Source organism: Panthera tigris, chromosome E2 (genome assembly GCF_018350195.1).
Source record: "Panthera tigris isolate Pti1 chromosome E2, P.tigris_Pti1_mat1.1, whole genome shotgun sequence".
NCBI classification, from domain to species: Eukaryota; Metazoa; Chordata; class Mammalia; order Carnivora; family Felidae; genus Panthera; species Panthera tigris.
The window spans coordinates 441357-549746 of NC_056674.1; the positions used below are offsets into that span (position 1 = coordinate 441357).

General features: G+C 48.7%; 3 protein-coding genes and 2 long non-coding RNA genes across 14 annotated transcripts; 3 read left to right on the forward strand and 2 right to left on the reverse strand.

Moving 5' to 3' along the window:
• Nucleotides 1–22810: 22810 nt before the first annotated feature.
• Nucleotides 22811–36494, forward strand: ZSCAN18 (zinc finger and SCAN domain containing 18). 3 transcript variants are annotated; one of them, XM_042969880.1, is made up of 9 exons: nt 22834–22889; nt 26226–26326; nt 26775–27114; nt 28464–28945; nt 29522–29584; nt 30635–30726; nt 31734–31833; nt 33176–33268; nt 34509–36494. In XM_042969880.1, the coding sequence occupies exons 3-9, from the start codon at nt 26897–26899 to the stop codon at nt 35249–35251; spliced, it is 1791 nt and encodes a 596-aa protein (XP_042825814.1). In that variant the 5' UTR covers nt 22834–22889; nt 26226–26326; nt 26775–26896; the 3' UTR covers nt 35252–36494. The 3 variants fall into 3 exon arrangements, with proteins under 3 accessions (XP_007093570.1, XP_042825814.1, XP_015398101.1); XM_007093508.3 differs by lacking the exons at nt 26226–26326; nt 26775–27114 and having other exon boundaries at nt 22811–22889; XM_015542615.2 differs by lacking the exons at nt 22834–22889; nt 26226–26326; nt 26775–27114 and adding an exon at nt 22929–22980.
• A 5175-nt stretch (nt 36495–41669) lies between these two features.
• LOC102965739 (zinc finger protein 135) lies at nt 41670–52242 on the reverse strand. Of its 3 annotated transcripts, none has more exons than XM_042969875.1 (4): nt 52157–52242; nt 50633–50717; nt 47875–48001; nt 41670–44531 (listed from the first exon to the last, which is right to left on the reverse strand). In XM_042969875.1, the coding sequence occupies exons 2-4, from the start codon at nt 50663–50665 to the stop codon at nt 42826–42828; spliced, it is 1866 nt and encodes a 621-aa protein (XP_042825809.1). In that variant the 5' UTR covers nt 50666–50717; nt 52157–52242; the 3' UTR covers nt 41670–42825. The 3 variants fall into 3 exon arrangements, with proteins under 3 accessions (XP_042825809.1, XP_042825810.1, XP_042825811.1); XM_042969876.1 differs by lacking the exon at nt 52157–52242 and adding an exon at nt 52090–52121; XM_042969877.1 differs by lacking the exon at nt 52157–52242 and adding an exon at nt 51918–51967.
• Nucleotides 52243–53908: 1666 nt separating this feature from the next.
• Nucleotides 53909–77510, reverse strand: ZSCAN1 (zinc finger and SCAN domain containing 1). 6 transcript variants are annotated; one of them, XM_042969908.1, is made up of 8 exons: nt 77407–77510; nt 76894–76948; nt 76435–76528; nt 74208–75702; nt 67163–67242; nt 60486–60597; nt 60212–60286; nt 53909–59992 (listed from the first exon to the last, which is right to left on the reverse strand). In XM_042969908.1, the coding sequence occupies exons 4-8, from the start codon at nt 74575–74577 to the stop codon at nt 59013–59015; spliced, it is 1617 nt and encodes a 538-aa protein (XP_042825842.1). In that variant the 5' UTR covers nt 74578–75702; nt 76435–76528; nt 76894–76948; nt 77407–77510; the 3' UTR covers nt 53909–59012. The 6 variants fall into 6 exon arrangements, with proteins under 6 accessions (XP_042825842.1, XP_042825840.1, XP_042825843.1 ...); XM_042969906.1 differs by having other exon boundaries at nt 76894–77034; XM_042969909.1 differs by lacking the exon at nt 77407–77510 and having other exon boundaries at nt 74208–74678; nt 75633–75702; nt 76894–77393.
• A 5868-nt stretch (nt 77511–83378) lies between these two features.
• Nucleotides 83379–85923, forward strand: LOC122234220. Its single transcript, XR_006212011.1, has 4 exons — nt 83379–83415; nt 84272–84412; nt 84528–84667; nt 85097–85923. It is a non-coding gene; the product is annotated as an uncharacterized LOC122234220 (long non-coding RNA).
• A 2088-nt stretch (nt 85924–88011) lies between these two features.
• Nucleotides 88012–100399, forward strand: LOC102965058. The gene is made up of 3 exons (XR_006212004.1): nt 88012–89026; nt 90363–90458; nt 99186–100399. It is a non-coding gene; the product is annotated as an uncharacterized LOC102965058 (long non-coding RNA).
• The last annotated feature ends 7991 nt before the right edge of the window (nt 100400–108390 follow it).

A 108390-nucleotide genomic window follows, 5' to 3' on the forward strand; every position in this document is an offset into this window, starting at 1 on the left:
CACGGCCTACTCAGCCAGGTGCCGCTTGGGAATCCACACAGCCCTTATTGCCAGAGCTAGTCTAGTAAATTAAGTCCTATTAATGAACAGCCATTAGTGAAAGGAAATTTCAGAAAAATTAAGGAACAGATGCCCTTTACCTCTACTTAACACCTCCCACACCCTAGGTTGGTGAGAGGAACACACCTTTCAGCATCCTGGAAGAAGTCTATAGCCTAAGAATGTGTGTGGAAGGTCCAGATGTGCTGTCTAATCCCATATGAGACAGGATGTTCATGATGGTTGCCACCGTATTTCTAGTTTCATTAATCCGCAGCCCTCTTTGTATTCATCAATGTGTAATATCTCAAAGAAAAGAAAGGGGGCCTGGAATTTTATAGAGTCAGATAAAGAACGGAGTCATCCATGAGTCTTACGGGAGACATGAGGAAGGATCGAGTAACTGAGGAAGAGTGGAGCCCCTGTCTTCCTGGGTCTTAATCTTGGAATATGTGAGAGCAAGTTGGTCCTTTGTGTGGTTAGCCATTTCTTGGAACAGAGGGATGAGGGAATTTCTCCAGGAGAACAGATCTCAAATAAAATTCAACTTCTCTTAATCCTCAGGCTGCAATAACAAACTACCATAGACTGAATGGCTTAAATAACAAACACTTCTTTCTCACAGTTCTGGATACTGGGAAGCACACAGCCAAGGCACCGGCAGGTTTGGTGTCTAGTGAGAACCTGCCTCCTTGTTCACAGATTGGTTGTCTTCTCACTGTCCTTACGTAGTAGAAAGGGTGAGGGAGCTCTCAGGGGTCTCTTTTATAAAGGCATTAATCCTTTTCATGTGGGCTCTACCCTCAGATCTAATCACCCCCAAAGGCCACCACCTCCAAGTACCATTATTTGGGGCTTAGGAGTTCAGCATAGATTTGGGCAAGACACATTCAGTCTCTAACATGTAGGTTTTCATTTCTCTTGGATAAATACCTAGGAGCGCAATTGCTGGGTCATGTGGTAAGTCTGTGTTGAACTTTGTACGAAACTGCAAAGTTCTTTCCAAAGTGGTGGTACCATTTTGCTCTCCCACCAGCAACAAGGGAGATTTCCTGTTGATCTACATCCTTGCCACCACTTGAAATGTCAATTTTTTTTTTTTTTTTTTTTTGTCATTCTGAATTTCAACCTTAAAGCAGTACTTCTAATGGTTTCTTGTATGAGTCAGCTTAAGGTAAGTTATGCTACAGTAACAAGCGACAGCAAAAGGGCTCCTAACGCCAGTGTTCTACTTCATTTTGCCTTCGCTTGGCCAGGGAGCAGCCTCTCTGGGGCATTGCTGGCCTCCTGGCAGAGGGAAGGGAGGACCAGTGGATCCATCCAGAGGCTCTGAAAGCTTCTGCTCAGAAATAGCACCTGCACTTCCACTCACCTTTTCTTGTCAAAGCAAGTCCACAACAAGCCTGAAATCACTGGGACAGGGATAGATAATCCTCACTGGGGGAGAGGAAGCAAGTACCTTCAACCATAATCAGGTTATCTCCTTTGTCTTCCATCATTTCTTTGGTCTGGCAATGGTTTTTTTGCTTTTGTTTTTTAAGTTCATTTTGAGAGAGGGGGAGAGAGAGAGAGAGAGAGAGAGAGAGAGAGAGAGAGAATCCCAAACAAGCTCCACGCTGTCTGCGGGGCTCGAACTCACGAACCATGAGATGACCTGAGCCAAAATCGAGTGAGACATTTAACCCACTGAGCCACCCAGGTGCCTTGGCCTGGCAGTGTTTTAATTGACAGCTTCTGTCACCTCCCTAGCCCCTTCTCTGATACCCACCTTGGTCACACTGTTCCAGTCTCAAGGCCTCCCTGCGATTCCTCAAATGCCAGTCATGTTATCTCAGGACCTCTGAAATCACTTTCTGCTGTGGGATCCTCTCCCCCCAATACATTTGGGCTCACTTCCTCACTTGCAATTCATTATACATCACCTTTTCAGTGAGCCCTTTCCTGATTTCTCTATTTAAAATTGCAACGGTCCCTGCCCAACACACATTCCCCATCCTGTTTCCTTGCTTTATTGATACATGATGCATTGTATGTGTTTATCTCCCCTACTGGACTGTACACATCTTGTTTCTGCTGTATCCTGGCCCTTAGAATCGTGCAGAAAGTGCCCAAGAAATGTTTGTTGAACTAAGATGGAGGTGAACCAGTGCTAGTGAACAGTGGGCACCCATATCTTGAGTGCATATCTTTGTTGTTTTCTGATTCTAACAATTCTACTCAGAATGTACAGAAAAATGTGAGATTAAGAAATTGCGTCCAGAATCTCTCATGTCGTTGGCAATCATTTTAATACATTGGAATATGTCTTCCAGTTCATTTGAATCGGCAAACATTTGATGAGTATCTCAGATGTTGGCACGTTGATCCCCTGCGGAGTATAGTTGGGAATACAACAGTGTGTCCAGCCTCATGGAGCAGTCCAGCTAGAAAGCAAGATGGCCGTTTATTTATCAAACAATCGTGAAAACATCAATGTGAGCTGTAATAGGGAAAAGAACGAAAATAATAGCAGGAAGCTGTAAGAGGAGGAGAGACTAACCTGGGGGTAGGGAAGGAAGACTGCTGCACACAGGGACTGGTACAGTACGTGATGATGCAGGAGGGGATGTGGGGCATCAGAGAGAAAGAGATGAGGAGAGCGGGCAGGGTGAGGTAGGCCAGAGCCTTGTAGACTTCTCATTATGTTAGGTGAGCACTAGGGATGGTGGCCAAAGAAGCAATTGATTGTGGGAAAAACAAAGGAGGCAGCCAGATGAAGAAATGGCCTAGGAGGGAGGAGGGAAGCCAGGGTGGGTGATGTTACGGACCAAGAGAGAACAGATTTAGGGAGGAGAGACTCCACCCATCGAATACCAGAGAGGGGCAATAAAGCCATAGGTGGAAACCCTTCATGGGCAATGGTTAGAGAAATGGATTCACTGGAGAAGAGGTGGGTATGGGGTGCAAGGCTGCCTTTGCCAAATAAAAAAATCCACATTTACAAGAGCAACACTAAGACCCTGAGAGATAAAGAGGTTGAGAGTATGCATAAGCAAGTCCCTGGAGAAAAAATAGCAAATACAAAAGTATACGGATGTCTGGGCTTAGTGTGACCAAAGGAATTCAGCTGAATCAGTAGCCATTTCTGGTAAAATAGATTAAACAATTTTTAAAAAATTTTTAAAGTTTATTTATTTATTTTTAGAGAGACAGAGTGGGGGAGGGGCAGAGGGAGAAGGAGACAGAGAATTCCAAGCAGGCTCTAAACTGCCAGTGCAGTGCCCAACATGGGGCTTGATCCCACGAACCAAGAGTTGGATGCTTAACGGAGTGAACCACCCAGGGGCCCCTAGATTAAACAATTTTTAAGTTAAACAATTAAGTGTGTGTTTCAGTGGTTTTTAACATTTTCACCAGGTTGTGCACCCATAACCATTCTTTTTTTTTTTTTTTTAAAAAGCATTTTTTTTTTTTAACGTTTATTCATCTTTGAGACAGAGAGAGACAGAGCATGAATGGGGGAAGGTCAGAGAGAGAGGGAGACACAGAATCTGAAACAGGCTCCAGGCTCTGAGCTGTCAGCACAGAGCCCGACACGGGGCTCGAACTCACGGACTGCGAGATCATGACCTGAGCCGAAGTTGGACACCCAACCGACTGAGCCACCCAGGCGCCCCTCTTTTTTTTTTTTTTTAATGTTTATTTATTTTTTTTAATTTTTTTTTCAACATTTATTTTATTTTGGGGACAGAGAGAGACAGAGCATGAACGGGGGAGGCACAGAGAGAGAGGGAGACACAGAATCGGAAACAGGCTCCAGGCTCTGAGCTGTCAGCACAGAGCCCGACACGGGGCTCGAACTCACGGACTGCGAGATCATGACCTGAGCCGAAGTCGGACACCCAACCGACTGAGCCACCCAGGCGCCCCTCTTTTTTTTTTTTTTTAATGTTTATTTTTTTTTTTTAATTTTTTTTTTCAACATTTATTTTATTTTGGGGACAGAGAGAGACAGAGCATGAACGGGGGAGGCACAGAGAGAGAGGGAGACACAGAATCGGAAACAGGCTCCAGGCTCCGAGCCATCAGCCCAGAGCCCGACGCGGGGCTCGAACTCACGGACCGTGAGATCGTGACCTGGCTGAAGTCGGACGCTTAACCGACTGCGCCACCCAGGCGCCCCTAATGTTTATTTATTTTTGAGAGAGAGAGATAAGAGTGTGAGCAAGCAAGGGGCAGAGAGAGAGGGAGATACAGAATCTAAGGCACGCTCCAAGCTCTGAGCTGTCAGCATAGAGCCCAATGCGGGGTTTGAAGTCATGAACTGTGAAATCATGACCTGAGCCAAAGTCAGACACTAAACTGACTGAGCCACCCAGGCACCCCCACCAGTCTTTAATTCCAGTACATTTCATTAGCCTCCTAAAGGAAGCAAATACCAATTAGCAGTCACTTTTCATTTCTTCCTTCTCCCAGTCCCTGGCAGCCACTAATCTAGCCACAGATTTAACTGCTCTGGACATTTCATAGAAATAGAATCATACAATAGTGGTCCATTTTGACTAGCTTATTTCATTTAGCATTATATTGTCAATGTTCATCAATGTTGCAGCATGGGTCAGTACTTCACTCCTTACATGACTGAATAATAATCCATTGTGTGGATATGCCAACTTTTTTTATCCATTCATTCGTCAATGGACATTTGGATTGTTTCCACTTTTTGGCTATTATGAATAATGCTGCTATGATCCTTCACGTACAAGTTTTTAGTGGATATATGCTTTCAACACTCTTGAGATACTTTGCATTTATTTTTTTAATTATTTTTAGAGCACACATAAGCTGGGGAGAGGAATGGGGCGGGGGGAGGGAGAGAGAGAGAGAGAGAGCGAGCATCTCAAGCAGGCTCCACGTTCGGCGTGGAGCGCATTGAGGGGCTTGATCCAACAACCCTGGGATCATGACCTGTGCCGAAATCAAGAGTAGGAGCTCAACCCCGAGCCACCCAGGCGCCCCTTGAGTAGATACTTTCGAGTGGAACTGCTGGGTTACATGGTGGTAACTCTCTGTTCAAGCTTTTGAGGGATTGCCAAATTTGTTCACAACAATTGTACCATTTTACATTCCCACCAACAGTGTATAAGCATTCTGATTTCTCCACATCCTTATCGACACGTGTTACTGTGTCTTTGGGTTACAGATATCCTAGTGCGTAAGAAGTAATATCTCCTGGTTTTGCAAACATTTTTAAATAGTTAAAATCCAGTGATCATATCTCACTATACAATCAGGAGTCAGCAAACTTTTCTGTAAAGACAGTATTTTAGGCTTTGCACACTATATGGTCTCTGCTACAACTACTAGACTCAACTGTTGTAGTGTGAAAGCGGCCACAATTTGTAAGCAAATGGGCATGGTCGCATTCCAATATATTTTTATTTATGGACTATGAAACTTGAATTTCATATAATTTTCACGTGTCACGAATACCATTCTTTTGATTTTTTTTTTTTTTACAACATCCAAAAATGTAAAAGCCATCCTTAACTCTTGGACCATACAAAAACAGGTGGATTTACTGTAGTTTGACGACCCCCTACTATCCACAAAAATCAGTTCATGAGGATTGTAGCTCTAAATGTGAAAGGCAAAACGATATCGTGCAGATGAAAATACAAAGCATCTTTGTGATCTTGGCATAGACAAACGTTTCTTAACTAAACCAAGGAAAATTGATAAGGCTGGCTATGTTAAAATTCAGAACTGTGTTCATTAGAAAGTATTATGTAAGTGTATTATGTAAGTGGAAAGGCAAGCGACGGAGTGGGAGAAGGTAATTGTCGCTCATAGACGCAACAAAGGACTGATATCCAAAAGTTATAAAGAACTCGGCATCTCAATAAGAAAGCAAATGCAGTGGAAAAATGGGCAAATTACTTGACCAGTCCCCCTCACGAACGCCCGAGCCCATCCGCCCCGAGGCCTCGCTGGAGAAGCCTCATCCGGGAATCTGGCGCGCGCGCACGCACACAAAACGAGCGGCGCGCGCCGCCGGAGGTGAGTTCCCTTCTGGCGGTTTCTCCGGCTTCCGGTGAGTCCCAGATAGAGGAGCGGCCGGTCACAGCGGCCCAGCTCCGAGTGGGGGGGCGGCTGGGGGGTCCGGAGTGGGACCCCCCACCCCCCCCGCTCCGCCGTTTGCTGGCCCCGTGCGGTGCAGACCCTCGTTGTCTTCGCTCGGCCGGTGGGCACGGACCCCTCTCTCCTCTTCTCCCACGCGGACTCCCCATCCTGGGGCGCCGGGTGCCTTTTCTCTCCACTCAGGTGCGCGCCTCCTGCTCCCATCCTGCACGGGTGGACGCCCCTTCTCTCCCTCTCCTCTCCCTCCCACAAGGTTTTGGCTCCCACAGCCTTCTGTGTTTCCTGCGTGTTCCTCCTCCCACAGCCCTGGTCCTGCGCCCTCGCCTACCCCCTTCCAAAGACCGATTCGCTTCATCGAGCCTTTGGGGTGCCTGTGAATGTTTCCTTCCTCCCCTTCCCACCGAATTCGCCCTCCCAGGCTTCACCCCCACCCCTAATCCCCTGTCGTGGACTGGGTTGCCCCTCCCCACAGGCCCCTAATGCCCTGAAGCTGTTCCCTACCCCGCGAAGGACAACTCAGACTTCGGGGTCCTCAGCTGAGCCTCTGGTCTCCCCCAAACCCAATCCTTCCAGCCTCTGTAAACGGCGACTCCTTCTTCTGCCTATAATCCTCAACGTCCTCCTTGATGGTTTTCTTTCCCCTGCCCCCATATCATTTCTGCCCCCAAATCCCATGTCTTTACCTGTAAGGTCTTTCCAGAATTCAACCGTTGGGCCACCAGCTTCTCTAACAGGCACCTCCTCCCTGCACCCCTGCCTTCTGCGCTCCCCACTATCTGTTCCTCTTCGGTAGCCACTGGGAGCTCACGTGTCAGATCTTGCCACTTCTGTGCTCCGAGCCTCCCATGGCCCTCTCAGTAGCAGCCAGAATCCTCAGGGGCCCTAGTGCTGGGGCTGCTGGCCCAGTAACTGTTTGCTGGGGCGTTGCAGGTGGTTAGGAGTTTGCATCAGGTCGAAAAATCAGAGTTCTGGCTCCTTCCTTGAGCAGTGTGCTCCTTGAATCTGCTTGGTTTGTCAGTTTTGGACAGTGGGTAGAGATGGGGGCAGTCAGGGATGCCAGTACTAACTCAGAAAACTGACCCAGGTCTATGTGCATCCTGAGTTTGCAGAGCGTTCGATGGAGACATCTTGCAGTTGGCTCTTTGTGTCTTCCCCACTAGAAAGCCAGCTGCACCCGGCAGTGGTCTTCATCTGTCTCATCCACCGCTGATTCATTCCTACCAAGAACAGGGCCTGGCACACAGTAGGTGTTGAGTAAACATTTGCTTAGTGAATGAAAAAGCTGGCCCTCTCCAGAGAGTTGAGATCTCAGAAGGGGTTTGTGACACACCTAGCACTTAACTGTTGTCTTCAGGATGTTGTTGAGCTTTGCCCTTTATAATATCTATAGCTTTGAGCTGTATGGGGTATGGTTTGTGTGTGTGTGTTTGGGTTTGATGTGCTTGGTGTGTGAACTTCTGTAGTGTGCCTCTCTCTCCAGTCTTCCATTTCTTCATGTACCATTTTCGCTCTTGTGCGGTATTCTACCTTGTGAAATGCCACCATTTATTCCCCCCACCCAAGCCCCACCTCTGATGCACAGCTGGGAAGTTTGCAGTTTTTCAGCGGTCCCTACAGTGCTTTAGCGGGCATCTTGAACATGTGTCTTTGTAAATCAGGTAAGGATTTCTCCAGCCTGGGGATTTTCAAGTTATGTTTGACCCAGGCATTAGAAGAAACACATTTACATTCATGACCCACATGCATATGTAAATGGAGCAAAAGTTTGATGAAACAACACTGACTGTGAGGTCCTCTTTTTTTTTTTTTTAATTCTTTTTCTTTAACGTTTATTTATTTTTGAGACAGAGAGAGACAGAGCATGAACAGGGGAGGGGCAGAGAGAGAGGGAGACACAGAATGAAACAGGCTCCAGGCTCTGAGCGGTCAGCACAGAGCCCGACGCGGGGCTTGAACTCACGGACCGCGAGATCATGACCTGAGCCGAAGTCGGCCGTTTAACCGACTGAGCCACCCAGGCGCCCCTGTGAGGTCCTCTTAGATCAAGTTTTGTATTTTTAATTTTTTTTAATTTTAAAAAAAGTTTATTTTTTTAACTTTTTTTTTTTTTTTAACATTTATTTATTTCTGAGAGACAGAGTATTAGTGGGGGAGGAGCAGAGAGAGAGGGAGACACAGAGTCCGAAGCAGGCTCCAGGCTCTGAGCTGTCCGCACAGAGCCCAATGTGGGGCTCGAACTCACGAACCGTGAGATCATGACCTGAGTGGAAGTCGGACGCTCAACCTCTCAACCAGCTGAGCCACCCAGGCACCCCTGTGTTTGTTTATTTTTGAGAGAGCACAAGCCGGGGAGGGACAGAGAGGGGGACAGAGGATCTGAAGTGAGTTCCACACGGACAGCAGTGAGCCTCGTGTGGGTCTTGAACTCATGAACTGCGAGATCATGACCTGAAGTCGGACGCTCAACACACTGAACCACCCAGGCACTCCAGTTTTGAATTTTTAATGTTGATCTACCACAGTGCTTTGCATTTTTTATTTCAACCCAAATTTGTTCTTCAAAGGAGCTGCACCATTTTTTCTGCCTATGAAGACATGTTAATGATATGGAAACTACCCATAATATAATATTTACTGGGAAAAACAAAAAAAAGACCCTGAATTGTATATACACAGTTTGACTCTAACTATATCAAAATGATTCTCTAGGAAGAAAACAGGAAGTAAATGCACCCAGGACTTAATTTTCTTTGTACTTTGTTTTCCAAGTTTTCTGTAATAAGCATGTATTATATTTTGTAGTGATATTTTTAATAGTAAAATATTTAAGTGGATTGGATGCAAGTTTTATATAAGTAGGGTGCTTCCCTGTAGAATCTAAAATACAATTGTAAAGTCTTGGGAATAAAAGGCACAGCATAAGGAATATAGTCCATAATACTGTAATTGCATTGTATGGTGACAGGTGGTTGCTAGACTTGTAGTGAGCATAGCATACTGGATAAATTTGTCCAATCACTATGTTGTACACCTGGGACTAATGTAACATTGTCAGCTACAATAATAAAATAGAATTCTATTTGCCCTGCTTTTATTTACTTGCGAGTTTTCAGAAACTTATTTAGGTCATAGAGCAAAGAGATTAAATAGTTTTCAACTTGAATCAGTTGCCAGCTTTGGGGAGCAGCTGTCTAGGGCCAGGTGATTCTGGAGCTGGTTGGAGGAAACTGAGTGGACAGCCTTGCCCTGTCTGGATCCCAGTTATTCCAGGTGAACACTCCTGGCTTCCCTGTTTTCTCCTGCATCAGACTTACTGTGCAGAAAGTGTTTTACAAGTCAGCATTTTCCCGGGGTAGTAACTCTGTGGTTTTCTTATAGCTCCCAGCTAATAACGTATTCCACCCCCCGCCCCGCACTCCTTAGAATACCTATAACTATCTCTTGAATACCTTTTGAGAAAACGGTTATAAATTCGTTCTCACCTAAGTAATAATGAATGCTGATCTCTTGGTGTAGTACCTCTCTCTGGAAGCATTAACATATCCCCTGCCTAGTTTCTCTTTTGACAAGTTTCTGAAATATTGAGAAAAATTGAGAGAAGAGTATAATGAGCACCCATCACCCACCACCTCAGTTTTTATGTATGCAACATATAAGTTATGTATTATGTGTTTATAATGTATTTTATACATGTATGTATGTTTGCGCATATGGGTATTTGTGTATATTTATATGCATGTATTTTATGTGTTGTTGCAGAGGGGGGTATGTATGGATTTTTGTATGTATATAAATGTAGATGTGTTTATGTATGCATGTGTGTATATTTTTGTATATGTATACATGTATATGAGTGTATATGTATGTTTATGTGTGTGTGTATTTACTTGTGTGTGCACATATAGATATTTCTTTATGTGTATGTATATAAGCATTTGAAAGTAAGTACCCCTAAAAATTTTAGGACGTATATTCTAAGAATAAGGACATTCTTCCACACAACCGTAATACTGTTGTCACACCTAAGAAAGCTAACAGTAGTTTCCTGTTATCATCTGGTAACCCATCCCTATTCCAACTTTCCTAGTTACCCCTATTGCCTTTATTCCTGTTATTTCAGGCCAGGTCCTATCGAGGGTCTTGTACCGTTTTTGTTTCCTTTAAACTTTTTTATTTGAAATAATTATAGATTCATGGGAAGGCACAAAGAAATGTACAGAGAGGGCCTGTGCATCTTTTACCCAGCCTCTTCCATGGGTAACATCTCGCACAACTGTAGGACAGGGTCAAAGCCAGAACCTGGCATCGGTACCGTCTGCAGAGCTCATTCAAAGTTCACTCGTACTCATTTGGGTGTGTTGGAGCTCCATGCCATCTTAGGATGTGTATCTTGGTATGACAACCACAGTCTAGATGCTTGACTTGACGTCACTGCAGAACTCCCTCATGCTCCTCCTATTCAGCCACCCTACTCCCTACCCTCTCTCCCTACTTTCTGGCAACCACTAATCTGTTCTTCTTTGTGGTTATCATTCATTTATTTATTTATTTATTTATTTATTTATTTATTTATTTAGAGAGAAAGAACTTGAGTGGGGGAGGGGCAGAGAGAGTGAATCCCAAGCAGGCTCTGCACTACCAGTGTAAAGCCTGATGCAGGGCTCAAACCCATGACCTGTGAGATCATGACCTGAGCCGAAACCAGAGTTGGATGCTTAACTGACTGAGCCACCCAGGTGCCCCTTCTCTGTGATTATTTAACAAATATTTCAGTCATGTTGGTACTATTGTAAATACAGTTTAAAAAATTTCCTTTTAAGATTGTTTATTGTTAGTGTATAAAAATGCAACTGATTTTTGTATGTCGATCTTATATTTGCAACTTTGCCGAATTTGTCTATTAATTGTAATGGTGTGTGTATGTGTAATCTTTAGCGTTTTCTAATATATAAGATCATATCATTTGCAAATAGAGATAATTTTGCCTCTTCCTTTCCAATTTAGATGCCTTTTATTTCTGTTTCTTGCCTAATAGCTCTGGGTAGAACTGTTATACCAAGATACACATCTGCAGATGGTACCAACTGCTGCATGAAGGTGGTGAAAGTGGCCGTCCTGTGTTGTCATTTTAGAGGAAAAGCTTCCAGTCTTTCACTGTTGAGGATGTTAGCTGTGGATTTTTCATATATGACCTTTATTATGTTGAAATAGTTCCTTCTATTCCTAATTTGTTAATTTGGAGAGAGAGTGAGGGAGCAGAGAAGAGAGAGGATCTTAAGCAGGCTCCACGCTCAGTGTGGACTTGATGGGATCATGACCTGAACCTAAATCCAGAGTCGGATGCTAAGCCACCTGGGCCACCCAGGTGCCCCAGCCTTAGAGTTCCCTGGTAGGGAGGGCTAGGATGCTGCTTACTCATGCTTTGGGAGAGGGAAGTGGGAGAGTTTTCCTTAAAAATCCACCCTCCTCCCGACTCCTCCTCTGGTAAGCCAGTCTTCTTTGGGAGATATTCTTCGTCCTCTACTAAAATTAAAAATCTCTAAAGCTATTTTTATTCTATGTAAATGGCTCCCTCTTTTACCATCATCATGAGCTCTTCCTGCCCTACAGGTCTATACCTGAACAAAACCTATGGGTGCCTGGCTTATTTTGGGATGTGTGTATGATTTTTGAAAAATTTCCGTGGAAATATGCATGCTGAAAAATATAAGTGTACAGCTTAAAATTTTCATGAAGTAAACATACTTTGGGTCTTTTATTTAACATTATGCTTGAGGGATTTACCCATTTTGTTTTGTGTACGTGTAGTTCATTTGTTTTTGTTGACATGTAGTATTTCATCATGTGAATAAACCACAGTTGATTCATCTCCCTAGTTTTGGACATTTGGGTAGTGTCCAGTCTTAGGTTGTTATGAACCATTTTACTCTGATTGTACAGACATGTTTCTCTTGGTTATACACCTACAAATGAAATTACTCTCATAGGGTGGACGGAAGATCACTTTTAGTAGATTTGCACTGGACCAATTTTAATATTTACATGCCACACTTTAACTTCCTTTTTCCCTTCCTTTTAAGGATTCAAATATTTTCTCCCTTTTCTCTTCTAGCTTAGAAAACAAAGGTCAGGGGTGCCTGGGTGGCTCAGTTGGTTAAGCATCCAACTCTTCATTTTGGCTTGGGTCATGATCTCATGGTTCATGGGTTCGAGCCCCACAGCGGGCTCTGTGCTGATGGCACGGAGCCTGCTTGGGATTCTGTCTCCCTCTCTCTCTGCCCCTCCCCTGCTCTCTCTCTCAGAAGTAAATAAACATTAAAAAAAGTTAAAAAAGAAAACAAAGGTCAAAATGAAAGCATCAAGGCAGGATGTTGTTGGAGTGGAACCACTTAATTTCCTGATGATGGAAAGATTCATGAAGGATTATTCCTGTTTATATGCATTAGGAGAAAAATGGGAATGTGAGGAACAGGTAGAAATGCTTCACAAAAACCCAGAGAAGCATTTGATGCAAACAGCATCCACCCAATAGAACACAGTGGGTTTGGTGAGAGGCTGTGGTGGTTGTGAATATGGAGAAAGCATGGGTGTCTGCTCAGTCTATTTTTTTAAGTTTATTTATCTTGACAGGGAAAGAAAGCATGAGCAGGGAAAGGGCAGAGAGAGAGAATCCCAAGCAGGCTCTGTGCTATCAGCACAGAACCCAACATGGGGTTCATTCCAGAGAACCGTGAGATCATGACCTGAGCTGAAATCAAGAGTTGGACACTTAACCAACTGAGCCACGCAACCACCCCTGCTCGGTCTTTGCTCTATCTCAGAAAGGTCCTGAAACAGAAGCTTTCTGTGAACATGATTCAGATGTTAAGCATTCCTGATATATATAATATAAATAAATGTAAATATACATATAAATACACACACACACACACACACACACACATATAGTGAAGTGAACTTGATGAAAATTATGACTGTAGAATAGCCATCAAGTCAAGTTGGTCAACTTGGCCACATTGGTGGAAATCTAACAGGAGATGGGCCCTCCAGTTGTAACAAAAGTGGTGATTTTACAACCATTCTGTACCTCTTACTGAACAGGATATAATTGTTGGAGAAAGGCAGCCACACAAAGGGATGGGATGTGAGGAAGTGTTTGATCAGGGCACTTGCTCTCATGAGCAGAGGAGAAATAATGAGATGAATGCCATGACTTCAACAAATGTGGACAATCCATCAGACAGAAATCTCACTTCTTTGGTACCCGAGGACTCATACTGGAGAGATTTTATACTTGTACTGACTGTGGAAAATCCTTCTCCAAGAATTACAACCTGATTGTGCATTGAAGAATCTATACAGGAGAGAAACCTTATAAATTCAATAGTTGTGGGAAAGCATTCAGTGCCATCTCTGCCTTTATCAATCACAAGAGGACCTGCACAAGGGAGAACCCCCATGAGTGCAACCACTGTGGGATGTCCTTCAGCCACTACTCTTCCCTTGTTTTGCATCACAGATTTCATACTGGAGAAAAAACCATATAGATACAATGAGTGTGAGAAATGTCTCCAATATCTACTACCTTATTGTCCATTTGAGAATTCACACAAGAGAGAATCCCTGTGTATTATGGAGTGTGGAAAGGCCTTCACTGATATCTCATGCTTTATTAAATATAAGAGAAGTCACACCAGAGAGAGATCCTGAAAGTGTGTGGATTGTAGAAAATCCTTCAACTGCAGTGGTCACCTCATTGTGCATTAAAAAAAATCATTCTGTGGTCCCTTGTTGACTCAGTCGGTAGGGCATGCGACTCGATCTCAGGTTGTAAGTTGGAGCCCCAATTTGGGTGTAAAGATTACTTAAAATCTTCAGGGGTGCCTTTGTGGCTCAGTACATTGAGTTCCGACTCTTGATTTGGGTTCAGGTCACGATCACAGGGTTGTGGGATTGAGCCCCGTAGCAGGAGCCTGCTTGAGATTATCTCTCTTCCTTCTGCCCCTCTCATGCTCAATGTACGCATGTGCTCTCTCTCAAAAATAAGTAAATAAATAAAATCTTGGAAAAAATCATTCTGGAGAGAAACATTATGACTGTAAAGAATGTGGGAAAACTTTCATTGAGAGCTCTTAACTCTCATTGAGTGCTCTGGCACCAGAGATGCATACTATTGAGGAGCCGTATGGCTATAACCAGTGTCCGAAACTTCAGGAATATCACTGGTCTCATTCAGCACCAGAGGACTCATACTGGTGGGAAACCCTGTGAGAACAGTCAGTATGGCAAAACTTTTTGGGACAGCTGTGTTCTGGACAAACACCAGAAGATATATGCTCAGGAGACCTTGTACCAGTGTTTCAAATGTGGGGAAAATTTCCGGAATAGGTATGCTTTTATTAGACATGGGAATTATCACACTAAAGAGACACCTGTGGGGGATTCAGTGAATATGACAGAGCTCTATCGGATTCCCTTTACTTACTCATTGTCAGAGACTTCATATTGATGAGCAGCTCTTTGAAAATAGTGGAGTTCATCCTTTCCTCCTTGGATCAGAAACTTTTGAGACATTGTGTCTGCATAAGAAATTGGGAGAATTCTTTTGCTATGGTTACTTTTAAATTTGAATTCTTGCATGTCCTTGTATCAGAAGATTTGGTTAATGTGAAGAGTTGGGGTTTTGGTAAGAACTCTTCCCAAAACTCTTGGGTAGAAAGAATGAGTTTTTGTACTAGCCAATATAGAGTGATAATATTGAGAAGTAAGTTGATGTTAACCTTTGTGTGGTAAGACATCTTAGACCTGAGACAGACAGCCAACATATAGTCTACATGGGAAAGCTTTCAGTTGGAGATCTGATCTTCCAGAGTAGCTCTGTCTGATAGAAATATAATGTGAGCCACATACATAAGTTCAATTTTTTTTTAGTGGCCACATTTTTAATTAAAAAAAATTTTTAAAAAATGTTTTGGGAGAGAGGAGGATAGAGGATCCAAAGCAGGCTCTGCGCTGACAGGCTGACAGCGACAAGCCTGATGTGGGGCTCAAACTCACAAACCTTGAGATCATGACCTGAGCAGAAGTTGGTTGCTCAACTGAGTGAGACACCTAGGTGTCCCACGTGGCCACATTAAAAAAAAAAAAAAAAAGGAACATGTGAAATTAATGTCAATAACATTTTATTCTACCCACCTATATCCCAGATACTATCATTTAAACATATGGCACACGTTACATTTCTAATTCTGTGTGTCTGCACATCTGGTGACTACTTCATTGGGCAGCACAACTAGTGCATCAGAGAATGAGTTCTGGAGGAAACACCCAGTGTAGGACATTCATCCCATTACAAATCCACAATCAGGTTTTTAACACAATTCTAGGGGAAAATGTGTGCCTGGAAGTTAGTCCTGACACAGAATTTGAGTCACAGTATTTAATTTATTTTAATATACATGTTCTTTTCATTTTGACATTTTGATAGATCAGGGTAATTAATGGCATGCTGTATGTTAATTGGCAGCTTTTTTTCCCTTAGAAACACATAAGATGTGTATCTTACCATTAATTCTCTGATTTGATAACAGTAATATCAAAAGGAAGAAGAGCTGAATGACTAGTGAGATTGATCCCTTTGAGGAAAGACTAGAGCTTTGAAGGAAAAGGCTGTTACTGAGGTAACAATTAATGGCATATTTGTGGGAGCAAAAGAGGGTGATACAGTCCTCCTCCCACATTGCTGGATATTAAATGTTACCTAATTTCTTTCTTGTAGCCTGTATCAGCTGTTAACTGTTATCTTTCATTGTAAGGTTGAAAATTCTTACAATGCGGAGGGAGGCAATATGCAAAACTATACATAAGCTTTTAACAAGCTGGTAAATAGAGAATTTTTTGCCTTCATAGGGCTTCTGTTCTAACTTATATATTGAAATATCCTCTGTGCAGTATCATGTGTATGCATGGTTGTACTTTGGACTTTTTGTTTATAAAAGAAAACACTGTGCCTGATTGTCAATGAGTGTTCATTTAAGTAGCAAACCCTTGGCTGCTCAGAAGGCCTGTACAAGATATGCAATCCCAGTTGAAGAAAAATTGTATGAAATTGCATGAAAACATTGGACCAGGACCATGCCCTGTGAGTGTTAGTGTCATGGGTAAGAGTGCATCTTTTGACTTCAGTCATCCTTGGGTTTCTCATGGGTTTACATCTCAGTAGCTCTGTGACCTTAGGTGAATTATTTTTTCTTTAAACATTATTTTTAAGTTTATTTTTGAAAGAGAGACCATGTGAGTGGGAGAGGGGCAGAAAAGAGAGGGAGAGAGAGAATCCCAAGCAGGCTCCACACACTGTCAGCACAGAGCCCAGTGTGGGGCTCCAACTCATGAAACCATGAGATCATGACCTGAGCTGAAACCAAGAGTTGGGCGCTTACCTAACTGAACCACCCAGGTGCCCCTAGGTGAATTATTGTGTCTTACTTCCTCATTTATAAAATGTAGACAAGCCCTAGCTCATTTGGATTAAGAGAAGTTAGGTGTGGAGAAGGTCTGGGATGTAACAGTTTTTAGTGTGTATTGGTTGCTTCTGTGCTCATGCTCACACCCTTGTTGTTGCTATTATTGTTCTCTTATTATTACTGCTGCTCGTGTTGTTGATGTTTTGTTATTGTTGTTGATTTTGTTGCTATTGCTATTAATGGTGATGACATTGATGTTACTCTTCTCTGACTCGGGAGGCTAAAATAGAAGGTACACCAGTGGCCTTCCCAACTACTATATCACCGGTAGTTCATAGATGGCATTGCTTCCCAAACTCTAGTATACATGATTGCCTGGAGGCCTCCCAAGGTGGGTAGAGTTGAAGAAGCTAGCCGGGAAGGAGGACAAGAGGGCTAGAATCTCAAGAATGTGGATGATGGCAGCTGGAGTGTGTATGAATGCCTGACACAAGTGGAGGCAAAGCTCTAGGCACTGAGAAGATGAGGTCTTGATGGGTTGACCATTGGGTAGGTGTGCCCCCAGAGTAATGGCATATATTGGGATGAGATGGAAGATGTTACCCAGTGCTCATTCCATTGTGGTATATTTCCATCCCACAGAAGTTGCAAAAAACCTAGTCCTGTTTGGACAGTTCTGTGTTCATAAATTCAATAAGCTAGGTAAAGGGGCACAATTTCTTAAAAGACAAACTATCAAAATTTACTGTACAAGTAAACTAGTAAACTGAGTAGGCTTATATCTGTTGAAGAAGTTGATGTTTTTTTGTGTTTTTTTTTTGTTTTTTTCAAAAGAACTGCCAGACCCAGATAGTTTTGTTGATGAATTCCACCCAACAGTTAAGGAAGAAATGATGCCAGTTCCACACTTTCAGAAAATAAAAGGAAGACACACTTGATTCATTTTATAAGGTCAGCATTACCTGGATTCTAAAACCAGACAATGACAAGAAAACTACAGAGTGATATCCCTCATGAATATAAACACAGATATTCTCATTAAAATATCAGCAAATTGAATTCTGTAATATATAAGAGCAACAATGCAACATGACCAGGGGGTTTATCCTGGAAATGTAGGCTGTTTCAATATTTGAAAACCAGTCAATGTAACCCATCATATTAACAGACTAAAGAACAAAAACTACATGATCTCACAAATACATGCAGACAGACCCTTTACAAAATTCATTATCCTTTCATAATAATGATAGCAAACTAAGAATAAAGAGGAATTTCCTTAATCTGAAAAGGGCATATGTAAATAACATATAGCCAACATCATAATGGTGAACCACACATAAGGATGACAGATACCCCCACTGCTACTGAAATCATATTGGAAGTACTAGCCAATGCAATTAGGCAAGAAAACATAAAAAGTGTACAAAATACAATTTTCATCAAAGTCCCAGCAAGATCTTTTGTAGACATAGACAAGCTTTTTTTTTTTTTTTTCTTTTTAAAAGAAAGACAGCATGAGCATGGGAGGGACAGAGAGAAGGGGAGACACAGAATCTGAAGCAGGCTGCAGCCTCTGAGCTGTCAGCACAGAGCCCTATGCGGGGCACAAACTCACAGACTGCAAGATCATGACCTGAGCCAAAGTCAGACACTTAACCTACTGGGCCACCCAGGCGCCCCTAGACAAGCTTATTTCAAAATTGATATGGGAAAGCACTAGACTTAGAGTAGAAAAAAAATGTTTTTGGAACAATTGTTTTTGGAACAATTTTTTTTTTAAGTTTGAGAGGAAGAGAGAACATGAGCAGAGGAAGGGCAGAGAGAGAATCCCAAGCAGGATCCACATTGTCAGCACGGAGCCTAATGCAGGGCTTAAACTCACAAACCATGAGATCATGACATGAGGTGAAACCAAGAGTTGGACGCTTAACTGACTGAGCCATCAGGTGTCCCCAAAAGCAATTTTTGAAAAAGAAGAAAAGTGAGAGGAATAACTGATTTTAAGGCTTACTATTTAGCCACAGTAACCAAGAGTGGTTTTGGTTCACACATAGGTAAATGGGATGGATAGAGAACCCAAAAACAGACCCACAAAACCAACCATGCTTAGCTGATTTTTGACAATTGTGCAAAACTATTCAATGGGGAAAGGATAGCCTTTTCAATGAGTGATATTGGAGCAGTTGGATGTCTGTGATATAACAAAACATATATTTGGTCATTGTCCCTCATTCCTGGAACAAACCCCTAGAATTTCCCGAGTGATAGGAGTGTCTTGTCATTCATAAAGAGCCCATTTTGACCACACCTGAGTTTATGCTAATAAGGTGACTTGGGTTGGCACTCCTCGAAAGCTTCAGCTTGGGGAAGCATCACCAGAAGGAAGGTGGGAACTTTCAGCCCCCGCATCCAAATCTCTAGGGAGGGGAGGGGGGCTGGAGATTCGTTTATAAGAACTGGTGGACAAGGAGATTCAGAGAGCCTTTGGACTGGTGAACACACTGATGTGCTGAGAGGAAGACATTCCTGGAGGATGCAAAGGAGATTTGTAGACACCGCCCCACCTTCCCAAACCTTGCTCTATCCATCTCTTCCATTTGGTTGTTCCTAAGTTACATCCTTTATTAGTAAATTGGTAAACGTAAGCAAAGTGTTTTCTTAAGTTCTGTGAGTCATTCTAGTGAATACTTGAACCCGAGGTGGGGACCAGGGAACCAGTGAATTTGTAGTCAACTTAACAGAAGTGTATGTAGCCTATGGCCATCATCTGAAGTGAAAACAGTCTTGTGTGACTAAGCCCTTGACCCGTGAAGTTTGCACTAATTCTAGGTACTCTCAGGATTGAATTGTTGGACATCCAGTTGGGTTGGAGAATTGGTTGGTATTGGAAAAAACCTGCACATTTGGTGTTAGAATTAGTGTCAGAAAAAAGATGCCCAATATCCATAGGGGAAAAAATGAACTTCAACATAAATTTCACCTCTTGTACAAAATTTAAGTCAAAATGATGATTGAGTTAAATGTAAAAAGTAAAACAAAGCTTTTAGATAAAATATAGAAGGAAATCCTTGGGGCTAAGCAAAGAGTTCTTAAACTTGACACAAAAAGCATGATCCATTAAAGGAAAAAGTGACAAATTAAGACATCATCTCAATTAAAATCCTTTGGTCTGCTAATGGCCCTGTTAAGGGAATAAAAAGACAAGCTACAGACTAGGAGAAAAGACATTTGCAAACCATATATCTGATGAAGAACATATCTAGAATATGTTCTAAATAGATAAAAATATATAAATATATATGTTCTAAATAATATGTATATGTATATATGTTCTAAATAAATATTCCTCAAAACTCAACAATTTTTTTTTAATTTTTTTTTAACGTTTATTTATTTTTGAGACAGAGAGAGACAGAGCATGAACGGGGGAGGGGCAGAGAGAGAGGGAGACACAGAATCGGAAACAGGCTCCAGGCTCTGAGCCATCAGCCCAGAGCCTGACACGGGGCTCGAACTCACGGACCGTGAGATCGTGACCTGAACCGAAGTTGGATGCTTAGCCGACTGAGCCACCCAGGCGCCCCTCAAAACTCAACAATTTTTAAAAACTAAAATATGGGCCAAAGACATGAACAGACATTTCACTGAAGAGGATATACAGATGGCGAACATGAAAATATGTCCAACATTCATAATTATTAGAGAAATGCAAATTAAAAGCAACATGAGATGTCACTACGCATCTATAAGGATGGTTAAAATAAAAAGATGGCAACACTGGGGTGCCTGGCTGGCTTGGTTAGTAGAGTGTATGACTCTTCATCTTGGGGTTATAAATTTGAGGCCCACATTGGCTGTAGGGATTACTTAAACATTTAAAAAAATAAAACAAAAAAAATGGTAATGCCAAATGCTGGTAAGAATGTGGAAAAACTTGTTCACACACACAGTTTTGCTGGAAATGTAAAATGGTTCTACTATTCTGGAAAAGAGTATGGCAGTATGTTACATCGCTAAACATGCGCTTGCCATATAACCCAGCAGTTGCACTCTTGAGCATTTATCCCAGAGAAATGAAGACTTAGAAGATTCACACACAAACATTTACACTAATGTTCATTGCAGCTTTATTTGTAATAACAAAGTACTGGAAACAACCAAAATGTCCTTAAGTGGGTGAATGTTTGAAAAACTGTGGTATATCCAAACCACTGAATACTACTTTGCAATAAAAAAGAACTATTGATATACACAACTTGAATGGATCTCAAAGGAATTATTTTCACTAAAAAAAGCAAATCTCAAAAGGTTACCTACTCTGAGATTCTATTTATGTGAAATTCTGGAAGGTGCAAAACTATAACCACAGAAAACAGATCAGTGGTTGCCAGGGTTGGGGCCAGGGGAGCATCAGGAAGGAGTTTGTTTTCGGGCATTCACTTTCCATGCCCCCTCCCTATAAAGTGAGCTTTCCTAGTCTTAATTTCTGATCTTACACTCTAATAAACTTTTGCCTGCTGCTCATTAAAAAAAAAAAGGGGGGGGAAGGAGTTTGCTTGCAGTGGATCTATTCTTTGTTTTGTGTTGGTCGATATACAAGTTAAAATTGATAGAACTGAATGCCCCAAAAATGTGAGTGTTGTTGTATTTAAATATTTAAAATAAACTGTCTAGATACACATTGTAAAAAATAAAGTTTACACAAAATGTCAGTCTTATTAATTCTTGTTATTTAGAAGATTCTGGAATGAGAAGCAGCGTCCTAACCTTTTTCCAGTCTATGCTGTCTAGTGGAGTGGCAGCATCCACTTCGGCCTTCTGAGCACATCACTCACCACTGTTGCCTCCATTACATTTCCCACCATTTTAATGACTCCTGAAGCCCCCAGCGTGGCTAGTCTTCAAATTCTATCAGTTCCTTGGATCTGCAGAACCAATCAGTGCCTTCATATCTCTGTCTCTGTGTGTCCCCACCGCTGTTTCTCGGGCTCCGAGTCTCTCCATCTCTGTTGTCTCCACGTTTCCGCTTTTTACCTTCTCTGGGTCTTCTTAGCTTAGTCTCCTGTCTTTGGGTCTGTTTTCCCAACGGTGGGTCTACCTATTTCAGTCTGTCCCTGACTCTGTCACTGTCTCTGGGTCTCTATCCATATCTGAGTCTCCCAGTCTCTGGACCTCCCCTTCTTTTTTTAAAAGTAGGCTCTACATCCAATGTGGAATTTGAACTCACGACCCGACCCCAAGATGGAGTCGCATGGTCTACTGACTGAGGTGCCCCTGGACCTCCACCCCCCCCCCTTTTTTTCTTTTAATTTAAAGAGCTTTTTTTTTTTTTTAAGAAAAAAATCTTTTTTTTTTTTTTAAAGTTTATTTTATTTTATTTTTTTTTTTTTCAACGTTTTTTATTTATTTTTGGGACAGAGAGAGACAGAGCATGAACGGGGGAGGGACAGAGAGAGAGGGAGACACAGAATCGGAAACGGGCTCCAGGCTCCGAGCCATCAGCCCAGAGCCTGACGCGGGGCTCGAACTCACGGACCGCGAGATCGTGACCTGGCTGAAGTCGGACGCTTAACCGACTGCGCCACCCAGGCGCCCCTAAAGTTTATTTTTTTGAGAGAGGTACTGAGAGAATCTGAAGCAGGCTCCATGCCCTCAGTGCAGAGCCCAACACGGGGCCCGATCCCACCAACCGTGAGATCATGATCTGAGCTGGCACCAAGAGTCCGAAGCGTAACAGACTGAGCCACATGACCTCTCCTTCATAATCTTTCTCCCTTTCACCGTGTCTCTTTACCCTCCTCTCTCTATCCCACCATCTCTGATACTCTGGGACTCCTTGTCCCTATTTCTCCATCTTTGGATATGCGGAGCCCTGGGTCCTCTGGTTTCTGTCACTCCCTGTCGCTGTGTCTCCTAGTCTGTGTCTCTCACTGCCTCAGTCTCTCCCGGCGGTATTTTTCCGCACCCCCCCCCCCACCTGTTTTTGTTCCCCCCCCCCCCCCACCTGTTTTACCGCGTTGCTATGGATCGAAAAAGGCGCAGGCGCACGGGGGGGGCGAGATGCTGAGCGAGGCTAGCTCTGCCTCTGATTGGCTGTCCTTTCAGCCGTTGCATCTTCGCTCCGCCCCAACCCTGGGGGATGGCCAATTGCCTTCTGGGGGTCGTAGTCCGCCGCGCAGGCCCAGCGCGCACGCGCAGTCTGAGCTGACGCCATCGCTCAGAGCTCCCGGCGGCTGGAACCGGCCTGGGACCGCTACGCAAGAGGTAGGTCTGGCTCTGCAGTGCGCTACGCCGTGCTTTTCCTGAGCGGATCGTAGCGGTTCCGCCAGTGTGCGCAGCGCAGCAGCGTTCGGAGGTGACCTGGAGTGGTGGGGAGGATGGGGAGGGAGCGACCCCGGAGGGGGAAGGGAGGAGGTTGGGCCGGGGTGGGAGGCTGGGAGGGGGAGGGGAAGATCCCGGGAGCCCCTGGAGTGGAAGTGAGGTGGGGGAGGCGTATGGGTCGGAGGGGGCGGGGCTGAGAGACCGCAGGTAGACGTGGGCCTGGCTACCCATCTTGGGTGTGGGAATAGGGAAGGGTTAAGGGCACCGTCCTGCGGCCTGGTAGAAGGAGGGGGTTACGAGAGGGGACATAAGGGCTAAGGGTGCCCCTAGTAGGCGGGAGGGGCAGCCTGTGGCGTCCCGGTGGGGGAGCAGGGACGAGGCGGAGGTTCTTCTAGTGTGCGCGTTCACCTGAGTGAGGGGTCGGGCCGAGCAATCCTGGGGTGGAGCCGGGGGTGGGGCCAGGGGGTGGGACCTGGGGTGAGGCTGGGGGTGAGGCGTTGTCTGCGCCCCGGGGATCCTCGAGGCCCTTAGACGCCCTGACTCTTCCCAGTCACCTGGGGATGGCTTCAGTTTGAATTAAGTGTCTGCTCCTGCTGTAGGGTCCCTTTGGTGGGCGAAGAGACCCAAGAGAGAGGGCAAGAATGGGTTTCCGTGATGCTGCTGTGAGAGTAGCCCGCAAGGGGGAGTGGGGACGACTGAGGATGTTTTTTAGACCTTTTATTAAAGAATTTATAGAAAATTTCTAAGGAAAGGCCTTACAACTGCATGCCTTTTGGTCTGATCCACCAGTTAGTATTTTGTACGTGTTGTGCCCTTTTCTCTCCTCGTTCCCCACTTCCTCCCCTTCTCCCTCTGTCAGGCTCCTCCCCCCTCCTCTCTCACAGACACAACGTGTACTGAGCTGAGCTGACCCCTTGGAGGCTAAGGTGGACAACCTCACAGTCCTCTTCTCCATACCAGGGTCTAGCCTCCCATTGCCCCAGTCCTCCCAACCATCCTGTAGAAGTTTCCTTTCCTGGTACAGGGCCACATGTGTATTGCTGCTGTTCCTCTGCCCGTTCCTTGAGTCTGTGAGTTCCTGTCCTTTGAGTTCTGTCCTTGAGGCTTTGGGGAAGCTCAGGCCAGTTGTGCATGAGGTTGCTTGATTTTCGTGCCGTCTGTGCCCCGGGGTGGATCCAGAGTTTGTGCTCTTGCCAGGGACCACAGAGGACAGCCGAGATGTTAAGGATGATCCCTTCATGTGCATTTTTTTTTTTCAGTCTAAAGGCACCTTTAGCCCCTTTGTAATGGGTGAGTAACTATTGGGTGATGCCAGGAGACCCTGTGAATATCCTGAGTAACATGAGGTGGGACTGTGGGGAGAGGAGAAGGGGGGCACGGCAGGGCCTGGAGGTAGAGCTGAAGAGTTGGGAGCTAAGCGTGAGCCCTGCTTAGCCCAGTGGGAAAGGGATTTGCCTGCAGGAGGCCCACAGTGCTTGGAGACCTCTCAGCTCAGCTGCCCACACCCTCCTCCCCCTCCCCCTTGGCTTCCTCTGCATCCCAGGACCAGGAGGGCCAGGCTCATAGGATCAACCTCAGACATGTCCATGGGGTGCAGGGGGAGTCTGGGCTCCAAGAAATTTCCATCCCCATCTGAGGCAAATCCTGAGTGGCCCTGAGATGTGTGTGTGATGGGGGAAAGTCTGCTTGGTGAGTGAGCCAAGAGGAACTTGGGCCATGGGGAATGGCCTCGCTCAAGGAATCTGGAGACAGGAAGGAGTTCTGGTGGTCCCTCTGCCTAACAAGGTCATCCTTGCACCAGCATGACCAGGTTGTGAGGCTCTGATGAGAGAAGATAAGATCCATGCATGAACACATGAGTGAGTTATCTTTGGTTACCTTTGTGGAGATAGGCCCCGCACAGGATGATCGTGCCTGTGGTGTCTTAAGAAAACCAAAATTACTTGCTTATGTGACCACACATCTGCCCATATACCACACAAAGCCCCACGTATCCTGTGCCTGTTGGGATAAATGTGGTCGTGCCAACTGGCTGGAGCTGGCACACTCCTCTTGCCAGGTGAGGCTCTAGATTAAAGGCGGAAACATGGTTAAAAGAGCTAGAGTCTGGAACTGGGATTGGGAAACTCTGGCCTACAGGCCAACCAGCAGCCCATTTTTGTAATGAAGTTGTTTGGGGACACAGGCAGGCCCGTGGCATGTGGGTGCTCTGGCTGTTTCAGCCATAAGGCGAAGTTGAGTTGTCTCAACCGAAACCACCTGTCCTGCATTTGCCAGCCCTGGCCCCTAGCAGAATTAATGCAAGAGTGCATTTAAAAAAAAAAATTAAGTGTATTCATTTTGAGAGAGAGAGAGAGTGTGCTCAAGCAGGGGAGGAGCAGAGAGTCCTAAGCAGGCTCCACGCTGTCAGCACAGATCCCGATACAGGGTTCACCCTGGGGCTGGAACTCATGAACCATGAGATCATGACTTGGGTCAAAACCAAGAGTCAGATGCTTAGCCGACTGAGCCCCACCGGTGCCCTAAGAGTGCATTTCTAATCTTGAGTGCATTTCTAATTAAAAATTCAAAGGAAGCTCCTTATAAACAAGTTTCTGAATTCCACATCTTTTTTAGGAAGAAAAAAAGCACATTTGACAATAAGAAACATTAGAACTTTATGGTATAGCAAAAAGAGAGCATAAAGTGAAAAGATAAGTCACAGACCAGGCTGCTGGCAAGACCAGGCCAGACAGACACCACTTTAATTATTTAATAGAAGGGAGCTGGAAGAAAATGGCCACTGAAGGAGCGCCTGGGTGGCTCAGTCAGTTGGTTGTCTGACTTCGGCTCAGGTCATGATCTCATGGTTTGTGAGTTTGAGCCCTGCGTCAGACTCCGTGCTGACAGCTCAGAGCCTGGAGCCTGTTTCAGATTCTGTGTCTCCCTTTCTCTCTGCCCCTTCCCTGCTTGCGCTGTCTCTCTCTCTCCCCCTCTCCCTCTCTCAAAAATGAATAAACATTAAAAATTTTTTTAACAATGGCCACTGAAAAGCAGGCAGTTGACTCACAGAGCTAAAGCAGTCCTGAGAAAACCCTGGCAGCAAAATGAGCAAATTATGTAGTCTGAGGGCCCTGGTGCGGGGGTGTGAGGAAGGGCCACCCTGTTGAGCATTGCCATAGTGGGTGGCAGGAGTTAGGCTGCCTCCTGTGGGCCGTAGTGGGTCACAGCACAGGCCCAGTGGTCCAGGTATCCCACTTGTAGGTTTACCTTCCCAATATATCACCACCCCGATCCTAGGGATAGTGGCCAATGAAAATTCGGCACAGCCAGCAAGGCTCTTGATGAAAATAATTTACAGTCAACAAATGCTGAGCCAGTCATTGTCCAGAGACCTGCCAGTGAGTAACCCCTGCTGTCATGGGGTTTACATTCCAGTGGGAGAGGCAGGTGGAAGGCAGGGAAGAGGGAGTGAGGAGGTATGGATGGGAGGAATTGAGCAGGCCGTGGAGGGAAGGTCTCCCTGGGGGACCCATCAGAGCCCAGACCCGGCTGGCACAGAAGAGCCTGCTGTGGGGAGCAGGGCGGGGGGAGGTAGGGGGGTTGTGCTCAGGGAACAGAGGGGAGGACATGAAGGGAGGGTGGTGGGAAGGGTGGCCTGGCGAGCTCTTTCTTCCTTGAGGGAAATGGAACTGTGCACTCAGTCTAGGCTGTGGGAGGGGACAGCGGCGGGTGCTTCGGTTTCTGCCACCTCTTCTCTTTCCAGCAGCTTTATTAGATGTAACTGACACCCCAAAAGAGATCACCTGTGTAAAGTGTGCAGTTCAGTGATTTTGCCCATATTCACAGTTGTACAGCCAACACCACAGCTGATTTTAGGACGTTTTCATCGCTCTGACCCTGACCCCCTCGTCTGCCCCCGGCAGCCACGGAGCTACTTTCCATCTCCGTGGATTTGCCGGTCCACGTACATGGAGTCAGACACCCCCACCGCCCCGAGGTCCTGGGCCGCAGGCGCTGGTGAAATGTCAGAGCGCATCTTCACTTTCCATGGAGGAGCTCATCAATGCCCGGTCCTGCATTGCAGAGTTTTCTCTGGAAAAGCAGGACTGCTGAGGAAACGTCCTCACCACAGCTGTGCTCACACACATTTTCCTAAATTCCTCAGACGTGTTCGGAAGAAAACATGGTTGGTTTCTGTGGTTCAGCCAGGGGGAGCATTCCCACCGGGTTTGGGTGCCGCTTCTCTTTGGGGGTGTCTCCCTCCCAGCGGGGTCTGAGGGTTTTCTGGTTGTGTGGGGAGAAGTGTAGACCCCACAGATTCTGAGAGGAGCTGGAGCTCTGTCCCTGGATGCTCATAGCCAGTGAGAACATCGTGGGCCCAAAGCTGGCAGCCAGAGGCCTGGTCCTCCGTGGCCCTGCCGGCTTCTGGCCTTCAGCTTGCTCGGTGTTTGTCAGGGTCACAACCAAGAGATTTCACCTAAAGACCCCAAATCTAGCTTCTCCCAAGTGATGCGTCTGCCCATCAGGATCAGCCAGGGGAGGAGAGGATGCTGACAGGACCTGAACACCACAGTCCCTTCCCTCCCCCGCACCATCGATTCCCTACTCCTGGTCAACTTCTGCCTCCCACCTGGTTCTGTGGGTGGGTCAGGCCAGGTCTGCAGTCCTGTGTCATTCCCAGAAATAGATGCTGGTTGTCCACTGATCTACATTTGACCCTTGAACAAGGTGAGGGTTAGGGCATACCCGAAAATCCATGTATAACTTTTGACTTCCCAAACACTTAACTGCCAATAGTCTGCTGTTGACCAGAAGCCTTACTGATCACATAAACAGTTGATTAACCTGTGTTGTGTATGTTATATATATCATGTACTGTGTTCTTACAATAAAGTGAGTTAGGGAAAAAGTGTTAAGAAAATTTTACGGAAGAGAAAACGCATTTACAGTATTTTACTGTATTTATAAAGAAAATGCTCCTTAAAGTGGAACCATGCAGGTCAAACCCATATTGTTCAAGGTTCAGCTGTATTTTGGATTTTTAGTTTTCTTAAGAAGAGGAGCAATCCTGGCACCTAGGCCTCCCAAATGTGGAAGGAAGTCTGGGATACACCCAAATCTGGCATGGTATCCCATGCATCGAGTTTACGTTGTTGGAATGAAGTTAGTAACGTTTTAAAATTTTTATCTTTGAAAGTGAGATTGTCCTGTAACTTTTCTTTATCCTAATCGTGACTGATTTATTTTTTTTTAATCCTGCTAATAGCCGTCTTACAAAATGAGTTGTCACTTCCAACATTTTATGTTAATTTTTATCTGTACACATACAAGACCCTGCTGATACTTAACAAGCAGATTGCTTGGAAACCTGTGTGGACTCTGGGTGTGGAGGGTGGGACTGAGGAGCTCATCCATGTTGGGGTCCGGATGCCCCACGGCTTGCTTCTCATTGTCTGTCTGTAGTCATGTCTGTCTGTCCTGTGCAGGGCTGAGATCCCAGAGCATCCTGCCATCCCTGGTGTCTCTCCCTTGCAGCTGCAGTTACGTGAACTTGCCCTCCACGACAGGTGCCCTATCCCTGGATAGTCACATTTCCCAGTGTAGGTTTGGAAAGATGTTGCCGCTGGAGAAGGCGTTTGCCAACCCCAGGAGCTCCCCAGCTCCCCCAGAACTGCCCATGCTAGGATCAGCAGCTGAGGACCAGCAAGAGGACTCCAGGAGTGGCCTTGGGGAGGTCCCTGCCAACCTTGAGTCCTCCCGCCTGCACTTCCGGAACTTCATCTACCAGGAAGCTGTAGGGCCCCACCAGGCCCTGGACCAGCTGTATGAGCTGTGCCGCCAGTGGCTGCGCCCTGAGGCGCACTCCAAGGAGCAGATGCTGGAGCTGCTGGTGCTGGAGCAGTTCCTGAGCGCCCTGCCGGACAAAGTACGGTCCTCAGTGGTGGCACAGCATCCTGAGAACTGCCAGAAGGCAGCCTCCCTGGTGAAGGACCTTGCCGATGCCCTAGAGGAGCCAGGTGAGCCCACCACCCCAGAGGAGAGACAGCACAGAAGAGATAGGAAGGGAGGTGGTCAGCCCTGGGAGGAGTAAAGTTGACAGCATAGGGCCCAAACTCCAATCAGTGGCTTACCTGAGAGTTGAATTCCCCTGTGTATAAGAGGCACAGAGGTGAGCAGCCCTGAACTGCTGGGGTACCTCCTCAGTCCCACCACCCTGCCCAGAGTTGCCTCATGGGCTGGGAAGGCAGCTTGGGCTCCTGCCCTCACATCTGCCTTCCAGATACAAGGAAGCTGGGGGAACCAGCCCCTTAAAAACAGTAAATGTCCTGGGCGTCTGTTTCTGCGCTGGGGCTGGGTGGGCAGAGTCTCTACCACATCAGAGGGCGGGGCCTGAGGGACTGCTGGTGATGGGGTCCTGGAGCCTTGTCTGCGCCCACCCCCTGCAGGTCCACTGTGTGATTGTTAGCACATCTCTCACTTCCCCTCGAGTATAAACAGGGATGCTGTTGAGTCTGCCGTGGGGCTGTCCACAGCTCTGAGCGAGGGGCAGCGTGGGAAGCTCGCTGAGCCTTTGCCATCTGCTCTATTGCCAGATGGGTCCGTGAAGACTGGTGAAGACGTGGAGCCCAGTGAGACCCAGGCCGCCCCCAACATCTGTGAGTGACCAGTTAGCCCTGGGACAGGTGTGGGCCAGTGCTTGGTTGGGGGAAGGCATGAGGCAGATGCCACGGAGGTTCTCATGGGAGCCAAGGTCTGGCAGTCTGTGCTGTAACTGACTTCTTCCTGTAGGCTCTGGTGAACACAACAGCTATTTATAATTAACCTTCAAAGATTACGCGGGTTGTACATGCTTTACCATAAACACCAAAAAACATTGAGGTACAAGGAAAATCTCCCCCCGCCTCCATGTGCCCTCCACAGCTAAAACCAAATGGTGTGCCCTGGCATGTGTTCCTTCATCTCTTGCACAACACACGCACACATCTCAGCCCTGAGCCCTGAGAGAGCTTGTGGCCAGTGTCCCTGGAGACAACATACTCGTGCTGGAGCTCGGGCTGTTTGCGTGGAGCAACGTCTCACCCACCCAGGCCCATCCAGGCAGTGGCCAGCGCCATCTCCTTACTTTCTTGGCATTTCACAGGATCCGCCCTTCCTTGGCCTAGAGTTGGGGTTTACGGCCACTCAGGTTTCTGCCTCTTCTACAAATGCGCCGTGAAACGTCCGCAGGCATGTGCCTTGTGTGGATGTTTTGTGTGTTTAGGTGGGTTCCTCACGATCACTGGCCAAAGGACATTTCTGCGTGGTCGTGCGAAGTTTTGTAGCACATACGGTGCCAGTGCACAAGGAGCCCGTTTGCCCACATCTATGCCGTATTGTGTCATTGCTTTTTAAGATTTCTACCAATCTAACTGGTAGAAAAGTGTTACCTGCTTTGTGGGCTTTCATTAGAAAGCCACTGTTGACCGTGAGCTTCTTTTTGCTTTCTTCTTGGCTACTCTGCTGTGTCACCTGAGGACAATTGTAGGGTCCCTTGAGCTTGAGACCTACCGTGACATGAGCGCTGAGACCTTCTGCCTCTGAGTCTGATAACTCTTCCCTCTCTTCCTGGGGCCTGTGCGCGGGGGGGCCCTGGGGTCTCCCTGATTGGCTTGGGCTGCCCAGCTGTGTGACACTAGTCTGCTCAGCTCTGTGTCCCCTTCCACCAGCCTGTCCTGCTCCAGACCCTGTGCTTCTGGAACAAGGGTGTGCCGGGGACAAGAAACCCGAACAGCCCAAGCCTGCTAAGGCTGAGCCAAAGGTGCGTGGGGTCTGTCTTGTCCAGGGTTCTCAGGGCCTGTCCCCAAGGAGGAGGAGCTGTCCCCCTAGCTTATTAGGCTCTCTCCCTGCCCCTGTCATTAATATGCTGCCAGCTGGCCCTGGGAGGGATGGGGGCCCAGCCACAGGAGAAGGGGGTCTGGGCTGAGGTTCCTGGGCTGCACACCTAAGCTGCTCCCTCCCCAGGAAGCCAAGAGGAGGTGGGGGTAAGGCAAGGAGAGGTCTCTGAGATCAGAACAAAGGGGCCCGAGTGCCCCCTTGGGGGTGTTGGACAGGTGGTCCCTTTCTGTCAGCCCCCTACCAACCTGGTTTGTGGTGACTCCCAGGCCCCAGTCCCTTTAGCTGCTTCCATCGCCCTGTTCTGTTGTCTCCTCTGGGCGAGTGCACTGTTCTGCCACCACAGCCTCCTTCTCACCTCCTGCCAGGCCAGCCGCCCCTGTCCTGCAGGGTTCCCTCCCTATTGCCTTACCCCCTTCTGCATTCTGGGCCTGGTCGTGCCCTTTCCCCTGCCCGGTGGACACATCTCCCAGCCCTTGTGGGGCCCATGGCGCACTTGTCTCCTCTGTGGCCTTTGTCATGGGTGACTGCTTCTCCTAAGGGCAGTAAGCATGGCTGTCCTGGTCCCCCTGTCCCCTGGGGCCCATGCAGGGATGGAGGAGATAAGAGATGTTGGGGTTTTGCCCTCTGGGGGACATTTGGTGACATCTGGAGACAGCTTTAGTTGTCAGTATTTGGCTGGGGGAGGAGGTGCTGCTAATACCCAGAGGAAGAGGCTGGGAAACAGCCTGCAGTGCCCGGGGTTGGTCCTGCCAGGAGAAAGTCCATAGTGCTGAGGCGAAGAAACCCAGCCTGGGTCCAGGCCCTGCTAGGTGGTGGGTGAGAACCCCCCAGGATGGTGCCACCCCCGTTGTGCTCACTGTGATCGTGGGACTGAGGGTCCACCCTCCCTCTGGACGGGAAGTCTCAGCCGTGGTGGTGCTGCCGTTTCAGAAGTTGACATTTCCGGAGATGCCCCTGTACCTGGGGGAATGGGGCCACCTGGATCCGGCAGAGGAGAACCTGAAGACCTTCCGGAAACTGCTCCTGTGGGGTGAGGCTTGTCCCCCACAGCCTAATGCTGTACCTGTCCTCTTCCAAGAGGATTGGCCTAGGGGATTCCGACTCCCACATGGAGCGTTGGTTACGGCCCCACAGTGTTTTTTGTTTTGTTTTTTTTAATGTTTATTTTTGAGAGAGAGGGAGAGAGAGAGAGAGAGAGAAAGGGAGACAGAGCGTGAACAGGGGAGGAGCAGAGACAGGGAGACACAGAATCAGAAGCAGGCTCCAGGCTCCAAGTACTGACGCAGGGCTCAAACTCACAAACCACAATATTGTGACCTGGGCCAAAGTCGGATGCTGAACTGACTGAGCCACCCAGGCGCCCCCCCCCCCGTGTTTGTTTTTGTAATATTTGCTTATTTATTAAAAAACATTTTAATGTTTATTTTTGAGAGATAGTGAGGTCAGGGGAGGGACAGAGAGATAGGGAGACACAGAATCCAAAGCAGGCTCCAGGCTCTGAGCTGCCAGCACAGAGCCTGACACACAGGGCTCAAACCCACGAACCGTGAGATCATGACCAGGCACCCCAATGTTTATGTTGAGAGAAAGAGTGCACACATGCTGGTGGGGAAAGGGCAGAGAGAGGGAGACAGAGGATCCGAAGCAGGCTCCGTGCTTACAGCAGAGCGCCCGGTGTGGGGTTCGAACCCACGAACCATGAGATCATGACCTGAGCCAAAGTCAAACCCTTAAACCGACTGAGCCACCCAGGCGCCTTGAGGCCCCACAGCGTTTTGAACAAATTTGACGGTGAATGAATTTGCCTGTGTCCCCACCTTGGCCCCACCCTTCTCACTGTACAGGGTTGAGTTCTGCCACAGCCCTGGGGTTTTGAGTTTGCAGCCCCTGCTCGTAGGACCCAAAGCTTCCGAATGTGGAAAGGCCTCCTGGCACCAGTCGTCAACTTTACTATCGTCCTTGGTACACAGATGGAGCCTCTTGGCCTTCATGGCTCTTCTCTCTTGAGTGGACATCGTCGCCCACAACACAGGCGCCAACACAGACGTCTGAGCTCTTTGTGGTTGTAGTTTTATGTTCTTCTCTTACTTTGCTCTCCATTGAATTCCCCCACTTCCCTGTTGGCTGTCTGGCTCTGTCTCGGTAGGCCCTCTTCTTCACCCCTTCCCCAGTGTTCTTGGAACCCCCAGCTCTCCAGGGCTCTGAGTGAGGCAGCTTCGGTGAGTGTCCAGGGCAGAGGAAAGGACAGTGTCCAGAGCAGAGGCCCTGCTGCCCTTCCTGGCCAGCCCATGGGGCTTGAGGCGCATCATTGGCTGCTTTCTACTCTGGCTTCAGTGTCTCTCTCTGTTTTTGTGTGTTTTGATCGCACTCAGGGTACCAGCTCGCCCAGCCTGATGACACCTGCAGGCTGGAGACAGAGGAGCTTCGGTTGGTTGAAGCTGAACCACCGGAAGGCAGCTTCTCAGGTGAGGCCCGAAACCGTGGTGGGGCTGGGGTAGAGGGGCACCTTTCCAAGGCTGGTGGAAGCTCCCCACAGCTCCTCAACTTTGATCTCGCTCTTCTCCCACCACCTGTCCTGTACCTTGGCCGCCCCCCACCCCAGTGTCAGAGCAGGAGGCAGGAATCCAGCTGTTCTAACAATCTTTAGCTGTGTCACAAACGGCCCCCAAACTCAGTCTCCTAAACAACAGCAGTGTTGGTGGTTATGATCCTGTGGATGGACTGGGATGGGATGGGCGTCTGTTATGCTCCCTTTGCTGGTTGCTGGGCCGCATACACAGCCACAGTCATCAGGAAGCTTGGCTGGGCTGGAATGTCCCTGGCGGTCTCACTCACACCAGCGGCGGTTAGTGCTGGCTCTTGCCAGGCAGCTCAGCTGAGGCTGTCAACCTGCGTTCTCCATGTTGCCCCTCCAAGTAGTTAGTTTGAGTTTCGTCATGGCATGGCATTTGAGTTCTGGAGCATTCCAGGAGGGGAGGCACCATTGTGCAGGTGCTTTTTAAATCTTTGTTTCTGTCATGCATGCTTAATGTCCTGTGGACCATAGTAGGTCATGTGGCCAAGCCAATGTGCATGGTTTGTATGTCTGTGCATGTGGGGGAGGGGGTACTCCCCAAGGGCCCAAATCCCAGGAGACCGGCTTCATTGGGGGCTGCCATTGTAACACGTTAGTTACCACATAGGGGGTTATTTGGCCCCTCCTGGTGAGGGATGCAGGCTCTCTCCAGCTCATAGCTGCATTGCCAGTGTCTGCTCTCGTGCGGTTTGGGATGGCTGCTGTGGCTCCCACATCCACAGCTGCAGGAAGGAGGAAGCCCCTCCACAAACCTTACACTTGTGCATCCATCCCATTGACCATAGCTTGCTCACGTGGCCACTTCGGCTGCAAGACAGGCCGGAGTGCCAGCAGGTGGGCAGTCGTGAGCTCAGGGAGTGCCAGAAAAGGGAAAGCACATGGGGATGCACGGCAGTCTTCTGAGTGATTTTGTTTGAACCCGTTGCCCCTGGGTTTGTGGAGGGTATTGACTGATGGTGTGCATGCAAAGCCCTCTCACATCCTCACCCGCTTCCCCCTTGCTCGGCTTTCCATCCTGTCCATCTTCACAGCCCCCAGCCCACGCCTTTTGTTAGGTGTCCCGCTCACATGGCAGCTTGCTTCTCTGAGCCCTGGGAGGTGGGACTGCTCACACCGTGACCTTGTTTTAGGGGATAGGAGGTGGCAGGAAAGTAAAGAGAGCATGTGCGAGACGCTGATGGAGAGGATCACAAGGGAAATTCTCGTTTGCCCCTTGACGGGTGCTGCTCCGGAGGAGGAAGAGCAGCCGCAGAAGGTTCTGGAACCTCAGGAGAGGGAACCAAGCCCTGTCCCCAGAGCCCAGAGGCAGTCAGTCATCCGGGAGCCAGCCCAGGACAGGGGCACAGCAGGGGAGAGCCCTACTGTGCCTGTAGCTCCAGCTGCCCCACGCCAAGGCCTTGGAAGAAAAAGGCCCCACTCGAAGGATGTGGGCGGGCAGGGCCCTGAGCCTGTCTCCAGCATGAGCCACCCCCAGCAGCGCCATGTGAAGGAGCCCGCTGCATCTGGCCTCGGCGCAGGGTCCCCGGGCGCGAGTTGCTCTGCTGCCGATGAGCCTGGGCTGTCCCGAGGGAAGCCCTACGCGTGCAGCGAGTGTGGGGAGACCTTTGCGTGGATCTCACATTTCATTGACCATCTCCGAAGCCACAGTGGCAGGAAGCTGTATGCGTGCCAGGGCTGCTGGAAGACCTTCCACTTCAGCCTGGCCCTGGCCGAGCATCAGAAGACCCATGAGAAGGAGAAAGGCTACGCGCTGGGGTGGGCCCTGGGACCCCACCCTGCTGCGTGTGGTGCCCGTGCTGGCGGGAGGCTCCGTGGGCTCCCGGGGTGTGTGGCAGGTGATATTTTCCCTGTGCAGCCTGAGGCTCAGCGATGAGCTGCTTTGCTGTAGGGTCCCTAGAGGCCAGTCTTGCCTCCCAGGTTTGTGTCCCTAGAGACAGCCTTGCCTGCCCAGGTTTGTGTCCCTAGAGGGCAATCTTGCCTGCCAGATTTCCCTAGCAATGTATCCGCTGCTTTGAAACCCTTGCGTGGCTTCCTGCAGTATCTGTGTGGATGTAAGGCTGTCTGTTCTCTAAATGAGCTAACGTGGCTAAAGCACTTAGAACCCAGAAGGGCCCACGGGAAGCCCTTGTCTCCTTGTAAACACACCCATGCAGATGCCCATGTGCAAGCACGAGCTATCCGGTGTGAAAGAATATTCCCCTTTCTTCCGTAGCCATTTTAGCACCACCCACACATTGGAACATTTGTCATTGTGCAAAGTGTAGAGTTGCCTTAAAGTGTGTGATCCGCCGGCTCTTGCTGAAGTCAGCTTTGTCTCTGTTCCCCTTGTTCAAGCTCCCCAGGGCTTCTGCTCAAGCTGTTTGGTCTTTTCGTAAACACCTGATATCAAGTTCACTTCCGAATCCTCAATAGCAAATTGTTTCCTAGTTAAGCACGTGTCTACATGTGTGGAGTGGCTTTACAAAGATCACAAAAATGCGTGGAGCCTGGTAACGCAGTGCTTTCAAACCATGCGTCTCAGCCTACTAGTGAATTGTGAAACCAAATTAGTGGATGGTCGCCATCATTGCAAATCAGTAGAATTAAGTAAAAATTCGTCGTGTAGTAAAGGCAAGTATTGTTTTGTGAAACTTCTCAGCTATATATCTAAATATGAGACCCGGTTGAATTGTGAAATCAAATTAGTGGACGGTCACCAGCATTGCAAATCAGTAGAATTAAGTAAAAATTCATCCTCCGGCTGTAAAGGCAAATACTGTTCTGTGAAAATTTTCAGCTGTATATCTAAACATGAGACCCGGTTGCAATGTAAGATGTATTTCTTACTCAGGGTGGAGGGTCATGATCAAAGCAGGTTGAAAACACTAATAAGGGTTGATGAGGTGTATCTGCCTGGGCAAGTGGAAACTTAATTCTTTGGGCTACATAAGGTGATCTTTTGATTTTTGCATTTGATCTCAGATTAGAGCATTGCTTCTGTTGCCTGAGCATAAACTTAACGCTTCTTGTAGGTTAACTGGTGCCTCTTTCTGTCATGGTGTTTGAGCAGGCAGTCTGTTGTAATGATGCCCGAATCATAGATGCTTAACCTAATAAAGGATTTATTTCTTCACTCACATGACAGTCTTGTGTTTGTTGCTGTTGCTTGTGTGTGGAAGCGAGGGGGACTATGCTCTGTGTGGTGATTTGGGGATCCAGGCTCTGTCCCTGTAGTGGCTCTGTTCTCCACTGGCCCCTTGGAGCATGTGGGGAAGGCCATACTTGCTCAGTTGGGAGATGACACACATCACTTCCACTCGTGTGTACTTGGAGACATGATCTCATGGCCTCAGTCACATGAAAGGGTCTGGGACTGTGTATGAGGTGCCTGTCTCTGTTACAGTCACCGAGCTCAGTTACCCTCTTCGCCTGTCTCCCTCTCACCCCCATCCTGAACTGAGTGTGACTCTGGTAATAATTAAATACATACATATATATATATATATATATATATATATATATATATATATATACATACATATACATATATACACACACACATACACACGCACACATATATGTATATATTTATATTTGCTCTCTCAACTCTTGTTCCCAGCCTAACCCATGAGCATGCCTCTCCCGCCACAGAGCGGTAACCCCTGGGGGTGCGTCTTGCATGAGCTTCAGGGCCACTGATGGGTCCTTCATTATCAGAAAGCTCAGCTCTCTATCCTGTTTGTTTCCTATCTGAGGTTTCCTTTAGTGCACAGCTAGATGTCGATGCCTTTTTTGTTTATATTTTCATATTTCTATTTGGAAATAATTTCAAACTTGTAGAAGAGACACAAAAATAATAAAAGTCGTCCAACCCCTACCTATGTGAACATCTTCCCTTGCTTGCCTGTGATCGTGGGCCCCTGCCCCCCATACACACACCTGGGACACACCTGGGAGTGCCTGAGGTCCACATTCCTACTGTTGCTGATGATTCCTTTGCTCAAAGTGCTGTCCAGTTTCTCCACCGTAGAGTTACTTTTCCCCCTTAATTTGTGGGGAGACACGTTAAGATAACGCAAATACCCTGCTTCTCACCAAAATGCCACCCTCCCCCCCCCAGCCCCAGGGGCATCCTCCATTGACGATTTTTGCCAGATGGTGCAAAATACTGGTTATCTGACACCAGCCCTCCTTCCGTGGCATTACCAGCCAGCCCTGGACATTCTGCTGCATAGCCAACACCCTCCTTTCTCTCCCATTTATTTGTCTTTACTATCAGGATGGACTTAGGGATTCCTGTTTTTTCAGTGTTTTTTCAAGTTTTATTACGTATTGCTGTCCTTGGTAATTTTCGTGCTCAGGTTGTCCCAGATGTGGCCAGGGAGAGTCCCTTCAAGAAGGCTCCTACATCCCTGTAACATGCCTTCATGATTAAAAAAAATTTTTATTTAAATGTTTATTTTTGAGAGAGCGAGAGACAGAGTGTGAGCGGGGGAGGGGCAGAGAGATAGGGAGTCCCAGAATGTGAAGTAGGCTCCAGGCTGCGAGCTGTCAGCACAGAGCCCAATGCGGGGCTCAAACTCCTGTACCGAGAGATCATGACCTGAGCTGAAGTCGGACTCTTAACCAGCAGAGCCACCCAGGTGCCCCCTCCATCATTGTTTGAACAATTCCTTTTTCTTTAGTATAGTAAGATGTTCCAAGCCCAAATTGTTTCTACCCTGAGATCAGCCATTCCTCTAGTTCCAAAGAACTGGCTCTTTTTAGTGTGGCTTCTTTGAGACCAAATCTGAGTGGCAGGTGTATTCATTGCTAGTAGGGTATTTTCTGGTGAGCTAGGAACCATAGGCACATAAAATAGACACACAGCTACACACAAAAAGGTATGTGTGCCCGTATGCATGCATATACACATACATATACAGCAATACCTCCATTTTCAATCTACTACTCCCCTATATTTTTATGTCAATAGTGCCAATCCTAAAATCAACACATTTGTTAATATGCTAAGACCTGGGACACCTGAGTGGTTCAGTGGGTTGGGTGTCCAAGTTTGGCTCAGGTCATGATCTTGTGGTTCGTGGGTTCAAACCCCATGTCGGGCTCTATGCTGACAGCTTGGATCCTGCAGCCTGCTTCAGATTCTGTGTCTCCCTCTTTCTGCCCTTCCCCCACTCGCACTCTGTCTCTGTCTCAAAAATAAATAAGCATTAAAATTTTTTTAAAAATTTTTTGATGTTTATTTATTTTTGAGACAGAGAGAGACAGCATGAGCAGAGGAGGGGTAGAGAGAGAGACACACACAGAATCCGAAGCAGGCTCCAGGCTCTGAGCTGTCAGCACAGAGCCCGACGTAGGGCTCGAACTCACGAGCTGTGAGATCATTACCTGAGCCGAAGTCGGACGCCTAACCGACTGAGCCACCCAGGCACCCCAACATTAAAATTAAAAAAAAAATTTTTTTTAACGTGTATTTATTTTTGGGACAGAGAGAGACAGAGCATGAACGGGGGAGGGGCAGAGAGAGAGGGAGACACAGAATCTGAAGCAGGCTCCAGGCTCTGAGCCATCAGTCCAGAGCCCGACGTGGGGCTCGAACTCACGGACCGCGAGATCGTGACCTGAGCTGAAGTTGGACGCTTAACCGACTGAGCCACCCAGGCACCTCTAAATTTTTTTTAAAAAAATGCTAAGTCCTGGGGCACCTGGGTGGCTCGGTTGAGTGTGTGACTCTTGATTTCAGTTCAGGTCATGATCCCAGGGTTGTGAGATTGAGCCCTACAGTGGGCTCTGCACTGAACGTGGAGCCTGCTTAAGATTATCCCTCCCCCCCACCCTCTTCCTTCCTCACAGGTGCTCTCTAAAATATTTTTTAAAACGCTAAGTCCTAAAATACCTCTAAAAATCACTTCAGAATTGCTTTTCTCAAACCACTACAAAAAACAAAACTACTGAAATAATGTCAGGATTTGTTTGCTGTTCCCTTGCCATCACCATCCTGAGCAAGACATAGTGGAACACACAAATGGGTGATTTATTCTACAGAAAGACACAAATATGGCCAGATGTTCCCACTGTTTATCTCAGAGGAAGCTGGGTTAGTTCAGGCTTTAGGGGCTTTGGATCTGTGCTGAGGGTTTCCCACCCAATGGGGTGGCCCATTGAGAAAGGTGCAGCAATCAGGAAACACAAGAAGGTGGCCTTGGTCTCTCCAATGGAGTTGGGAGGGCTGGAAAGTGTATAGATCATGGAGCCCTGAGCCAGGACTCAGAATGGACATAAGACACCTGGAGAGCTAGGGAGAGCCCGAGGTGCACGGGCACTAAGAATGGAATGGAGTTCATGGCTAACTTCCACAGGGTGGCTGAGGATGAATGGTCAGAGGGTTAGGGAAAGGTAAATCCCATAAATGGAAAACTGGCCAGATGGGAATAAATTTCAATGGCAAGAAGATGCTTAAATGCCTTCTGTTACAGATTGAATTGCATCCCCCCACCCCAAATTTATACACTTAAGTCCTAACCCTCAGTGTGACTGTATTTGGGGATAGGGCCTACAGGGAGGTAATTAGGGTTAAATGAGGTCATAAACATCGGGCCCTCATCCCACAGGACTGATCTCGTAAGAAGGAGGCAGCAGCAATTTCTCTTTCATCACATGTGTGCAGAAGAAAGGCCATGGAACACTACCATCTTGTTTTGCTCACAGATTCAACGGATCAGTAATTCGGAAAGGGCACAGCAGGGATGGCTTGTCTTTGCTTCACCATGTGTGAGACCTCGGCTGGGAACTTGAAGTCTGAGGTACCTTGAAAACTGTGGGGTTTGAGTCACCCTTGCACGCCTGATGCAGCTGGGAAGCTTGTGGGCTAGGACTGCTCACTGGAGCCCATACATGGAGCTTACCTGGCGTGGACATCCTGACCACACGGTGGCCTCCTGGTGGTGGGAACGTGTTTTTTTTTCTTAATGTTTATGTATTTTTGAGAGATAGAGACAAAGCACCAGTTGGGGAGGGGCAGAGAAAGAGGCAGGCGCAGAATCCAGAGCGGGCTCCAGCCTCTGAGCTGTCAGCGCAGAGCCCGACATGGGGCTGGAACTCGTGAACCACGAGATCATGACCTGAGCCAAAGTCAGATGCTTAACTGACTGAGCCACCCAGGCACCCCAGTTGGGACTTCTTACACGGGGCATCTCAGGATTCCAAGCACACGTGTCCCTGTGAGCAAGGTGTAAACTGCATGGCCTCTTCCGGACCTGTGTTCACCCCGTTCGTTTTCCCTTGTTGGTCTCCAACTTTTGTGTCAATAATTGAGACAGATCAGCAACTATCCAAGTAAGTTGGGCCCTCTAGTCAGGAGTGCACTCACCCCCGAAGTTTTTCTGACACTCTGGGTGTAACTTCTGTCACTGCTGTGGCACTGCTAGGGAGGGAGCCTTTTCGTTCCCGGAGGTAGGGCAGAAGTGACACTGTGTGAGCACCTCCTATGGTTCCTACTGCTGTGCTGTATTTCCTTTTGTATCCTTGTGGGGGCAGGTGAGCAGGAGCTGAGTGCGATGGCAGGAGCCTGCATGACTCAGTTTGTCAGTGACCTGGCATTTTCAGAGGGCTGCTGAAGAGCGTGTGGTTGGGGTCCATTTTTACTGAACTGCATTGGAATAGAGGAGCCTTAACATGTTTCCAAATGTAATGAATGTTCTGTTAAGAATTATATTCCTAGAGAGTCTGAACTATGCGCAATTGGCATGACGTATTTTCTACACTGGATTCAGGGGTAGGAACCTGGTTTCCTTGAGAACAAGAAGCTACCTACACAAGGATAGAAGCACAGGGAAAGGAGGATATGTGTAATAATGGGAGGGGGACAAAATAGCTGCCCAGGGACCGAAGCTGAGCTGTCCTGTCCAGGATAGCCACTGGCCAGCTACGTGTGGCAAATGAGCATGTGAAAGGAGGCCACAGCCAAATGAGATGTCCTGCAGATGTAAAAGAAACTGGATTTGGAAGTTATAGTTAGTATACAAAAAGCAAACAAAACATCTCATTAGTGGTTTTTCATACTGATGTGTTGAAATGGTAACATTTGGGATATGTAAGGACAGATATTAATTTCACCTGTTGCTTGCTTTTTATTTATTTTTTAAATGTATTTATTTATTTTGAGAGAAAGAGGGCATGCGTGGGGGAGGGACAGAGAGAGAATCCTAAGTAGGCTCTGTGCTGTCAGCCCAGAGCCCGATGTGGGGCTCGATCCCACCAACTGTGAGACCATGAACTGAGCCGAAACCAGAGTCAGACACTCAACCGACTGAGCCACCCAGGCACCCTTCTTCTTGCTTTTTAAATAGGACTATTACAATATTTAAATTTACCAATGTGGCTTGCATTTTTACTGGAGACTGCTGTTTTCTTAAGTGGCTTTTAAGTGACTATGACATTCCAAAAACAAAAACAAAAAACTTTAAAAGAGAAGAGGCATTCCACAAGCATAGTGAGGACTACTGGAAGACTATTTAAAATACGCTCCCCCAAGGGAGAAATTTCAAGTTAACTGGAAGCTTATATCCCAGCATTGTGATTGGAAAATCAAGCCGACTGATATAACCCTGACGGCTGGTGACCAAATCCAGCCAATGTAACTTAAATATGGGCTCTAATGAGGATGGCAAGTCACCATGCCAAGTGTCATGGTTGTCAGAGAGGCTGCTGTTAGTGAATTCAGGACGCAGTTTAATACTATGGACCTTCAAGATATACAAAAAACAAAAGCTTTTTAAAAAACACTGGGAAAGGGACTCAATGAAAAACAGTCAAGAGAAGATTAACTTGTACATTTCTCAAGAGAGAGAAACCTTGCAAAACATAAGGTTCCAATGTGGAGGTGCTGTTGTTCAGAAGATGGTGGCTTAACAAAGGAAAAAAAATCTTCCTTTTTGTGAATCTTCAACATGTGTTTCTAATGCCTGTGAGTCACCTGTAGAGAAATTCATAGTCGCCTTGCACCATTCATAAGCACGCCAAAGAACGTAATGTGCAATAATGATAGATTCTGCGTGTGGTTCCTGCATATGAAAAGCATTTGTTGGGTTTCTCACCACTTTGCAAACCTCTGGTTTGGAATAGTGTGAATCCTTGGACAGAAGCCATCCCCAGATCCACTACATTCCCCCACGCCCCCCATTTTTCTCTTTTGTAGGTTCTCTGATGTAGCATTAGCGGTCACTCATGACTGAAGGTCCTCAACTCCACACTTCCTACCACTGTTTGGACGGGCCGATATCCGGGGACGGATGACCTAGAGCTCGGTATTCCCACAATCATTTCCGTCATTCCTCTCTAAGGGTGCGGGAAGGCTTGCTTGTGCATATATTTGTGTTGTTTCCGTTAGGAATGAGGGGGCCAAGTTTGGTAAGGGATGAGCTATGACTTAAGGCTTTTCCGGGTCCGAGCAAATGTGAGGCGGGCCTACCCAGTATGAGTTCTCTGGTGCTTGGTGAGGGACGAGCTGTGTGTGAAGGCCTTCCCGCAGTCCCTGCACTCATATGGCTTCTCTCCCGTGTGGATCCGCCGGTGCTGCGTGAGGTGGGTGCTCTGCCTGAACGATTTCCCACAGTCCCGACACTCGTAGGGCTTCTCCCCGGTGTGTGTGCGCTCGTGCTGGCTGAGCGACGAGCTGTGACTGAAGGATTTTCCGCACTCATTGCAGCCGTAGGGCTTTTCCTTGGTGTGGATCCTCTGGTGTTCCACGAGAAGGGAGCTCTGGCTGAAGGCCCTGCCGCACGCGTTACACTCGTACGGCTTCTCGCCCGTGTGCGTCCTCTGGTGCTGCACGAGCGGGGCCAGCTGGCTGAAGGCCCGGCCGCACTCGCGGCACTCGTAGGGCTTCTCGCCCGTGTGGATGCGCTGGTGCTTGGTCAGGGACGAGCTGTGGCCGAAGGCCTTGCCGCAGTCGCCGCACTCGTACGGCCTCTCCCCGGTGTGGACCCTCTGGTGCTGGGTGAGGTGCGTGCTCTGGCGGAAGGCCTTGCCGCACTGGCCGCACTCGTACGGCTTCTCCCCGGTGTGCGTGCGCTCGTGCTGGCTGAGGGACGAGCTGTGGCTGAAGGTCTTCCCGCACTCGTTGCAGCTGTAGGGCCGCTCGCCCGTGTGGATCCTGCGGTGCTCGGTGAGCAGCGTGCTCTGGCTGAAGGCCTTGCCGCAGTCGCCGCACTCGTACGGCCGCTCGCCCGTGTGCGTCCTCTGGTGCTGCACGAGCGGTGTGATCTGCGTGAAGGCCTTGCCGCACTCCAGGCACTCGTAGGGCTTCTCGCCCGTGTGGATGCGCTGGTGCTTGGTCAGGGACGAGCTGTGGCCGAAGGCCTTGCCGCAGTCCCCGCAGCGGTACGGCCTCTCCCCGGTGTGGACCCGCACGTGCTGGCTGAGGTGGATGCTCTGGCGGAAGGCCTTGCCGCACTCGCCGCACTCGTACGGCTTCTCCCCGGTGTGCGTGCGCTCGTGCTGGCTGAAGGACGAGCGGAAGCTGAAGGCCTTGCCGCACTCGCCGCACTCGTACGGCTTCTCGCCCGTGTGGGTCCTCTGGTGCTGGACCAGCGGGGCGATCTGGTTGAAGGTCTTCCCACACTGGGGGCACCGGTAAGGTTTCTCGCCGGTGTGGATCCTCTGGTGTTTGGTGAGTGCCGAGCTGTTTCGGAAGCCTTTCCCGCATTCGGGACACTCGTAAGGCCTCTCTCCCGTGTGCGTTCGGTGGTGCTCGAGGAGTGCCGAGCTGTGACCGAAGGCCTTGCCGCACGCCTGACACTCGTAGGGCTTCGCTTTTGCGTGTGTTTTCTGCTCGGCGTGGAGCCCTGGGTCTGGCTTCCCCCTCCCGCCGCGCGTCCCCGGCACGTGGAGGCCTTGCCTTTCTGGAGTCATCGGCTGAGTTGGGAAGTGGGGGCTCAGACTGAAGTTTCCCCCAAACCCATCCCCCTGCTGCTGCTGCTGCTGCTGCTGCTGCATGGGTGTCTTCACCACACGGCTCCCTCGACTCTGTCCGCGGCAGCCCTCTGCATCGTCACCCTCTGAGTACCACAGACTATCCCACAGGAACCTTTCTGCCAGGGCACTGGTACGTATTCCTTCAGTGATGTCTTGAGTTGGGGTGGACACTTTGGTTTGGGGTCTGGTTTCCAAATCTGGAAGAAAAAAAACCCCGGAAATGTTCCTTAATTTCTGTTTGGGGGGAAGGGTTTGGGTTGGGTGGGTGGATGGATGGAAGGATAAAACTGATGGTTTTGGGGGAGCCTCAGTCAGTTGTGTCCGACTTCGGCTCAGGTCATGATCTCACGGCCGGTGAGTTTGAGCCCGCGTGGGGCTCTGTGCTGACAGCTCAGAGCCTGGAGCCTGCTTCAGATTCTGTGTCTCCCTCTCTCTCTGCCCCTACCCCGCTCATGCTCTGTCTCTCTCTCTCAAAAAAAAAAAACAAAAACGCACATTAAAAAAAACCTGATGGTTTTGAAAGGCTCAAGGCACAAGTGACTTTAACCATTCAAAAATACAGTTTTGCAAATCAGGGAAGGAATGCAAGCAGGAGAGGAAGCTCTGAGAGCGGTCAGGGGTCGGGTAGCTGGCACAGGGGCCTGAGTGGGGCTTGCAAGGGGAACACAGAGAACGAGGCAGGGAGGCAATGCGAGGCAGACAGAGGGCATCCAGGGAAGCTGTGGACAGACGCCCCAGGCTGGAAGGAGCGGAGCGATGGCTAGGCCGCAGCGAAAGCAGCCTCCCATGGCACCAGGTGGCAACGGAGGAAGAGCCGTCTCCCAGGTGAAGGACCACCCGGCCCAGCTCTCCCACTGACAAGGTCCGCTTTCTGCCTGGCGGTCTCTGGCTGCTGTTCCACCTGCCCCTGATGTGAAGAAACGCATCAGCTCCCCCAGACTGGAGGCCGCTGAGAGGCGCATCGCCGGAGGATGGCTAAATGACCGAGCTGTCTGGGAGGACTTGGATCTGGTCTGCTGGGTCCCTCTCACCATCTGAGAGTTCCCGGAGGGCAGGCCTTCTGTCCACCTGGGTCACCCCTGCACCCACGCCTTCAGCTGAGGCCAGCAGACACGGGGGACGAACAAACAAACGTACCCCGCCCCGCTCCTTGCTGGCAGGACTTCCTGCCCCGGTACCCAGCCCCTTCTGCACGCCGAGCCCTCGCGCACGCCGCCCCCACCCCAACACCGGACTGGCCCGAAGGTGTGATATGGGCACTGTGCCCATTTAGGTTATGCTCCAGTGAGGTGTTGAGGGAGAAAAAAAAGAGGGGTCAAGCCAGGTGTGGCTGGCAAAATAGAGGCTCCCAAAGATCTCTGTGTTCTAATTCCTGGAACCGGTGAGGAACGGAGGCTGCTAACCCTTGCACATTAGCTAGTCCTCTGAGATTACCCCGGGTGGTCCCAAGGCAACCACGAGGGTTCTGGAATGTGCGAGAAAGGCAGGAAGGCCAGGGCCAGAGGGACATAAGACCTGAGGGCCGTGCTCAGTTGAGAGACGGACGAGGCCATGCTCAGCTGGGAGACGGACGGACAAGGAATGTGAGCACCTCTGGAAGCTGGAAAGTGAAAGGAGCTGGGTTCTCTGCAGGCCCCACGGGAGGAGTGCTGCCCTGCTCACACCTGGAATGTAGCACAGAGATGCCCACTTCGGACTTCTGACCTCTAGACTGTACGATAATGTGCGTTGCTTTAAGCCATGAGGTTTGTGGCAATTTGTTAGAGGAGCCATACGAAGCTAATATTCTAGGTAAGGGCTGGTTACCCCTTTTGCCGGGGAGACTCTGTCCTGACCCTCTCCCACACGCCGGCCATTCTTTCTGGGCCCTGGCGATGGGCCGTTGCTTAAACAGGGTCAGGGCCTGACACCAGGGGAGACTGCCTGCCAGTGGGCAGGATAGCCTCACTGCCCAAAGAGTCGGTATCGGTCTCAGGAGCTGGATAAGGTGTAAGAAGAGCAGAGCCCCACAGGCACGTGGAAAAGCCCAGACTGGATCCATGGGCCCACAGATACATGAGTCATAAACGCTTCTGTGGTTTAAACTGCTGAGGCCGCCGAGTTTGTTACGCATTAAGAGTAGGCTGCTGCCCACCCTGGTGCCTTTGCACTTGCTGTTCCTGCTGCCCAGAACTCTGTCCTCCCAGCTTGTTTCATGGCTGCACTGTTCTCATGACTCAGGCTTCAGCCACATGTCGCCTCATCTCTGCTCAGGTCCTCCCCACAACCCTGGCGTCTGCCTCATGACCTCCTTCACTTCCTCAGCACTCATCATGTGCCGTGAGCATCTTGTGCAGTTATTGCTTTACCTATCGTGTGCCCCTTCCCTCACCAAGAACGTAAATTCAGTGAAGATGAGGGCTTGGTCTCAGCCACAGCAGAACAGGTGCTTGGTGCACATTTACTAAAAGACTGAGTAGTGGGGCGCCTGGGTGGTTCAGTCAGTTAAGCGTCCGACTTTGGCTCAGGTCATGATCTAGTGGTCTGTGAGTTTGGGCCCCGCGTCGGGCTCTGTGCGGACTGCTCAGAGCCTGGAGCCTGCTTTGGAGTCTGTGTCTCCCTCTCTCTCTCTGCCCCCTTCCCCACTCACACTCTGTCTCTGTTTCTCTCTCAAAAATAAACATAAAAAAAATTTAAAACAACTGAACAGTCAATTTGCTCTGAAGAATGTGAGAGCAGACATGGAGAGTGCCCGGGGCGTGACTGGGGCCCTCCCAGCCCTGCAAGGCTCTCCCCTCACTGCGCACACGCCTCTGGGAACCCCGTCGTCTACCGCTCGTGGTTCCTCCTGCTCCAGCAGGGAGACAACATCCAGCTTCGGGAGCCAGCGTCTTGCCCAAGGGGAGACCCGCAGAGTACACATTTGTGTTCCCCGCCCCTTCCCGCCCCTCCATCCGCTCCACCTTCAGTCTTCCTAGACCCAATCGGATGCAGGTCCCAGAGGCCACAGTTGTAGCCCCCTTAGGACCCCCACCCCTGGCTGTGGGAGGATGTGTGACCCAGCCCGGGCCAATCAGGCTCTGCTGCTTCTCCTGCCCGCCCTGGCAACAGTGACCAGTGTGGAGGGGACCTGGCCACCACACCAAGACAACCCAGGGGCCTTCCATGGGTGCCCAGGACACAGGCCTGGTCTTTTCCGCTGGTCTCAGACATGGAAGAGGCACCTGGGCAGCTCTCTTCTTACCATCAGAGGGGCCCACCTGCAAATGGAGGCAGAGGGAGGTAGAGGGAGGAGGTGGGGAGGGAGGGGGCTCCTGACAGCACCACAGGAAGACTCAGGTAGGTCTACCTTGGCACCCACTCTTCCCCTCTTACCTCATGATTTTCTGCTTCTGGCATTTTCAGTGGGATCTGCAACATGCGACCAAACATCGGGTCTCTAAAGCCCAAAACTCATTCTAGGTGTTTGCTTTTATGGCCTAGAACTATCCCAACTTTTGACCCAGAAGAACCAGAATCTGTGCTGGGGGCAGACCAGCGGGGGCTCGAGTGTAGCCTTACCCACGGAGACCAGGAGCCTGAAGGTCTCCAGCATCACATCGCGGTACAGGGTCCTCTGGGCGGGCTCCAGCTGCCCCCACTCCTCCTGGGTGAAGTCCACAACCACGTCCTCAAAGGTCACTTGCTCCTGAAACATCACACGCAAATGTCCTCACCCAGGCCAAGCCCGGCGATAGCTGCTACCGTGAGCAGTTGGTGAACAGAGACATGAGCCAGGCTGATTTTTCTCAGGTCTGAGGATTTGGGCCAGGTTTTCCCGTGGGACTGGGGGGTTCTGCTGGAGGAAAGGGGGTCTGAGGAGAGAAGAGGACATAACCCAGTCGTGCAGACACAGGATCCCCGAGATGCCATAATGGTGGTGACTGAGAGAGGGGTATCAAGGAGCCCCGGGGGGGGGGGTGCTGAAAGCCTCCCACGCATCAACCAGAATGTCCACTAGTGTCCATACCTGTAGTCACCAAGCTGCACACTCCTGTAAATCTACACTGTGCATTAACCATAGCTGAATACAAAGTGGGGCTGGGAAGACAGAAAACGGCCAATGCGGTGATGGGAACAAGCAAGTGAACCGGATGTGGGGTCTCCAGTGACAGGACCCCTGGAGACTGTTTCCTACTCTTTAATTTTGGACCTTTGAACACTGGGGTAAAAACACGATCCTCAAGGAGAAAGGCTGATGGTGGGTTCTGGGGGTGTGGGGCAGTTCTGGGGGCATTTCCCATCATGATCACACCTGCACGGGTTTTCTGAAATTCCCACACAAGGCCAGTTTCTTCTACGACTGGATGGAGAATTGATGACTTTCTTGAAGGGACGTGAGGGTCAGGGGCAGACATCCTCCACAAAGGTAGCTTCCATCTCACCAAATCACGTGCTATGGATGGCCGGGGAGCAGAGGAAAAGTCCAGGGCCTTCGCGTATCACTGCCCCATGTGAGGGGGGTGAGGGACACAGGGTGCCCAAATACTGGATCCTGGCCCACCTGGCAGCATCTGTCTCTGCTAAAGCTTCTCTTCCCAAAGGAAGGGAGCTGTGGGGCATGAACTAGGCATCTGGGGTGGGGGGTGGCACTGTCAAGACCCGGCCCTGCACCCAGACGATAGGGCTTCAAACTCCAACCCCAGGTACATCCTTTAATGTTTACTTATTTTTGAGAGAGAGCGCAAAAGACAGAGTGTGAGCGGGGGAGGGGCAGAGAGAGAGGGAGACACAGAATCCGAAGCAGGCTCCAGGCTCCGAGCTGTCAGCACAGAGCCCGACATGGGGCTTGAAACCACGAACCGCGAGATCATGACCTGAGCCAAAGTTGGACACTCAATCGACTGAGCTACCCAGGCGCCCCTCAGGTATATCTTTTAAAGTGCTCAGTGCCTTCCTGCCTTCATCCGTAAGTTGGTGAGGACATCCTGAGAGGGCTGTTGGAAGGAGTGAAGGAATTGACATGATGCATTTACCCCAGGCCTGGCAGTGTGTGAGCCACCATGCAGACAGGCATGCCGGAAGACTTGGAAGTTTTAACTTTCTTTTGCCAATTTCCCTATTTCCCCCACATTTTCCAGACTCAGTAGGTCTCAGTGGTTATCTGCAGAGACTTACTGAATACAGGGTCACTGTTCTGGGCACCACAGATGCCATGGAAACGAGACACGCACCTGGCCTCATGGTACCTGTGTGCTAGCTGCAGGGTCAGGGAGCTGGCCAAAACTCAAATCCCAGGAGGGGTTAGTGCTCCAGTGAAAATGGGAGGGGCGCTTCTGGGGCAGCCGTGCAGATGTCTGCAAGGGCCACGAAGGCAGCAAGACACGTGCTGAGCACTGGAGGCCCCACTGGGGGCAGGGGGTCTGAGGCCGGGCTCAGCCACTCCCAGCAGCGGGGCCTCAGGGTTGTGACTTGTGTCCGTGCCTGTTTCCTCACTGCCACCTCATGGGGCTGATGTCGGGGTAGAATAGGGTGAAATGTGTCCAGCGCTGACCACAGGGTTTGGCACCTTTACTGTTCCACCCGTTCACTGAGTGCCTACTGTGCGCTGGGCCTTTGCGTGTGACAAAAATGGTCAGAACTGCTTCCCAAGGCCCTAGGCCCCATACAGGAGGCCTAGGAGACTCTGTTCGCCGTCTTCCCATTACCTGTGTGTGCCTGCCCTTCATGGAAATGCTTGGCGTGGTTCCACCTCTAGGCCTTTGCTCATGCTGTTCCCCTGCCTGGAACATGATTCCTGTGGGCCTTGACCTCACTGCCCCTTCCCCTGCAGGTCTCTGTTTGGGGGCCACTTCACAGGGAGGCCTTCTGGGCTATGCTGGTTAATGCCTGGTGCCCAGCCCATCTTCTTCTGGACCTCATTTCTCTGCACGTCACTTGGCACATTTACGTTCCTCACAGGGACTGTGACCCCACGGGGATGGTGAAGATTTGCTCCTCTTGTCTGTTCTTGCACCTGCAATTTCTAGAACAGGGCCTGGGAGGCACCTAGTCCATGGCAGGTGCTAAATAACTGTTGCCTAAGGGACTGGATGGAGATAGTGAGTTGAGAAAGTGCCAGACACATCAGTGGGATGGATGCTGTCTGCCAGAGTAGAACGGGGCAGTTGAGGGACTCAGGGAGATCCCCTCTGAGGCGGTGAGGTGTGAGAACCTCAAGAGGATGACTCTGGACAAAGCACATTCCTGGCAGGGGGCAGAGTAAGGGCGAAGGCCCTGAGAGCAGAATGAGTCTGGCAGGACCTGAGAGGCCTGAGTGTGAGGGTGGTGGTGTACTCACCGGGGCCCCGGCAGTGAGGAGCCCAGCAGTCATTCCCTCCTCCTCTGGCCTCTTCCAGGAACAGCCAGCTCCTCTGCGGGCGGTTCTGGGGAGAGAAGGGAGGCAAGAGACCGGGCAAGTGCCTGTGGTGGCCAGAAACCCCACACCCTGGCATGTGCGTGTGGGAAGGAGGGGCTGTGGCTGTGGGAGCCTGGAGCCCTGCACCCGGGCCAAACCCAACAGTAGTGAAACCTCAGCTTGGCATTTTCCCGGCACCTACTGTGTGCCCAGGGCTATTCCAGGCGTTGTTGACAGATGACCTCGAATTTTCCTACTCCACTTCACAAATAGGAAAAGTGAGGGCCACGGCGGGCAAGGAGCACACCCCCAGTTGCCCAATAGGGTGATGACTATTCCTGTTACCATGACAGAAAGCTAGACAGTTATGGGGTCTTTGGGCATTGTGTGCCTCAGTTTTCCTCTCCCATAAAATGGGAGTGGTGACCTAACAGAGGTTATAGGAATTAATGTGTGGAAAGGGCTGAACATGGAGCCTGGCAGGCAGCAGGATGCACAAGTGAACACAAGAAGTATACACTACTGGTGCTGGAAAGAAAGCCTCTTGCTTCAGTGAGCATCTACTTTGCTCGACATGCAGGCCCTGTTGATGGTGGTTCACAAACTCATCTCTGGCTCAGTGCCCCAAATGAAACTCAGGCCAAAGGCAGTATGCATTTCCCTGGTCTCTCTGAACCTTTCCTTCATGACTCTGATTCTGTCTCATCCCACTTGTGCCCTGTGGTCTTCACAGCAGTTTCCAAGATGGCAGTTATCTTGTTCAGTGATGTGTTGATGGGGTTCTTATCATCTCCCTGACTCCCTGACTCCCTGACTCCCCTGGAGACTCTGGGGGTCGAGACAATGTTGCGGGCTCTTGGATATAGGCTAGGACCTCGCCCTTAGAGCATCTAAACATGTGCTCGCTGAATTAATAAAGGAGACTGGATGGTCCCTACCTTGAAGTCAGTGCTCAATAAGATTTTAATATAAGGAGTCTGTTTTCTGGGTCCCAGGCGGCTGGGATTAAAGTCTTATGCTTTTGGTCTCCCTCATCATCATCATCCTGAGAAGCCCCTCAGCAAGGTGAAGCTCCAGAGGTGACAGTGGGGCCTCAGCCTTCCCCACCCTCCGAACCCCGAACATCCCACCCAAGCAAGGGAGGGATGCAGGCCAGGTTGGCTCCAGTCTCTGAAGGATCGGGCCCGCTAGGATCTCTGATTGTTACCCCGAAGCCGGAGGGTCCCACCTCTTTTGCCAAAGCCAGGTCCCCACCCTGGCCCCAACTCCTCCTCTCGGACCCGGAGACACCCCCACCCCCACCCCCAAACCGGGCCCCGCCCACTCGGTCCCGCCCCCACCGCCCCCGAAGCGACCCGCCCCGGGCCCAAAGCAGGAAAAGGGACTCTACGCAGACGCACGCGGTAAGACCCCTGGATGCCCTCCCGTCTCGGCCTCCTCCGTTCCAGCGACCCCAGTCCCACTTACCAGCCGGACCGCAAGACAAAGGCCGCAGCCGCCACCAGCAGGGTCTGCGCCTGCGCAGGCGGACGCCCAACTACATCTCCCAGAGGGTGGCGCGCGCACTTCCGGTCGTTTCCTTGCTCGGCCGGCCTCCTCCCTGGGCCCTGGCTGCTGAGCTCGGAGTCCGAGTTCGGCCGCGCGGACCCCGCCGGCCTTAGTCTCGCCTCCCTGCCCCAAAGCTCTCCTACGCCGTATTCCCTTGTCTGGTGGCCGGACAAATGCCACGGCCGCCGTTGGCCGGGACTGCGCCTGCGCAGGCGGGCGCTGAACTACAACTCCCAGAGGGCCACGGGCAGGTTCCGTGCGCTTCTGCCCCACCCGTCGTCGCGCGGGACCGGACCCGAGTTCTAGTTTCGACGCCCGTACTTATGGCGCCCTCACGAGTGTCCACTCCGTGCGGGCTGTGTCGTGAGCCCCGCGAACGTCGCCCCCGCACTCTTACAGCGGGGACTGGCCCGGGACTAGTTTAGACAGAGTGGTCAGGGGGGTCGGGGATGCTGAGCAAAGGCTGCGGGAAGAGCCTGGGGAGCAGTCTCCGGACCGGGGGCACAGCCGCGCTAAGGCCGCGGCGGAGAGGCCAGTGAGGAGGCATTGTGAGCGTCCAGGTGAGTCCCCTCGGAGTAGCGACACACTGCTTTCATATTGGAAATTGTGCCGTAAACTTTATTGTTGTAAAACCAACCGGTGTTTCCAAAAATAAACAAAATGCAAGACAACAATGACACACACACACACACACAAAACGGAAACATCCACTAAGATGCCAAACACAGGAGCCGTTTACATTTTGCCACACCGACTCAGCTTTGCAGTACTTAGTACAGGGTTCTAGGAAACGTCACGTGGTGCACATGTTTTTAAATTGCTTCACGTCATTGTCAAATGTGTGCATTTGAACAGCAGCATAATATTCAAAGCCCATGTGCCCTCGCTGACCGAATTTGTCATTTGCTGAACATTGACCAAGGCCTGCCAGGCGCTGAGCCCCGGGTACAGCAGCGCACAGTGGACTAGGTGCCAGTGGACAAGATGTGCACACTCGCCATTCCCCACTCAAGCCAGACTTACTTTCACTGATGAACATTGACCGTCCCTGGAGCAGTGAGTGGAAAGAATCTAACCAAGGCTGAGCGATGTGCACTTGCCTTTTTAAGAAAGGCTGATTTATTCAAGTCAGGGTTTGCATGCTGAATTTGAAGCGAAGAACAAGTTTTAAGGGCATTTTTTTCTTTGAAAGAACTCTGACTCTGAAAACAGCAGAGAAGACAGTAAGAATTCTCATGTTAGGGAAGAACCTAGCTGGGTACATTTTTTACACACAAAGACACTTGAAAAGATTAGGCTGATTCTCAACATGAATGAAAGACCTTACATTTCATAAGCCCTAAAACTGGTTGTTACAAAAAAAAAAATATATATATAATGGATGGCTCAAAATCAGAATGCACTGATGTAAACAAGGCAAAGACAAGCTTATTGGCTTTTCTTTAAAGTGTCTTGTACATTCAAAGACTATAAAAGGCCCACATTTGTGATTGTCATACTGAAAGCCCACCTGCTCTTCTCTCTACTACAGTTTGAAGGCTTTAAAATATACATAAGATGTCAATTATCAGTTCCCTCACCTGCAAACCCAAATTCAAAGAGATACTTATTTTTTTTTCTTTTTTCTTCCACAAAATATGTACTCTACTCCCCTCCCCCCCGCCCCGCCTTCCTTTTACTGGCTCAAAAGGTATGTATGTGTACACACTCCCATTATGAAATCTTTTTCTCAAAAAGGTCTGGGCAGAGTCCTGGTGATGAGCTGTTGATGCTGCCACACAGACTTGCCTGCTCACGGGGACATACCCCAGCCCTAATACTGAGCCGCGTTGCTCTACGTACCTCCCTTGGGACTTGACCCTGTTACCTTCCTCTAGCCTTCTAATCCTTGTTTTTTTCCAACCAACTTTCATAAACTCAAATGCCTGCAGGGGCTGGGCTCTGTTTGAAGGGATGGATGCTGATGGTCTCAGCCAAGTGGTGCCACGTGGACAGGTAAGCCGAGTGTCGCATGTCTGAACTTCTCAAAAGAAGCCAAAAATTTGGATCTCTGTGTGAAATCTCTTGATTCACAGGGTATTCAAAGAGTTTTAAAACACTGTCCATTAAGCAGGATGATCTGAAGGCTAGCTCTGTGATGCTCTCACCACTCCAGACCGTGTTGGTAACCAGTGGCTGGGTACCACTCAGGCCAGTCTTGACTTCCTCTAACCTCAGGGTCGCCTTCACCTGGCTGTGACAGGACCCTACCAGAAGCAGGTGCATTAGAAATCAGTGTGGCTTTCAAGGAATTCTATAATCATTATGGATAGCACAACTTCATTACACTCTAATTTTGTTAAATTGTTTGACATATACATTTAAATATATTACAGCGTTTATCCTTGTGGATATATTTCATCCTTTAAACAAAAAGTCATTTTGGGAGCCTCAGAACCTAGCAGTGCCCAGGCCTCTTCTCCTCCCAGAGGTCCTGGCTTCAGTGGGAAGGAGGGTGGTCTGTTTTCCTCTGGTTCCCTGGAGCGTGAGATGATGAGGATTTGCGCTGCATCACAGCACCCAGTGCCTGGCCCAGCAGATGCTCTGTGACAAGAGCTGGAGGACAGACGAGCCTGGGAAGCGTCCTAGTGGGCAGGTGTTGGGGTCTTGCAGGGGACGCTGGCAGAGGAAGGCACAGGGTGAGCCAAGCATGCAAGGAGTGAGGAGAAAGAGAAGAGAGGGGCCAGTGCTCTATCTCACTACAGCTTGAGCAGCATCTTGGGACTAGGCAGGCCGGGCAATTAACTCAGTTTGGCGGCTTTGGTGAATCGGGATTCGGAGGAGTGACTCTCCAGGCCTAGGGCCCTGGGCCACATCCTTGCCCCTGTCAGCCAAGGCAGAGGGTGTTGAGGGGAGCCTTCCATGGTGCTGCCAGCTCCCCTCCTCAGAGGTCCAGGTAAGGCTTCCTTGGCTGATTACTGCAGCCCTGCGGTGGGGTCTTGGCAGCGGCTGCAGCTCACATACTCGTTTGGTTACCATTCACCCATTCTCACTCACGAAGGGCTGCTCTGGGCCAGGTGCTGGTAAAATGCTGCAGTGAAGACTTTTCTAAGCAGAGGAGGCATCCCTCGAGGAGGTGAGGAGGCCCAGCATAGGAGTCATTGTGGAGACAAGCAGGAACTGAGTGGGCACAGGAGGCCAGCCTCCACCACCCCAGTGCCAAGAGCTACTGACGTGGGAAGAGATTCGAGGGAACTGGTCTGCTGGGCTTTATGTCATCTCAGCGTGTCTGTTTCAGAAGGATCTTGCTGGCTGTGGGTATTGGATGGGATGGAGGGGAGTGGACTGGAGGCAGAGTTGCCTAGACACAGCTGCAGTCATCCAAAGATGGAGAAAAGACGATAGAAGAGAGAGAGGGAGGAGGGCACAGTTCAGTGCAGAGGAGAAACTGGAACAGGGCAAGCCTGGGGCCTTGGAGGGTGGAGAGACGGCATAGGGGAGGCTGTTGGTTTTCTTTCGCACTAGGGTTCTTTGGACAAGCTCAGGTGGAGGACTGAGGGACACCAGGCAGATGTCACTGGAGGGCAGTTGGTCCGTGGGATGCCGAGGCAGACATCTTCGGAGAATTCACGCAAGGATGGCTGGGGGTGGGGGGCATGGCAGTTAGGGGTCTGACTGATGCCTTGCTGGCAGCAGCCCCCACTCTCTCCTGCAATCCTGCTCCATCCCAGAGAGCTATGAACATGCCGCTGACTTAGGGGGATCGGAATGGAAACTGCATTGGAATAAACTCCTGGTCACCAACCAGTGGGGACACTGGATAATCCTGTCCATCGTGTGTGCTGTACCTGAAGACTCAGGCTGACTGTGGGGTCAAGACCCTCTCCCCCACCTTGCCACCTGAGCTTCGAAGAAGAAACTCCGCCTCAGCAGGATGAGAAAGAAGGTGCTTGGGAAGGGAGCTGAAGCTCACAAGAAATTAAGGCATGGAGTAGAGCCGGAAGCCCTCAGTGAGGATAAGCCAGGATGCTGTAGCGAGGCAAGAACAAGGTCCGGAGGCCCAGCTAGAGAGAGCTCCAAGAAGGCAAGTGCAGCAAATAGCGCGAAGGCAGCAGAGGGACCTGCATGGCCCGGGAAGGTGCCAGGGGACACAGGCTATGGATGGGTGCAGGAAGGAGGCAGCTTGGTCGAGAAGCAGCAGAGGGCTGGGCGGGGCAGGTCCAGAAGAGTTTTCCAGTTGAAAGGCGACTTATGGATGATTAAAAGGAGAAGGTCTCTGCTTATGTGGGGTCAGAGTCAATCCAACACTGTCCAAGTTCAAAAAAAAAAAAAAAAAAAGACACTTGTAAGGCTTTTGTTGGCGTGGGGGCAAGCGGTGCCCAGCGATGAAGGGGTAGGGATGGATGTCAAGCTGAATCCAGATGCACGTGGGCCATCCCCAGCAGTGGTGGGGTGAACTGAGGCACCTGGGTGATCCAACACCTGCTCTGGGGAGATCCAGGGTGACCATAATGCCAGATTTTTATGTGACATCTGTGGTTTGAAAAATGTTTGCATTTATCTTTAAAAAAAAAAACCAAAAACACAAAGGTCATTCTGTGAGTCAAACGGAAACGTGTGCAGGTCAGTTTTGGTCAGTCCTAAAAATCCTGCCTAAAATCTTCCAGAAAGCAAGCAGATTAGTAGGTGTAAAGGGCTGAGAGAGGGGAGGTGGGAAGTGACTGCTAGTGGGAACGGGGAACCCATTTTGGGAGTGATGAAAATGTACCAGAATACATGGGTTGCACGACCCTATGCATGTACTTAATGCCATCGAATTGTGCATTATGGGTAGTTAAAATGGCACGTTTTAAGTTGTGTGTACTTTATCATAAAAAAAAGAGTGAAAAAGGAAAAGGTGGGCTGGGACAAAAAAAAAAGAAGAGGAAAGGGAAAGACCACATAGAAGAGCCCTGCGTTTGTGCCAGGCTCCCAGGGTCTGTGAGGGCAGGAGGTGGCCTTCCCGGGAGTGCAGGAGGGCCGGCAGGTGAAGGGCGCCCCCCGGAAAAGCTCCTGGAACTGGCGCTGGCGAAGCTCCTCTTCTGTCGCCTGCGGAACACAGACGGCGGACTGCCCAGCTGAGCGCGGCGCTGGGGGTCGCTGTCGCCCAAGGAACGCGGCAGGCGTGGCGACACCCAGACAAGCGGCGGGTCCCGGGTCGCCTGCAGGATGAGTCCGCCAGGGGTCGCTGTCGCCCGGGGAACGAGGTGGCGGGGGTGGCTGGTCCCAGGTTGTTCAGCTAGACGAGCCCTTCGGTGGTCGCTGTCATTCGGTTAGGTAAGCGGTAGGCGCGGCGACACCCGGGAGATAAGGTGGGTGTCCTGTCGTCCCACAGGACGAGCCCCCCGGGGGGGGGGTCACTGTCACCTGGGGTAAGCGGCAGGCGCGGCAACACCCAGAGACGCGGCGGGTCCCGGGTGACCTGTAGGACGAGTCCACCGGAGGTCGCTGTTACCCGAGGGATGCGGCGGCGGGGGTGGCAGGTACTGGGTCGCTCCGCTGGACTAGTTCGCAGAGGGTCGTTGTCACCCAGGGTAAGCGGCAGGCGCGGCGACACCCGGGAGACGCGGTGGGTCGCGGGTCGCCCCACAGGACGAGCCCTTCGTGGGTCGCTGTCACTCGGGTTAAGCGGCAGGTGCGGGGACGCCCGGGGGATGCGGTGGGTCCCGGGTCGTCCCGCAGGACGAACACCCGGGGGCCACTGTCACCTGGGGAACGGGGCAGGCGCGGCGACACCCAGAGATGCGGCGGGTCCTGGGTTGCCTGCTGGACGCGTCCGCCAGGGGTCGCTGTCACCCGGGGGACGCGGCGGCGGGGATGGCGGGTCCCAGGTCCCTCCGCTGGACGAGTTCGCAGAGGGTCGCTGTCACCCGGGGTAAGCGGTAGGCGCGGCGACACCCGGGAGACGCGGTGGGTCCCAGGTCACCCCGCAGGACGAACACCCGGGGTCGCTGTCACCCGGGGAACGGGGCAGGCGCGGCGACACCCAGACACGCGGTGGTTCCTGGGTTGCCTGCAGGATGAGTCCGCCAGGGGTCGCTGTCACCCGGGGGACGCGGCGGCGGGGATGGTGGGTCCCAGGTCACTCCGCTGGACGAGTTCGCAGAGGTTCGTTGTCACCCGGGGTAAGCGGCAGGCGCAGCGACACCCGGGAGACGCGGTAGGTTCCGGGTCGCCCCGCAGGACGAGCCCTTCGTGGGTCGCTGTCACTCGGGGTAAGCGGCAGGCGCGGCGACACCCAGAGACGTGGCGTGTCCCGAGTCGCCTGCAGGACGAGTCCGCCAGGGGTCGCTGTCACCCGGGGAACGCGGCGGCGGGGGTGGCGGGTCCCGGGTCGCTCCGCAGGACTAGCCCTTCGGTGATTGCTGTCACTCGGGGTAAGCGGCAGGCGCGCCCGGTTCTGGGGTCGCCCCGCAGTATGTGTCCGCCGAAGGTCGCTGTTACCTGGAGAACGGGGCGGCGGCTCCCGGGTCGCCCCGCAGGACGAGTCCGCCGAAGGTCGCTGTCACTCGGGGTAAGAGGCAGGCGCGGCGACACCCAGAGACGCGGCGGGTCCCGGGTCGCCCCGCAGGACGAGTCCGCGAGGGTCGCTGTCATCCGGGGGACACGGCGGCAGGGAAGCGGGTCCCGGGTCGCCCCGCAGGATGAGCCCACCGAGGGTCGCTGTCACCGGGGAGGGGGGGGACGCGGTGGGTCCCGGGTCGCCCCGCGGGACGAGCCCGCCGGGGGGTCGCTGTCACCCGGGACGCACGTCCGCTCACTGCGTGGCGTGCAGCTTCTGGTGGTCGAGGAGGTGGACCATCCAGGGGAAGGCCTTCCCGCAGACGCCGCACTCGAAGGGCCGCTCGCGACCGGAGGCCTCGCGGCGGCCCGAGGGCTCGCGGCGGCCTGAGGTCTCGCGGCGGCCCGAAGGCTCCCGGCGGCCGGAAGGCTCCCCGCGGGCGGAGGGCTCCCCGAGACCGGAGGGCTCCTCGAGACCGGATGGCTCCCCGCGGCCGGAGGGCTCCCCGAGACCCGAGGGCTCCCCGCGGCCGGAGGGCTCACCGCGCCGGCCTCCATCCGAGTCCTGGGCCTGCCCTGCCGCTTCCTGGGGGTCGGCCTCTCCTGGCTCCTCGCCCCCGCTCCGGCGGGGCCTCTTGGGCAGCGGCTCCAGCAGGTGGATCTTCCGATGCTCCCCCAGGACAGAGGCGTGCAGGAAGGTTTTGCCGCACTCGGGACACGAGAAGGGCCCCTCTTCCAGGTGGCGCTTTTGGTGCTCCATGAAGTGGGTGACCCAGGTGAAGACCTCCCCGCATTCGGCGCACGCGAAGGGCCGCGTCCCTGGAGGGACTGGCGGCGCCGCTGAGCTCCCGGAGGAGGGGGCAACAGCCGGCCGCCCTGACTCTTCGGGGGAGGCTTTGGTGTCTTTGAGTAAGGGCAGGTGGGTGCTGCTGGCATCACGGTCCCCAAGTCCCTTTTGGGGACTACTGCTCTGAGCACTTGGGAGGGTGAGGTCTGCAACCAGGCTGGGCTGAGGGCGCGGGTGCAGGGGCTTCTCTGGAGCAGACCCTTGGCCCCCAGTGCCCTGAAGCATAGTGTCCCTGGGGGCAGCCCCTGCCTGCCAGGCACTCCCTTCGGCCTGGGGAGTGTCCTGGGCCAGCCTGGGGAGACAGTGCCTGTTTTCCAGGGCTCTGTCCCGGACCTGCCCACAGGGAGGCTCATCCCAGACACTAGGCTTCACAGGCAAGCAGCCCAGGCCTGGGGAGGGTAAGGGAAAAGGGTTGTTAGTGAAGGGACAGAGGCTGGAGGCCACACTGCCTCCCCGCCCCTGCCCCCCAAGGGCTGCAGAGAAGGGCAGGCAGCCAGCTGCTGGTACTCAGTAGAGCTTTCTTGTTCTCCATCTTTCCCTCGCTTAAGATAAAGGGGCACGTGGGGTTGGGGGCAGATCCCACAGCCCCGGGGCCCCCTTGTCCTCACCTGGGCAGGCTGCTGAAGGGACCTCATGCTGCAGCATCCTCAGTCTGTCTGCCTTCATGCTGGGAGGCTGAAGCCCTGGTCAAGGGGTGGAAACGTTTGAGTAGCTGTTGGGGCAGGGGTTGCCAATATCAGTCCCCACTGTTGGTGTGCACAATCTGGAGGAGGTATAGAGTTAATCACCAAAGCTCCCCCCCACCCCCAACACTGCCATCAGCAAAGTCTAACCCTTGCCAGGCCCCAGTCCTCGGGATTGCTGTAGGACCCAAACACTCACCGAGTGAGCCCAGGGTGCAGGATGCCTCGGCCCCCGCCCTGGTGTGGGGACTCCGCTGGGGCTGGGCAGGCTGCAGCCACTCGCCCTCCTGGGGGAGCCCCAGCTCCGATGCCTGGAATGGCAAACACAGTCCCATTCAGCAACTGCCCCATGCCACCCACAGCTTGGAGCAGCCACCAGAGAGCCATCCACCCAGTGCCACTACAGCAGAGGGACAGACACCATTGCCTCCTTTCAAAAATCCAGGAATAGCGAAACTAAAGCCACTGCCTCCCCCCAAAAAAGGTGCCAAAAAAAAAAAAGCCACCAAACCAATAAATAGTAGTTAGTAACAGTTTATTGTGCGTATAGGAATAGTCTGTGAACTGAGAGCTTTCAAATCCAAGATTGATAGGAAGTTTGGAGGCTTATACAGTGAAAGTGAGGAAGGCATTTTAACTTTTTTGGTGACAGTTATTACCTTTGTAATAGGTAATACTGGGGTTTTCCAGTGGCAGGGGTTGACTCAAAGTGATTATCTTACACTGCGTTTAGGAAGATGACCTAAGTTTCTTTAATAACCGCCAGAGGCATTTGCACAAGGTGGCCCAGATTATAATTCACTTGTTTTGCAAAACACACTAAATTAAGTTTCACTTACTGTGGCTTTAAGTGGCTTTGTCTGCTCAGGGAATGTTCAGATCTGGTTTCCTTTTTTATTTAATTTTAACATCCCAAATGCACATTCCCAGAGGGCTGTTACTAGGACATAATTTGAGACACACTCCCCCCCCCCCCACCTTGCAAAATGGAAATACAAGGCTCCTTTGTGATGTGTTCTATGTGTCCAGTTCTATGTCAATGTGACTAGGCTAAGGGATGACCTGATCGCTGGTAGAACATCATTCCTGGTATCTGTGGGGATGTCTCCAGGGAAGACCAGCATTTATACTAGTAGTCTGAGTAAAGGTCATCCTCACCAATGTGGGTGAACATCACCCAATCCTTTGAGGGCCCAAGTTGAACACGAAGGCAGAAGGGTGCCTTTATGCTCTCTGCTTGAGCTGGGACAGCCACCTTCTGCCCTCAGATATTGGACCCCACCTTGATTATTGGCCTTTGGACTCAGACTGGGACTCCTCTGGTCCTCAGACCTTTGGACTTGAGGTGGAATCCCCACCAGAAGATCAGGGACTTCTTGGCCTCCGTAATCGTGTGAGCCAGTTCCTTATAGTAAATCTCTCTGCACTTGATCTTCGCCAAAAGTCCAAGAAGCAACAGTAAATCTCTCTTTATGTCTATATAAATCCTTCTGGTTTTGTTTCTGTGGAAAACCCTACCTAATACACCCTCACTTGAAAACCATTGACAATTTCATGGCAACAAGGTGGCATTAAGCAGAGTCCTATGTATGGAGTCAGGTCAATATCACTTATGGGGTTCTGAACTGTTCCTCACAGCTGCACTGTCCCTGAGAACAAGCGCCCCCCCCCCCCCCACCGCCCCGATGGTGGTGAGCAGCAGTGGGGCTCTAGGTCTCATCTGTCACCAAAGCACTCCTGTCACCCATCCCGCCAATGAGTACACAGATCCCACACAAAGTGACATCATTGCTTGCCACTGAATAGTGAGAATCTGAAACTTTCATCCAGGCTCTGGCTCCACTTGCTGTATGGCCCCGGGAGCTTTTCCTCTCTGGGTCTCAAAGGGGATATCTGCGCAACTTGCTCAGAGCTAAGCACCTGGCAAGGGCTTCGCAAACTTCCACTGTAGTGGCTGGGTCATTCAGGCTTTGTGGCTAGAGAAAGAGCACAGTGATATCCCTCAATACAAATGAACAATATTCGAGAAAGTGCATTGGGACCAACAAGAAGTGAGAAGCAGGCAGGAGGTCAAGCCCATGTTGGAAAGGCCTGTCTTTGGTTGGTCTCTGCTTTCTGCTTCTCTCAACCTACCCTCCCAGGGTGCTGGAGTGCAGGTGCAGGGTTCTAAGGCTTCCCAGAGGCCCAGACGGGACTGATAGGTGCTGGAGACTCACGGAGGGAGGGAGCTGAGGACAGGGTGCAGTGGGAGGGAATTAAGGTATAAGATTCTTCACTTTCAGGCTGAGAATATATGGATAATGTGTTTGGCTGAATTATTGATTTTCTGTCTCTTGCTAAATACTAGTTTTGATTATAAAACAACATTTAATAAATTCTATAACAGTCACCAGAGAGGCTGCCATCTGCAAGGGAGTAGGCAGGAGTTCCTCTCCCTCTTCTTCCTGGTACTCCAACCACCTGAGACCTTCAGCTGCTGCCAGTCCTGCCTCCTCAGTGGCCGAGGCCATGACCATGGATGGTGGAGGGGTTAAGTGAGAGAGAAAGCCCAGGATGCGTGTGTGTGCGCGGGCGCGCTGGTGGGGGCGTGCTAGGGCATATTAGTCCGCCTGGCTTGGAAGCTTAGGTTGCCATGCAGAGATGTCTGCAGATATACAGACCTGGGCCAGGCAAAAAAATGGGATATTTCTGGGCCTTCTCTATATCTCCAAACACAAAAATGTCCCCAAAGTCCTGTTGGCCCTGGGGTCTGGTCGTTCCAGGGACAGTGTTGGGCAGTGAGTGAGACGTGAGGGCCCACATCTGTCATCTAACCAGCCAAGAAAAAGAAAATAAGAACAATGGGATATGTGAATGCCAACCAGCTATTTACTGCTGTTGACGGATTATTGTTAATGGCGTTAGTTGAGGCAGCAGAGCTGGGTTTATGTCTAAAAAAGACTTGCCAGGGGTGGGGGTGGTACAAAATAGATGAAGGGGTCAAAAGGTACAAACTTCCAGTTATAAAAAAGGTAATTCCTGGGGCTGTAACATACGGATTGGAGATTATAGTTGATAATATATTGTAGATTTAAAAGTTGCTAAGAGTAAATCTTAAAAGTCCTCATCACAAGAAAAAAAATGGTAACTGTGTGGTGATGGATGTTAACTGGACTTATTGTAGTTGATCATTTTGCAATATATACATATATTGAATCATTATGTTGTACACCTGACACATTAATTGATGTTACACATCAGTTATATCAATTAAAAATTAAAAAGAAAAAGATGTTATAGATACAGTTGGAGGAAAACAAAAAAGTCCTTGAAGCCCAGACCCTAATTGCAGTGCATGGAGATGGGGTGTGAGCATGTGTGTGATTTCCAAGGGGAGAATTCAGGATAGAAAAGGGATTTCCATCAACACATCTGGCTATGTGTCAGGCACTTGTGGCCCATCTGGGGCTGACTTATCCATCATGTGCCAGAAATATAATGCCCAGAGCCCATGAAACTTTTTGGAGAAAGGGGTTTCTCATGATAATGTTTTAATTTCTTTTAAAAGCTGACACATACACAAAATGAACATAGCAACTATTCCAGCCTGGAATATATTCATCTTTATACCAAATGGTCATAAAATATAACTTTTACTATTTTGTGGAAGCTCATGAATATAACTTTGATATGATTTTTATGGGGCAGAAATTCTTAGGACCCACAAAATTCCTAACACAACCCTGGGTTCATTGTCCTCTCTACGTTGGTGTATGCAGTGTGTATTGATTTCCTATGGCTGCTGTAACAAATCATGACAAACTTAGCGGCTGAAAACAACACAGATTTCTCTCACAGCTCTGGAGGCCAGAGTCAGTTTCTCTGGGCTAAAGTTAGAGTTGGCCAAGGCTCATTCCTTCTGAAGGCTCTCCAGGGACAGTCTGTTCCCTGGACTTTTCTCAGCTTCTAGACACATCCACATTCTTTGTTTTATGGCCGTTCCTCCATTTTCACTACCTCTGTGCACAGGCCACTGCCCTGTCTCCTGTTGTTAAACCTCCTTCTGCCTCCCTAAGTACACTTGTGATTACATTTAGAATCCACTCAGATAGTCCAGGATAATCTCCTCTGCTCACATTCCATACTTAATCACCTGCAAAGTCCCTTTTGCCACCTATGGTAACATTCCCAGGTCCCAAGGATGAGGACATGGACATTTGGTGGGGCCAAGGGGGTTGGTGGAGTCATTATTCATCCTGCCACACGGTGTGTGTTTGAAGTTTTCCACGATAAAAAGTTTTACAAAAAGATACTTGAAAATATATTTCTAGGGTGCCTGGGTGGCTCAGTCGGTTAAGTGTCTGACTCTTGGTTTTGGCTCAGGTCGTGATCTCCTGGTCGTGAGATTGAGCCCTAAGTAGGGCTCCACGTGCAGAGCATGGAGCCTGCTTGGGATTTACTCTCTCCCTTTCTCTCAGTCTCTCCTCTCCCCTCTCAAATAAAGAAATAAACAAAAAAGATATTTCCTCCTGCAAGCCTAAAACAAGACAATTAATAACTCTTTTTTCCCCCTCAGCCATAGCAGGTCAGAGATAGAAACTCACACAGGTGAGTTCAAGGGCGGGGATGATCTGCCGGTGATGTCTACAAAGGTACACATGTTTCTTCGGTGGGATGGGCTCTTCTGCTGAGGGTGGGTGGATTATTCATCTTTTGTCTCATGTTTTCATTTAGATGTCTTTCTTTTGTTGTTGTTAATTAACTAAAGAATGAAAACAGTCTCCAGGCAGAAGAATATAGTGGCCAGAGAAGAAACAAAATACAGACTGGTGGGTCCTTCAAAAAACCAGCTATGCAAATCAAACCTCAAAATGATGCTAGACCCCAGTAGCATGAGTGGGGTGGTCTCTGGGGATACACAAGGGACTGGACTTTGGCTTGATGGGAAATATTCTCGTTTTTAATGGTTCTTTCATTTAACTTATCTTAATTTTACTTAATTGTATAAAATTGTTGTGTGTATGTGTGTGTGTGTGCGTGCGTGTATGTATGTATGTACGCGTGTGTATGCACACACGTTCATATGCATATATAGATTCATGAAACTACTACCACAGTCAGGACCAGAATGGTCCCACCACCTGGGGAAAACTCCCTCGTGCTGCCCCATATAGTCACACGTTTCATCAACCCAGAACTCCTGCCTGGTGTCCACTGATCTGTTCTCTGTGGCTATCATTTTGTCTTTTCAAGATTGTCATATAAATAGGATTTCACAGTATGTACCTATTGAGATTAACTGTTTTGATAGCATAGTGCCCTTCAGATCCATCCAAGTTGTGTGTGAATCAAGAGTTTCTTCCATAATGTTGCTGAGTAGTATTCCATGGTGTGCAGGATAAGTGAGTGTTTATCCAATCACAGGGACGTGTAGGTTGTTTCCAGTTTGGGGCTATTACAAACAAATGCTATGAATATTTGTGTACAGGTTTTTGTAGGAACATGAGTTTTTGTTTCATTTGGGTAAACACCCAGTCCCAGGAGGGGGATTGCTGGGTCATATGTCATGTATATACTTAACTTTATAAGAAACAACCAAACCATTTTTCCATTTTCCATTCCTACCAGCAATGAAACAGTTCCAGTTTTTCCACATCCTTGCCAGTACTTGGTGCTGTCCCTCTTTCTACTTTTAACCATTCCAGCAGGTGTGTAATGATGTCTCACCGTGGTTTTAATTTGCATTTCCCTGATGGCTAATGATCTTCCATCTTCCAAATGTGCTCATTGTGATATTCCCATTTTTAAAAGGTAAGCACATGACTCCTGTCCTTTTTCTCTCTGAGCATGGACATAAAAAACACAAGGAAGCCAAAGGTGCTTCCAGGTTGCTTGTGAATGGTGTAGAGGGGCTTGGGAGGGGAAGATGGCGGTATGGATCATGAATGAGGGGAGCCACACGACCCTGTATGAAAGGCAGGATGTCTCATGGACACCCAGGCTGACAGCCACCTGCAGGGGATGAAGATCCTGACAGGGGTTTCGCATGGAGGGTTAACATTTCAGAGACGGGCAGATTAGTGAGAGACAGAGGGGCCTGTGGTCTCGGAAAGGGTGAGGTCACAGAGGTGACAGGAGGTGAGAGCAAGGTGCTGTGAGTCTGGTGCCAGGGGAAAGGAAATGTGGTTTGGCTTTTGTTTCTTTTGTGATTTACCTGTTAACAAATCTACATGGTCTTCCCTGCTCCCCCATGCCCTCCCCCACCCGGTTTTAATCACTCCGGTCCCTGCTGGAGGCCTGTCCCCATCACTCGGTGAGTGCCAGCCACACCAAGTTTCCCTGGGTCCCTGACACACACTTGATCCCAGGTCCCCTCTCACTTGGGGCCTTTGCAGGAACAGATCTTGCTGCAAGGGACACCCTCTCAGAGTCTTTCCCGGCTCCTCCAAGAATCCACAGGGCTTTCTGGTATAAGACTACTACAGAGAGTAACACAGATGGGACCCAGGCCAGGGCCCCCAGGCACCTATGTGCCGGCACTTGGGAGTGGTAGCACCAGAAATCATTTGACCGCCCAGCATGTAGTCGTGGGCTACAGCATCTGGCTCGTGTCTGGGAAAGGACTGGATGAGGGCCCAAGTGGAGGGGGATGAAGATGGTGTCTGTGATGTCTGCAGCAAAGCACAGCCCTATTTTACTGTATTTGGCCCAGCATTGAGCCCCAGCAGGTTTTGGGGATCTGTGTGACCACTTAGAGGTGTGGAGTTCAGGCTTCTTGGGAGTGTTGGGGACAGCCTTGCACAGAGCTTGGGTGGGATGTCCTTGAGCCTGTCACAGCACCGATGCTCGTGGTGCCCTGGGAATGTAGGAGCATGGAGCCAGGGGCCCTGGGCTCACCTGGCATGGGTCTTTCTGGTTCTTCCCGTCTTCCTCCTCGCTGATGCTCCCGTCCTGGTGGTCGGTGAGAGATACCAGAACTGGGTGGGAGAAAGGGATGGTGAGAGGCTTGTGGGCCCAGAGCCCCCAAATCCCCCAGGTTTCCTGCACCAGGAGGGCAACACATCCCAGGAACATCTCTGAAGACCCCCAGTGAGGCCAAGGTAAGAGCAATAGTGTGTCACTGCCTCCATCCTTCCAACAAGCTTCTAAATGCAGCCCCACCCCACCCCCTGCTCCAGACCTTTCCACGGCTGCCAGGCATGCCATGGTGATCCCAGAGGCAGCCGAGGACAGGTCTTCTCACCCAACACTCCATGCCCATGTGTGCTCCTGAGAGGCCCATGAAAAGGACATATCCTGTAGCACTAACATGAAAAGCCTGGACAGAAGTCTTTATGAGGTGGAATGTGGTCAGGTAGCAAAGACGGTTGAAGCAGAGCCCCCTTGGATCTACCACAAAACACATTGTAGAGGGACAAAAGCCAGGGCAGAATAACAGTTAACAGAAGGTACACCATTTATAGAAGGTTTAGGACTTGGGAAACAGAGCCATACACTGTTATGGATACAAAATAAGAGGAAAAAGTACAAACATGCACATGCAATGAGAGATTCAAGGCTTTGGCTCTGGAGCAACAGGGAGAGTAGGGTTGAGAGGACTGTGAGGGGACATGAGGATCCAGTGAACTCCACAGTGTGTCATTTCTTCAAATCAAGCTGCCTTTCAGGAGGTTAGGCTCTGAGATGGCTTCATGGCAGTTACACAGGTGTTCATTATAATACTTTCCATAGTTTTATAGGCTCAAAATGTGTCATATAAAAAGCAAACTGTAGTTTTGGAAAGCAATTGGGCAGTTCCTCAAAAAGTTATACATAGAGTTACCATAGGACCTAGCACTTCTCCTCCTTAGGTGTGTTCCCAAGGGAAATGAAAATATGTCCACACAAGTATCTGTATGTGAATGCTCATAGCAGGATTGTTCATCATAGCCCCAAAGTGGAAACAACCCAAATGTCCATCAGCTGATAAATGGAGAAACAAACTGTGGCATATCCATACAATGGGGTATTATTCAACCATAAAAAAAAAAAATGAAGTACTGATATATTTTACAACACGGATGAATCTTGAAAACCTTATGCTAAGTGAAAGAAGCCAGACACAAAAGGCCACATATTGTGTGATTTCATTTATATGAAATGTACAGAACAGACAAATCCATAAAGACAAAAAGTAGATTAGATTAGGGGGGAGAAGAGAATGGGGAGTGAATGCTAATGGTCTGAGGTTTACTTTTGGAGGGAGTAAAATGTTTTGGAATTAGATGGTGATAATGGTTGCACAACTCTGTGAATATATGAAAAATCACTGAATTGTGTATTTTTAAGTGGGTGAATTATATGGTATGGAAATTATGTTTCAATAACATTATTATTTTGAAAAAGCAAACAGGATGGTAACATTACCAAAAAATGGCAGAGTAGGGAGCTCCCAAAGTTAATCCCTCCACAATTAAGCATCCACAATTAAGCAACAATTAAGCTGGCAAAAACTTTCAGACTTAACTTTTTGGGAACTTGAGTCTGATTTAAAAAAAAAAAAACTTACAAGGATGAGGGAATGCTTAATGAAGAAAGAAGCTATTGAATTTCAACTAGAAGGTTTTGTGGCATTTTTACTTACCTGCCTACCAACCCCACTCCCCAGCTAAAAGGGGCTGTGGGGATGGCAATCCATATTATTGGTGTGGCTTGCTGAAGCCACAGGGGGCAGGACATATCTTGTTCCCAAAGAATTGCATTTGTGTGTTTTGACCTGTTTGGTGACTCTCTGAAGGATTGGTTCAGGAGGTTGCCTTCCTTATGCCCTCTCAGAACCCTCAGGACTGGAGTGGCCTCCTGAACAGCATTTGCCAAAAGCATTTAAAGGCACATACTAGTCACAACCTGACATACTAGTCACCTGAAACAAGGGATAAGTGGAGCAAGCAGCAGTGAGACCAAAAAGCCTAGGAAAGAAGAGTCTGGAGAAAGAAGTACATGTAGGAATAAGGACTTTACTAGAGAGTCTAGCAGGCCATGCATATGCTCAGGGCTAAACACATGGTAGGAAACATGAGAAGATCCCAAGCTTTCATCTCTGGTTGATCTTTAGGCCCCATTAACTGGGAAGTGAAGACTTAAAGATAGTTGTAAATGGAGTGGCTAAGCATTGAAGGAGGACCTCAACTCAGAGCCAACCAACAAAAACCAGGAGAGTTTTGTTTTGTTGGCTCCAGGCATTTAAGGAAATCTCTGTCACATCACTAGCTAACCACTAAATTCGTGAAACAGAAACTTTAGTGAGCACACACAACAAAGAATGTAGTTTTTGCAAAAATAGTTCAAAAATAGTTTAAAGAAGTTATCAAAATAAACAATTAAATTCACAATAAGCATAAACAGGCCCTGGAGAGGGAAGAGAATCTGATATCCAGAGTTATCACATTATATTATCAAATACTAAAAATGCCCAGTTTCCAACAACAAATTAAGAAGCATACAAAGAACCAAGAAAGTATATCTCATTCACAAGAATAAAAGAAACTAATGGAAACTATCCTCAAGGAAGCCCAGACATTGGACTTAACTAGACAAAGATTTGAAATCAACTGTCTTAAATACCTTCAAAGAGCTAAAGGAATACATAAACAAAGAGCTATCAAAAATCAGGGGAATTGTGTTCTCAACAAATAAAGGATATCAATAAGGAGAAACTATAAAAAGGAACCAAATAGAAATTCTGGAGCAGAGTATAAGAACTAAAATGAAAAATTTGCTAGAGAGGTTCAACAGCAGATTTAAGCTGGCAGAGAAAAGGATCAGTAAACTTGAAGATAGGTCAATTAAAATTGTACAGTCTGAGGAGAAGAAAAATGAACAGGGCCTAAGGGACTTGTGGGAACACCATAAAACATACCAACAGACATATAGTGGGAATCCCAGAAGGAGAAGATCAAAAGAGAGTGAAAATATTTTTTAAAATAATGGCTGGAAACTTCCTAAAATAGATACAATACATGAATCTACACATTCAAGAAGCTAAACAAACTCCAGTAGGATGAACTCAAAGAGACCCACACTGAGACATGCTATAATCAAACTCTCATGTGGTTCCACATATCAAAATCAAGCTTCGTACTGCACCATATTAATAGATCACATGATCATCTCAATTGACGAGGAGAAAGCATTTGATGTAAGCCAGCACCCTTTCATGATACAGCATCATAATTTTGAGGGACTGAAAGCTTACCCCCAATCAAGAATGTGGCAAGTATGTTTGCTTTTACCACTTCTATTGAACATTGTACTGGAAGTTCTAGCCAGAGCAATTAGGCAACAAAAAGAAAAAAAAAAGGCATCTAAATTGGAGAGGAAGGGGTGCCTGGCTGGCTCAGTGGGTGGAGTGTGTAACTCTTGATCTGGGGTTGTGAGTTTGAGCCCTGTGTTCGATGCAGAGACTTCTTAGAAATAAAATCTTAAAAAAAAATAAAAATAAATTGGAAAGGAAGAAGAAAAACTATCTGTATTCACAGATGGCATGAGCTAATTAGTGAATTCAGCAAAGTTACAGGACACAATATCAACACATAAAAATTAGTGTGTTTCTATAAACACCAGTGAACAACCCCAAAAGGAAACTAAGGAAATTTCATTTATAATAAGAATCAGTTCCACTTATAGACTCAAAAAGAATAAAATACTTAGGAATAAATTTAGCCTGGGAGATACAAGACTTGTACATTGAAATCTGGAAAACTGCTGAAAGGAATTAAAGAAAAATAACATGATTATTTATTATTATTATTAAACATTCTGTGTTCACGGATTGGAAAATTTAATATTGTTAAGACAGCAAAATTATTTAGTGATCTACAGGTCCAATGTAATCCCTATAAATACCCCAACAGCCTTTTTTCCTTCTTTGCAGAAATAAAAAGCTGGTCCTAAAATTTATATAAAATTTCCAGGGACCCAGAATAGCCAAAACAGCCCTAAAATAGGACAAAGTTGGAAGATACATACCTCTTGATTTCAAAATTTACTACAATTTTCAAAATTTGCTACAAGACAAATTTGGCATAAAGAGAGACTTGTAGAATGGAAAGGAATTGAGAGTCCAGAACTAACAGAGTCCAGAACTAAGAGAGTCCAGAACTAAGAATCTACGGCCAATTGATTTGTCACAAATGTACCAGGACCATTCAGTGGGGAAAAGGAGTCTTTTTAACAGTGGTGCTGGGACTACTGGTAATCCACGTGCAAAAGAATAAAGTTGGACCCTTACTTCATACAGTATACCCAACAGTGCCTGGTGGTTGCCAAAGGCCCATCCTTGGATCTTCCTGCTGTTTCTGTTCACCTGCCTTTTCCCCTCCTGGATTGGCTGTGCACCCACTAGGTGTCTGGTATTGCCCACTGTCCAGGAACCACCTGATGGTGGATGCAGAGCTCTTGCTCTCATAAAGCTCACATAAACTAGGACAGAGAACTAGGACATATGCAGGGAAAGGATAAACCCTAAAAACATCGCAGAGAGGTAAGGACCCCGAAGAACACGAGTGGCATCTTGCAGGGCAGCCTCTCAGAGGGATGGATGCCTGAGCCAGGCCTTGAAGATGAGCTGGCTACCCCTGGATCCAGTGAGGGTCAAGGCTGCAGACTGTAGGGAGAGAAGGCCCTGGAGGCAGGTGATCAGAGCACCCAGCCAGGACAGGATCTGGGGTCAGAACTGCTGCAGGGTTGGCATAGGAGCTGACAGCTCCCTCTGCTTCTGTGTGAACAGAAGGTAGGATGATGGTTGTGGGGAGTCATTAAACTTTTGATTGCTGAGGCAACCATTTCAAATACATCCATCTGGAATAAACATATTTGCAGCTGTATGACACAGCTTCCAGCAAAAAAGCAGATAAGGAATTGGGCAGCCCCCACTCATGGAGGTCCCTCTTTCGGAAAGCCCTGGGTAGTCCAGATAACTGACAGTTTGGGTGACCTAGTTCTCCTTTCTCACACTCTAATTACCACTCTTCTGCTTTAAATTAGCCAATAAAGAGTATATTTCTAAGACCCTAGACAGCCTCCCTCCAATAAAAGTAGAGCCCCAGTCGTGTGCTCTCTCTCCCAGTGCTCTCCCTCTTGTGCCTGAGAGCATCACTGTCAATAAACAGGCTGCAGTGGGCACAACACTCCTGGGTACCCAGGTTCACGGCTGGGCCAGAGGGAGGGACACACTATGGACTAAAATAAGAAGAGACCTGTTCTGTTCAGATATTTTTCCAGACACCAGCCATCAGGAACTTTGAGTGGAAATATTGGCTCTGTCTTCACCCTGCATTTGGGCCACAGCGACTGGAGAGGACCACTCACAGGAAGGAGAGTCAGGCTCCCACTGGATTTCGTCTGGGCTTTAGGCACCCTGTCCACAGCCCTGCCCCAGCCAGCCCCTGGGCACATCTCATCCTCAGTGTGCATCTCTTCCTGTTCCTTCCCACTCACTACCCTCCGGGAGGTTCCCCACCCAAGGAATGAAGCCTAATCTTGAGACAGCAGCATGCAGATGCCACCTGCCCATGTCCCTGACTTCCAGGCAGTCACGCAGCAGGTAGAAACGCCTTCTTATGCCCAGCCACCTGCTGCTCCAACTACCTCACTGTCCACAGGACCACAACTTGTGCAAAACATGTACACAATCCCCCTGCTGAAAAATGATACAGAATCTCAAGATGGCAACAGCAGAGTATTAATGCTAGCCTGGGCCTCCTAAGTGTGGCAGGCTGTGTGGGTCCACCAGGGGCCAGATGCAAAAGCTTTTTGGCCTCTTTGTCCCTGGAACAGTGAGTTCCAAGGGCCACTTTATCTGCCTTGCACGTCTTCATGATGCCACAGGAACCCAGGAACAAGAGTCCATGATGGCATTCAGTGCCTCCCAACTTGGACTAGGCTCTTGCCTCTGCAAAACGGGACATGCAGCTTTCCCGAGCACGTCAGCCAGCTTCCTGCAGGCAGTGTGGAGACCTGACACCCCTGTTTTCTGTAGATTTCGAGGCTTTTCTGAACCGAGGGCCTGAAGACACCCTGATCACAGCACCTGTGCCAGGCCCTGAGTTGACCTCCTCCAGATGTTGTGATGGGGTCTGCACTTTTGTTGACATTACTAGGAAAGAGGGAACCCATTTCATGGGCCTGGGAGGCTGGGAGTTCTAGAGTCACAGGGGCAAGAAAGCATGAGGACAAAGCACCTGTGGGGGAGAGGGGAGCCCAGGTAGCATCAGATCCGCCTGTGGACCTTGCAGCTATCGGAGTCCCCTCCATCTGTTGAGCTCCCTCTAACACCCATTCTGTGACAACCGTGGCCCCAGGTGTCTGTCTCCACAACCAGCCTGTGGGCCTCTGAGATGGGTCTGTGTCCCATGGACTGGATGCAGGGGAGGGACTAGCCACCTCCAGGATCCCTGGACAGGGCCTGAGGTGGGAGGCACGTGGTCCACAGCATCTCGTGTGGGTTGAGGGACCCGGGGTCCTTCTGACGGAGAGCAGACAAATGCAAAGCCACAGGCCAGATGGATACATGGTAAAATGGAGGAATCCTCAATTACCGACTGAGTGAGAGAAGTGAGGCAGACAGAGGTGTGCAGCACAATGACATTTATGTAAAAAAAAAAAACAAACAAAATCAAAAACACAGGTGTGTGATACGACAATGTGCACTGGGTAGGACATGTACAGGCAGGGGTTCTGCTCAGATGGTCTGGGGCGCTGCTGGTCGGGAGGGGGAACGGGACAGGAGCGGGTGGGGAGTGGGTGGGAGCAGTGCTGGGTGGATGCGACACTGTGAGTCCGAAAGGAAAAAGCAGCGCGATCCTTGGGCACCGGGCCACAGAGACACTGGCCAGAACCCAAACCCGGCACCTGCTCCTCCCCTGCAGCCACTCGCTCTCAGGGGTGAGGCCCGTCCCCTCACCTTCCTGCTGCGACATCTGTGTGAGGTCCTCCACCAGGCTAGCGGCCTCCCTGCAGGTGCGAGGGCCCTGCGACTGCACCCAGGTCCTCATCTTGCTGGGCAGCGCACCCAGGAACTGCTCCAGCACCAGCAGCTCCAGCATCTGCTCCTTGGAGTGCGCCTCGGGCCGCAGCCACTGGCGGCACAGCATCCAGAGCTGGCCCAGCGCGCGGTGTGGCCCTCCTGCCACGCGGTACTGGAACTGTCGGAAACGCAGGCGCCAGGCCTCGGTATCCCCAGGGCCGGCCAGCTGAGGGGCCCTGTCCTGCTCCCTCAGGGCTGGGGTCTGGGGACTCCTGGGGGAGGCGAGGGCTCTGGCCAGCGGGAGCATCTCTCCGGCCTCAGGGGGCAAGCGAACTGGATCCCAGGACAGTCCCAGCAGCTCCAGACAAACCCAGGTGGCGGCAGGCAGATGCAGTCAGCAGTCAGGGCCTGCAGAGAGGGGCAGGCGCAAAGTGGCCACATCAGATGGTAGCCATCACCTTGCTCAGGACTCCCCTTGGCTCCCCACCTCCTTGCCCTGACCTCCAGTTCCCAAGGAATTGACCTTAGCCCTCCCCATCTCATTCTGACCTGATCTTACACATGGCCCTCACAGGCTACATTGTGAAGACAACACACTGGTCACCCCAGGGCCTTTGCACCTACTGTTCCACCCACACTCCTCTCTGATGCTCATCCCAGCTCAGCTGTCACCACACCAGGGTGTCACCATGCTCTGGTTCAGAACGTCACCCTTGTCTCCTCAAGCTCACTGTGCTGTCTTCACAACCCTTATCTCATCATGAACATATCTCATTTCCCTACTTAGCTTAGTATCCATTTCCATCCTTCATTCATTTAGTCATTCAATACACGGTTTACAGAGCATCTAGGGGAACAGGATTCCTGCCCTGGTGAAGTAGCCAGCACTGCCCAGCAGAACTTCCTATGGGGTTAGAAATGCTCTCCACCTGTACTGTCCAACGTGGTAGCATCAGCTACATGGGGCTCCTGAGCACTTAAAATAAGAAACTGGAGTTTAAATCCCCTTTAAATGGAAACAGCTGGATATGCTATGCAATAGCGCAGTAGAGGCCTCCTGCCTTGCCTGTAGCTTTCCGGCCTTTTCTACTTGCCTATGCTGTCTACTTCTGGCCAAGTTAGAGCTGAAGGAGGAGGTAGTAAGGAGAACAAGGGAGGGATAGAGACTTTAAAAGCAGAGGGAAAGTGGAAAGGGCAGGGAGAAAATAGCATTTTGTGCATTTTCCAAGCTTCCTATAGTGAACATATAACTGAAATGTTAGTCATAAAAATAAAAACGAGCAGGTTTTTTTTTTTTTTTTTTTTTTTTTTAACACTTGTACTCTGTGCTGATCCGATGATGAAAGTAAAAGCTGGCACGACCTTTCTGGAAAGCACTGTGGCAGCTTGTATATCAAGACGATTCTGGAAGTTCGCATGCTGTGGAATTTATCTGAAATTGGGACAAAGATTTAGGCACCAAGATTCACAACAAAAGTGCCCAAAAGTCAAGCCTGGCGGGATCAACTGCCCTCCCATCACATGGCAAAGAATTTAGGACTGCAAAATACATGGTAACATTACATGCTCAAGGGAAGCACAGACATGACATACAGATGGCATGAGGTACAGGGGAGAGTGGGATGCAAAATGATGTATGAGGGTCCCAAAAAGGGCCACTGGGAAAGAGGCCCAAGGGTGGCCAGCCATATGCTCCGTGTTCTTCCTAGTCTCTGAATGTCCCCCAAATGGTATTGTGATCATGTGGGGGGAGGGGAGGAAAGAACAAAACCATTGAGGAAGGATTTTTAATGACATGGGAAATGCTTATGACAAGTGAAAAGCGGAGGAACATTCCATGTGATTTTTTCCTTCTGGATCCTCTGGAGAACTTCTCATGTGCACGTGTGTGGGTTTTACAATCAGGAAGAAAGGAGAGGTGTACCAAGGCTGGGAGGGCAACTCACGAGGGCTGTGCCCTGCCAGTAAGCTTCAAGCCTGCTTTCTGACGCCAGCACCCTGACTGGGAGTTTACAAGCTCTGCCACCCCTGCTGAGACCACAGGCAAAAACACTCTTATGCTGTAGTAACACTTTCCTATGTGTAGTTTTTAAAAAGTAAAAGGGCCCGTTCGCAGCTCCACAAGGTTCAAGCAGCCATTCTGCTCTGGGATCTCAGACCTTACCCTTCTCGCCGGTGAGCAGGGAAGTGCGCCCCGGGCAGATTCCAGGGTGGAGAACTGCAGCCCCTCAGCACCCTCCGGGGTCCTGGGATGAAGTCTACGTGGGGAGAAGCTGAGTTTATGGAGGATCTAGAGGGGATCAAGTGGGGCCCCTAGCTGAAAGCACCCGAGGCCTATGGGCACGTGTCTGCGGTCCACAGTGGGGGGATGATGTTGTGATGTGGGGGTGTGGACCACATGGGAAGCCCAGGCTGATGAGGGGTCCTGAAAGATGTAGGGGTCTTAGGCTGATGGGGCGGGGACTTAACGTCTATGTAGCAAGGAGGCTCTGGGGCCTACGTAGGGAGAGCTGTGGTCTTGAGGTCCTGGAGATCCACTCTGGGGGTAACCTGGATTGATATGGGGGGGGGTCTCTAAGTGTCACTTGTGGGGCTCCAAGCCACGTGGACAGGCCAGGCTTACCTGGGGTGGGCACTGACATCTGCTGCTGACACTGTGTCAGGTTCGGGGCTGCTGGCTGGTGGGGGGGAGGGAGGGCTTGGGCTGGGCGGAGGGGGGTCCGGAGCGGACGAACGAGGGTGGAGGGGCTTTCTGCCCTGGCTTCTGGGGAGGGGAGATGCCCACCGGGGCCGGGGCTGGGCGGAAGGGCGCGCCGCGGCCCCCTGCCCCCTCCACCTCAGCCCCCCGCGTGGCCTGCGAGGCTCGCCCGTCTCCCTCATCCCGGGGCACCTCGGGGCCCCCCGACGGCTTCCCCGACCCGGCTCGGCCCCGCCGCCTGCCCCGGGCTGTGCCTCCCGCCCGAGCCCAGACTCGTCTCCACCCGCGCTTCCTCTAACGCGATCCCGGCCAGCGCCCGCCGACTCCGGAGCCCTCGGCCCGCGCCGCGGCCCCTTCCCGCGGCCGGCCAGCCCGGCGGGCGCACTGATGGACGAGGGACGGGCGGCGGGAGGGCCGGACGGGCCGCGGCGGACTCACCGCGCGCGGGCTCCGCTCCGGCCAGGGCCGCTCCGTCATGGCGGCGCCTCGGCTTGCGAGCGAGCCCTGCCGCCGCCGCGCGGACTACAACTCCCAGAACCCCGCGCGCCGCGGGCGACCGCCATTGGCTCGGAGGGGCGCACAGAATCGTCCCCGAGCGTCACGCGCCACGGGCCCCCTGGCGGGGAAGGAGGGGTCGTAACGCACGGGACTTCGCCGACCAATCGGAAGCCGCCCGGAATAGGTCCTTCGCCCCCACGGTGCCCCAGAGTTACCCTGGAGGGATTCGGTCGCCACGGCAACGGGGCACGCTGCGGCGCAGCGACGTGAGGATGGTGCGGGGTGACTGGTAAGAGGATGGGGAGGGCTGCCCGAGCGCTCTCTTTTTGCTATGCGCTTGCCAAACGAAAGGCAGAAATTCTATTTAAACAACGTGGTTTCTTGTTTGTTTACTATAAGACTGTCTCACATTTCGTATGTTAAAAATATTTTTAAATATGTCTGTGTTAATATAATATGTCCCAGAATAGGATTGCCAGATTTAGCATATCAATAACACAGGAGGCACAGAATTGCAGATAACAGCGATTTTTAAAAAAAGTATTAATGTGTTTCACATTTAGTGTATCTTTTAAAAATTATAAAATATATGTAGATTAGTAGAAGTAATTTTCAGTGTAGCTATGTCCCACAGTAGACTTGCCACATTTAGTAAATAAAAATACAGGATGCCCACCTAAATTTGAATTCCAGGTAAACAATAAGTACGTTTTTAGTGTAACTATTACCCATATTTATTATATTTTTAAAACTTTTTAATATAAATATATTTAGTATAACTTGTTTAATATATGTATATGTCCTAGTAGGGTTGCCAAATTTCTCATATAAAAATATAGGACAACTCCTAGTAAAATCTGAATTTCAGGTGAATTTTTTTTAGTATAAATATGTTCCAATAGTATAGTTGGGATATAAATAATAATAAATACTATGTTAATTACGAATAGTATATCTTATTATTATTTATCCGAATGGTATATTCGGGACATATTTAAACAAATTCTAATACCAAATAGTCTTTTAAATACTAATGATATACTTTAGTATAAGCACATCCCAATAGTATGTTTAGAATATACTAAAAAGTTATTATTTGAAATTCAGATTGGGAGGAAGATAATGATTCGAGAGGGTTTCACAGCTCTGGGACTGGGCTCAGGGTGGCTATAGCGAGTGCTGAGATGGAGTAGCAGGAGGACGTGAGTGGGATCGGGGACCTAACAAAGGAGATGGGGACCCCACTTCCCGAAGCCTAGGGCCAAATGCCATTTATCTGTTGGACAGCAGCGCCTACCAGGTGCTATTCTGGACCCGGACAGGGTGTGAGGGGGACACATCAGTGAGCAAGACTGATGTGGCTTTGGTCTCCAAGAGCCCACAGTTTACATACCAGTAAACAGAGAAAGCAGATGCTTGCTGGAAGTGTAAGTGCCTTAGAGAAAATAAAAGGAGGCACAGAAATGTGAAGTCTCAGGAGGGGCAAGAGGGGCTACTTACCTGGGTGGTCAGAGCTGCACCTCTCTCTCATCTCCTGCTGGCTGCTGGTCCCTGGAGTGTTGAATTCAAGCAGATGCTTGCTGCATGCAGAAGCCACAGATGGAAAAATAAAATCCAAGTGCTGAGGGTTTATTATTTCCTTCTTGTAAATTATAAATTGTAAATTATTCTTGTAAATTATTGTAAATTATACAATGAGTTCCCTGACTCATTTTCTTGGTAGGTGAAATTGGCCTGATCTTTTGGCCTTATTTATGTGTTTATAACTCTGCAAGACACCTCAGGAAATTGCCCTGGAGAGAGCATTCACTTTGTTTCTAGAGTCAGGGTGAAAGACCCTGTCATCATTAGGCAACTTGAATGCTAGATCCACGGGGAGGCAGTCTGGTGTCAGACCAAGGCTTCCAAACAATTTGTAAGCAACAGAAACTTTTGTTCCAAATGACACTGAGGTGAATCTCAATTTAAAAGTAAGTCTGCTGGAAGCCGAACCATTGTGATCTCCAGGGGCTAGAAGAGGAGAGATGGGAAGCTGCTTCGTAGTTTGGCGATGTGACCCTGAGCAGACTTGCTGCTCCAGTGTTTTTGAATGTGGTCTTGGAAAGTTTGGTCCTTCCCTCCTGGAGAGCAGTGGTCTGCAGATCTCAAGGAAGGTAGACTCATTCTGCTATAGACCGAGGGACTTAGGTCAACAGGTAAGGGGTGCATAAGCTTGAAGCAAGTTAACCCTTAAGACCAGGTGGAGTGCCATTACGAGATGACCGTGTCCCAGGCTCTGTTAAATACAGTGACTGCCCCCTACCGCTGGCCCAGGACTGAGGGTGTCCATGGGATGTGGTGGAACTCGGGTGGGTGGGTCCCCCAGCTCTGTCCTGGCTCATGTACACCCGAGAAGCAGCCTGTGCCCGAGTCCCCGCTCCATGCTTCCTTGTCCTCACCCCTTGCCTCCCTGCCCAGGTCGGTTACTCACCCACCCCTGCCAGCCTTGGCAACAAGACCTGAGTTCCCGTCCTTGCTTCGGACCCTGGCCAGATGTCTCACGTGCTTCCTGGACCCAGCCGGTTGTCCACTTCGGGTGGCACTGGGTGAACATCTTGGCCCAAGATGAGGACCATGGGAAGCAGGTGGCTCTCTGGCCAGCTGGGGCTAAGCCAGGCCAGCACCTGTGCTGAGCCTCCTCCAACATCACTCTCAGTGGGCACTAGAGAAGACAGAAGCCATCCTCTGGTAGACAGAGTGCCAAACACCCACGGACATAATAGCCCTCCTGAGCAACCTAGGTCTCTGGTACCATGAAAGTCTTGCTAGGCCTAGCAATTGGGGCAGGTTGTGGTCAGCCACATGCACCCGCACCCCCAGGCCCTGGCCACCCCCAGAGAATGCCAGCCCCCGCCCCTCCGTCCATAGTTTACTGCAGCCTGCCGCCCAGGGTTGTTCTGGATAAGGTACCGTACAACCTGCCTTCCCAGGTCCTGGCCTGCTAGTCATCTCACACTCACACTACAGGCTCAGGAGCAGGTCAGGTGGGTCAGGTGGTCCCGGTCACCTTGGTGTCTCTCTGTCCCTGCAGGGCTTGCTGGAGCTGGTGGCCCGGGGAAGGTCCAGGGGTGGTCTGAGTCGGGCCCCACATACCCCACACCATGCCAGACCAGGCAACCCCAGGAGTATTGCGAACCTTACAGGGTTTTCTGGGCTGAGGGGCCCAGAGTTGGTCCGGGAGAGGTCTGAGTCAAGACCCAGACACCCCAATGCTGCAGGCCTATGTCAGGCCTGACATCTCCCAGACCCTGCAGGGATGCTGGGCCAAGTGGCTGGGGCAGATCCAGGTCAGGCCCCACAACCCAGCACATGCCTGCTCTGGATACCCATGGCATCTCCCAAACCCAGCTGGGCTTACTGGATCCGAGGGCCCAAGGCAGGTCTGGGTCAGGTCACAAACGCCCTGCATCTGCAGGCCCTAGCCAGGGCCAGTGTCTTCTTATCCTGGCAGGGCTTGCTGGAGCTCATGGCCTGGAGCAGGTCAGGGTCAGGCACCACAACCCAGCACCAGGCTGGTCATGGCCACCACCGGATCATGCAGGGCTGGGTGGACCCAGAGGCTGGGGACTGGCCCAGGTGAGGTCCCCCACACCAGCACTAGGCCGGGCCTTAGCACCCTGGTGTCTTCTGGGACCCGCAGGACTGGTTGGGCCCAGAAAATGGGGGTGGGTCCAGGTCGGCCCCACAACACAGCACCACACTGGCCCTGGCCCTCCAGTTTCTCCTGGACACGGCAGGGCTTGCTGGAGCTTAAAGCCCAGGGCAGCTCTGGGTCAGGCCCCACATACCCAGAACCATACTGGTTTTGGCCACTGTGGGCATCTTTCAGAACCTGCACGCTGGCTGGGCCTGGAGGATGGATACAGGTTTGGTTCAGGCCCCACAAGCCAGCGCCATGCTGGCCCTGGCCCTCCCGGGTTTTCTGGACCCTGCAGGGCTTGTTGGAACTTACGGACTGAGGTAAGTCCGGGTCAGGCCCCACACACCCAGCATCACGCTGGCCCGGGCCCTCAGACATCTCCTGGAGCCTTCAGGGCTGGCTGGGTGTGAAAGCGCAGGGCTGGTCTGGGTGAGGACCGAAATGTCCTGCACCTGCAGGCCCTAATCAGGCCTGGAGTCTCCCAGAACCTGCAGGTCTACCAGGCGCCTGAGGCCAGGGGTAGGTCTAGGTCAGGTCCCACAAGCCAGCACCATGCCGGTCCTGGCCCTCCAGCGTCTCCCAAACCTGCATGGCTTGCCTAAGTCCATGGCCCAGGGCAGGTCTGGGCCAGGCCCCACAACCAAGCACCATGCCAGCCCTGACCACCCCCAGTGTCCCCTGGACCCTGCAGGGCTTGCGGGAGCTTATGAACTGAGATAAGTCCAGGTCAGGCCCCACACACCACCCTGGGCTGTCTGGGTCTCGAGGCTCAGGGCTGGTCTATCTAAGGTCCCACACCCGTATATATAAGGCCCCACCAGCCAGGCCTGGTGTATCCCAGAATGTGCAGGGCTTTGGTGCCCCATGGCCCAGGACAGGTCCAGCTGAGGCTTTGCACACCGGTACCTCACACTGGCCCTGGCCATGCCCAGAGTCTCTGGGCACCTCCCAGACCCTGCAGGGCTTGCTGGGCCCAGTGGCCCAGGGCAGGTCGGGGCAGCTGCAGTTGCTTGGCCCATCCTGAGCACCCCTGCATCTTCTGCTTGCCCTGCAGGCCTCCTGCTTCCACAGCGCAGCAGCCAAGCCCTGGCGTCCCTGAGTTCTCCGTTCGCCTGCACCCCACCTGTACCCTGGAAGGCAAGTTCATGGAGCAGTCTGGGATGCCACCTTAGGGCATGTGTGGGCTTGCAGGAGCCAGGGCCAGTGGAGAACAGCAGGGTGGTGGGGTAGCGGGGTTCTGCTCAGGGAACAGGAGTCTGAGGGGCCGGGAGCACCCTTTCCGGGAAGCGAGTAGCGGGGACATTGCCCCTGCCTTGAAGGGCACAGGGATGGGATGCGGTACTTACAGCTTTGGAAGGTGACAGAGAATGTGTAGAAGACTCGGGGAGGGGCTGGTGGCAGGAGGCTGCTCGCTCTGCTCGAGCCTGGAAGGCAGGACAGAGACAGGGCTCTTCAGCCAGGATGGGCAAGAGCAGTCACACAGCCGGGGTAGAGGAGGCATGGGAGACCCGCTCAGAGGGATCAGGATCGCAAGCTGGCAGACACCAGGCTGTGTAGGCCCAGTGGGGTCTGGACTCTACTGGGGGTAGTGGGGAGGCCGAGGAAGGGAGTGCAGGGCCAGACAGAGTTCCTGATGCCACAGCTGCCCTATGACTTTTGTCGGTCCCTTCCTCATTTTTTTTTTAGGTTTGTTTATTTATTTTGAGAGAGAGAGAGAGAGAGAGAGAGAGAGAGAGAGAGAGAGAGCATGCGGGAGGGGCAGAGAGAGAAGGAGAGAGAGAATCCCAAGCTGGCTCTGCACTGTCAGCACAGAGACTGGTGAGGGATGCGAACTCACAACCATGAGATCATGACCAAGCCAAAATCAAGAGTCAGACACTAACCAACTGAGCCACGCAGGCGCCCCAGTCCTTTCCTCCCTTAAAAAAAATATCAAAAATCATATTTTACTACTGCCTTGCTATCTAGGCAAACATAAATCCAGGCTCCATTCATTATTACCTATTCATTATAACTTTATTGATTTTTTAATTAATTTGTTTATGTTTATTCATTTTTTGAGAGAGAGAGAGAGAGAGAGAGAGGCAGAGAGAGAGAGAGAGAGAGGGAGACACAGAATCTGAAACAGGCTCCAGGCTCTGAATTGTCAGCACAGACCCCAATGCGAGGATGCAGCCCACGAAACTGAGACCATGACCTGAGCTGAAGTCAGATGCTTAACCGACTGAGCCATCCACGCACCCCTCAATTTTTTCCTTCTGATTTTACAAGTGGGTAAAATTCAAATATTTTCATGGGTCTTGTGAATAAATTGGCCCTGCCTGGAGTGTCACCTGCTCATCACAGGGTCATTGGCTTGTGACATTTAGGACAGACCCCCAGGGACGGGTCCTGCCCTATCTATGACATCATTCTTCCTTCCTCTAGCTTCTGCGTCCTCTCAGGAAGGTGCATTTAAAGATCCCCAATGGGGCAGAGATTGTCTTTGATGCTAATGGAGACAGAGTTACAGGATTTGACATTTTGCAAGGGCAGAAAACTGTAAAAGGCCCGTTCTACTCTGTCCACGTAGATGTATGTGACCCACAAGCCTCCTCAGGGGGTGGAATGATGGTCCAGTTGATGGAGGAGGGGCTCCGGGTGAGTTGTACACAGATCACCTCAGTCCTGGCGAACTAAAGCCAGCGAGGAACTCAGAGGCCAGTGGTCCAAGTGGCTGTCTGATGTAGAATGTGGGGGGGGGGGGGCGGTCTAAATTGGGCCAGTTGTAACTCATCTATGTTTTTTGGCCATAACCAGACCCTTCTGTGAGGGGAGAAGAGGCATTTACTTATCATCCAAAATGAAAATATTGGAGCCACCAATGTCGAATTAGAGTTTGCATCAGGGATTTACCCTAGAGTAATTTTTAAAGATTTTAAAATGTTTATTTATTTTTGAGAGAGAGAAAAACATGCAAGCCAGGGAGGGGCAGAAAGAGGGGAACAGAGGATCCTAGACGGGGAGCCTGATGCTGGGCTTGAACTCCCGAGCCATGAGACCATGACCTGAGCTGAAGTCAGACACTCAACCAACTGAGCCACCCAGGCGCCCTTACCCTAGAGTATTTTTCTTGTCTGTACTCAGGGGCCTGCTTGGCGAAGAAGTGGGGAATTTACTGGGAAGATGGAGAAACACTCCACCTCACACTTTCCCATAGAGCATCTGGGAGGCGCGGCGGGACAGGTGTCCTTGTTTCGTTTGTTAACAGTCAGTTGCCAGCTTTGGGTAGGTATGTCCAGGTGTCCTCTGTGGCTCACAGAGACACCCTGGCCCCCCGGTGATGGCATTGGGTGTGTGACTCCTTCCACTGCAACCCCCTTCTTCCATTGATGGCCTTCAGGTTTTCCAACTGAGAGGTGCCCATCCTTGGACCACATTCAGAGGGTTCTCTTGAAGTCCTTTTCAACTGGCCTGACAGGAAAGAACACAGTGCTCCCCTTTGGGGGTTGGGGACCCAACACCCCAACACTTCCCTCAAAGGTATTCTCACCCCCAGCCTCCTTCCCCATGACTCTTGCCCTCAGGTGGGAGGTGGGCTCAGGGAGTCAGACCATCCCTTTGCAAGTCCCGAGCAGATCCACTGGCTGTCCAAGGGAAGGCTGTGGAGGGGGGAGATCAGTACCTGTGTCCTTCATGCCCCAGAGGCTGGAATGGCACCATTGCACACAGTGTTCCCAGGCTCGCCACCGTCAGACCCACCTGAAGGTTTATTTCATTTGCTGCGTCTGTGGGTGCCTCTCCAGTCTGACTTTGGTATAACTATAGTGTTTTCCTGCTGAAAGGAGCCTTGCCTTCTTGTGTGGGAAGGACACTGGAATGCTCCCCCGGGATGTTCCCACAGGAACCCAGCCCCCTGCCCCTGGACTGGTCACTGACAACACCTTCTGCTCATCCTTCCTCTGCTTGCAGCCTGAGTTCCAGGATCCAGCCAGATCCACCAGCAGGGAGATCATCACGATGTACCCTTTAAATACCTCACAAATTTATTTGTCAGTTATACATCAGCAAAGTTAGAAGAAAGAAGAAGAAATGAATGAATCAGTACATGGGATATGTGGAATGCTCATGGGATCCTCCCTCCCCGTAGCTGGCCTCCTTACCATCACATGGCAGGCGGGACTCTATGTCTCCCACAGACATGAAGAAATGTCTTCTGTGTCCCAAGGAGCAGCACCCAAGCCAGGCCAGAGTCCACTGCCTGCCCAGGATGGACACCTTCCTGGTCTTTGACGAGCCCCTGGGGTTGATGCTGACCTCAGTGATGCTCACGTTGGCCAGCCTGACCATGTTATTCCTAGTGATGTCCCTGAGGCGTCGGGACCTGCCCGTGATCAGGGCCAACGACAGGGCTCTCAGCTGCATGCTTCTCACCTCCCTAACTCTGCCCTCTGCCCCTTGCTCTTCCTCAGCCGTCCCACCCCTGCCACCTTCCTTCTCCACCAGACAACCTTTGCTGTCGTGTTCACCATGGCCATTTCTCCCTCGTGGCCAGACTGTGGTCCTGGCCTTCAGAGTCACCGGGCCTGGCAACAGGGCTTCGGGTATACTGTGCCTCCACCCGGGTTGTCCTCATCACCTGATGATGCGAGTATTTCTCTGTGGGGTCCGGCTGGGCAACTTCCTACCGTTCCCTGACAGGGACAGCCTCAGAGTCCAGCCACGTTGCCAGGGGGCACTGTGCTGACAGCTCAGAGCCTGGAGCCTGCTTCGGATCTGTGTCTCCCATTCCCTCTGCCCCTCCCCCCCTCTCCAAAATAAATAACCATTAAAAAAAACATGCTGGACGTATGGATAGTCATTGGCTATTCTCTTTGTAGGTATTGTTGAAAATCTTCACAAATGAAAAGGTTTGAGGGGCGCCTGGCTGGCTCGGTCAGAAAAGCATGTAATTCCTGATCTTGGGGTCATGTGTTCAAGTCCCACATTAGCTGTAGAGTTTACTTTAAACAAACAAACTTAAAAAAATAAAAATAAAGTTGGAAAAGGCCCATGATACAATAACAACAACAATATTAAAGGTGGTAACATGTTGGTGAGGAAGTTAAAATCCACATCCACTATTGGTGGATATGTGAAATGGTGCGGCTACTTTGGAAAACAGTCTTGCATTTCTCCAGAAAGTTAAATGTAGAATGACCATATGACCTGCTAAATTCCACTCTTAGATAGATAGACAAGGGAAGTGAAAATATATGTCCACGTGAAAACTTGTGCACAAATGTTAAGAGCAACGAAAAAGTGGAGACAACTCGAATTCCCTTCAGCTGATGAATGGATAAACAAAATGTGCCATATCTATGCAGTGGAATGGTATTTGGCCATAAAAGGAATGAACTACTGAAAGTACAACATGGATGAGCTTTGAAATGTCCAAAATAGGGAAATTCATAGAGACAGATAGTTAGTGGTTGCTAGGGCTGGGCTAAAAAGGCTTAAAAAGGGCAGCGTTTCTTTTTGGGGTGAAGATAAAGTCTAACATCAATTTTGATGGTTGCACAAATATGTGGATATACTGAAAACCACTGAATTCTACACTGCAAATGGTGAATTTTATCATTTGTGAATGAAAGCTCAATAAAGTTGTTACCCAAAAACAAAAAAAGAGAATACATTACAAAATGTGGCCCTTCATTATACCCTGATCTTTAAAAAAAATATCAAATTATTTTAAAAAGTGGGGGGGTGTCTGTGTGGCTCAGTTGCTTAAACGTCTGCCTTCAGCTCCAGTCATGAAGCCCGCTCTGGATTCTGTGTCTCCCCCTCTCTCTCTGCCCCTCTCCCACTCGTGCTCTCTTGCTCTCTCAAAAATAAACATTTTTTTTAAGTGGAGATAATTTTAAGTTGTAATGCTTAATATTCAGTAGACCTTTTTAGAAAGGTAAACCTTTTTTGAAAGTTTTTTTTAACGTTTATTTTTGAGAGAGTGAGGGAGACAGCGCCGGCGGGTGGGGGGGAGAGGCAGAGAGAGACAAGGAGACGGAGCATCAGAAGCAGGCGCTGCACTGACAGCAGAGAGGCTGATGTGAGGCTGGACTCACCAACCATGACATCATGACTTGAGCTGAAGTCAGAGGCTTAACTGAGCCACCCGGCTGCCCCCCAAATTATCTTTTTTCTAAAAAATTGATAATGGAATTACGGTTATGTTAGAAAATTGTCCTTGTTTTTGCAATTACATATCGTAGTTAAAATAGGATACCAAAACACTGGGATTCCTTTTCAAATGACGCAGAATGGCAATGTGGCTGGGGTTAGTGGGTGGGGACTACCCCTGGGTTGGTGGTCACTGAGGCCACATAATGGTTGTCTGCTTTTCCGTATGTCCGAAATTCTCCATAAAGTAGAGGTTTTGAAAATTCCTTAAAGAACCAGCAAGAATTGAATAGAGAACGTGGGTTTGTGAATCGGTCCTATGCGGAAAATTGGCTGCTATGTGAAAAGTATGTGGAAAACATCTTCCACCAAGCACTAGGCCGGGACTCAGAGCTCCTCGAGATGCCCACATTTGGAGTGCAAGAAATGCTCACCTCAACCTCACACGCACCCGAGGGAGGTGAGGGCAGCTTTACAAAGGAAGGTGACTCAGGGCTATGTCTGCACCTGCCTTCCTAAACCCAGGTTTCGCTCTCAGAATTTTGACAATTCCGGTTGTCGGTATAGGAGAGTTTCTCCACATCTTAGTTCTCCAGACGGAGAACAAAACGACCCACTCAAAGTTTTCTAATGTTGCGCTATTGTCAAGAAAACATAAACGTTGTGAAAATCTCGATTATGACACCAGAGGGATTTAGCGGAGACCACACATCACATTGGATGGAGGAATGAGAGATGCCTGCCTTCACCCGATGAACAGAAACATCGAGACATGGACATAACATTGGAACGCGTGTCTCTGTCTCACACAAAAAGCACATCGAAACACTGATTTTGACTTCGTGCCTACGTAGGTGTGTTCGTGAAGCCTGCACCTTCGACAGCTGGTGCTGAAATCGAGCTGCTGCGGTGCCTCCCGAACTCGCGCCGCCGCAGGGCCTTCTGGGAGGTGTAGTACGAGACCCTGGGTGTCCACCCCTGCCACCTGGTGGGCGAAGCTGGAGTACCTACAATTCCCTATAACTTAGAACTCTTCCCGAGGCTTCCCAGCCTCTCAGGAGCCGCCGACTGCGCGCTTCTGGAGATCAGGAGTCTGGACAACGGTAGCTTCTGGAAATTATAGTGAGAGAAACCCGTTTCACTGCAGCCGAGGCCTGGCCCGTGAGCCTGGACTACAAGTCCAGGGAGGGCCCGATCCGCAGCCCAGGCCCGGTCGTGCACGTCCATTGGGTGGATACCGCACCGCCGCGCCTTCTGGGAAACGTAGTCTGACTCTCTGGGCTCTCGGTTGTACTGACTGCTGGACAGAGCTGGGATCCGGCCGTAAGACTACAACTCCCAGAATACACTTGCGGCGGCGTTCCGACGCTCCGGAGTCCTCGGCCTCAGCGCGGGGCTTTCTTGTCCTGCTAGTTCCGCTTTGCGTCCTGCGCCGCCGTCGGGCGGTGAGGCTGCGGTGGGGTACCCGGCGTGCTCCGCTGTGTGTGGCCGTCCCGGGCGGTCTGGTCAGAGACCCAGTCCCGGTCTGGCTCCAGGTCTGCGGACGAGCCATCTCGGCGTGTCCGCCTGGACTCCTTCCCGCCACAGGGGGGGCGGTGCCGGCTCGTCCGCTTCGGGGCTGGGCTGGGGTGTCCGTCCCGAGAGCGGAGGGCGGTGCGAGGAGCGGGTGGGGCTGCAGGTGACTCCGTGAGGACCTCGGAGTCGGCCGAGGCGATGGCCGCAGGGATCCTGACAGCCCGACCCCCGGTGAGTGGCCGCTCGCCCTCCCTCCCCGGGCTGGGCCTGGACTCTGCGCCCAAGGGTTGCGTGGGAGTCTGTGCCCTCGCTTGTCAGCCTTGGGTCGTCGTCCCCGCTCTTCCTTCTCAGCCGTCTTGCGGGCGGAGGAACGTGGAAAACCTCAGTAATCCTGCAGTCCTCACGTGTATCTCTGAAATCCTGCAACCTTTGAAGACCTAAACAAAACCTCCCAGCAAGAAAATTCCAGACCCACGTTCCAGACAGCTTCAGCTACCACCCATTTAAGGAACAAACAGTTCCCGTCTTTCCATCATCTGGAATGATTTGTCTAAAAGAGGGAACATCTCTCAATTTGTTTTTAATGAAGCCAATGTAACTATGATTCTAAGACTTGTAAACTCTGAGCTCAGGCTCCTCATTTGAAAAAACAAAAAACAGACCCCAGGAACTGGGAAGTGCTTCCTGAGACTTGGGATTAAGAAAATTTCTATTAGTGCTTTCTTAAGTACAGCGCCCAGAGCGGAGAGAGAACCCTTGGCAAATGGTTAACATAATCAGCAGTATTAACGTTATCATTTTTATATACCTGGTGGTATAAAAAAGGGAGGGGACAAGAAGGGGAATCCTAAAGGGGTCTGTACATTTGGTCTTACAGAAGATCACTAGTCGATCAATAAATGTGTGGGATAAGTAGGGGGTAAACATCTCAGTGTTATGCTGGCTCGCCTCTGAAATGGCTGATGCAGACCCCTGATGCCCACAGGAAGGCTCGGGTGTATCATCCCTGAAAGCCAGAACCCTTTCAGGACATCTCCCTGTACACCTGGCCGCATCCTCACATTCCCATGTAGCCCCTCCCCGCTCTTCTGGGAACTTTGCAAGAATAAGGATCTTGACTCAGCAGACACGTGGGTGACACTTCAGGAGCAGATAATCTTGGATGATGTGGTGGTGGACTTCACCCAGGAGGAGTGGGGGCTGCTGGGCCCTGCACTGAGGACCCTGTCCCACAGTGTGATGCTGGGGACTTTAAGGCACCTGGTTGCCGTGGGTGAGGCTGTTCCCACGTCAACTTGTATTTGTTTGGGGTCTTGGCAGAGTGGGTTTGACATAGCTGGGAGTGTGGGGTCACTGGAGTGTTTCTCTACATCAGACCTCCCAGCTTGAGTCACCTGGCTGGCTCAGTTCATAAAACACGCGACTGCTGATCTCTGGGTCGTGAGTGCAAGCCTCACCTTAGGCATAGAACTTGCTTAAAATAATAAAATAAAATGTTCTTACAAGTAAAATTTATATTAAAAAAAAAACAAACAAAACCTCACAGCTTGATCACTCATTTGGACAGGACCTTGGACCCCAAAGCCAGATCCCGTTGCCCACCTAGAATTCAGAATAGAGCCACGGATGATGGACAGAGGGCTCTCCCAAGATTCCTGCCTAGGTGAGATGGTGAAAGGATCTTTGCAGTCAGTTTTTATTTATACGTTTCTTCATATCTTCCTTTTCTAGTGGTTTTCATTACCTGTGGCATTTCCATAACTCCATCTGGATTATTTTCCTGTTGTTTGAAGAGCCCCCTTCATCATTTCCTTCAGAGTGACAAAATTCTCTCACTTTGTGTTTGCCTGAAAATGCCTTTGTTTCATTTATTTCATTTTGGAAAGATACTTTAGGCAGAGAATTTTTAGCTTGTCAGGATTTCTTTCCCCCCTCAGCACTTTAAAGACACCATACGGTTGTCTGGTTGTCTTCCGAACTCCATGATTTCTGTTGAGAAGTCAACCTCCATCTTATTGTTACTTTGAAGACAATGGATATTTTTTATTTTTATTTTTTTGCTAATGATACCTTTAGAATGCACAAATCTTAAATATGCAATTGGAGAATTTTGACAAATGTGTGCTTATATGTAATTCTCACCCAAATGGAGCTTGAGGACATTTTCATTACCTCACAGAGTTCCTTTGTTACCTCTTTCCACTTAAGAAAGGCAAACGCTGTTGAGACTTTTTTTCTAACATAGGTTCTTTTTGTCTTTTCTACAACTTCATATAAAGAGAATCATACATTATTACTTTTGTGTAAGGCTTATCCTCAGATTTTTGAGATTCATACATGATATATGCATTATTATTTCATTCCTTTTTTACTATTTAGGATATTTTATTTTTTAAGTTTATTTATTTATTTTGAGAGAGAGGAAAGTAAGCAAGCAGGGGAGGGGCAGAGAGAGAGAGAGAGAGAATCCCAAGCAGGCTGTGTGCTCTGAGTGTGGAGCCTGATGTGGGGCTCAGACCCACAAACTATGAGATCATGGCCTGAGCCAAAATCAAGAGTTGGACATTTTTTTTTATTTTATTTTTTAACGTTTATTTTTGAGACAGAGAGAGACAGAGCATGAACAGGGGAGGGGCAGAGAGAGAGGGAGACACAATCTGAAACAGGCTCCAGGCTCTGAGCTGTCAGCACAGAGCCCGACGCGGGGCTCGAACTCACAGACCATGAGATCATGACCTGAGCTGAAGTCGGACGCTTAACCGACTGAGCCACCCAGGCGCCCCAAGAGTTGGACATTTAACTGACTGAGCCACTCAGGTGCCCCACAGGTATTTTGCTTTTTGAACGAATTGTAATTCTCTTGATATCCATTGATATCCATTCTCTTGATAATAAACATTTGGATTGTCTCTAGGGCTATTATGAATAATGCTGCTGTGAACATTCTTGTGTAGTGCTTATAGCAGACCTATGTTTTCATTTCTCTTGGGTTAATCTAGGAGTGGAATTGTTGGGTGATAGATTAGCAAGGTCTGATTTTATTATTTTTTTCTCTTATTGTTAGGTTTGTATTTGTTAACATCCTAAGAAAGCTTTATGCCAAGATTACAAAGATACTTTCCTGTTTTCTTCTGGTACTTTTATACTTTTTGCTTTTACATTAAGACCTATGATCCATCTTGGGATGCCTGGGTGGCTCAGTCGGTTAAGTGTCTGACTTCGGCTCAGGTCATGATCGCACGGTTTGTGGGTTCCAGCCCCGCGTTGGGCTCTGTGCTGACAGCTCGGAGCCTGGAGTCTGCTTCCAATTCTGTGTCTCCTTTTCTCTCTGCCCCTCCCCCACTTGTGCCCTGTTTCTCTCTATCAAAAATAAATAAATGTAAAAAAAAAAATATATATATATATGTATATATATATATATACATATATATATATATATATATATATAGAAGACCTATGATCCGGGGCGCCTGGGTGGTGCAGTCGGTTAAGCGTCCGACTTCAGCCAGGTCACTATCTCGCGGTCTGTGAGTTCGAGCCCCGCGTCAGGCTCTGGGCTGATGGCTCGGAGCCTGGAGCCTGTTTCCGATTCTGTGTCTCCCTCTCTCTCTGCCCCTCCCCCGTTCATGCTCCGTCTCTCTCTGTCCCAAAAATAAATAAAAAAACGTTGAAAAAAAAAAAAAAAAGAAGACCTATGATCCATCTTGAGTTAATTTTTATGTAAGTGTGAGGTAGTAGACAAGGCACTCATTATGGTTATGTAGTTCCAGCACCATTTAAAGAAAAAACTTTCCTTCGTGGTATTGTACTGTAGCCTTTGTTGAAAATCAACTGAATGTGTATGTATGGGTCTCTTTCTCTGCTCTCTTCTCTTCCGTTGATCCATTGTTCCTGCTCTGTGCCAGCATCGTACATCTTAATTATCGTACTTCACAGTGAATCTTGAAATGAGGTGGTGACCACCATCCTCTAACTTTATAGTTTGTAATTGTCTTGGCTATTCAGGTCTTTCGCACTTTCGTATAAATTTTATTTTAATTATTATTTTTTCTTTTTTCATATAAATTTTAGAATCAGTTTGTCAGTTGGAAATTGTCAAGCTTTTTCATTTCACATTTCTACTTGCCTTACATCTATAGATCATTTTGGAAGAATTTATGTCTAACATGTTGAGCCTTCTAATTCTGTGATCATGGTGTATTTATTTGGGTACTTCTCTCAGTAATATTTTGCACTTGTTAAGTATATGGGTCATGCACATCTTTTATTAAATTTATTCCTAGAAACTTAATATTTTTCATTCTGTTGTAAATATGTCTAATTTTATTTTCTAAATGTTGCTAGTATATATAAGTATAATTTATACTTTTTTAATGTTTATTTATTTTGAGAGAGAACGGGGGAGGGGCAGACAGGGAGAGAGAAAATCTCAGGCAGGCTCTGTGCTAACAGCACAGATGCAGGGCGTGATCTCACGGTGAGATCATGACCTGAGCGATATTAAGAGTCAGACGCCTAACCAACTGAGCTACCCAGGTGTCCTAATGTAATTTATTCTTTAATTGACATTCTATCCTGTGTGAAATTGCTAAAATCACTAAATTAATTTATCTGTCAGTTTCCTTGGATGTCTTATATAATCATGTCATCTTCAAGATTTATTTCTTCCTTTTCAGACTTTATGCTTTTTCTTTTCTATTAAGTTTATTTATTTTGAGAGAGAGTGATTGAGAGGGGGGGAGAGAGAGAATCCCAAGCAGGCTCTGTGTTGTCAGTTTAGAGCCTGATGTGAGACTCAAACTCCTGAACCATGAGATCATGACCTGAGCCAAAATCAAGAGGTGGATGCCTAACCAGCTGAGCCACCCTGGCGCCCCAATGCTTTCTTCCTTTCTAATGTTTGCATTTATAGTTACACATTTCCCTTTAAGCCTTATCTTAACTGCATTCTGCACATTTTCACATGTTTCATTTCCATTATTGTTCAGTTCATTGTTATTTTTGTTTTCCAAATGTTTTGATCTGAATGGTAATGAAAATACAACATAGGAAAGTGATTTCTTCTTTGATTTGTGAAGTACATCGTTTAATTTCCAAGTATGAGGGGATTTCTGTTATTGATGTCTAGATTATTTCCATTGTGGTTCAAGAACATATTCTGCATGAGTTCAGTCCTTTTAAATTTATTGAGAATGTTTTTATGATACAGCGTGTAGTCTGTTTTGGTGAATGCATATTCTGCTACTGTTGGGCATGGTGTCTGATAAAGTTGCACACACTTTGTTTCTATGGACTGTCGTGTCTGCTTGTTCTTTCAGCTGCTCAGAGGAGAGTGTTAAATCTCCAACTGTGACTGTGTTTGTTAATATATGTGTTAATGTTTCTTAATCATTTTTTTTCATGTGTTTTAAAGCTGTGTTACTGAGTTTAATGACATGTTAGATTATTGTGTGTTCCTGGTTCCTATTCTACATACCGTCTCATCACTGTGAAATGCCCTTCTTTTCCTCTGGTAATACTTCTTGTTTTGAAATCCACTAGTTGATTTTAATGTAGCCAAATAGCTTTCTTATACTGCAGTCAATATACAGCTTTATATGGCTTTTTCTGTACCTTTACTTTCAGGTTATCTGTTGAAATGTTAAAGTGGGTTTCTTGGAAACAGCATTTAATTTGGTCTTGTTTGTAACCCACTTCAGCAAGCTTATTCTTTTTTTTTTTTTTTAACGTTTATTTATTATTGAAAGACAGAGTCAGAGCGTGAGCAGGGGAGGGGCAGAGGGAGAGGGAGACACAGAATCTGAAACAGGCTCCAGGCTCTGAGCTGTCAGCACAGAGCCCGACGCAGGGCTCGAACTCACAAACTGTGAGATCATGACCTGAGCTGAAGTTGGACGTTCAACAGGCTGAGCCACCCAGGCGCCCCAGCAAGCTTATTCTTTAAGACTGTTCAGTAAATTTGTATTTAGTGTGTAATTACTGATATGCTTGGGTTTTATATTCTGCTTCATCTGGTCTTTGTTCCTTTGTTTTCCCATTCAGGCTTCTTTTGCCTTAATTTGGTATTATTTGCTATTCCATTTTGTCTCCTTGTTTTTTCCTTTTTAGCATTATGTCTTTTTAATCTTAATCGTAAGTCTTATTTGCCTTATGGTTAAAATACACATCTTAACGTATCATGTACTATCTGGAATTAATATTATGCCACTCAGTGTACAGTGTAACAACTCACATTAATATAATCACAACTTTCTCTGTTGTCATATATTTTGCTTCCACATATTATATAAACCTCACTGAGCATCGTTGTTATTCTTTTTTCTACAGTCAACAGCCTTTTAAAGGAATTTAAAGTAATTTTGTACAATATTTTTTCCCAGTTAATTCGTTTTTGGGTTGCTTTTAATTCCTTTCTACAGATTCAGGCTTCTACCTCTGATTATTTGTGTTCAGTTTAAAGAACACGCTGTACCCGGAGGGAGCTTTCACATAAAGTCTGTCATCATGTTAAAGTCTTGGCTCCTCCTGGACTGTCCTCTTCTGCCACTCTGGCCTGGATGAGCCTCCCACTTGTGTTTCAGTTCTCTCTGAAAGGCAGGTGCATTTCACCAACTGGTCTTTGGAGAGCAGACCTCTTTACAGGGAAAAATGAATGACATCGGAGAGCATTGATGGTTTGGTTCTTACATCTCCAGGTATGGCACTTAAAACCAGACCGTCTCTGCCTTTCACTCTTTTTGGTAAGCCACTAATAGGTGTACAATAAAAAGTTAGATTTTAAAAGTGGGAATTTAGTTTTCATGTATATCTTTCCCCCAGGGACTGCCATTTAGCATGGTTTTACTAGCTATATTTTTAACATTGAAGTATGTGATGACGTGCCGGGAAGTTTGATGTCAGATGTTAAACTCAAGATGTTCTCTACAGATTGTTGCTCTTGAACAGTGAACATCCAGGATGGTACCTTTGATCAGTCTAGATAAACTCTCTGCCGTTACCTCTTCAAATGTTTCCTCTGCTGTGATCTCTCCTGCAACTCCGGCTACACATTAGTCTGTCAGGCGTGTTCTGTTTTTATTTTATTTTATTTTATTTTATTTTATTTTATTTTATTTTATTTTATTTTATTATTTTATTTTATTTTATTTTATTTTATTTATTAAGTTTGAGAGCAAGTGAGAGAGAGCAGGGGAGATGGGCAGAAGGAGAGAGAATCTTTTTTTAAAATGTTTATTTTTGAGAGAGCACCCAAGTGGAGGAGGGGTAGAGAGAGAGAAGACACAGAAATCTGAAGCAGGCTCCAGGCTCTGAGCAGTCAGCACAGAGCCCAACATGGGGCTCAAACTCACGAACCATGAGATCATTACCTGGGCCAAAGTCAATCACTTAACTGACTGAGCCACCCACATGCTAAGAGAGAGAGAGAGTCAGTCAGTCTTAGGTAGGCTCCGTGGTCAGTGTGGAGCCCAAGGTAGGGCTTGATCCCGTGACCCTGGCGGCATGACCTGAGTCGAAATCAAGAGTCAGATGCTCATCCAGCTGAGCCACCCAGGCGCCCCAGGTGTTCTATTTTTAAATTCTTTTTTCTCCCTTTGTATCATCATAAAATTTCCAATAACCTGCCTTTCAATTGACAGATTCTTTCTTTTCCTGTGTCCAGTTTGTTAAGTCCATTAATGGTTTATTTCAGATGCTATATTTTTATTTAGTTCCAGAATAGAATTTTCATTTGGTTCTTTTTTCAGGTTTTCCATGAAATTCTGTGTTATGTTTATAATAGGTTGTTGTTGTTGTTTTCCCCAGTCAGTGTGAGGGAAACTTTACTGAGGCCCCAGGGCCATGGGGCTCGGGCAGGAAGCCACATTGCAGGCAAAGGAAGAGCAGGTGGAGGGGCTTTATTGACCTGGGGGTGCGGGTGGTGGTTGTGGTTGCACGTCTGGCGGGAGCACAATGCTCGCTGTGCTTGTATTTCTGGGAGAGCTGGTAGAGGGAGGGCTGGGTGATGCCATCTCCAGGCCAAGCGCCAAGTGCAGGACTCTTCCTGGATATTGTATCTGAGAGAGTGCAGCCATCCTCCAGCTGTTTGCCTCTGAGTACAGATGCTGCTGCTCGGGTGGGATGCCTTCATTGTCTTGGCTTCAACATTCTCGACGGTGTCACTGGGCTCGACCTCAAGGGTGATGGTCTTGATTTTCAGGGTCTCCACAGAGATTTGCATCTGTGCATCTGCTGCTCAGCCGCCGAGTTGAAGCGAAAACTAAAACCGTCATTTTTAAATCTTTTCCTACTACTTCTAATGTTTGGTATGTCTGCTTCTATTGACTTTTCTATGGACTTTTTTCTTTTCTTTTAAAACATTTTTTAATGTTTATTTATTTTTGAGACAGAGACAGAGCATGAGTAGGGGACGGGCAGAGAGAGAGAGGGAGACACAGAATCCAAAGCAGGTTCCAGGCTCTGAGCTGTCAACACAGGGCTTGAACTCACAAACCAGGAGATCATGACCTGAGCTGAAGTGGAATGCTTAACCAACTGAGCCACCCAAGTGCCCCTCTATTGACTTTTTTCTTGATTATGAGTCACATTTTCCTGATTCTTTACATGTATAGTCAATTTTTGTGTCCTAGGTGCTGCAGACAGCGCATTGGAGAGACTATGGATTGTTGCCTTCTAGCAAGAGTATCGGTTTTGTTCTGGTGGGCAGTTAAATTACTTCAAATCACGCTAATCCTGATGAGGCTTGGTTTAAGGATTTATCGACGGAGTGTAACTTTGGTTTTGCTTTAGTACTTGGATGTAGTCCTTATCCTTAGGGCCTGGTGTTCCCTTCTAAGATATAGCTTTCTCAGGTCTCCCCTGAACGCCTAGGGTGCTTACTGGGTCACAGCTGCAATGCCCACCAACACCGGGTAACTTCTGGAGCCTCTGCTCAGCCCCCAGCAGCTGTTGTATGGCAGGCGTTAGCCTTCTGTGCATTTGCAGTTGAGGTCCAGTCAAGGGCTCCAGGAGAAACCCTCTGCACATTTCTGGACCCCTCTTTGGTCTGTGTGATGTTGCAAAACCCTCCTCACATTCAATTCTATAGCCTTTTCCCCATCGTCAGAAACATAAGGCCCACCCACCTGATGGGAGTCAGGCTGCTGGGGAGCATGATTGAGTACCCTGTCTGACCACCTCACAGACATGTCACAGGCATCCCCAGTGCTCCAGGTGTGTCCCCTCTGCCTGGTGTGCTGACCACTCTTTTTGTTTATCTGCCTGCCTGTGGAGTCCTCTTGTCCTCTGTGTACATTTTGGGCACTGGTCACAGTGTGAACAGGACAGACAAGGTCCCCATCACTGTGGAGACCAAAGCCTCTAGCGTATGGTGTCTGGGGAGGGACAGACAAGAAAGAACAAAAAGAACAAGGTGATGTTGACTAGTGTGAAACAGTGGTGTGAGGCAAATAAAACAGGACAGTGAGCTGGAAGGTGAGGAGCCCATGTGGGCTGGGAGGTTGGGAAGGGTCTCTCAGAGGAAGTGACCTGGGAGTTGAGAGCCGAATGATGAGGAGGGAAGGGTTGCTGACACCTAAGACTTTGGAGACCAAAGGAAGGCCTTCAAGGAGAGAGGAACTGCGTGTTAATGATGGACATGGTCATGCCCAGGGAGAATGAAAGGAACCCAGAATGAGTAGGAACGAGGATAACTGAGGCAGTCTGACCCGCTTCTGGGTGCGTTGGACAGCTTGTGCAAAAGAGGTATTCTCTTGGTGTCGTGAAACTGCTTTGTTTGGAAGATTCATTTGGTATCGATTACAAGCAGAAGGGATGTTAAGTGGGGAGATGGATCAGAATTCCAAGAGGTCCAAGCATTAACGGAGGGTGGCTGTCCCAAACATCTTATCTTTATGAATGGCTGCCTGTTCCATGGCCTGTCCCCTAATGGCATCCCCTCTGCCTGTTGTGCTACTCACTCTTTTCATTGGTCAGTCTTCCTGGGGGTTCTTTTTGTTCTGTTTATACCTTTTATGGTTCCTCTTCTCAAAGTTTAGTTCGTGTTTTATTTTTATTTAAAAAAGTTTTTTTTAATGTTTATTTTTGAGAGAGAGAGAGGGAGAGAGACAGAATGAGAGTGAGGGAGAGGCAGAGAGAGGAGACACAGAATCTGTATCAGGCTCCAGGCTCTGAGCTGTCAGCACAAAGCCCGATTTGGGGCTTGAACCCACAAACTGCGAGATCATTACCTGAGCCGAAGTCAGATGCTTAACTGACTGAGCCACCCAGGTGCCCCATAGTTGGTATTTTAAAGCATCTACCCTTGCTGTGCACATCCTGTTGCTTTTATCTTGACATTCTCACTCTAGCAGTTTTCTTCCAAGCACTCAAATTGTTTTTAATTTCCTTCCAGAGTAGAAAAAGAGACCTAAAAGCCAAGAGTCACCACCAACAGAGGCCTTTTCTGGTAAAGAGTTACCAAGCAGCAGAGTGAACCTGACAAGATCCACAGTGGGTGATTGCTGGCCTTCTACCTGAGCAGACAGTCGGGAGTCTAGGGATGAGCCAGAGAAGCAGAAGATGCATGATGGCCGCTTGGGGTCAATGGAACGTGAACAAGGGCAAGTAGTGACCCAGGATGGGGACTGGGGAAATGCTGAACTTATGGAAAAATGCAGCTTCAATTCAGACTTTCTTTCTGCACAGAAATTTCTTGTCAAAGAATATTTCCATCAAATTGACTCAGTTCAAAGCTTCCAGCATAATTTTGTTTTAAAAAATTATCAGGAAATCTTGGTAGTGAAGAAAGCTTATAAAGGCAATACACGTGGAAAAGCCTTAGGAAATCTGTATAAATTGAGCATGGTAAATATACCAACCAGAGCATATACCTTTCTACACATGAGATTATTAATGTAGGAAATAAACCCTATGGCTTTAAAGAAAGTGGAGATTTTTTTACCCATAGCTCATGCTTCTCTCACTTCGTGAGAACTCATACTAAGGAGAAACCCTATGAATGTAATGCATGTGGGAAAGCCTTTAAGAAACTTTCATCTCTTTCTTACCATCTGAGAAATCACAATAGAGAGAAAGCCTATGAATGTAATGAATGTGGGAAGTCTTTCTGGAAGAGCCTTCACCTCATTTTGCACCAGAGAACTCACACTGGTGAGAAACCTCATGAATGTAATAAATGTGAGAAGTCTTTTAGCCATAATTCTTACCATAATGTACACCAGAGAATTTATACTGGAGAGAAACCCTATAAATGTGATGAATGTGGAAAATCCTTCAGTGGAAGGTCTAATCTTAATGTGCATAAGAGAACACATACTGGAGAAAAACCCTATAAATGTGATGAATGTGGAAAAGCCTTCAGTCACAGCTCTCACCTTAAAGTTCACAAGAGAATCTATACTGGTGAGAAACCATATAAATGTAATGAATGTGGGAAAAACTTTCAGTTTTCATGTATCCTTCACTCAGTGTAAGAGAACACACACTGGAAAGAAACCATATAAATGTCATCAGTGTGTGAGAGCTTTCAGTCAAGGTTCTAACTTTATTGGGCACCAAAGAACTCATGCCAGAGGAAAAACACTACGTATTTCATTTTAATATATAAAAATTGTACACATACATTTATTATTTTAAAAAAATTTTTTTAATGTTTATTTTTGAGAGAGAGACAGAGCATGAGAGGGGGATGGGCAGAGAGAGAGGGAGACACAGAATCCGACCATGCTCCAGGCTCTGAGCTGTCAGCACAGAGCCCGACATGGGGCTTGAACTCACAGACCACGAGATCATTACCTGAGCTGAAGTTGGATGCTTAACCAACCGAGCCACCCAGGTGCCCCCCCCAAAATTGTACACATACGTTTAAATTTTGTGTCATTCCCAGAGAAGGGCTGAACCTGGGTGGCATTTGATACCTTGGAAACTTTTCATTAGTGAGATCAAAGCTCTCTTCAATAATACTAATTAATATGATCACCCAGTGTGGGAAGGACTGTAGCTCAGAAGTCAAAAAGGTTGATGATATTTGACTGAATGACTGAATAGACTGTTCCAAAGAGTCAGAATGCTATTATTTGCTTCCTTGCTCCCCCAGAGCTACAAGATTGGGCTGCCTCTAATGTGTTTCAGGAAGTCATTATAAACTAATTATGGACACTGTGTCGAAACATAGAAAATTCCTATAATACAGTTCACCCTTGAATGACACAGTTGTGAACTGTGCAGGTCCACTTATAGATGGATTTTTTTCAATAAATACAGTACAGTATTGTAAATGTATTTCTTCCTTATGATTTTTTTCTCTAACTTACTTTATTGTAAGAATATAGTATATAATACATATGACATATAAAATAAGTGCTAATTGACAGACCGTTTATATTATTGATAGGGTTTCCAGTCAATAGTAGGCTATTAGTATAGTTTTGGGAGTCAAAGTTATATGTGGAATTTCAGCTGTACAGGGAGTCAGCACGACCATCTCCCACATTGTTCAAGGGTCAGCTGCAGTGAAATGTGCTGAATTCTTGTGACTGTGTTGCCCTATATGTGCATTTGGATAAGGGCTTAGAAGGAAACAGAAATGAACATAGCTGATTAATGCGTCTTGGGATATTGTGTGGCTTCCTTTTATGTTCAAAACTGCCACAATTTTACAATAAGTAAAAAGACAAAGAGGAGGGGCGCCTGGGTGGCTCAGTCGGTTAAATGTCCGACTTCGGCTCAGGTCATGATCTCGCGGTCCGTGAGTTCGAGCTCCACGTTGGGCTCTGTGCTGACAGCTCAGGGCCTGGAGCCTGTTTCAGATTCTGTGTCTCTCTCTCTCTCTCTGGCCCTCCCCCGTTCATGCTCTGTCTCTCTCTGTCTCAAAAATAAATAAACGTTAAAAAAAAAAAAAAGACAAAGAGGAGAAAGAAGATCAAATGTCAGTCTGAATCACAGAGAAATGGGTGTACGAAGGTAGCAAAACCAAGAGGAAATGTAAATAAATTTAGCAGTCAACACAAGAAGTTAGAAAAAGAAATTATTTTTTTTTTTTCTTTTTAAGTTTATTTATTTATCTTGAGAGAGAGTGCACAGGAGCAGTGGAGGGGCAGAGAGAGAGGAAGAGAGAGTCATCCAAAGCAGGGTCCGCTCAGCATGGAGCCCAACATGGGGCTTGATCCCATAACAGCCACATCATGACCTGAGCCAATACCAAGAGTTGGATGCCTAACTGACTGAGCTACCCAGGTGCCCCAAGAAATTATTTCTAATCAAAGTAGAAGGAAGAATCTAGTAAAGATAAAAGCAGAAAATACATGGTAAAAGGCAACTCTAAGAAAAACAAACTGGATAAATTCCAAACTGATATGATCAAGAAAAATGACACACAGGGACGCCTTGGGGGCTCAGTCGGTTGAGCGTCCGACTTCGACTCAGGTCATGATCTCGTGGTTCGTGGGTTCTAGTTCTGTGTCGGGCTCTGTGCTGACAGCTCGGAGCCTGGAGTCTGCTTTGGATTCTGTGTCTCCCTCTCTCTCTGCCCCTCCCCCGCTTGAGCTCTGATTTTCAAAAATAAACAAACATTAAAAAAAAATTTAAACAAAAAAATGACACAGATTTACAACACTGGGAATGAAAAGAGAAATACATAAAGAAAATAATATCAAAAAATTGTACATTTTTGTGTTAATATACTTAAAAGATTAGATGAAAAAGACAGTTTTCTAGGAAAATATAATCCTGTCAAATACAATATTGACTGAAGAACACACTAAACCTAAATAGACTAAACATTTTAGATTAAACTGCAAAAAAATTCTCATTTACCCATACACATAAAATTCTAAGCCTAAACTGTTTATCAGTGAATTATTTCTACCCTTCAAGAAGTAGAAAACTCTTTGATACACAACTGTTCCAGAATATGTAGAAAGCTGAACATTTACCTTTCTTGTGACACCAGTTTGTCAAAGCCCAGAGAAAGAACCGTGAAAGGCCAATATCTCTCAGGACTATTAATGCAACAGTTCCAGATCAGATCCTGCCAGTAAAGATAGCAGAGCGAGTACACTTGAATTTAGAAACATTCACTCCAGGAATTAGGGTGTTGACTATTAGGAAATACATAACTAGAATACCCCGTTGTAGTCAAGCAATGGAGAAAACTAGTCATCTCAATGATTAATGAGAAGTTGATAAAATTTAATATTTAAAGATTAAGGAAAAAAAAAACCTGGTAACAGGAAAAAAATATTTTTATCAAATGATACCAGTTTTAAATAGTGACAATAGCATGGAGGTTGGCAAACTATGGCCCACAGGCCAAATCTGGCCCATGTGTTTTTGTAAATCGTTTTATTGGAACATAGCCACACCTGCCAATGTCCATATTGTCTACGGCTGCTTTAACAACTAAGGTGGAACTGAGTAGTTGTGAAACAGATTGCATAGTCTGAAAAGGCAAAATATTTACTAGAAAAGCCTTGCCAATCCCAGATCTAGAGCCATCTCCATTCTGTTCAGGGAGGACCAAGGCACGTTTGCTCACAAGTCCTCATGTATGAACAGGAAATTGACAAAAGGAGTACAAATGGACAAGAAATACATGAAAAAGTATATGAGTTCATCACTCATCAAAGAGATGCAAATAAAAATGATGGAAATCAATATTTGGGCAGCTGTTAGGAGGTAGGCAGTATCCCAGGCATGCAGTCTACATTACCTCATTTAATACAAAGATCCTGGAGAGGCAAGTTCTATTATTTCCATTTTATAGATGCAGAAAACACAGTCCAGAGAAGCCAATTGGCAGGTAACGATTGGCAACGATCTGAAAAGACCATGTTGGGAATGGCAAAAATAGCAAACAGGGTTGCCTGCCTGGCTCAGTCAGTAGAGCATGGGACTTTTGACCTGGGGGTTGTGAGTTGAAGCGCTATGTTGTGGGTAGTTTACTTAAGAAAAAAAAAAAAAAGAAAGAAGGGGCGGCTGCATGGCTCAATCAGTTGAGCATCCGGCTCTTGATTTCAGCTCAGGTCACGATCTCATGGTCTCGAGATCAAGCCCTACATCAGGCTCAGTGCTGACAGTGTGGAGCCTGTTTGGGATTCTCGCTCTCCCTCTCTCTCTACCCCTCCCCACTCTCTCAGTCACTCTTGCTATCTCAAAATAAGTAAACATTAAAAAAAAAAAAAAAAAGAGGGGTGCCTGGGTGGCTCAGTCAATTAAGCAGCTTACTTTGGCTCAGGAAATGATCTCACTGTTCACGGGTTGGAGCCCCGTGTGGGGCTCTGTGCTGACAGCTCAGGAGTGTGGAGTCTGCTTCAGATCTCCTCTGAGAGTGTCTCCTCTCTCTCTGCCCCTCTCCTGCTCACACTCTGTCTCTCCCCAAAATAAATAAGTGTTAAAACATTTAAAAAAAGAAAACTTGGGGTGCCTGGGTGGCTCAGTCGGTTAAGCGTCTGACTTCAGCTCAGGTCATGATCTCACAGACTGTGAGTTCGAGCCCCGCGTCAGGCTCTGGGCTGATGGCTCAGAGCCTGGAGCCTGCTTCCGATTCTGTGTCTCCCTCTCTGTCTGCCCCTCCCCCGTTCATGCTCCGTCTCTCTCTGTCTCAAAAATAAAAACGTAAAAAAAAATATTTAAAAAAAAAAAAAAAGAAAACTTAAAAAATAGCAGGGAAGGATTCTATTCAGCACTCATGGATGGTTATATAGGTGCACTGTCTTTGTAGGGTAGTTAGGTTGGAAATGTCCAAATGTAAAGCAAAGTATGTTCATGGGTTGATTCCTCAATCTCCCCTTTGCAATTTACCCATGGAAATAACTGCCCAGCTATGAAAATGTGGGTGTAGGTTCTTTGTTACAGCATGGTGTGTACTAACAAAATATCAAATGTTCCCCAATAGGAGCAAGTTTAATTATGGTGCAAAAATTAAACGGCATATTGTTGTGTGACAAAATTAGGTTCATAATAACACGGATGATCCCAACTGTATGACATTGTAAACCTTTCCCATGGGAGCTCTGTGGAAAAATGTCACCCACATGTTAACAGTTTGTTATCTGTGGGTGGTGGGATTTTAAGCAATATTTTCTCTTTGTCTTTTCCTAAAGGAGTTTAATTTGTTTACAATAAATGTGTATAATTGGAATTTAAAAGAAAGTTATTTTCATCCAGGAATAGTGTTAAAATAATGAAATCCAAAATTTTCATTGTTCCATGTTACTGGGTGGGAAATAGAATACAGATCATTCATGTGTGTGTAGCCAGAGATACGGTCATTGCTATTAGAGTGGGAGATTGACCTGATAATATACAGGAATGAGTATGTGTGTATGTGAGAGATACAGAGAGATTAAAATTTTTTAAAATGGGGGCCCCTGGGTAGCTCAGTTGGTTAAGCATGTGACTTTGGCTCAGGTCATGATCTCGCGGTTCGTGAGTTTGAGCCCTGTGTTAGGCTCTGTGCTGACAGCTCAGAGCCTGGAGCCTGCTTCACATTCTGTGTCTCCCTCTCTATGCCCCTCCCCTGCTCACCCTCTATCTGTCTGTCTCTCTCTTTCAAAAATAAACATTAAAAAAAATTTTTTTTAATGTATCCACAAAGTAACACACCTGCTTCTTAAAAGCTAGCTGTATGGGCCTCAGCAGCCTGGCCAGAATGCAAATGCCCATCTGGCGACCCTGGTGGACCAAGGCTGGCTCTCCACACCATAGACGTAAGCATGGTGAGTTGGTGTGTCCCTCATTTGTGAGAAGTAAAAAGGTCTCCATCATTGGATGTTCAGGACATAAAAATAACTGACAAAACCAGGATGCAGCTAATATGAATTCAAAACAATCAAACAATCAAGGAAAAAGTACAGCTTTTATAGAAGCCCCCCAAATCCACAACTTAACCAAGTCTCTGAATAAAATTTCCATTCCAGTAAGATATTGACCCTTGATGCCTATACATGATGTTCATAAATATCTACCTGGATAATCTGGTTCACCACTCAGTCCATCCACGCGTCCTGGGATATCCAACTGCAAACACATCTGGCAGCCCAATTATTCTTACCTCCACTGCCATCTGCCTAGGCCACACTGCCATCTTCTCTTTGGAACCAGTGCAGTGGCTTCTCACTGGTCTCCCCATGTCCACTCTTCACTCCTGTGGTCCTTTGTACCCACAAGCAGCCACAGTGAACTTTTCAGAGTACAAACAGGATCACTGTGTTCCTCCTGAGACTTAGGGCCATTTGAAGACTGCAGAGTTCCCAGAACAAGTCATTTCCCAGCTTGTATGTCCGTGTCTGCCTGCCTTCCTGTTCCCCTGCCACAACACTGCTTGGGTCCCACTGGTCCTGCTCAGTTTCCTTGCACATGCTGATGTACTCTGTGAACCCCATTGGATTCACATTCCATTTGGAACCACGGTCCAATTGAATTCCATTTGGAACCACGGTCAACCTGCCATAACCCTTGGGAGGCTGAGGACCCATCCATCCAGTCTTGGGTTAAGTATCACTTCAGAAAGGCCACTCATGACCAACCAGACCCAGCTGGTCCTTCATCCCACTGTGGAACTTCACACCATATGTCAGAGTTTACAAAGATTTGTTTATCTGTTTTTCTGTCTACAGTAGAATACCTACTGAATCCTAACTCCCATCATGCCAGGCCTCTGTGGAGAATGTTCCAGTGAGTTTGCATTTCATCCAGATCATGAACAGCCTACAGGACCCCTCACCTGTGATTCTCACTCTGTATATTAGAACCACAGAGGTAGCTTAAAAAAAAAAGTCAATACCAAACTTCTTTTTCCAATTAAGACTAGGAGTATGTGAACAACCTTAGCTCCCAAAGAAACAGAAAAAAAAAAAAAAGATACTTTTCTATTGTACCCTAGTGAAGAGAGGTGGGAGCGAGGAAGACTGGAAGAATTCCAAAGGGAGGTGAACTCTCTACAGGTGAGCACACGGCCGTGCCGGGGATGAATACCTGGTCCAGGTGCAGGTGGCATCAAAGTGGTGGCAATTGATGGGAGCAAGTGCACAAAGGAAGAGAGCAGCAGAGCCTTTGACGGCAGTGGGCAGGGGGGACAGAGCCCCAAACGTGGCTTGGAAAAACCCCAAGTGTAAGAGTGATTTTCTGAGAATTACTTTTCTTGAGAATCCCCTTAGAATTTTGCTGAGTCCTCAGAACAGTGGAATGCTCTGCTCTTAGGTACAAAATCGGCACATTTTTGGCAAACGCGGATCAAGACGCAGAACATTCCCATTACCTCAGAAAGTTCTTTCTTGTCCCTTACCAGACAGTTCTTCCATAGAGACCCAAAGCAAGCAGTGATTTCTATCAGCATGGATTGTTTTTGCCAATTCCGGAATTTCCTAAGGCGAGATTATAATCCTATATTTTGTGCATTTTTGTGTCTGCTGCTTTCCCTTGGCAAAAAATCTTCGAGACTTCTCTATGTTGTTACATGGATCAGTAATTCTTTTTTGTTGCCGGGTAGTATTTATTCCATTGTATGAACGTAGCACAATTTATCTCTTCTTAGATTGATGGAAATAGGAGACGTTTCCAATTTTGGGTTACTTTGAGTGAAGCTGCTACGAATGTATTTATCACATAGGACATAGGCTTTCATTTCTCTGTCACCTAGAGGTGACATGGCTGGGTTACAGAGTAGACGTATGCTCAGCTTTTTAAGAAACGGTCAGTTCCACAAAGTGGCTGTCACACTTGGTGCGAGTCCCGGCCCTGTGTTATCAGCATTCCGGCTGCTCCACGTCCTCACCACAATCTGGGATTGTCCGTCGTTTTCATTTTGGCTGCTCCGGTGAGTGTGTAGTGACAGCTCATTCGGGTTTGTGGACCAATGGCAGCTAACCCTTTTTCATGTGCTTATTGACTACTTGGCATTGTTTATTCAAGCCTCTTGCCTATTTTTTGTTAGGTTGTTTGTCTTTATTATTGAGTGATAGTAGTTGTGTATATGTTCTGGATACAAGTCCTTTGTTAAATGTGTATGTTACGAATATAACCAAAATTTTAGCAAACTGAATCCAGTAATATAATAATAAAATAATGGAAATAAGTCTTGGGGCAGGGCACCTGGGTGGCTTAGTCTGTTAAGCATCTGACTTTGGTCAGGTCATAATCTCACGGTTCCTGAGTTTGAGCCCTGCATTGGGCTCTATGCTGTCAGTGTAGAGCCCTCTTTGGATCCTCTGTCTCCCTTTCTTTCTGCCCCTCCCCTGCACTCTCTCTCTCTCTCACAAATAAACATTAAAAAAAAAAGTCTTGGGACCCCTGGGTGGCTCAGTCAGTTGAGTGTCTGACTTCGGCTCAGGTAATAATCTCATGTTTCATCAGCTTGAGCCCCACATCAGGCTTTAGTTAGCAGAAGTCCTGCTTCGGATTCTCTGTCTCCCTCTCTGCCCCTCCCCTGCGTGCACACATGCTCTCTCTCAAAGATAAGTAAATGAACACTAAAGAAAAAAAAAAGAGGGGAGCCTGCGTGCCTAAGTCAGTTAAGCGTCCGACTTCAGGTAATGATCTCATGGTTTGTGAGTTCAGGCTCTGCGTCGGGCTCTGTGCTGACAGCTGAGAGCCTGGAG

Bases quoted from the DNA above. Each gene is read 5' to 3' on its own strand.
- ZSCAN18 (XM_042969880.1), top strand. From the start codon at position 26,897: ATGGAGTCAGACACCCCCACCGCCCCGAGGTCCTGGGCCGCAGGCGCT. The intron at 29,585-30,634 runs GTGAGTGACCAG...CCCTTCCACCAG, and splicing joins CCAGGCCGCCCCCAACATCT to CCTGTCCTGCTCCAGACCCT. The intron at 31,834-33,175 runs GTGAGGCTTGTC...GATCGCACTCAG, and splicing joins CCGGAAACTGCTCCTGTGGG to GGTACCAGCTCGCCCAGCCT.
- LOC102965739 (XM_042969875.1), bottom strand. From the start codon at position 50,665: ATGACTGCTGGGCTCCTCACTGCCGGGGCCCCG. The intron at 48,002-50,632 runs GTGAGTACACCA...GTGATGTTTCAG, and splicing joins TCCTCACTGCCGGGGCCCCG to GAGCAAGTGACCTTTGAGGA. The intron at 44,532-47,874 runs GTAAGGCTACAC...TTTTTCTTCCAG, and splicing joins CAGGCTCCTGGTCTCCGTGG to ATTTGGAAACCAGACCCCAA.
- ZSCAN1 (XM_042969907.1), bottom strand. From the start codon at position 74,577: ATGCTCCCGCTGGCCAGAGCCCTCGCCTCCCCCAGGAGTCCCCAGACC. The intron at 67,243-74,207 runs GTGAGGGGACGG...TCTCCCACCCAG, and splicing joins ACAGATGTCGCAGCAGGAAG to TTCTGGTATCTCTCACCGAC. The intron at 60,287-60,485 runs GTGAGTGTTTGG...CCCCTTGACCAG, and splicing joins CTGCACCCTGGGCTCACTCG to GGCTTCAGCCTCCCAGCATG.